At 39.7% G+C, this 143,785-nt stretch overlaps 12 protein-coding genes across 22 annotated transcripts; 6 read left to right on the top strand and 6 right to left on the bottom strand.

Annotated features, from left to right (window-relative positions):
- Nucleotides 1–34,481: 34,481 nt before the first annotated feature.
- On the top strand, nucleotides 34,482–52,900 carry RB195_015683 (uncharacterized protein; the record flags this gene model as incomplete). Of its 3 annotated transcripts, none has more annotated exons than XM_064206506.1 (17): nucleotides 34,482–34,491; nucleotides 44,525–44,667; nucleotides 45,954–46,025; nucleotides 46,104–46,232; nucleotides 47,410–47,529; nucleotides 47,638–47,753; nucleotides 47,812–47,929; nucleotides 47,986–48,081; nucleotides 48,141–48,289; nucleotides 48,351–48,442; nucleotides 48,893–48,969; nucleotides 49,025–49,132; nucleotides 49,472–49,620; nucleotides 49,818–49,959; nucleotides 51,270–51,386; nucleotides 51,441–51,569; nucleotides 52,804–52,851. In XM_064206506.1, 17 exons carry the CDS (start codon nucleotides 34,482–34,484, stop codon nucleotides 52,849–52,851), a joined length of 1,815 nt encoding a protein of 604 aa, XP_064062386.1. The 3 variants fall into 3 exon arrangements, with proteins under 3 accessions (XP_064062386.1, XP_064062385.1, XP_064062387.1); XM_064206504.1 differs by lacking the exon at nucleotides 34,482–34,491 and adding an exon at nucleotides 41,947–41,971 and having other exon boundaries at nucleotides 52,799–52,900; XM_064206505.1 differs by lacking the exon at nucleotides 34,482–34,491 and adding an exon at nucleotides 41,947–41,971.
- Nucleotides 52,901–53,522: 622 nt separating this feature from the next.
- Nucleotides 53,523–56,539, bottom strand: RB195_015682 (uncharacterized protein; the record flags this gene model as incomplete). Of its 2 annotated transcripts, XM_064206502.1 has the most annotated exons (4): nucleotides 53,523–53,614; nucleotides 54,797–54,848; nucleotides 54,924–55,030; nucleotides 56,386–56,539. In XM_064206502.1, 4 exons carry the CDS (start codon nucleotides 56,537–56,539, stop codon nucleotides 53,523–53,525), a joined length of 405 nt encoding a protein of 134 aa, XP_064062383.1. The 2 variants fall into 2 exon arrangements, with proteins under 2 accessions (XP_064062383.1, XP_064062384.1); XM_064206503.1 differs by lacking the exons at nucleotides 54,797–54,848; nucleotides 54,924–55,030.
- A 3,429-nt stretch (nucleotides 56,540–59,968) lies between these two features.
- On the bottom strand, nucleotides 59,969–64,190 carry RB195_015681 (uncharacterized protein; the record flags this gene model as incomplete). The annotated part of the gene is made up of 7 exons (XM_064206501.1): nucleotides 59,969–60,067; nucleotides 60,294–60,373; nucleotides 60,449–60,574; nucleotides 60,713–60,791; nucleotides 63,556–63,775; nucleotides 63,837–63,990; nucleotides 64,055–64,190. The coding sequence occupies 7 exons, from the start codon at nucleotides 64,188–64,190 to the stop codon at nucleotides 59,969–59,971; spliced, it is 894 nt and encodes a 297-aa protein (XP_064062382.1).
- Nucleotides 64,191–67,333: 3,143 nt separating this feature from the next.
- RB195_015680 (uncharacterized protein) lies at nucleotides 67,334–76,919 on the bottom strand (the record flags this gene model as incomplete). Of its 2 annotated transcripts, XM_064206500.1 has the most annotated exons (11): nucleotides 67,334–67,849; nucleotides 68,446–68,517; nucleotides 68,582–68,643; nucleotides 68,756–68,908; nucleotides 68,980–69,072; nucleotides 69,292–69,394; nucleotides 71,295–71,389; nucleotides 72,638–72,718; nucleotides 72,765–72,788; nucleotides 75,506–75,556; nucleotides 76,862–76,919. In XM_064206500.1, the coding sequence occupies 11 exons, from the start codon at nucleotides 76,917–76,919 to the stop codon at nucleotides 67,334–67,336; spliced, it is 1,308 nt and encodes a 435-aa protein (XP_064062380.1). The 2 variants fall into 2 exon arrangements, with proteins under 2 accessions (XP_064062380.1, XP_064062381.1); XM_064206499.1 differs by lacking the exons at nucleotides 75,506–75,556; nucleotides 76,862–76,919 and having other exon boundaries at nucleotides 72,638–72,785.
- RB195_015679 (uncharacterized protein) lies at nucleotides 75,720–87,037 on the top strand (the record flags this gene model as incomplete). Of its 2 annotated transcripts, XM_064206497.1 has the most annotated exons (14): nucleotides 75,720–75,823; nucleotides 79,795–79,892; nucleotides 81,774–81,899; nucleotides 82,580–82,673; nucleotides 82,879–82,945; nucleotides 83,729–83,872; nucleotides 84,121–84,264; nucleotides 84,453–84,569; nucleotides 85,352–85,453; nucleotides 85,509–85,634; nucleotides 85,708–85,812; nucleotides 85,895–85,978; nucleotides 86,040–86,219; nucleotides 86,960–87,037. In XM_064206497.1, the coding sequence occupies 14 exons, from the start codon at nucleotides 75,720–75,722 to the stop codon at nucleotides 87,035–87,037; spliced, it is 1,569 nt and encodes a 522-aa protein (XP_064062378.1). The 2 variants fall into 2 exon arrangements, with proteins under 2 accessions (XP_064062378.1, XP_064062379.1); XM_064206498.1 differs by lacking the exons at nucleotides 75,720–75,823; nucleotides 79,795–79,892 and adding an exon at nucleotides 80,589–80,598.
- A 2,052-nt stretch (nucleotides 87,038–89,089) lies between these two features.
- Nucleotides 89,090–95,527, top strand: RB195_015678 (uncharacterized protein; the record flags this gene model as incomplete). Of its 2 annotated transcripts, XM_064206496.1 has the most annotated exons (19): nucleotides 89,090–89,104; nucleotides 89,391–89,478; nucleotides 89,812–89,903; nucleotides 89,969–90,076; nucleotides 90,149–90,250; nucleotides 90,837–91,028; nucleotides 91,088–91,171; nucleotides 91,224–91,321; nucleotides 91,652–91,733; nucleotides 92,447–92,541; nucleotides 92,597–92,789; nucleotides 92,971–93,085; nucleotides 93,156–93,241; nucleotides 93,310–93,423; nucleotides 93,481–93,562; nucleotides 93,638–93,744; nucleotides 95,300–95,359; nucleotides 95,390–95,402; nucleotides 95,502–95,527. In XM_064206496.1, 19 exons carry the CDS (start codon nucleotides 89,090–89,092, stop codon nucleotides 95,525–95,527), a joined length of 1,752 nt encoding a protein of 583 aa, XP_064062376.1. The 2 variants fall into 2 exon arrangements, with proteins under 2 accessions (XP_064062376.1, XP_064062377.1); XM_064206495.1 differs by lacking the exons at nucleotides 95,390–95,402; nucleotides 95,502–95,527 and having other exon boundaries at nucleotides 95,300–95,380.
- Nucleotides 95,528–98,924: 3,397 nt separating this feature from the next.
- On the bottom strand, nucleotides 98,925–135,347 carry RB195_015673 (uncharacterized protein; the record flags this gene model as incomplete). 4 transcript variants are annotated; one of them, XM_064206488.1, is made up of 16 exons in its annotated part: nucleotides 98,925–98,998; nucleotides 99,325–99,406; nucleotides 100,578–100,760; nucleotides 101,696–101,828; nucleotides 108,214–108,293; nucleotides 109,872–110,010; nucleotides 113,376–113,457; nucleotides 114,918–115,058; nucleotides 115,159–115,222; nucleotides 119,775–119,931; nucleotides 121,231–121,319; nucleotides 121,380–121,489; nucleotides 122,560–122,672; nucleotides 123,884–124,006; nucleotides 124,653–124,747; nucleotides 125,048–125,065. In XM_064206488.1, the coding sequence occupies 16 exons, from the start codon at nucleotides 125,063–125,065 to the stop codon at nucleotides 98,925–98,927; spliced, it is 1,683 nt and encodes a 560-aa protein (XP_064062371.1). The 4 variants fall into 4 exon arrangements, with proteins under 4 accessions (XP_064062371.1, XP_064062375.1, XP_064062369.1 ...); XM_064206489.1 differs by lacking the exons at nucleotides 98,925–98,998; nucleotides 99,325–99,406; nucleotides 100,578–100,760; nucleotides 101,696–101,828 and adding exons at nucleotides 128,710–128,804; nucleotides 135,135–135,232; nucleotides 135,284–135,347 and having other exon boundaries at nucleotides 108,210–108,293; nucleotides 125,048–125,150; XM_064206490.1 differs by lacking the exons at nucleotides 108,214–108,293; nucleotides 109,872–110,010; nucleotides 113,376–113,457; ... (7 more) ...; nucleotides 124,653–124,747; nucleotides 125,048–125,065 and having other exon boundaries at nucleotides 101,696–101,773.
- Nucleotides 103,387–104,955, bottom strand: RB195_015677 (uncharacterized protein; the record flags this gene model as incomplete). The annotated part of the gene is made up of 4 exons (XM_064206494.1): nucleotides 103,387–104,040; nucleotides 104,130–104,361; nucleotides 104,478–104,699; nucleotides 104,792–104,955. 4 exons carry the CDS (start codon nucleotides 104,953–104,955, stop codon nucleotides 103,387–103,389), a joined length of 1,272 nt encoding a protein of 423 aa, XP_064062374.1.
- On the top strand, nucleotides 105,056–105,391 carry RB195_015676 (uncharacterized protein; the record flags this gene model as incomplete). Its single annotated transcript, XM_064206493.1, has 1 exon — nucleotides 105,056–105,391. One exon carries the CDS (start codon nucleotides 105,056–105,058, stop codon nucleotides 105,389–105,391), a length of 336 nt encoding a protein of 111 aa, XP_064062373.1.
- Nucleotides 105,632–106,479, bottom strand: RB195_015675 (uncharacterized protein; the record flags this gene model as incomplete). Its single annotated transcript, XM_064206492.1, has 2 exons — nucleotides 105,632–105,752; nucleotides 105,848–106,479. 2 exons carry the CDS (start codon nucleotides 106,477–106,479, stop codon nucleotides 105,632–105,634), a joined length of 753 nt encoding a protein of 250 aa, XP_064062372.1.
- RB195_015674 (uncharacterized protein) lies at nucleotides 126,228–126,575 on the top strand (the record flags this gene model as incomplete). Its single annotated transcript, XM_064206491.1, has 1 exon — nucleotides 126,228–126,575. One exon carries the CDS (start codon nucleotides 126,228–126,230, stop codon nucleotides 126,573–126,575), a length of 348 nt encoding a protein of 115 aa, XP_064062370.1.
- A 71-nt stretch (nucleotides 135,348–135,418) lies between the features above and the next one.
- RB195_015672 (uncharacterized protein) lies at nucleotides 135,419–139,282 on the top strand (the record flags this gene model as incomplete). 2 transcript variants are annotated; one of them, XM_064206486.1, is made up of 2 exons in its annotated part: nucleotides 135,419–135,478; nucleotides 139,073–139,282. In XM_064206486.1, the coding sequence occupies 2 exons, from the start codon at nucleotides 135,419–135,421 to the stop codon at nucleotides 139,280–139,282; spliced, it is 270 nt and encodes an 89-aa protein (XP_064062367.1). The 2 variants fall into 2 exon arrangements, with proteins under 2 accessions (XP_064062367.1, XP_064062368.1); XM_064206487.1 differs by lacking the exon at nucleotides 135,419–135,478 and adding an exon at nucleotides 138,533–138,604.
- Nucleotides 139,283–143,785: the final 4,503 nt, after the last annotated feature.

The following is a 143,785-nucleotide window of genomic DNA, read 5'->3' as shown; positions in this document are numbered from 1 at the left end:
GCAATCTTTTGCCGGTTGTAAATTTGATATTCAAGCCACTCATTGTCTGTTTTCGTTTTCTTTCTTTTTTGAAAACCGCTGACCTTTGCTCGTCAGTTGAGGTCAAGAGTCACGACGGTTGAGTGAAATTCTTCTGAGAGTTTTACTCTTTCGAAGAAATAGAAGGGTTCTATGAAGTTTTTTTCTTTTTTTTTAAACGGATTTTTAATAATTTTTTTATTGTCTTTACATTTACCAACGCGCAAAAGCCTTCATAAGATATTCAGTATGTATTTCCTATGATCAACCACCAAACACCTCCTATTCTGTATCGACGTCGATCCTTTAATATGTGACAACTTTTTCAATACTCTTTTTCAAATTTTGAATAGTAGGTCAGAATTGTGGGAGACATTGTTGTAGCAAATTCCCTTCTTCAACTTTAACAAATGTTTCAGGCTTTTTTTTGTGGATTTCCCTCTCATTGATCTGCCAGTAGCGTTTTTTGAGCTGTTGAAGGAAGACTATGCAATTCAGATTTTCGCTGAACCTGAAATTGTTGCTTTGATGCCGAGGAGTTACGTTTGGTGAAGAAAAATTCTCGAATTGTGCATTTCTTCATGTTTTTTTTAAATATGTTTCATATTTGTAGAACTGCAGTCTATTCTATTGTCCTACTCATATATTTTTCTAACCGTAGATGTTGTCCAGAAAAGCCGCTGGCTGCTCAATTAATGAGTTTAAACAGCAAAACAAACTTGTCATTCTTTCACAAATCCTTCCATTTTTACTTCAACTTTTTCTTTTCAAGAAATAGTATTTTTTATCTTTGGTTAGCATTAGTTTGTTTGATTTATCAGCATTTTGAAATAAACAAGTAGGAAATTGTTCTCGACGTAGTTTTATGTCAAAAGCCATCAACCTTCGCTACTTTTCACAGCATATTATACATATATTAATACTTCAAGATTATTGGTGTGCGTACAAGGGATAAGGTAGTTGGTAAGAAATTTGACTGTATCTGCACCATCGATAGTTCGGAACCGCCCTAGTGTTAACCGGAAGTTTCACTCTGCAGGTGTCGATCATAAGAAAACTGACCTCGGCCACTGAATGGGCTCCGGAAGACCAGACACGACAAAGGGTTCATTAACCTCGAGGGATGTCGAAAGCGCCCAAAGGGATTGATTAACTCCGTGCTTTATCTTTATCCTTTCATTGGATTTACTGAAGAACTATAAAAAGGATAAAATCAGTAACATCTCAATCCACTTGGGATGCGTCAACGCGTTTTTAGTGCAATTCGTGACCCGTTGATGTTTTTGGAACGCGTGTTGGCCTCTAGAATGGCTCGTGGGGGACAGCCAAATCAGTGTTATTATTTTCCCAGACAAGTCTGGTATCAATTTATCGAACCTGCACTAGGATGTTTTCGAGCCACCGACTACAACGAACCTCTTACCAATTGCTCCACGTCCTCCCCAAGGAGAACTATGTATCCTGCAAAAAAAAAAAGAAATACTACCGCAAATTTCTTTCAAAATCCACATCGAGGAATAGTATTGCGAATTTTTGCAGAAAGTTGAAACTGTAACTGATTACGGTAAGTTCGAATAAATTTTGAAAAAATGAAAAAGGCTAAGTTAATTATTTCTTCGGCAATTTACAATTTAGATATTTGAAACGAAAATTTAAAAAAAGGTATGGAAGAGTATGACCAAGAGGTTGATGATAATGGCCTTTTGGATGGTATCAAATAACGTATTTCTTCCAGGGAAACTTCAGTCTAAAATCATTGGATTTTTACCGTTTCAAGAACATCGTTAAAGTTCCGCACATCGATGAGGCTCCGGTGAGCAAAAAACCAGACACCGAGGAATGTGAATCGCGCTATTCGTGGGGCGTACGTGGTGCGTCACCGGTGCTTCACATGGTACTGACACTGTCAAGACAACCCTAAAATTTTATGCAGTTGGGTGAAACGTTTTTTTCCAACATGACGATGCAATGCGCCCGTACTCAGGGTGGAACGGTAAGTAGGGTTTTCCGGAAAAAGAAGAAAGAGAAATGAAAAAAGTAGATAGTGGAGCGGCATTATAGATCTTCTAACTGGTATTTGTATCGTATGATAAGCAGATCAAAATTAAGCTTGATCGTACTAATATTGATAGAGGAACCCGGAGAAGGTGGACATCGACAGTGAGAAATGTAGACAAATCAAAAACTGTGAAAAAAACGGTGAATCGAAATTTCCAACGATCATAAAAATTCCATTGGGATGACTATACGGTGAGGACTTGCACTGTGCTCTCTCTTCAATATGCGTGAAAATCCCTGGACCTCATCTATTTTTGCTTTTTTTGTGCTTTTTTTTAGTCATTTTTTCTTACAATAGTGTATAAATAAGATCACGTGATCTTAACAAAATCCTTACCCTATAGTTCTGTCGTTTTTTTCCTTATTCCCACGTACGTTTGAAATCTTAGTTTGTAGGAAACTAATTTTTGTTTGATTTTTCAGCAAAATATTCATCTCTCTTAGTCGTAGCGTGGAGAAGACTGTATTTTACCTACTTATGCCTGATTTCAGACAACCTCCTCAAAGATTTCAATTTACAGGATTTCTGCATTTCTTTTTGTGTGACAGGCCAGTATATTTTCTAAAACAGGTATGAAAATATAACCTGGATTACGATTATAATAAACGATAATAATGCATAATCACGCGAAAAAAAATCGTTTAAAAACTGAATCTTTGCAACGTTAAATGTTAAGGTGCGTCCTAGGAGCAAATCGAAAGGTAACACCAATTGAAAAGGACTCTATTAAGACTATATAGGCCTATTCAAACATTATTATACAGAAGATATCGTGGGAAACTCGAAAAAAAGCTTCGTGTACGTAGACCTCTATTCAAACGGATTTTCACCGAGGGCTCGCAACATCCTTTACTTTACTCCGAATACAATACATCACACATCGCTACACTTCAACACCTGAACCTGAACTCTCATTAAAAAGTGGAAGAGTGGAGCGTGTGACGTTCACTAATCCGCTTGGGATGCTTCAACGCATTCTACTACAATTCAGAATCTTTGAAAGTTTAGGAATCCGTATCTTACTTGTACAGCTCTGACTTGCGGGGGTCAGCAGGTAAATCAGGACGGTGCTTTATCCTCCCAGACAAGCCTGACACCTATTCATCGACCACCGTGGCATGAAAGGCTTGGTTGACCCTAAGGGTGGTTTCGAATCATTGGCCTGTGCGATCCGCAGCAGAACCTCTTGCCAACTGATAATTCATACCAACCTGAAACCTTACTAGTAGAACGAATTGATTTTTGATGGAAGGAATAGCAAGGAGTCAAAGATGAGTTTTAAAACTATGCTTAAAGACAGCCTCTCACAAAACTGCTAGAATGTTGGGGTATTTGTGGGCAAATGTAGTTCGATGTGTAGACGGTGAGTTTGAGCGTGGTCCCACTCAAGTCCTCCTGATCGCCCTGAAAAATGGCGTAGGAGAGAGCGTGCGTTCTTGCGAGGTAAGTTGGAATGCGCCTCCCCAGTGTGCACGCGCCGCGCCCACGAGCGAGCAGCCGATAATCGATGGGATACCCTCAGCAGTGTAAAACCAGGCTGAATAGGATGCTTAGAGGACCGGTGCGTGCACAATTGTGCCGTGTAATAACGTACCTCGTAGAAAAAAAACCCGTTTCCCACGCTATTTTTCAGGACGATTAGGGGAAATTGACCACCGCAGCGTTCATAGCCGTGGTTTACATCCCAAACACTATATCTGTCCACAGAGATTCCGACATCGTCGGTTTCGTGACATGTTGTTTCATAGGATTTCATGCGTGAGATTTTTCAAAAAAAAAAATTCAAGTATCATTTGCTTGCAGTGACCTTCGACTTCACCGAACATGCTAGCGTGGAAAAATTTGGAAATTCTTTATTCTATCAATTTAACTAATTAAGTTTTGAACGGAACCCACACACACACCCGGAGAACCAGTCCATGCAGTGCCAGCATAGTGAATGGACTTTGTAATCGGTTCGATCTGTTCGGTGCTCGTTTCCTCGTCAGGCAGCGCGCCGTCACTATCTGAAGGTGTCATCTAGCAACTGAACATATTTTCTGCACCTACACAGTCGCGCCGCGCCTGTCATCATCATCTCCTCGCATATTACCTAGACACATTTTCTGACCTATTTTCGATTCACGTTCGTGGAGGGTTTCCGGATTTTTCTTTGGTTTTTCTGAGTTTCTATCCTCGAAATACTTTTTTTAAATTAACGGAACGTAAGAAAGTATCGTTTTCGCTCTTGTATTCGAAACTGTGTCTGTATTTCGTTTTTCGAGTTCTGGCTCTGGGTTCCACCAAAGCGACTTCTTGTGATCAAGGATTTTAACTGTAATATTCGTTCCTGTATTTTTTATTATTTAATTTTTCGCTAACAGTATGGTTATGACGTTTGGGAAAAATTGATTAATCAATTTTATTCTTTTATTTTCGTGCTCATCATGTTTCATAACTTTGAATAAAGGAAGGAAAAAATAAATAAACAACCTCAGTTATTACTAGTTGTCAGAATTTCCCAAAACTAATATTTTGGGCAGAAATTTAGTAAGGAATGTGATAAGGAGGTAATCCTTGAACAGATTTGTTCCACCTCACGTTTTCGAATAAACATTAATAAATCCCATTACAAAATATTCTCTGAGGCTGAGGAACCAGTCGAAGCGCCAATCAATAACGTATAATTCCACAAAACAACCTGGTTATTGAAAGAAAAAAAGAGGCTGAAACAACTCCGGGACGAAGCAATTATGCCGAAACCAATGGTTGTAAATAAATTATTTACTAGGTGTCTGTAAACTAAAAATCTTGCTCCTACACGTAAATAAAGTTTCTAAATTTTGCAACCTAAGCGTTCTATCACAATTGAGGTTAGATGAAACAGGAATTTTTTTCAAGATTTGAAATTTTTGCAATGAGGCAGAGCTCTTAAAAGACATATAAGCTTTACAAATGGTCTGTAACTGTACACCACCTGTTTACGTTTTGCAGAATTTTCGAAATTAAAAAAATATTTCCCTTCCATCTAACTCGAACCGGGACAGAACATTTGGGTCCCCAATCGATTCTCATCTAAAGCAAAATTTCTGTGGATTTCCTTCCCTTCACGTTTGAAGTGTTTTAAGCCCAACATTCAGATCTAGGGAGGTTTAATTTATTGGTTTTAATGCGAAGATACAGTTACATTCCTTTAAATTTTATCTATCTTAATAATTCTATGAATTGTACTTGTCTAAGGATATTTTTCACCACCATTTAACTCCTTTAGTTAAAAACGATCGAGAAAAAATCGATAGATGGTGTTGAGTCCAACAAATTTTGTTCGTCTGTCATCGCTAACGTTTGATCAAGGTGCAAATTTCTAACAAAATAAATTTTGTCAGGGCTTTTACTTAGTTTGCCTTTTCAATTGCCACTTCCGGAACATATATGCTTTATTATTTTCCAATATGGTCCATTTTCAATCCAAGCAGGATCTGATGCTTAAAATAGTATAAAGTTAGGAGATTTTTAAAATAAGTTAACTGCCTTGTGAGCAGTTCAAACCACCCCAAATAACTTTAATAAACCGAAAATTCTGTAGATCTAGAAGATCAAAAAACGAGGATATGTAGCGGAAAATAGTACCCTTAAAGACTTCATAAGAAAAAATTCTTTGAATTACTAATATCGACCATTCATGAAGGTGAAACATGTTGCTTTTGTGGAATTTTCAGCATCTCTAAGGGTAAGGAATTAAAAATTGTTCAAAATTACTAAAACGTTCGCAATCATATGCGCATTACGGATATGTAGCTATCCTTTTACCTTTTAATCAATATATTCACTTAATAAATCACATTCCATCATTTATAACCATTATTTATAAATTATTTATAATATACTTAATATCGTTGGTGCCCAGTTGTCCTGGACGTAGCCTCTCCAATGAATGGGTATTTTTTTGAAAATTGTTTTAACGGTAAATATTAGAAGATTTCAATTATACCTAATCGGTAGAGCGCGTACCCACGAACCTATTGAACAAAATTGATTTTTTCAACGAAATTGATTTATTGAACCTGTCTTGGGTTTCACTATTTATCTTGATCTTTATCTATTATCTTTATCTATTTATTCTTTCTTAGAGTTCCTATTGGGAGAAGTTATGAAAAAGGAGGAGAAAGAGGCAGATCACGTCTTTTTGTCTTCTGTTAAAGAAACAGGAATTTTACTGTGTCATTAGTTTAAATTAGTTAGCTATTAGTTTAATTAGTTAGATTAATAATTCGTTTAATCATTAGTCTAATAATAGGTTACTTTACTTCTTTTATTTTTCGTTATTTTATTACTGCTATTTATTTTATGACTTTGTTCATTTACACTTAATTTATTTTCGATTATTTTCCTCACATTTCTAGTCTGTTTTTTTTTATGTCCATGAATACAGGAACTTCGAAAAATTGTCAAAAATTTATAAATTCGTATCAATTCTCTCTCTAAAAACAAAGTCAGCTAAGAGAGAGAAATGTCTAGAAATCATGTTGACCCGAATCCCTGCAGGGCTCTGCAGAAGAGGTGAATCCTAGAGGATCGGCAGTAGTTTTGTTTTTAAATTTTGACAAAAAAAAAAGAGAACATAGAAGCGTTTGCGTTGTTGCCGTTAATAATTCAACAGAATGTTTTTTTTTTTTCAATAAAACATGGTGCTTTAACGAGAAGCTAAGCGTAGGGCATGGAAACACTGGAAGAAACATTCTGCATTAAAGAAATAGGTCCTATTAGGTTTCTTTTTTTTCTGGAAAGGTTATGCTGTGCTTTTTTTGTGCTGTTCTTTACTTCTTTTCTATCCTTTAGGCATTTTCTATTATTGTTTGCAAATGAACAAATGAACATTTTATTAGTAAGAATTTAGTTATGGTGATCATTTTGTTTTCGTGCATTCACCTCAAAATTTCCCAGCAATTTCAGCTGAGATTTGAGGTCAGAAAGCTCGTTGAAGCGCAAAATCTCCCTCCCCCATCAATGTTAACGCTTCGTGCAGATTTTTCCGATTTTCAACGTTTTCATTGTTCATTTCCGCTGCTTCTTTGGCCTCCTGTGGTAAAATGATCGCATTTTTCTAATGAGACTCAATGATAGCGTCAGAATAGATTCAGGAGAGATGACCCTGAAGCTGGAGGCGTTTCAGACTAACTCCATCCAGGTTACCACCTCATATCGCAAGTAGATCACCTGATTGCTAGGAATTGAAGCCGAAAAGAAGAATAAATTGGCATAAAATTGCATTAACTCAGTTTTCAAGCAAAAACCACCGTTTTTTTCTTTCAAATTTGGTTCATTCAAATCCTATTTAATTATTCTTTAGAAGTAATAGTAGACCAAATAATTTTGCGGCAGAAGCAACCCGTTGCAGATCCGAAATCATAATTAGTGTATAGAGTTAGTTTCAATGAACAAATAGAACTTAACTTTATTTCGACATCATCTGGGTCATTTAATTTAAAATCATTAAATCATCCAATAAATCATAATTATTAAATTAATTTTATGTCAATCAGATATAATTTTAGCTGTGCTTTAGCTACTTTTTTCTTGGTAATTGTTTTTTTTTTGTGAGCGTTCAGATCGAGACTCTTTGAGATCTAAACTAAACTTTAATAAAATGATAGCCATCTTATTTCGAGTTAGAGTTTTTTTTTGTAGTTGTCGGAAATAAACCTCGCCCGCCAATAATGAATGGGTCCCATGTGAATATCTTATCCACCCCATCTCCATACAGTACGCTGAAACTTTGTGTCGAATCGTTAGTTGGAGAGGAAAGAACACCGTAACGGGTTCATAACTGCAGAATTTCGATGATTTCCGAGGTAGTTTGGAACATTTTTAGTTTCGGTCCTTGATTGCTGCAGTGAGTGAGCTGGTCCCACCACGGTCACCATCGCACCTCCGCCACCTCCACCATGTCGGTTACGCGTATTGCACCAAGCTTCAAACCGTTTCAGCCCGATTGAATGGGCGGTCTCGAACAGAACAGGGAATATGTGTTCATGGCTGGAAGATTGTTATAAGGTTACCTGTGTTATCGATGAAAAATCCATCTAGGGCAAGTGAAAGTCTTGAGAGATCTCTGAGTCGAGGGAGTCCGGAAATAGTTTGACCACCCAATCGGCCATATGGATCGTTTACCACAGAAAAAAAACTGACCATATGAGAAGTACAGCGGTGACGGAGGTACTGTAGATGGCTCCATAAGATGCGCTACCTTTGTCGGAACCCTTTAGTCTAAAGTGTGATCCTCAATGCTATAACTCTTTCCTGTGAGTTACTTTCACAACAAAATTACCGTATTCTTACTCGAAGCAGTCTGTATCACTCCCTCAAAATATTTTTGAGTGCAAGTCTAATATCGGTGGCTGGGCCTATTAATGTTTCTCTAAAATATTCTAAGGAAAATAAAAGAGAACGCTAAGAAATAGGTCCGTATTTTCACTTTAATTTATATTTTTCTCAAAATGATTTATGATTAGGATATTGACTAGTTATAAAGTTGTCATAAAGAATTATCACTGATCCTACTTCCTAATACTGCGTAAAAACCTTTAAAAACAAAAATACTTCACTTATATATAATTATTCTCTTGGAAAATCTTCACTGGAAAGAATGAACGGAAATTTTTTCGGAGCAGCTTTTTTCGGATGCAGCATACCCCATAAAAAATGAACACGTGTTATTGTTATCAAATAAAATTCCTAAATATTCTAGGGTTGGTACAATTCTGAGAACAATGTAGGTGTTTTTAAATTTTTTTTTCGATTTCTACTATTGCTACTAATATTTAACTGTAAAAATTATTCTATTTCAATCATTACATCATTTTGGTGAGGTTTTTTTCAAAATATTGTCACCATTATTCAATGCCAGAATAGTCCTAACTAAATATAGTCATGTTTTCCGTCGATTTTTGTTAAAATTACGAGAATCTCGTGGAGAATCTTCTCTGGATAGAATGAATGGAACTTTTTTCGGTGACGGTTTTTTCGGATGCAGTATACGCCACAAAAAACGCACACATGAGTGCGATGAGGGAAAAAATGTGCTTCTTTTTCGAGGAGGAGGAATGGGATGAATCTCGCCTTTGTGCCTTCATTACTAGGCAATCAACTAACGAACTATTAGAGTACTACACTGTTTTGCTTTCTCTTTAACAGACTTTTTTTATTGATTTTTTCGTAATATATGTAGTCGGTACCATTGCGAGGATGAAATGAGCACTAAAACAACGTTAAAACTGTTAAAAAAATCCACAAAGATTGATTAATTTTCCAGCAGAAGCCTCGTCGATCTTCAGATCGTTATGAAACATCTCGCATTTGAATCCATGCGTATGATGGTCTTTTTTTTGTGGATTGGGGTTCGATGGAAAATAAATCGCTAAATAATGTCAAGCATCACTGTAAAACTCTCTGTAAGGTTTTTTCCATGCCTGCCGAAGTAAGCAACAACATATTCCAGGTCGATTCGAGCAGATTATTCAAAAATTGAAAATATCTGCAGCGATTCTGTTGAAATGGATTTAAAATTTATAAAATGTGGTTTTTTTGCCGAATTTTTAATTTGAGCATGATACTTTCAATGTTGGTAGAAACGTTGCCCACACGCTCTGTTTTTTTTTTCACCTTCTCATAAACAAATCAACATTTCGTGTCTAGCAAGAAAAATTACATGCTTTTTCTGACTTTTAGCAAATTTTCCAATTTTAATCTTCAGTCTTTTCGTTCTAATAGATGGTTCGCATACTTATATTCTTATTTAAACGAATTTATCTTCCTGGAAATCCCTTTTAAGGAGATCACTTCTAGCAGAGCAGAGCTCACTTTTTCCTTGATGTTTTTTTTTCGTTCGTATCAAACAAAAAAATTCTGGAAATTGAGGTATCTGAGTGAGATTTTTAACGGTTAAGGTCTCATAGACATATTTCTCAAAGAAAAAAGCAGGTATTTCTGGCCAGGTCCTGTTTATTTGCATTATTAAAGTGTAATTTAATTTTTATTATTAAAATGTTACGTTAAAACATAAGGACGTACATTGTTTGTTTGTTTCCTTAGTTGTTTATAAAACTGCCGAATATTTTTCATCTAAACTGCATTTTTGTACCTATACGTTTCGTGCGGTAATTTTGCTAATTAGAGATACAATAAGAATTTTTTTCTTTTAAACACTTTTGATCTGCTCAGAAAAAGCTATGAATACATAGGATAATCACTTTCAACAAAGTTACGGAAATTGAGATTTTTTGGATAAAGCTATCCTCTAAAAGTGGGCATTGCGATGATTATCTAATAAATAAATCGAAAACTAAAGCATTTTTAACTCCAATGTTCAAAAAGACACGAGTTGCAACCAGAACAAGTGGAAAATTTCTTAGAAGCACATCAAAAAATCGGGAATTTTTGCACTGCAAGTGCCAGAAAAGCCGTTTTTTTTTGAAAAAGTGCTGTAGAACTTTGTGTGGTCGAATATCCAGATGATAGAGTTTTTTTCACATGCATGGATAAGTTTAGAATTTTCTCTGTCTAGATTTTTCGTGAAGATTTCCGATGCAATGATGACAAAGAAGTCCACCTAATTTGATATAGCATTTCTGGGTTCCACTTTCTGGCGTCGTCAGGAGCTGCCACCTAAAATCCACGCTCCCGCAACCTTATCACAAGTGCTTGTTTGGGAAACTTTTTTTTTCTTTTCCACTTTTTCTATGCTAGAAATAAAATGAAATGTTTTCAGCAGTTGACTGGTATAACGCTGCCGATGAGGGCAACTAAGGAATTTATTTGAAATTATCATGTGAGGATCCTGATTTGATTCCTCGTAGCACTTTTCGTGCGTGCTTATAGACATTTTTTCCAGCATTGTTTGCAAAATTTTTTTCCAGGTTTTTTTCTTTCTTGATAGATGGTTTCGAACCATCGACCGTCCAGTCACGGTCAGCCTTCTTACCAGTTGCGCTATACCTGCCCATAGGTCGAAACAAGGATATTAAATCACCTCAAAAATATTTTCTCCGGAATTTTGGTAGAGAAATTTAAAACTAAGTCGGCCACATTGGTACTGACAATCAAGTTTCCGCTTGAACCTGGATCTCTAAATACTCTAAATCTCCTGAACAGTTTCAATACCATTTCCCAGCATATTTTGGAAAATTTGCTTGGCTATAATTTCTTAGAGTCGTATTTGCGTGTCTTCTTAGACACACGATTTATTTTTCATTAAGGTTACGTGCGAGAGATGGTGATTTGTTATAGAATATGCACTTCTTTCCAATATTTACACTTACGAAATTTTGACGGTAGTATATTTAATAGGGTTCTGTTCATTTCCATCTGGGACCCGTTCTGAGAATTTTATCACATCACCGAGATATGAGTGGATTCGCTAATTTATTTATTCACAAAAACAGTAATTCTATAAATTACTAGTTCTGTTTTTCAGAACCGTAGATGTGGACAGAAATAAGCAAATGCTGTTGTTATATCTCGTAAATGTTTTTTTTTCGGAGGATTTTGGTTTGGTACTTTAGTCGTCCTCGTTAATCAAGAACTTCAGTTAAAACTCCTTTTTTGTTTTGTTTTTGTTTTGTTTGCATATTTATCTTCTGGTTTGTCAAGAGCAAATTATTTCGCGAGAAATTACGAGGAAATTTCGTTGAACCATCGGATCCACCCTTATAAGAAATTGAGGCTTGGAGTTGGATTTTTGTTGACGCAGAAATCGTGAAGTGAGGATGTGTCAAGTAACGGGAGCGTTTTCCACCCACTGAGTTACGGTACGAGGAGTTCTGGGCTCCTTTAATGCAAGGATTATTATCATTTTTAATTATTTTGTTCTTTCATTTGTATAATAAGTGTGTTTTATTATTTGTGAATGTAGTATTAAATGAAACAAGGGAATTATTTTATGAAAAAGGAAGAGGACATGTTGCTAAGGTTATCAGAGACGGATTTATTAACATATAGTCACAACCAGGATCTGTCCTCGTGACTGACTGAGGGTAGAAGTGTAGAGGTTCGACCTTGCTTGAATTTCAGTACCTCATCGATGAGGTATGTCAGGCAAAAGCCAAAATTGCTAACATTTTTCACTACCACTAACGTTTCAGCGTTTTTGTCGCCTTCGTCAAAGTCTGGAAAGTAGGAATATTTGCAGAGTGGCCTCTCTAAGCCCCTTTTCCAGAACAAGCACCAGTCCATGAGAGATAACATCTGCAACCAAGAATCAGAAGAACTTAATTTGGTGTGCGCGTATCTCAGCGGCCGAGACACCGCCATAGTGGACCATCGTGTGAGAGAGAATTGCTTCGTTAATACTAATTTAATGGTGACCCGCGTATGGTCCCATATTTTTGAAAATCCACAAACCTCTTGATACAGACCCAGGCAGGTTATGGCCATGCACTCCACCTTCTTCTTCATTTTTTGACCTTCTGTGTTCATCCAGGCATCCCTAATGTCCTGTGAGCAACAACTTCGGGTTTGTACGATAGGATGGGGTGGTAGCTATGCAGAAACGAGCGCTATCCATGTTTTCTGTGATGACCTCTGAGAAGTGTCACTGCGATCGCTGTTGAGGTTTCCCCGGAGCCGATAACAGCGTCCAGTTTTGCTGCCAACGAGCCCTTGACCCAGTAAGTTTCAGTTAAATAGTCGCCGTACAGCTCTACAAAGGATCGGTGTAGCGCAGTTGGTAAGTGGTTCAACTGCGATGCAACAGTCGATGGTTCGAAATCGTCGTGGGGCCAACCAAGGCTTTCTTCCTTTCAGGATCGATAGATTAGTATCAGATTTGTATCGAAGGACGAGAGCACTGATTTGATGCATCGGGACACCGCCTGATACAAGTCATGGATTTGGGCAAATTCCTAACCCGGGATGACCGATGCCGTTTTCTTCAACCTTTACGGATTATGCTTTAATTAATTAAACTAATTTAACTAAATTTAATTAAACTTTTTTGTCTTATTATTTACAACTATAAGCGGGACGTATGAGAATTTTTCGCTACTGTACGAATAGATACCGTCTCTGGCACAGTGCTGTGCATCCATAATTTTCTTGGAGATGTAATGCCAGAGATTCCACTTCGTTCACTTACAACGAAAAACGATAGAACAAACCTGCACTTCGCATAGATTCCATTTTTCGCGTAAAATTCTCAGTATCCTTGTTATTTGAAGCGGCAGTGTTTATTACTCGACGCAGTTTAATTCGAACTAGCATAGGATTGAAAATCTACTTAATTAGCCAATAATATAGAACTCCATAAGAAGGAAATCCAGAAAAAAGGCAGTAATTTTGCTGAATAGCTCGCTGTTTCATTTAGAACGCATATTATTATTGTGTTTCTCGCTTTTTCCACATTTTTTCTCCTCAACAATCATTTTTTTGAAATATTCCCTGATTGGTATCGCTACTGTACTTTATTATTAACGAAGGGTTGTCTTAATTAATGGAGGGATCCAAAGAAAACAATTATTTAGCTTCCACTGGTTGTTCTTCCTCTGATTAAAGAACCTTTTGAAAAATCCAAGGAAACTTTCTAAGAACTCTTTTCCTTCTTTGATTCTTATTCTATTATAATTAGTTTAATTTAATCATCAATAGGACTTTCTAGAATGAAATTATGAGAGTTTTCATGAAAAATGCAAAAAAAGACCCTAAAAAAGCTACAACGTCGCTCTTCGTAAACATTGGGAATTTGTTTGTTTATATGCTCAAGAACTTCCACAGAAGAAAATATTGTAAACAAAAGCTGTGAATAGTCTTCGAAGTTACTAAAAAAACAATAAAACTAAAAAAGTGCAGATAGTGATTGTGAATTCCATTTCTGTTGAATGCTGGACTTTTTTTAGTTCTCAAAATTAATTGAAAAGAGACAATTGCACAAAATTCATGGGTCCTGGCTGGAGTACGGTAATGAGTATCACAAATCATTTCCTGGACCAAATTATTGACGGAACTATGTAGGTAGAATAAGCTTAAAGCTCACATAGAACCTACGGAAGATTTTTTTCTTTTGGAAATAGCTGTGAGATCAAACAAGTACTGCTTCGTCACAGAATGGGTCCTGGTTTCGAATGGGGATCGTGACGGTTCGTTCTGTGGACCTCCTCCGGGGGTTTTGGTCTGGCTCGATTTTCTCTATTTTCGTTGCAGAAACCTTTCAAAACACAAACTTCACCTCAGTATCGTATGTCCAGTTTTGTGACCTAACCGTAAATATCTTAAAGGATCACAAATAGTCACAAACGTTAATGTACCATTACATTTATTTATTGTCTACTAGAAAAAGCAACAGCTTTAACGTAAACAAAGATAACCTACTTTTTCTAACTTAGCTAGCTTATTTTCCCTGTATTTTCCCTCTATTCTGCTCCGTTTTGAGATCAGGATCACCTTGAAAGTATCAATAAATAAGTAAATAAAAAATAGATAAATATTTCTGCAAGTTGGAGATACATAGGGATAGAGATTCAGGTTCAAGCGCATGTTTCGCTTTACGATTTTCCTGACCTTTTTCTTCTTCGAAAAGCAGCAATCAAACAAACTGTGAGACTGACCGTTTTTTTTCCCGGACATTAATGGGTTCAGCCACAGCAAAGCGAAATAGCGTGAAAATGTTCGCCTATAACGGGTCTTCGGATGTATGGATGGCTAGCGTTACGCTGTTCGCTCGAATCGTTTGATACGCTCGAAAATTGCGTAAGCAGCTACGAAATTATTGAGATCTACAGCTACTTTCTTCCATCCTATCCTCTTTTACACAGCTATTTGGAACAATTTTTTCTTTCTATCCTTCTTTTACGTTGATGTTCGTTACGATTTTTTTCCTGAGATCAATTTTAAGTGTGCAAAAATTTATTGCTCAACATTTCACCTATGGACTTCCAGACTAAATAGAAAGAGTAGGCGATTTCCAGGAAGTTGATAATTATTTTTACTATGAGTCCGCTGTTCCATCGCCAGCGTAAACAAAATAATAGCGAATGCTTTTGCAGCTCTCATGACGGATTTTTATAGTTCCTACCGTTTGTTTCGCACAATTTTACCATGATTATCCTCTTTTTTTTCTAATTACCGTAGCGGCTATTCAGAATCAGATCTTTTCCCTCAAACTGTCATTTCCATTTTTCCAGTAAATTTTTATCCTTGGTCAGCCTCTACTTCTATGTTATCTATCTTCTTTGTATGTTCAAATATTTAGTTAGAGCACAAAAAAATTTCAATGTTAACATCCACGTGAAAAACATGTGATAGTTGGTGTTACAGTTTCATTTTTTGTTTAAATCTCCATTCCGTTTGTTTCACATTTTTCTCATTTTCTGAGATCTTGAAATCTTGACATCGTCCTTTTTTTTAAAAAAAAAGTTTGAATGTTCTAGTTATAAAAATGTAAATAGGTGTATCTCATTTGTACGGGGAATTTTTCCTAATACAACCCATAAGCGTGGAAAAAGAGCAGAAATCCGTACCGAATGCTTTTTTTAAATTAAATTTCAGCGTTTCAGACGGTTTTCGACGGAAAGTCGGGAGACAAAACTTTTTCTGCTTGTGTGAGAATAGGGAATTTGCTGGAAGGCAGCAGAAATTACACGTAGAATACCGTATCCTTGACTAGAAAAACTCGTAGAAAGTTGGGTCCAGCAGGATCTCAGCAACAAGAATCAACAGTGAGTTGTTGAGGAATTCCTGGATATTTCCATCCTTATCCCTAAAATACGCTTCGTTTTCGTATTGTTACGGTTCCGCATTACGGCTACGGTTCCTCGTTGAAGTATAAACAGGGAAAGCGCAGTAAACCCAGTGCCATACTTTACCGGGCGGGGGTTGGCGACGACGATGACGCGGAGATTGTCGTTGTCGTCGATTTCAGTTTTCAATTTGTGTTGATCGTAGACATTGCGCTGTGACTGCGATCTGTTACGGTAGCACGCGATCGATCAATACTTTTCAAAAATAACACTAACATGGATATTATATTTGCTCATAAAAAAACATCACTCTGCATGGGGTCCTCGGGTCTCCGGTTCTTCTTTTCCTTTTCTGCATGTTTTGCAGAAATCTCTAATCTCTAACCTAGAAGAAAAAAGTTCTAACCTAATAATTGCATAAAATACAACCCATATCACTTCGCCCACCGTATTGCTCGAACTCTGAGGTCCCTGCAAGAAATTTCTCATGATGACTTTGGAACTGAAAAGAAAAACAAAAACAGAACCTCGCCCCCTGCAAAAGCAACATGAAATTTAAATAATTAACATGAATTAGCATTAATAATTTGATAAATGCACGTTGATGTCATCCTAACACCTAAACTTATAAGAAACTAAACTGGCAAAACTTCGTGAGGATTCTCTGCGAGAACGTTTCCAGATTTTTTTCTCCTTTCCACTTCCAGGAGCTTTTCAAATGTGAATGACACAAACATTGGCACATTTTTTTTTGAAATTATTTTATTCGTAAAGGTTTAAAAGCTGCGTTAGACCATATTTGAGCTACCTTACCTATTCTTATGACATTTTTTAGTTGAGTACTTATTCTTTTCTATATGTCTAGACATACTTTAACTCATTTCTAGTGCATGGAAAAATACCACGCTTTTCCCAGAATAAATCCGAGACTTGCAAGAAAATGTTGTTTGCCTTCTGCGAAATTAATTTTACATCAACTATATATATTCCCTAATTTGTGTGCCTCTGAGATGTTTTTTGAATGCAAATTTCTCTGAAATTTCGATGATTCTTTAGATTTTGGAACGTCCAAACTGCTTTCTTCCATGCACTGCTATGTCTCAATTACTTTCTCTGCGAAGAAAATTTGCATGAGCCCGAGCGTCACAGTTTTACTCCTAGAATAGTTCTGGATCCTTTTTCTTTTCATTAACTATCAAAACTCATGAAAAAACGAACAGAAGAAAAGCAAACTGAAAAGATTTCCGATCAGTTCTCTCTTCCTTAGCGGCGTAGATTTTGATAAGTTACCAGGTCCTGACCCAAAATTTAGACGCTGGATAGGAGTCATTAACCCATTGAGGGCAGAATTTCTCTTCGGTTAAACCCTTTATCCTTTTGTTTTGATCTTTTTTTCAGAATATTTTGGTAGCTTTGTGTACTTAATAGGTCAAATTCCTTCAAAAGAAAAAAATATTACAAAGAAATAAAAGCAATAAAGCAATAATACTGCAAGATAATTTTGTTAACTGCTCACACATTGAAAAGCTGATAAAAATTTGAAAAATTTCCTCATATCTGTCTTTGACTACGAGCTGCAGGTAGTGGCTAACCATTGAATCAGGTGTAGAGCAGTAGATTTACCGAGTTTATGGATCCCTCACGGCAATAAATCTACCCACATCTATCCACTACTTATCATCCATTAATCATCTGTCTGAGGCCTTATCGTCTCATCGGATATTCGATTCTATCGGCACAAGTTATATGCGATCGATGACGATATCCACGCCTTTTCTCCGCTCGTTTCAAGACGTATTTTTTCTCTGTCGCTGTCGCAGAAATAGCATTTCTAACGTTCATCCATTAATTGTTGATCCCGGCACATTTCTAGGAGTAGAGATGAGTTGAATGAACGATTTCTGATGCTGATTTTCCTTACATTACATATTTCTGGAATTATCTTCTCACTTTCTTTGTAATGAAAATCTTAAATAAGTTTTATAGGATACGTCTATGAGTTTGGTGAAAATATCCTCCAAACAGTACAGTCCCAAGGCACCATTTCACTAATTTATGGTTCCTAACTCATTAAAAAATAAAACACTCTCTGTCTCCTTCTCTTTCTATTATAATCCAGAATTTTTTTCGCTTTTTATCTTTAATTCAGTTCTACATGAATTCTACTTTCTATAGTTAATAGACAGTTTAGGCTCAATTAATTAGTAGTTAATTATTAATTTTTTAGTTGCAGTTATTAGTTAAGTTAATTATCATTTTTTTAAAAAAATAGTTTAGGCATAATTCTACACTCTACTAGATCTTTTCCTAATCATTCTGGACTCATCGTAACGCAATATGTGCATATTGATCGAATTCTGGACATCAAATTCTAGAGATTATTTATGATCAAATTTCAGAGAATCAATAAGTATTGGAAATAATCAATCACCGTTGCCGCTCACCGGTCCAATTAGTGCTCAAATTAATTAGAAATTGTTGTAAACACCAATTGCACCGTAGTGAGCAACGACACGTAAACGTAATGGATTTTATGTCCTTCTGGAATCTTCTGGAACTTAGGAACGTTAGAGAAACATTCTTTAATCTCTTAAGTAATCGATTTTCGAATAAATATCGAAAATAACTCGTATTCGTATCGTATTGTGATCTACATTCGTTTCCGAGGTAGCAACTCTTTGCGAGCATTAACATCTCCCCCTAGCTACCGTATAATAAATCACATAAATCCCTGTTTCGTTTCTTTTTTTTTTTGAAAAAAAGTAGTTCACTGTTGCAAGTTCAGTGTTGAGATGACAACGCCGATAGGAGAACTCGTCCATATATTCCACTTTTTTTTATCTTTCTACGTATCGCATAGAAATACGCAATGTTTTGCACGGCTGGAAAGCGCACAGCTTTTGTCGTTTTTTTTTCTGAACTTTGCCCGAATTTATATTTTCTACTTTGTACAGCTGCTAAACTATGCAGTAATACTAACAAACTAACTCATACATTCCTGCGGTTGAACCGAAGACAGATGATTTTCGATTCTTCAGCGAAAAATTCTAGACCCTAACTTTATTTGAAGGGAATTTGGAGCCGCCACTGTGGGGCTAGTTTTCTACTTTTTTTTCAAAGCAGACTAGTTATCAACCGGTTTTCAAAATCCTTGAAATCATTGAAAAAATTCATTGAAATATTTGCTATCGTTCTTCTCAGCGAGCGATTTTTTGAAAACTTATTGAGTGCAATATTGATACTTTCTAAAAAGTATTGAGTACTTTTTAGAAAGTATCAATATTGCACTTCTTTTAGATTTGATTATTAATTTATTTTAATTGTTCTAGAAATTTTTCTTCAGCTTTAATCAAATGGAATTTCATCATAGGTGGAAAGTACTCAAGTCAAGTAAAATATTTGTTTACAAGAATATTAACCGGAACCAATGCTCTTAGAGGTGTTGTAGGTCAAGGGTCATACTGTAGGTCATCCCTGGGGGCAAGAGATTGGCTTAAAGGCATCACCCTAAGAATCTGAGGTGGTGCGAATTCAGATGAAGCATTCGTATACGGGATAGTAGATTACGGAGAGGAGGGTGGTTCCGTCCATTTTTTCCTAACTGAGTAGAAAATAGTGCTCCAGAACGCTCGAAGCCGTATCTTCCGGCCCGTTTTCAACGGCAATTAGGAAGAAATGAACGGAATCACCCCCTTCTTCATGATCTAATATCCCTTATAAGAATACTCCACCTGAAATCCGTACCACCTCAGATTCGTGGGGTGATGCCTTTAAGGATACCGGGTCATGGCTAAATTTTCCGATCTTTCACAAAGATATGGTTTGGCTAGCATTGAACTGAAAACTACACAGTGCTAACATACCATCTCACCTCTTATATCCAGTAATCCGAAGGGAATAGCTATGAAATTTCCTCAGAGGTCTCCAAATACGAAATTATTCACTAATGCGAGTGTTGTTGTCGCATCGAGGATTGACATTGGATTTTGTGCCTCTCCAATGTAGAAGAAACACTGTATGTTTTTCTTGTTGGAAAAACGAGAAGAATCGTACTTAGGGTTTACCAAGAGAAATTCTCGCGAATTCGTATCATGAAAGGAGAAAGAATGATGGAAATGAAATTTTCTCTCTTTATCACAATATAGCACAACAATATTAAAGCGTTGACAAAAATCTACATCTGTGTCAATCCAAGACCTACGGGAAAAATCCGGTCGTTCTTTTTTTTTTTGTGCGATAATTATCGCAGACACCTTTCAACTTTTTCCTCTGTGAAGAATTCCCAGCTATTTTTTTCATATACAGGAATTTATTAAAGTATTAAGCTCAATCCTATACGCTTACCTTCCTTTCCTTTTCTGAAAATCACCGCTTTTTATGAATAAACAATTTCCCGAATATTTCATTATGCAGCCCAAACATAATTCATATGTCCGAGATTGAACTTTTCGCCTACCGTATACTTATTCGCTCGCCAAAAGCAAAGGTTTTCCCTTCATTTCTTTTCTTTTTTTTTGAAATAAGACATCACTACCTGTATTGTTGGATCCCTCAATCTCATTTCGTTGAGAAGAAATTTGAGCCAGGCGCTGATAGAACCGCATCCAAATCTGCCAGAGAATTCTTGTTGTAAAATTTTTAAAAGAAAAAAAAAGAAATATAAATGCGGTGTGGGTGTACGCCTATGTAGTGGATAATAAATAGGCGATCCATCTTACATACACCGAACGGATTGGATTTGCGTGTACGATGGTTCTATCCGGAAAAGACGGAAAATTTCGTTGAAATGCATCTCATTGGAGGCAGTTTTCGCAAAATAAACCATATAGAATTTTAATTGAGCAGGCTGAACTACGCCCTACTGTAAACTGATACTATAAACTCACAAAACTATTTCAAATTGAATATTTTTTCTATGAATTTGGAACTACATACAAGCAGATAACCACAAAGGACGAGTTTTCCACTAATATCGCATCCTCTCTAACCGAAATGATATGTTCACGTGCATCTATCACACGTTGAGGTGAGGAAATGGTGGAGGTTGTTAGCGCCGCGAACTCGTCCACTCATCTGAGATGATTATCTAAGGAATCGTGACACAAACAATTTTTCTATTGTTATTTTTATTTTCTTTTTATCGCCAACACAATCGACCAGAAGTTTGAATCCGCCCTAAGGCTCACCAAGCTCTCCATCCATCCGGGGTCGACAAATTGGTACCAGACTTTCCAGGGAGGATAAAAGCAATGACTTGACACATCGGGTAAACCCCCCAGGTCATTGTACAGGCCAATTCGTAAACCTCAAACGATTCCGAATTGAAGTGGACGTGGGGCGCATCCCAAGCGGAATGATTAACGCCAGACATTTTATCAATTTCAATCCTTTATTTTTTCTTCTATCACATAGCCATGAGTCTATTATCAATTTTTAAAGAATTTTGATAAATATTTGTATTTGTAGTTTTGCCAATCTAAGTTAACTACCAGAATCTATGAAAGTTACAGAAGGTTTCGGTCTATCTCTTCTAAAACTAAAATTAATGCTCCGTTCATTATTTTTTGGTTAGGGTTAGGAAAAAGTCACGCATAAAAAAGGAAGGATAAGTTTTTGGGATGTTTCCATTTCTCTAGTACTACCGCAGTTTCCACGTGATTATCATGTCGAAGGATGTGTTGCACACAATTGGGACCAGATCGCTAAATTCTCATGCGCGGGAAACTAAAAAAAATTAATTGAAATAAAATTTTAATAAAAACATTATAAAAAATTTCCTTACTTTTTAGGCTATTAATAAATGGAACGGAATCGGAAGGAAGTGAAATTACAAATCTTCCGATGTCTACAAACTCCGCAGCTACTGATTCACATTAAAAATGAAACTAACTACCGTAGTATGCTCTTCAAAATCTCCGTAATGCTGGCCTTGGCCCGGTTTCACGCATTTGCAGCAAATGATGGCATAACTCTCTACGTTACTTTTTCTCTTTCCTTTTTTTTCATACTATAATTAAAATATGAATAATTATAAAGTGAGCGACAAAGTAACCCAACTCTTTTTTCAATCAATTCACTTGAGAACAAAATATATTGCAATTTTTTTGCGAGATTTTCTCTACATTTTTTTTTTCTTTTTTTTGATTCGTTTTGTTTTCTTTGTGGTAGAAGTGAACTACGTATACATCCATGGGTCTCAGCACTTACTGTTTGTACTATACAAGAAGTTTCGCACAGGGCTGTGATTCTGGGGAATTCTGGACTGAAACCCATGGATCTTCGCATATCCCCCAGTTTGTTGACGACCAATTTATGAGTTAAAAAAGTCACAAAAAGACAGATTGATTTTTTGAAAAGTGACAGAATGTACCAATTTCTACTTTTTTTCCTGAGACATTTCCTGAATTACTTGTCGGAAGCTGTTACTGTCTAGCTGGGCAGAATATTTGACGTTGCTCGTGCCTGAGTAGCAGGTGGTCCTCCGGGGTCCCAACGATTTTCAGGGAAGCTCTTACGTTTCACAAAAAAATCTATTGTGATTCTATGCGTCGCTATTCATCGTTTTAGAACATCCTTGACCTTCAGCAGGTTTTCAAGTGTTCTTTAGTGAATGATGTTTGTTTTGAGAACGCTTATTTCCCGTAAACAACCCTGAAAACCCAACAGCATTCTTTTATTTCAATTTCTGACATTGTCTCTGACATGATCGAGTGTCTATTCCATTTGTTTATTTCTTGTTTATTCTGTACTTTATACCACTTATACATTTATTATGCAGTTTAAATAGTATTTCTAGCTAAAGTAGCATTTTATCGGGGGCACATTTGTGCCTGGTTAGGGTGTAGGTGGACCTTCTATGCTCCGTAAGTACCAAAAAATCATTAATAAAAAATTCCTTAAGTATTTCCTCCTTGTATCAACTTTGTATTCGAATTCCAACAAATTTTCTGGCTATGAGAGACTACAGTAGCTTCTGGACAAGGCTGAGAAGTCCTGTGCTTCAAATATTGATTTTTACAAGGCAACTAAAAATCTGCTTCGAGTTTTTAAAATGAGTTTCTGTAAGTATTGCTCATGTCCGACAGTCTTTGAATTTTTGACGTGCTGCAGAGATCACAGCGAACGCCCATAGTTCGGATGGTGGATTACGGAAGCCAACCTCCTTCCGTTTATCTTTCTCTAATAGTCTTTAAAAGAATCGTCGTGAAAGATGCCGTTCTTTCCTACGAAATCAGCTGCAGCGCGCCACCCTTGCGCTCGCGCCTATTTTTGAGCGTTCAAAGATCAAGGAGTTTCGCTACCATTCTGTTCAAGCAAAACCAATGACTAGACTGACTTGAGGGAGCGAAGCATGTACAAGAGTGCGTGTTCTAACGCACCTCGTAGGAAGAAAAGCGGTTCCCACGCTGTTTTTTTTCAAACGAAGATTAGGGGAAGATGAGAGGAACGCCACGCTGGTTTTCGCAGTCCACACCCTGAACTCTGGGTATCGGTTGTGGTTTCGGCACCACGTCGAAATCGTGATATGCTTCCTCGAAATCTGCCAAAACTTCATCGAGGTGCACAAAATGATTTTCTTATCGATATGATAGCAAAATTTCGTTTCCACTCCAACAGATTTTTGTAATATTAATGTGTTTGCACTTATTTTCTTCGTCTCAGTGACTCAGTGAATTTGTTGGCTGCGATTGATAGAAAACCTGTTTTTATGAATGAAGGATAAAAAGGATAAAGTTTCTGGCGTTAATCAATCCGCTTGGGATGCGCCCCCACCCTCACTTCAATTTAGAGTCGTTTGAGGTTTACGAACGTGTATCTGGCCTATACAATGACTTGCGGTGGCTAGCCGATGTGTCAAGTCAGTGCTTTTATCCTCCCAGACAAGTCTGGTACCAATTTATCGACCCCGGAGGGATGAAAGGCTTGGTGAGCACTAGGGCGGATTTGAACCTCCAATCGATCGTGCAGGGAGCGGAACCTCTAACCGCTACACTACACCCGCCCCGTTTTTATGAATAGGAAGTAAAAATTACGTAAGAACTACATTTTTGCTTCCATTCTTTAAAATAATCTTAAACATTAGGAGAAACTATTTTGAATAATGAATTTTGTCGGTATGTTCTATTTCTGACGTTTAACTACACAAAAATAGTGGAAGAGATAAAGAAAAGAGAAATATAGATAGAAAATTATAGAAAAAGAGAGTTTTTTTTTTCCAACCATTGATTACAATCTGTTTTCGGTTTTATAAAATTCGTGACTTAAGAAGTAGTGGAGTTTGTTTATTTTTTTAAAGGAACCGAACAAGAATTTGAGGATTTTTCTGCGAGAATTACTTACTCAGTAAGCTAATATGCAACAATTTTTTTCGAGAAGAAAATATGTCATTTTTAGAATTTTTATGCCTTATTGGTGTTTCTTAACAGAGTTAATTATTTTCGTATTATTACAGTTCGTTATTTTCTTTTTTTCCTACGGTTACACACAATCACATACGGTCATTTCATGCAATAAAACTAAAATTTTAGTCTAAAAATAGAAATAAATTAAAAAATTAAAATTAAAATCAAAAAATAAAAAATAAAAACTTGAAAAACAAAAAAAAATAAAAACTTTGATCGTTTACGATCATAGAGTGCTGTATTATGACTAAAAGAATAGCTCTTAGTAAGGTTTCACTACTAAAAACACGGCTACCTCTCTCTCTTCCCTGCACCAGTCAACTGTAAATCAAGGGAAATTTTTTGTAAAAACATTAGTCACTACGGAAAAAACGAACGAACATTACAAAAATAAACACACACACATCACACCTTTCCATGAAAATCGATGGCCGCCATCGACTCGTTGCTGGCGATGGCGAAACCGTATGGAGACCAACATAGTGATTTATTTCTGCCACAATATGAAGGCGAATCTCTCACGTTCACCACGAAAAGTTCCGGGCGAAGGTTAACGCGGTTAGGTTATTTTTGGGCACATTTCAATCTCATTTTATTGCTAATTGGATCCACGCTGCTGTAATTCAGAAGCTAGTGAGCTTCTGGATGATTTAGTCCTGGGTTTCATCTTATACGGACTACAATTAATCATACGAACCACCTAGAAGGAAAAGTTACGCTTCGCTTCTCTATGCTCCTACTTTTGAATAGGAATATCCTCAACATTTCTGCTCTTTTGGGATAAACTCCAGCACAAGGATTTCTGCTCAGGACCCACATGCGCGTACAGCAGAGTACCTAGACCACCTAGACCCCTACGTACTTGCATACATATGCCCGTCACAATTAGTTTTATGAGGAAAGAGTTACACACGCATTATGTGCAAAAACAAATACCTTCCAACTCCCAAAAATTTAAATCTCAATTTTTTCTTAATTATTTTCACTAGTAATTTTTGAATGAATACGGAATTAGCAACCGAGATCCGTGATTGACTTTTTTTTCGTGATTTATCTGAAATTTCTAAGAAAAAAAAAGACTTGTTTCCCAATTTTAAGTGGTGAATGATAGCGTTGTTCACCTATTACTCATTATTTGTGGAACAACACTCTGCAGATTTGTTATTTGCAACAATTTCTCGGAATTTGCCGAAGTTGAGAACTTATGAGAAGTGACACTTTGGCTCATCACTTTTCCTTTCCTAACGCACAATCCTTGCGCTATCCGCTACGCTCCAATCGGTACATACATCGAAGTTCTTAAGGTAAACATGAATAGTAGCGTCCATAAGTCCGTAACTTTGCGTAGGAGCTAAAGTCTAGTGTGAATTTTAATTGATTTTTTCAATGGTTGGTCCAGGAGACTCGCTAAGACTTACTGGTTTTTGACCAATAAAATGGAACTGTTCTCATAAAACTAATTTATGACTTTCTGATTCAGTAAGAAAAGAAGATTCGGCTAAGTTTTGGTTTGATTTTTTGCGTCAGCACGGATTCATTTTTCTGCATAATCCTAGCATCTTCTCCCTTTCTCTATTTTTTTTTATTTTGTGGAAATGAAGCCGGGGACAGGGAAAACCCCAATATTTTTCGAAGACATCACCCCACGAATCTGAGTGCTACGGATTTCCGGTGGACTATTCGTATACGGGATCGTAGAATAAGGAGAAAAGGGTGATTCCGTCCATTTCTCCCTAATTACCGTAAAAAAACGGCCCGGAAGATACAGCTTCAGGCGTTCTGGCGCACTATTTTCTACAAGGAGTTCGACTGGAGCGCGCCAGCGTTGTGCACGTGCCACATCTTCCCGGCCGTTTTTTACTGCACTTAGGAAGAAATGGACGGAATCACCCCTCCCTCCTCCATAATCTACGATCCCGTGTACGAACACTCCACCTGAAATCCGTACCACCTCAGATTCGTGGGGTGATGCCTTTAAATGTGCCACATTGTATTGATTGGAGAAAGGGTGGAAATTTTTGGGTCGTTTCGATTTCTTTAGATTTTCTACGGGCAAATATTATCTCACCGGTTAGCTGGGAAAGGAAAATTTGATCTTCTGAGGTTTATAGAAGTTGGGGGCGATTTGGATTGGAAACCAGTGGTGATTTCATGTACTTGATGAGTATTACTAAGTGATAAAATTTTCTGTACGGTTCCGTAGATTGATTAGAAATAAGGATATAACAAATTTCCAGTTTTTTCTCTTAATAAACACTTGTTTCAACTTATTCACTTTTTGGTTTGGCATTTTTAAAAGGAAATTTACAAAAACAACGCTTTCGTTCTGTTTCCACAGCATCCGATTTGATGGGAATTTCAGAGGAAGACTAAGAAATCCTTGTCTCTGCTGTTGTTCTTCAGCAAAAAGAAAAAATTTACTTGTGCTCTTCATTTTTTGACCGTATTCGAAGAGATTAGCCCAAAAGAGCTTATAAATGTCAATGTCAATGACAATGCAGGAAACAATCCAAGAATTCGTCTGACGTAATAGTTGAGAAATGAACTCGTTGGTTCAGAGGGTAATGGGACGTGTCGGTTATTCATTTTTGAGGCAACCTCTCTGACTAATGGACCGTCCAGAAATTCTTCGTCATCCCTTTCATATTTGCACTCCCGTTTAGTCTTTTTTTTTTGAACTTTTCGAATAAGATTTTTACATGTCCACATATAAAAATGGATATTATGAATGATTTTCCATAATTAATCCGGGATTTTCCCATGAGAACAAAGGCCGTGTAGTTTTTTTCTCGATAGACTCTTCGTACAAACACTCTCCTATGAATATAGAATTTTCCTTGATTTTTTTAAACGAGTTCCCCTCTTTTTATTAACAGAAGGCGTGAACGACATTGAAACTTTGAGAACTTTAAATAGTTCTATGAAATTGATGTAAACGAGAAATTGCCGTTCAAGTCAAGTGTTTCAATTGAAATTCTGGATTTGGTTTGAAGTTTTGGTAAATGTTTGTAAAATCATTAAATTTGTGAAATATTAACTATATTTACTGCACAGAATGGTAGAAATGTGTTCTCTGAGAAAAACTCTGTTTGCGAGTTACGCGTAGACCCTATGGGGCTAGGATCGCGTCGCGGTCCCCATTTTCAACATAATCCCTGCCGGTTCCCTTCAAATCGACACAAATATCACAATTTATTCGGGAATAATAATTCAGAGCTCAAGAATATTTAGGAATATTTTGTTCAGTTATTAAATAGACTCTCCGAGCACAATTATTAATTATTTTCCGTTTTTATTTCGTATTTAAAATAGATTTAGAATTTTTTTTTGGAAAAATCAAACAAATTGATCGATATAATGGCATTGTTCATCTATAGAATTTTCTTTTTTTCACACAAATAAAAGTAATAAATCTGTCTTCACGAATCTCGACTTTTTCAGTGGTTTTTTTGTTTCATGCATTTTGATATGATGTTATCTGTAAGACGTCAAAACAGTAATTAATTTAATTTATAATAGAAATAAATACTAAGAATAATAATAAAATACTAAGAACTAAGAAAGAAATACTTAATCAGTTACATTGTTTCGAGCGCGTCGACCTTATTTGACTCATCTGAAAGACGAAATCCATATCCAACTATGCTCCCCTCTTCCTAGAAATGGGTGACATTGGCTGATTTTTTTACCTTGCCAAAGAATGGAGCGCGTTGATCGCAATTTTCCTGCCAACTAACACCTACCACCGACCACTACTGTTGTGTTCCTATCGTCGAAACCGGATCCGGTTTCCACGGTGCACTGCCGTCACATACATAAGATCACTGCCGCCTTAAAAATGAAACAACGGAAAAACTGTATTGAATGTGAAGACGGATAGATTGTGGTGGCGCCGCCTAATTCCGTTCGTCCTCTGTATCGTCGTCTTTCACCTTTTTTTATCCTGTGACAGAGGCTGAAAATACACTTTTTTAAGTGTAAAAATTTTTTGAAAAAAAAAGTGATGCACTATTATTAAATGATCGTGAACTCGTTCCTATAATAAAAATTCCCACTCTTCCTACTCTCTTTCCTGATCTCGTTCCTACAATATCCATGTGTCTCACAGAAACGTCAACGGATATTCTGGTAGGACTTCAAGGTGTTTTGAATAATTCACAGCTTATATTCTGGCATTTTTCTCATCTTATTTCTGTAATTTTTATTTTATAATTAATTCCAATTCTGCTTCGTCTACGCTTTCGTTGCAATGAGGAAATTTTTTGATTCTTTTCCAGAGAACAAAAAAAATAAAAGAAACTTACCACCATTCGTAATTTATATGAACATTTTATTTTTCTTATCATCGATAATAGATCAATCAATAAAACCGATGAAGATATTCTGTTCTTCTTAAACTTTATAGTGTTTGTGCCGGTGTTAATAGGTTTATGAGTAGTTCCTGATATTTTTTTTGCGAATATTTTATTTCTATTTTTATTTTAACGCTCACAAATCGAGATAGACTGAACAAAGTGCTGTTTTTCACTCGAAGTTACAGAAATTATTCGGTCCTAGTTATGTCCATGTCTCCGTCCATCAAAATTCATCGTCACCATCGTTTTTGTTTTTTTCCCCGAACCCATCCATTTCTGTTGTATTTATATTTCATATTTTCTCTTTTCTTCGAAACACCACTGCTCTTTTTTCCCTTCATATTTTCCCGTTTCTTCGAAACAATACGGCTCTAATCAATATCTTTCCCATTGATTGATTTGTCCATTCATCCATCATTCACTCATCCGTTCATTCGTTCATCCATTTCTTCAAACAAACGATTATTTATTGGGTCCTTTTTAAAAGTTTATTCACCAACTCTCAGTGGATTTAAAATTTAGACAACGAAACAGTATCAACGCAAACCGGCTGAACGTAACCCATTCAAGCCAACCTGTAACCCCTTCAAATTTTTCCTTAAACCTTTATTTTGTCTTTAATTTCATTTTTCCAATTTTTAAATGGCGTTTTCCTCCTCTGATGTTCTTCAAGGCATATATAAATGATTAGATAACTGAATATTCCATATATTATGCCACGGCAAGAGTCGACCCCGGTTTCAATCGAATGTCGAATCATCATTTCGATGATCGAATATTCGAAATAACCCAGATGTAAAGTTACAGAGATACCAGTCATGCAGTTAAAAAAAATTATTGAAGAAGTACATTGAGAAGAGCAAGTGACAAAAGTTATTGCTGTTTTACTGTAATTATTGTATGATATCTACGTACCGTAATATATGGCTTTTCTTTCTTTTTCTTAAAAATTATATAGTTTTTGCAATAATATGTGAGGTGAACGACCTCTCTGCTTGCCCCCAAAAGGACTACGCCAGTTTTCTATTGCCAAAAAATTGGGTACACATTTTTTGGTTTTTTTTTTTACTTTGTTCTTGATTTGATTCAGACAAAATATGGTTTCCGTACTTGGTGCACCGTTAGCGTTTGTGAATAAATAAATAAGTAAACAAATAAATAAATAAATAAACTTTACCTATTCACTGTTTTTTTCTTTGCTTAACACTGATCTCAGTGGGATCACTTGGTATATAATGACATATGATGCTGCCTATTTCATTCTTCTTTTCCCTGTTGACATTTTTGCAGCGAAGGTATTTCTATTTAGTTCGTTTTTATGTTTTTAGTTTTTTTTTTTAATGAAAAACGCATTCAGAAGAAATTTGCGAACCAAATTAATGAACAATACTGCTATCAGAGTAAAATGAGGATGTACTGTCGGTGCAAATTGTTTTTGGCGAAAACTTTTCTTATTTACCGTGTCGTTTATTTCAACACAACGAAATAGAAAATAAATAAATGGAATAAACAAAAATGAATCTTTAATCTTTAGCATGAATTAATTCTTTCCTAGAGTTAAAATTAAATTAACTGCGAGCAAATGACAACTTAACGCGAAAAGAATTCAACCATACCTCCAAAGCAGAAGAGTTACATACATAGCTGTGTCGTTTAAAAAAAAACGGCGTGGGAACGTGACGTTTGTTCCTACGATGTTCATCTCGTACACGCTTCGCTTCTCTCAGCTGACTGTTCAATGATTTTCCTTGAATAGGCGGTTGAGCTGGATTTCACTAGCTTTCGAACGCTCGCAAATAAATGCGCCAAAAGTGGCGCAATGCAACAAAGATCGTCGTAAAAAACGGTGTCTTTCACGCTAGTTTTTTTTTCTACGAAGATTAAGGAGAAATGAGCGAAACCATCCCGGATCACGCAATCTTCAATCCCATCTTTAGCTTTTCTCGCTGATTCCCGCCCCACCTCGAATTCGTGGTATGCTTTAATCAATTTTTTGTTACGGTCGGAGAGAAATTGCCCAGGAACACAGACTGGTACAATATTTTTTTCGGGAAGAATTTTATCTCAGGTGAAATAAACATAAGGTTCTTTTTCTCACCATAACTAATAGAGTACGAGCGTAAAATCTTGGGTTCTTAGCTGATTGCAACAGAAAAATTTCATCCTGAAAAACAATTTTTCTACTTAATTTCGATGAGAAGTTTTTAAGATTAAAACGATTAAAAAACCTATCTATTGGTTCTATGTGACTAATAGAAATCCTTATTAAATTTTCCATTAACGAAAATAAACAAAAATAAGGTAAACATGCCACTAACAAATATTCGCAGAACTGACGATGTATTGCTGATTTCAGGAAAATGTCCGTCAATGCTCTGGTGACGCGTTTTCTTGTCCTATCGTTCGTTGTATCACAGTAATATCAACCTTTCCTGGACTTCTTCTTATTCCTATGACCCAACCCTCTGAAAATTTTCAAACTTTTCTTTTCTCAAATCAATGCTCTTGAATCATCCACTCATCATTCTTCACTTTTAAAGAAAAATTTTCCGGAATTTGTTGAATTTCTCGGAAACTTTCTAGCTGCAGTCAAGATTCGAGTTGAATTCTTTAAGAATGGTAACAAAATTACGCAACATTCCTTCTCATCTGATAATCGAAATCACCTGCGGTATCAATAAATCAAACGATACAACTCTTGACACTCAGGATGTGACAAAATAAAATCTTGTAATGCTTGTATCCTAAAGTGTATTTTTTTGACATGTGATCTCGTTATGAAGAGTTGTTTTCTCATTAATCTCAACAGTACTTCACCGTGAAGGGTTGGTTTCATTTCACCATATGTAGAATTGTAAGGAGTTGTCTCGTTGGGGAAATTGAGTTCTCTATGTGCCCTTGAGTCATTCAATTCCCAAATTTGTAGCGGAATTTTGACATTTTCGTTGCCATTTCTCAAAACTTAGCCCTTAATCGCTTCTCCTAGTGGTGCAGATCCATCCGTCGTCCATGCACCATTCCTTAGAAGCAGAATACCGCGAAATTAAAGATGTCAGGACGAAAAAATGAGGTCAACAGTGTAGATCTCGAGTATAGACGCTACGTCAATTCATATTAATTTTTTTTTCAAACGGGATGAGAACTCTTGGTGGTCTTGGTGATCGAAAGTTCTTACGAGACACCTAGTGATGCACCACCGCGCTCGTACTTGTGATCTGAACTTCTCCCTAAATTTTCGTGGACAGATCCCAATGAGATCATCAACTTTGGGGAGTGCTGCTTTCAAACACAGCAAAAACAACGAAAATTCTCGCTGCACTTAAGAAATCCCGGGGCGGTGCAGTGGATTTCTTTGCATAAGCGACTATCTTGTACTTATGATGGGTTTTTCATGAAGAAAAAAAGAAATTTAGGGGTTTTTTAAAAACATTTCTTAAGGAGATTTTTCGTGGCTATCCTCGTGGAATCCTCGAATCGCTACGGAATCGTAGTAGCATGAGACTGGGGCTCGTTTTTTCGCTTCGCCACCGTCCATCGGAGACAGCGTCAGCCGCCAGCAGCGGCGACGGCGGCGGTGGAGGGCGGAGCGTTGATTTGTTGACTCTCGCCGCCTATTCACGTTCGCTTCAGATGCCTCAGCACGTCTGAAGCGTGAATCGTTTCGTCGTCGTGGTTATTCGGCTGTGAATTCAATCTCATCCTGAATACATCACACTACGATTGTAGGGTTCTGTGATGAACTTCACGTCGTACTCATTCCGGACAAATTTCTCCTCAGTTTCTGCTAGCGTACACATGGCAATGGTTATTTCTGTGTCTTAATCTTTATTTTGAGGTTTTTAGACGCTAGAATTCTCGTAAACATTAATTTTTTGGGATTTTTCAATGTAATTTTTTAATGCTTATGTTAACGGTGTCATAACGCATTTAAATTTACGTAAACATTACACCTTCTAGGATTTTACTCCAACACTAAGGAAAAGAACCTCCCATTGAAAAAAAAATAACTTCTTGAAGTAAACAAATAAGGACTTCTTGTTTATTTTTCAATTTGTGGGAATTATCTGAATGACACTGTAAAACCTTGTACTTAAGCTTCGATATCATGGATAAAGCCTCTTATCACAGAAATTATAAGGTGATCCTTAATAACGCATGAAATGTCGTTCTGTCTAGTTTTTGGGTCCTTAATTTAACCGTTATTGGTTTACTTTTACCAGCACATTAATTCACTAACAGTTAGTTTTTCTCACCATTAATAAATTTGCATTATTAATCAATTATTTTGTGCTATGATGAAGATAATATTATTTCAAATTGCTAATCGCGCGGAGCACCAGAGTTATCAGAACTTATCTTTCCGATCGATTATCGATTTTTGAGTTACGCCTCAAGAACCTCACTAATCCGTTAATCGTTCATCAAAGCGATCAAACCACGGTAGCTGACGGTACTCGACATATTCTTTCTTGCTAAACTTGTTTTTAATTTTTGTAAATTACTCAGACGTACTTAACCAACTTAGGGTGATATTAACATTTCTGAAAGCTTTTGCCAAATTTTTGAGGAAATTTATTCGTATCGTGTCGTCCCATTGATTTTTAAACTTCCACAAAAATAAACATAAAGTTGCGTTAGGAAAAATTCAGCACTCCTTTCGTCTTTTCGATTTCAAACTTTCAACAGCCTGAAACAGAAATTTTCATTATTTTGAATTTTTGACCAAAACTTACTGATACTCAGATCCTGAAAAACTGCAAGAATTTTTTTGGGCATATTATTAGACGGATGCGATCCCGGGCAGACAAATGTCGGCCCACGCCTAAGTAAATAATGAAATACGGTTTTTTTTTTCAAATATTTCACCTAACATATGCGTTGCTGTGTTTAAGGGAATACCGTATAATTTTTTTACTAATAATTTCATAGCTTGATTGTTCACTCAACTGCTTAATTGCTCAACTAACTAAGCTAAACTACTATTCTCCAATATATTTTATTTATTTATTTGAACTTTACTTGCTTAATTCCTTGACAATTGTTGTGGTCCACTGGTATAACTCAGAGAAAATTCCAAAACAGCTGTTTCTCTATGTAAACCCACACTCTAATTGAATGCTCCCACTGAAGCCACGCCCATTTTGAGGAACGCCCTTAATAAGGGCAAATTGTCGGTGATGACGTGTTCATTCATCTTCAATAAAAGGCTAGCTCTGAAGGGGTGTGGCTTATTGTGGCTTATTCCTAGTGTTTGTGGTCCTCGCTGAATTACATGGCCTCTTTCTTAGCATGGATTACTGTCGACTAATAATATATTCGAACCTCGTGCTAGGGTCTATCAGCTGTCCAATAACAGCGCTGGTAATCCCGTGGGCGGGACTTGTTGCAGGTTTCTGCGCGGTTTCATTTCTACTCCCTTCTTCGTGAAGTGCACTGCGTTTGTCTACCATAAAAAGTATGAAGTGATCTGTGATTTCACTGAAAAACTTCTTTTTTCATATTCCTGCAAATTTTCTTAATTTTCTTTTTTCCATTCATATGATTCCTGTCGATTTCTGATCTTTATCCAGGCGATCAAAGTTTCATTTTCCCGATCTCGATGTAAAAGATGGTGGAGGTTTTTTTTTCGTTCCTCGTCGCGATCACTTCTTCTACGACCTTGCCATGTCATTTCTCCTTCTCATTTCATTTTCAACAAATTGATCCAAACGATTCCATGACTACCCACCCGTCCATGCGAACGTCTGTCAGTCTATCTGCCATTTTCTTCACGATTTCTATTCTATATTGTGCTCATCAGAATTGACAGCTAAATGAAATGACATTTACTGATAACTTTTTTTTTCGTTTCTCCTAGAATAATCCATTTAATAAGCTGCTATTTTCAGGTATAGTCGATTTTGTGCAGCCGTGGTAGCATCGGCGCCATTTCCTTGAACGAATGCTTTTCGGTAAGTGTTTTTTTCTTGATTGTCAACAGATTTAATAGTGGAAAAATCGCTTCCGATCTACTGTATAATTCTGTTGATGTATGTTTTCTGTTGATTCTCATAAATTTTCTATTATATTTACATTGTATTTTCGACCATCTTTTCTTCTGTTCATTAGAAATTGACCGAGGACGTAAGATTTATTTCTGGTTACGTTGACATTTTTGTAGAATGATTCCGAGATTCTGATCAAGATCAATGAAAATCCCAATAAAGCATAAGTTTTCTTTTCTGGGATTTTTTTCTGTTTTCTGCCACGTTTTAGATGTAGCAAATTTGTAAATGAGTGAACAAATTACTAGGAGACATATGAGAAGTTTAAATTGTTTAAATTTCTTAACTATTATTATTTGACCATCTCTAAATTATTAAATTTTCAAAGTTTTCTAGACGAATTTCACTGAACATGTAGGTGGGAAAAGTTTTCCAACATTTCTGACATGCTCCGTACAGTCGTGAGAAGCGTTCAAAATTCGGAATATTCTGAATTCGTAAACTTTTCTAAGCCTAATTTTTGGATAAAGAAACTATGGTTACTGCAAGAAATGGAGGGAAACGTAGAAAATTGCATGTCTTTCTGAACACCCTTTCACATTTCTTCCTTTTTATTACGTCACATCTGCACAAATCCTTGGATCCTTGCTTGGATCAATACTGAATAGAGTTTCTTTTAAAAAATGTGTGGGGAAATTCCCCCGTGTAATTTCTAGTTTTTATCTACACACTTCAAAACACTCATTAATATTGCAACAGAGACATTTGATCGTTGTGTACCTTCTGATGTCCCGTTCATATTTCGCGATGGTGTCCGAAGAGTGCATCCGTGGCATGTTCGGAGCCGCGAACATTCCCGAGTTCCATATCGGCACGTCCTCGAACAGTCCACCTTCAGACAGACAGCGCCACGATCGCGCCAGGAAATGATTCTGATAAGGAGCCGGTTTTTATTTCTGTCGTATTGCTTGCAGTTTCATTGGCATCTTCCCATCCAAGAAAAGTCAGCGACCTGATACTACGTTCGTGGGGGGGAAGTCTGCATTTGCAGAAAATGCGTAGTGCAGCGGCGGACATAAACACGTAGTAGTAGGTGCTTTGATGAAGTGAGCGGAGCGATATTTCCGCGAGGATTCCCTGCGGTCTGATTTAACCTCTACTTCTCCTCCGTTTGCACTAATCCAAGGCCGATCGCATTAACGATTCGAAAACAGAACCATCGCCACAGTGAGCAGATGGTCTCTTCTGTTCAACAGAAATGTTCGGATAGGGACTTTTGGTCTATTTTTTATGTTTTATTTTTTCTCTAAGTTCATTTACATTGAACCGTACGTACGTATTTCCCCGTAGGACCTTGATGTCCCTGCCAATAGCGGATAATACCGGAGAAGAATAACGTTCCTTCTTCAAATTATTCAAATTTTCTGAAATTTTAAGCCACTATGACCTAAAATTTGAAGAAGCCCATCTTCCTACTCCAAACTTTGCTAACGTCTCAAAATTACGCGCCTAGAAGCGCATGCGGAGTACCTCCCGTGCATTAAATCCTCTTCATATTTTGTTAATTTTTTTTTGATTTTTACCTATCATTTTTGAAAGTTTTGTTGGAGAAAATATGAGAGGAAGGTGATTTTTTTTTTGCACAGAAATATTTTTTTAATTTTTTTTTCGCAATACGACAAGGTTTCTTAGGTTAATAGTGCAATTTGAACCTTAAAGTAAACGCGTCACAGCGGCGCCACCTTCAATTGACGGCTGAGGTATCAATTTCGGGAGGAGAAATAGACGTTTTTCCTCATATAGGTGCAACCATTGTGAGTAGGTCATGGCCTGGGAGAGTATTTCCAATGAGCTAAATTAATGTGGGACCTTGATTCCTTGTAGATTTCCTGGTAAACCTCTTATTCTTAATGTATTTGATGGAAGAATATCACTCAAAAGCTGGCCTATGTGATTGGATGAGCTCAAAAATTGGGGATTGGTCTTTTTCAGGGATGGATTGTGCTGCGTATAATACAAACAAATGTGTTATTTTTACAAACAACAGTATTCCTGGAAAAAGTAATTCCAGAAAGTTCCTACATGCATGTATTTTCTGCTGTTTTCTGAGATAATTTGCCTTTCACTACCACTGCTACATTTTCTGCTTCCAATTATGGATTTATTAAGCTCGTCTAGAAGAAATCAAGAAAGAACTAACAAATTATGGAAGAATTCTGGTTTTTGCATAATTTTTTGATTTTGATTTCGATCTACTTTGTGTGGATCCATCATTAGATTAACGATGACTAACTTCATACGATGACCCGCGTGTCATTTCACCGAATGGAAGACGTGGGCGGTTGGAACCGCCGCCATCGGCTAACCCGCACCTCCTCAAGCGAGTGACAATCGGATTAGGAATACACCTACGAAGAGAGACGTGAAGACAATCGCATCTGGATCCTCCAAATTACGTTTGTTCGAGGCTTGTTGAGTGCTGTTTACGAGATTCTTTCCGGAGATGTTTTCTTTTTTCTGGGAAGGCGTACAAAGGCGGCTTACTTGATGCAACATTTCCGTAGGAATTTTCTTGTTCTACCTTCCATCAGATGTGTATGGACGTTTCCTAGCAGCGTTACAATCCTTAGCTGATTTCTGGATTTCGTCAACAACTCTATATCCTCTACCATTGCGAAATAAACTCCGAACTCAACAGAAAGGTTACGGTATAAGTTGGCTCGTGACCGCGACAAGAAATGTTCTTGCCAGATTACTGCTAATCTAGGAACAGTTCACTTCTAAGCACACCGATCCTTAATTGGCCAAAGAAAGTAGTTTTTTTTTTCCTTGCCATTTTATTTTTTCTTTGCGTATTCTCTTATTTCTCCTATTCCTTCCTTCCTTATTCCATGTTGAACCCGTGAGCTTCTCCGTTTTTCTTACGCTACCTCGTCCTTAGTCTTTGGAGCGTTCCTGGAGAAATTCCTAACCAGATCTGAAACAACAGGAGGTCACGAGCCTGTTGTGATGATTGGAAGATGCGATACAGTTGTTTTGTGTGATACGGTAGGTGGAAAGCCCACAAATAAAAACGACGTATTTGGCTCGCTCCCAGATAGTTCACTGACTGCAGCGGCGGTGTCCGTTGATCGAACGAATGCACGACGAAAAACTTGCACAGCGATAGCCGGCGAAGTTTCTCTGCGCGACCTGTTCGCTAAATTTCTCACACGAAAACACACTTTGCACGTGAGCCGAAGATCAAAAATGAACACCAATGGGCGAAGCAAGGGATTACACCTACGTGATGACCATCCGAACTCTTCGCGCTGGGACCATCCGTGCCAAGGGCCACCTCATTCGCTTTCCTCCGATGTTTTCCCCGCCAGCGATTCAACGCACTCTTTGTATGCATGTGCGATCGAAATTCATGCACCAGTGCAATTTTTACGTCAGTGTAGTCCCTACAGTACAACCCTATCGACGGCTACGATGAGGGATGGCATGGCTGTGCCATGGTCTTGAGGTGACTATATCAACTTCTTTATCGACACACATATTTCAGGAAATTTTCGCTCAGATCCATATCGGAGGTGCTTTGGAGGTGTTTTAGAAATTTTTCATCAATGAATCAAAAGCTATTCCTTGACTATTTATTTCAGGAAAAATGTAGACGATCTATCTTACTTTTTTTTCTCTTAGTAACTTTAGCTTACATGTCATAGATCCTCTAAGACTAATCGTTAGGTCTTATGGCCCCCGATTGATTTAATTATTTACCTCGAGGAATAAGGGGCCACTGTGGTCCCTCCTGCCCAACTACATTTTACCTTTTATTTCTTCCCAAGGGCTCCTCGAACTATTCGATTTCTCCCATAATGCGCGATGTTCCTTAGTCTTTTTGGGATCATCTTCCTAATGACGTTATCGTCAGCCTTATTTATAAACTTATTCTATGATTTTACCAGTATAAAGAAATTATTTTTTTCGTAGATCGAGAAGAAAATGAGGAGTTTACAGAAATTCCTTTCTTTTGCGCCACATTTGCTACTAGTATTTTGCTTGTACGGAACAGTTCCAGAAACATGTCCGACTCCATGCTCTTAGTTTTACTCGCATAAATTTGATTTCGGATACAGGACAGAAAAACACGGAAACCGCATGATAGAAACCTGGTTCAAATTATTTGTTAGGGTTTCCTCAGTTTACTAACTATTTTCTACTATTTACGATTTCATGGAAATAATTTCAGGATACAATTACGTTAGTAATGTCATTAATGTAGCTTTGTTGTGCCATAATGAGTAATGAGAGCTCTTTTCTTCTTATTCTCTCCCTAGATACAGTACGCCGTCCAACGTTAGAGCTTAGCGTTAGCGTTTTAAGTGTTAGTAGACCCAGGAGAGGACCCTATTCTCTATTGTCTATTTGATACGAGTAAGGACTTCCAGAAAAATTCAGAGACTCAGAGAGAGAGAAAAAAAGAAGTTCAGAGAGAGAATGTTTCTTTTCCAGACGCTTCGGGGGAAGAGAACCGATAAAGAATTTTGTTTAATTGCCAAAATATGTGAAAACACGTGGGTTCCCTGAAAAATTTATCTCATTCATTCCTAATAGCCAATTTTTAAATTATTTGTGGACGATCAGTCCGAGGGGGGAGCTGTCGGATGATTCAATGTGTTAATGTGGTAATTTCGAAGGAGAAAAAGTAGAAATGTGGACTCTCTGACAGTTTTCTACTGCTTCGAAGAAAAACCTCGATTTAAGAAGGATACAACAAATTGGACTAGAGAATTTGAAGAATTATGGAGGAGAAATTTGCCAGAAAAGGTCGAACTCTGATAATTTACAATTCGGAGCACGTATTTTGCAAACAAATATCGCTGATAACCGCTTTGCGAGTGTTATCTCCCTGAAACGACGTTCTCTTTCAGTCCTTCAAATAGTATCACTTTTTTTTATACAATTTTTTGTAGAAATTCTTCGAAAATCGGGTGATCAACACCGATCTGCCCACGTCATCGAAATAGCGATGAAAAATGCTTGTTCCCCCCACCCCCCGCCTCCCGCCTGAACGATTCGGGGAAGAAAAAACTTTGGTTATGTTTGTTGTCTGTGTGCCCGGATCCGTCGTTGTTGATAAACGTCCACTTCCTTATCGCTTCCTGGTTAATGGTCAAGAAATGAGGCGACATGAACACACCACCAAAAATTTCACACCAGATTCAACGAACGAAGAAACGGCGGCGAGCGACGATAAACTGAAACCTTGAACACAGTGTGTGCTGTGTTTGTTGGGGGAATCCTGCGCCTTCACGGTTTTCAGTTGGTCGTTGATCAGCGTCGGGGAATGGAACTTGTCGTCGCTACTTTTACCACCCGTTCACCTTGCGCGGGAAACGCTTGCGATTAGCAGGAAATTGCAGACGATTCATTGTAAATGATGCAATAAATCAGAGATTTTTGACAATCGTTGAAGGAAAAAAAACGAAAAACAAATGAATTGATGTCGATTTTCGGGCTTTCTTGTAGTCATGGAAATTGGAAAGGAGAGCAACGGTTGTATGGTGTCTAGGATCGGGCAACATATCCTATTCCTTTTTTTTTCTGAATTTTTATCTATATGCTATACATAATATTATATTTACACGAGTTCTCTTTGTATGGATTTTTAAATTCGTGTGTGAATGTTTAGTTTATTTTATCAATTTAAATTATTTTTAATTTTAATACTATATTATTAAAATATATAACAAATTAAAAACTTGAGCACATTTTCGCGTTGCCAGAGGGCGGCATTCCAGCAAATAGCTACCAATATATACTAATACATATTATTATTCTGAATTATCTACAAATATAAATTCCATTTCTCGCGCATCAGCCAGCAAAGGACCCCATGTAAAAAAAATTATCCAATATTTCCTATGATAACATTTTTCAAATACAAGGTGTTCCGTGGAGAATTTTTCTTTGAGACCCAAAAATGTTAATGTAATAAAAAATTCAAAGAAAAAATGCTGGAACAATTAGAGAGTAGATCACGGGTGAACCAGACGTTAGAAGGCAGATCATCGAGCGTCGGGATATGCAGAACGCAAAAATTTCTTTGATCTGATCATTCCGTGGATTCAGATGAATCCGAGTGCAGCACTTAAAAAAGTTGATAATACTGATTTTTTGAAAAATAGACGAAAAAATTCATCGGTGAACTTTTTAAGAGGACTTCAGATGTGTGGAGTTTTACGCATTCCTTTTAATCCTTTTAATACATCCTGCAAATAGCCATGTAGGTTTTTGTAAGAGTTTTATTTTTTTTTAAATTTTTGTAATCTTGAAGCGGTTGGAGCCCAGATATTTTTATATTACTGGTTTCTTATTTGTTTGGAGCTGCATCTGAGACCGAGATTTATTTTTCTGCGCATAAAATCATCCAAGCTCCTCTCCATCCATATCTTTCGGCTACTAATTTTTTCACGGTTGAGTTTCCATGAAAATTTTTATCAATTTGCAAATTTATGAAATTTTCCAATGAGATAACGAATGAATGATAAGACTCGAATCACTTTGGACGAAGGATTAAAAGAAGAAGAAAAAATCGTTGCGAAAAAAAAACAGAATGAAAATAATGAAAGATCTGGTAGCAAGCACAAAAAAAATTGAAATAATTTCAAATAAAAATTTTGTTAATCCGCACTACCCCTATCAGGTTTATACATCAAATCGAGGCGAGATTTTTCACAAAAAAATTCACGCATTGCAGCATGCCCTTATTTTTTGTTTATTTGTATATTTTTCTGAACGTTATTGACAGTCTTCTCCTCGTGGTGACGAAAAGTACTGAGTGATACTGTTTTTTTCGCTAACTTTTTCTTTTTCTCCCTTTCTTACTCCTTATTTTTTCCGAAGTCATTTCACTGCAGAAATGGTTGAGATTTTTATAAAAAAATACATTTGAAAAGAATTAGATATAAAAAGGTATGGGGAAATAGGGAAAAAAGAACGAGAAAAAGAAAAAAGAAAAAAAAGGCTAAACCATTGAGACTTCACTATTTTCTAAACTGGAGATGAGAACCGAACTGTTTGGCTGCAGTATGCGATAATTAAAAAAAAAGATTTGCTGAAAAAAATCCCTCAGCTACATCATAAAAATCTTTTCTATAAGTTAAGCATGGTTTCGCGTTGCCAGAGACCGGCATTCCGCAGATCGCTGTCTATCGTTCAGCTACAGTACCGTGTTATCAGAAATTTCTGCTTATTCATCTATCACACCATTGTTGGTGTGAGTGTGTGTGTGTGTGTGTGTCGATCGAAGTACATCATTGCGTGTAAAACACGCGTCGGCTATAAATTTAAGTCCCCTGGCACCTTTTTCTTGACTCTATTCCCGGAGTAAGTGGAGTGTGCTGCGGTAGAACCGATTGTGGACTCTGCATCCAGATGAGCGGGATTTCTATCATCGACGGTTCGTTTTGTAAGCTTGTTCTTTCATTGTTTTTTCTATTTCCTATGATTGGACCATAAACTAGTGCTTGAAATTGTTTTTCTTCCTTAGATCCAGTTAACTACGGTTTTTTTCTTCGAGCATCGCCTCACTGCAGCCCACGTCCTGCTTCTTAAGACTTCTTTAAAGGAAAGGAAATGCTTCCACTTTCTAATAAACAAGCGAACCTATTTTTTAAACATCTGCTTTCCAACGGTTGTCCAAAATCCCACTCCGAATCGTCCTAATATACTTTTCGTTCATTTCGATACCGTAATTTGAAAAACTGAGCTACTACTCGAAGGGTATTCACGCGGGTCTTCTACGACGACGTTACGCAGAAGCCCACTCTCGTAGCGGCTCTTCTTTTGCGCTCCGGAGACACTTGGTGCACTTTTTCGGATGAAACCGCGAAATTGAACACTGTGTAATGGTACACTACGTACCATAAAACTTCTCTTACTCTTTATAGTAAGGAAAAAATCTCATTGTCTTACATGGGCGAAGACAAGTGGATTTTCCAGACGTGTTGTTACAACGATTCTTTGTGATATCAATCAAATCGAAGTGAAAATAATAAAGATAATCTAATTATTAGAAACAGTGGTCTGCATGCTGCAGATTTTTCGTGAAAAATAATTCGATCCATTGGAAAAAAAGTATTTTTCTTGAAAAATTATGATCTGGGAAATTATTGAAAATAAAAAAAGGTGATGAAGTCAGTGATTCTTTCCTCCACGACGAGTCTGGCACCAATTTATCAATCGTTCCCGTTACTTTATTTTCGGATTTTCGGATTTTATTTCGTCTCATCTTGTCTGTTTTATCGTCTCAGTGAATGGTGAGAAAATGATCGAAAGAAAATCCTGTTGAGAATTCCACGGCAAAAAAGTGCTAGATTTTATGGAATAACATATTTATATCTTTCACCACCTTTCTATTTATATCTGCCCTACAATTGGACTTTCTGAGAATCACAGACCCCAACATCACTCCAAGAGAAGATTTTGGTAATGAATTTAATAATTTCGGTAACCAGTATTTATATTATAGAAACAATTGTGTTGGACAGTGCTCCTGTAAAAAAATAATCGTAAAAAGTTTCCATTACGACGTGCTTACGATCCAGAGGAGGAATATACTAAATTTTAATTAGAATTACTTGCTGACGAAATATTATCATGAAATAAGTGCACATAATTTTGGCATTTCGCAAAAAAAGTGTCAAATGGGATTTCAAGGATCATGTTTACTAGCAATTCCATAATATCCTTAATGTTTTTTTTTCTTTGAAATAATTTGAAATTCCGCTGAGTTTGGACACCTCATACGACCAAATAGTTCCATAGCTCATAGTTACTTCTCCTTTCCGATTTTACTCTCTGGTTTAACGTCCTAACGGAACGGAGATCCCTCTGTCAATACATAACTCGTAGACGGATGTACGTTACGGTTGCTTCACATCTTTTTAAATTATTAGCATTATCCCTTATCGTTATCGTTGTTCACAAGCTTGTTATCCGCATTGATGCCAATATTTCATAGATAAAAGTTTCATGGAATATATCCTGGAGAAAAAGTTCGCCGCTATGTTATCGCTGAAAATTAGTTAAGGTTGATTATTAACCGATCAACAAAATTCATTGTCTAATGATTATGTAATTCTGCTTTTTCTGAAACCACTACTCTATCAATCGATAATCTATGAACCATCAGTGTCCGTGAAGCTAGCTAATTTAGTTTCATGGCACCATAACTGAATTAACTCTAGGTCTCTTTTTCTGATTTATAAGCTTATGCGGGGACGGGCGTGGTGTAGCGGTTAGAGGTTCCGCTGCCTGCACGATCGATCGGAGGTTCGAATCCGCCGTAGTGCTCACCAAGCATTTCATCCCTCCGGGATCGATAAATTGGTACCAGACATCTGCTAGCCACCGCAAGTCAGTGTATAGGCCAGTTACATGTTCGTGAACCAACGATTCTGAATTGAACTGAACGTGGTGGCGCTGGTCCCAAGCGGATTGACGCCAGACACTTTACTTTGTCCTTTATAATCTTAGAAATTTGAAAAAAAAACATAAAAACGGAAATACCAGCAGCATGGCAACGATGCAACGATCGCATTTGCAAGCGCACCTCTCGCTGACCTTACGTTAAATTAAACTTTGTACGATCTGAAGTGAACTGTGTTCAGGAGCGAAATAAAAAAAAACTTGTTCCTACTCCAATTGCAAACACTCGCATCTAATCCATGACCACAATAGCCACGAAAAAAATTGAAATAATAGTGAGCTTCTCGAAGTTTTCCACTGGATCAATGATCAATGAAGCTAAGAACCATCAGTTGTTATAGATATAGTAGTAAATATGGGAATCTTAGGCTACGAAATCCTTACAAATCCAGCTGCCTTTCGTTTTTCGTTGGACAACTTTTTTTATTCTATTTGCATTTTGAATTGGTTTAATTATTTACGAAAGAAACGGGGAACCGCACGAGAATTAACGAGGTCCGTCTGCCAAAGTCCGCAATTACAGAAGAGCCGATATCGTTGGAAGAGGCGGCGCTGTCTGCGCATGCGATGGCACAGCCGAGCCGTAAAAGTTACGTGCATGGCTGCTCTCAGATACCGTTGTTGTTCGAGACAGTCGGCGATCGCCTACGCAGTGCCGTGGATCAGGTATATTCCAGACTCCAGAGAGAGGAGTTCTTAGTTTTATTTATTTTTTAATTACACTAAATGACGTGCTAAAAAGGATGTGACAATGAAAAAAAATACAAAATACAGTGAATACATTGTGAAAAGACAGAAAACATAGAACTGGAGGAGCAGGGATCAGTCCCGTGTACGCTTCCAACCTAGGTACTTTAGCACTCAACCCTATCTTACTATCTGACTTAGGAAATAAAGTTAGGCATCCAGGAGCTATGGAGTTATCAAAGTATAAGCAAGGTGTTTTTTTATTGGATCAGTAGATGTCAATATTCTAGGATCCAAGAAAGGAAAAAAATCTACGTTTCCATTAAATTACATATGTCGCCATCACTGAGATGGCGCGATCAAATGGTCGTGATAACCACACCACAGCGGCTGAGCCCTGTTTACTCAACGGGTCTTGTAAGAGCGAAAAAAGAAAAAATCACATTAACTTGGAGTGATCCGTTTCTAACTGGATTTTGGGTATGAATATAGATAGTATAATTACAGGATAGAAACTGTAGTTCACCTACGATTGGTTCACTTTTATAAGATGACCAAATGGTACACTACAAAACTCCTTGAAAAAGAATTGTATAGGTCCAGGAATGTAGCACAATCGTAAAATTTTGATGTGCTCGTTGATGTTTGCTCCTGTTATCCGCAAAAATATTAAAGGCATCACCCCACGAATCTGAGGTGGTACGGATTTCAGGTGGAGTATTCGTATACGGGATCGTAGATTATGGAGAGAGGGGTGATTCCGTACATTTTTTCCCAATTGCCGTAAAAAACGGCAAGGGAGATACGGCTTCGGGCGTTCCGGCGTGCTATTTTCTACAAGGAGTTCGATTGGAGCGCGCCAGCCTTGTGCAGGCGCCGCATCTTCCGGGCCGTTTTTTACGGCAATTAGGAAGAAATGGACGGAATCACCCCCCTCTCCATAATCTACGATCCCGTATACGAATACTCTACGTGAAATCCGTAAAACCTCAGATTCGTGGGGTGATGCCTTTAACTTAGCATTCTTCTCGGCTGGAACTTAGCACTTGTTTGATTTTTTTACGAAATGACACAGAATCCTATTCATTGTTATTTTTGAAATCTTTGTGTTACTGCCCTCTACTCGATCTACCGCTATTCTCCAACTAAACTGCAGCAAAACTAACCGAAAGACAAATTGAAGGATTTTTTTGCTAAGAATCTTCTGCACACTTCAAGGATATCGACCAGAGGTCACGCTGTACCTGAATATCCTCCCTTTTCAGACCCCAAACAAGGAGTTTGTGATCTTCAAGCGGGAGAACATTCGCCGCACATATCATCAGCTATTAAAGGACGTAAGTGTAAATGGAGCATGTTTGTTTTCGAATCACTTTTAGAAACTGTATCAGATCCTGAAAATTTTGCTTTTTCAGGCTGAACGCCTCGCTTGTGGTTTAATACATCTCGGAGTGGAAAAAGGTGATCGTGTCGGTATATGGGGACCGAACACCTACGAATGGGTGACCGCACAATTCGCCACCGCATTGGGTGGTATGGTGTTGGTGAGTGGGACCTACGGTGCAGCTGAGCCGCATAGTTGCTTTCTTTGTGCTTTTTTCCTCCGATAATCTCTAAGATCCGTAAGAAGGACAGCCAGTTTTAGATGTTCTTTTATTGCGTTGTTATATTTGAAAGGGAAACATTGCACTCTACCGCGTCAGATTTTTTTTCGATAATTAGGTCCAAATGGAAAACGATTGGTTGAGATGAGAAATATGGCGTAGACGTGACGAAAAAAAATGAATGACAGCATGAGGAAAGGATACAGGATGTGTATCGCTTGGATGAAACGATAGAGAAATGGATTTAATGTCAGTCTTCCGAAAAGACTGACACTTTTTCGTGGTTCTCAATGAAAAAAAAGATCAATGGAAAATATGCTTAGGCAGAAGAACAAAACCTCCTTCTTTACAACATTGAGTCCCAATTTTCGAATTCCTCCAGAAGAAAGGCTCAACGAAATGTTGACGAAATAAATAAGTAAATAAACTAACAGAAAAAGTCTAAAACTCTTCTACTGATCACAAATGAACTAATTTAGAGAGCAAAAGTGTACCTTAAGGTATTTCTACTATTCAAAAAACTTTCAACGGAATTTCAACTTCGGCTTCCACGTAGTTCTCTTTTTTCGGAGTTTTTGCCTTGTTTACAAAGTAGTTTTTTTTTCTCAAAATTTCGGATGATCGAGTTCTTCACTTGCTGTCGATTTTTCGTACCACAATTTTGAAACGAGGCTTTGAAAGCCTGAGAAAAAAAATGAAATCGCACCGTAGATGCTAATTCATGTAACAGTTGAAATTAAAGAAATTCTACCTTTCTCTCAATTCTCAAAAACAAAACTGATGCGTCAAAACCTCATTACTTTCTGGAATTTCCAATATATTGAGCTGTGTCGTTCACCGAAATTTGATAGCAATAGGTACAAGGGATAGGTGTTCGATGTATGACGGCTAAGACTGCTTCGCATAGATTTTATAGACGCCATTATAAAAAAGGGGAAATCTTCCCGAAACGGTCAAGTCGAAATGTTTGTAGAAGGTCTAATTGCTCTCGAATGAATGTTTTCGTATTGCCAAGCATTCTGCCGCCAAGATGACAATTAAGCTTTAATTCATTAAACGTTAGCGTAGTCAGTACACGAAACGTTGAGGTTGAGCCGACAAATCAGCAGTTTTCCAGGTCAACATCAATCCCTCATATCAATCGGAGGAACTTCGCTTTGCCCTCGGCAAAGTGGATATCAGGGCTCTCATCACACCGCCAGGATTTAAAAGATCAAACTACTACCAAAGTGTCAAGGTCAGCTTTTCTTGTATAGGGCACGTTTGCTAAATCCTGTGTTGGATACATACATTTCATTAGGATCACCAAGAGAAAAGGCCTTAAAATAGAAGAACAACTTTCTAGGATGTGATCCCTGAGATAGGTCTAAAGCCGCCTGGCCGTAGCGATGTGTCATCGCCGTGTTTCCCTGTATTTCGACACTTGATCATTTTTGGAGATCCAGAAGACAAACCGTACCCGTAAGTTACGCTGTGCTTGTTTGCGCTGACTTCTTCTCCTATGGTTATTTTACTTCAGTGGAGCTTGGAAATACAGCGACGTGATGAAAATGGGCACTGAAGACGATCGATTAAAATTGTCGAAAACCGAACGTGAAATCCAGCCGGACGATCCTATAAATATTCAGTACACAAGCGTAAGTACCATCCGGATCTGGTGTCCGACGTCCGAAATTCGCCTCCTCAATTTCAGGGCACCACCGGGCAACCGAAAGGCGCCACACTTACTCATCATAATGTGCTGAATAATGCATTTTTCATAGGGATTCGTGCCGGTTACCATGAACAGGTGATCGCAGAGCTGCCGAAGTTTCGGGATGAATCTTGGGATGCAGCGTTTTCTTCCAGAAAACCATCATTTGCATTCCAAATCCACTATACCATTGTTTCGGATGTGTAATGGGAGTGTTGTCCGCTTTAACTCATCTACAAACCTGCGTATTTCCGGCGCCCAGCTTTGAAGCGCTTGCTGCTCTTCAGGCGATCGATGAGGAAGGGTACGAATCAATTTATTGATCTCCCGCTCGAGCACTCAGGACCTATATTTCTTATTTCTAGATGTACAGCCTTATACGGGACACCAACAATGTTTATCGATATGTTAAATCATCCCGATTATCACAAATATAACTACGACAGTATTCGATCGGGTAAAGGAGTTTAATTTTTAATTTTTTTTTGTAGTTCATCAATACTGTTAGGGCTATTTAAGGCAGTTCACTTGATTTTAGTTCAAAATACATTTTAGCGCAGAAAATCCTACCAGTGATCCTTAACAATAATAAGTAGTTAATAAGTAAATAAATAGTTAATAAGTAAATTAGCAAAGGTATTATTGAAACCCCAAAAATTTAATGTCGTCATTTCCTCCCTATATTTGTTAGTTTTCTTGAGAATCCGCGAACAATGCCCGCAGGAATCCTTGGAAGAGGCGTAATTAAAACTTTAGGACTTTAGTAACGGCAATGAACTAACGAAATTCGATTCGCACTAACATCGGACCCTAATCATCATAAAAAGCCAGAAATTCGAACATTTACTAAGAACTAAAGCTGTTCGACTTGATCTATGTCTTGAGAACATCAGTTTTGGGATTTCAGGATTCATTGCCGGCGCACCATGTCCGATCACTCTTTGCCGGCGTCTCGTGAATGAAATGCATATGACGGATATGCAAGTCAGTAACGAGGATGTGGCCAGCAGTCATCTGAAACCACATATCCCTTATTTAGGTGTGCTACGGTACTACCGAGACATCTCCTGTCTCATTTATGTCAATTCGTGATGATCCACCAGAGCAGCGGATCAAGAGCGTTGGACATATTATGGACCATTTAGAGGTAACGTAGCTATGAGTTTAGGAGGTTCGCAAAGTTTCCCGAAATCAACGCGAACAGGTCCTAGCCCACAGGTAATAATGACGGAATGTGGATGAAGGGTCACGGATTGGGGTTAGATTTTTGACAAAGAAACTGCGAAGAAACTTTTTTTTAACGAAAAAGCTTAACGTTTCCTTCTCGGTAATGCTCAAGAAAAAGTCCGTTCGCATCTGCTTGATTGCGATTGTGCTTTTTGTAATTTTCTATTTCTTTGGAAATTATTTTTATTGCGATAAAGTCGCTTAAAAACGACACAGATAATTGCTATTCCTCCTTAACTCTCATGGATTTCTTTCCTAGGCTGCAATAGTCGACAAATACGGTCGAATACTACCTCGTGGTGAGAAGGGTGAAGTGATAGTACGCGGCTATTCCGTGATGCGATGCTATTGGAATAGTGAGGAGCAGACAAAAAAGGAGATCACCGAGGATCGGTGGTATCATACGGGGTAGGCTCGTTTTCAGTCGAGTTCAGCTGCGATTAAATGCTATCCACCCGAGGAGATTTCCAGATTTTTCCAAAGCCTCTTGACTCGCCCAATTTTTTTTCTATTTGCTTTGAACTTTAGCTTTTGTGCCGTTCGGAAGTTTGAGACTCGCATGTTTTGGCGTTTCTGGATTCCGGAAGTCTCATTACTGCTTTTAGTGACATCGCTGTGATGCATGATAATGGTACGATCTCGATTGTTGGCCGCTCGAAGGACATGATCGTTCGAGGCGGCGAAAATATCTATCCAACCGAAGTAGAACAGTTCCTCTTTAAACATCCGAAAATTGAGGATGCACATGTGAGTTCCATGGATATGATATGTCCCTCCAACTCCAAACATCGCATTCCGAGCAGAATTATTTGAAGGAAATCACTGCGCAAAGAACAAATGAAGCCATTTCGATGTCGTTGACTTTCTATGAAACTTCTCAAAAAAAGGAACCGAAACAGTTCACTGTTGATTTCAAAAAGAACGTCATATTTTCCGGCAGGAAAAAAAATCGTTTACAACATGGAGAGACTTTTGTGAATTAGTCTTTTCATTTTTTTGTTGTGATCTCGGGATGCTATAGTCGCGTCGAACCTGAAGCTCTTAGCAGTTGCGTAGGCTACTGCGCTCGCTTGAAGCGCTGCGGCCGAGCTAATGGTCGGGATGTCAAGGTGGGACCCTCGCTTGCTCCACTCATTCCCTGCAGAACTAGTGAAGCTCGAGAAGGTCCCCGATATCGAACTCATCCAATCGCTGTATCGCGTTGCTTAGAGCACAGTCGAAACGTAACTGTAGATTAAGTTGTTTTCCTTTGATTATAGAATATAATACAAATGAAATACATGATAAATGAAATAATGATAGATACAAATAATACAAATATGTACAGATGACCGTTTTACCTCCTTTCATTGCCTGGGTTTAACTTTTTTTTCGAAATTTTAGATTCTGTTAGATTCTGCACTTATCGACCTATTTCGATTCCTTTTCGAATTTTTTTAAAAAGCGTATAGCTTGGACCATAATTCTTGTTCCTTTAGTCGTTCCAATACGACCATCACCTCTCGGTATTGTTTGTCGCTAGCATACCATGTCAAAAGTTCTTAGGAATGTCCAAACACTTTCCTCGCAGCGCAGCTACCAATAGAACACAAGCTGAACAAAATCATACAAAGTTCCGGAATTCTGGAAAATTCTGAGACTCTTTTCTTCACCTAGGTATACTACAGTTAAAACGACATGAAGCACAGACAGTTGCGTAAACAGCTGCGCTCGAAGCGGCACGGTGCAGCGTAGCGGTTCGGATCGTGTGACGATCCTCGCTACCTCCACCCATCTCGCAGTTCGCCATGATCTCACCTCGAGTCCAACCGCTGTCTCCGCCGCACCGTTTCGAGCGCAACCGCTTACGCAACTTTCCGTGCTTCATGTCGTTTTGACCCGGTTACATGCTCACTCCACAGCAGAAAATTAGAAATCCAAGAGTGACTCTGTGACGACAGCACAGTTTCGAGAAAACTAATCCAATCTTACCCGAATCATTAATTTAATGAGGAAATGTACAAAATAAGAGTATGTTCTGCCGCTATTCTCCCGAAAAAGAAGCAATGAATCCTTAGATTGTTGGCGTGCCTGATGAACGATACGGTGAATCGGTATGCGCCTGGATTCGACTACACGAATCCGCCGTCGGTGTGATTACCGAAGAACAGATCAAGAACTGGTGCAAAGGAAAGGTAAGTGCTTGATGTTTTTCGGATTCTCATCGCCTATACGGATCGCGATTTCAGATCGCTCACTTCAAAATCCCACGCTACATCCTGTTCAAGAAAGAACACGAGTTCCCGTTGACCGTGACGGGAAAAGTGAAAAAGTTTGAAATTCGAGAACAATCGAAGATAGAACTCGGTCTACAACAGGTCGTGTCACATTTCCAAGACTTGTAATCAACTGATCGTCCACATCGGCATGTGGGGGCGGCTCTTGGCTGATGTGTGCTGCTCCAGACTGTGAATTTTCATGTAGTTCTCCCATATCAGTCCTCTAGTCAACTGTAACTTGGCTGCCTAACGTGGTATGACTGTCTTTGAGTTGTGTATCCCGAAAATCGCGCCACCACAACAAATGGAAATAACAAATTTTCACCTGGATATCGAACGAAAACCCTGCATGACCTAATAAATTACTTACTCTACTTACTTACTTAACTGGGCGATTTACGGGACATTTCCTACATTGGGTACGTCATCGAGAAATGTTGTTTTTGTGGTGGGTGTGGCTTTGGTGCAAGAGAGTAACCGAAAATATCCGAATATATCCCCAAACGAGATGGTGCACCCAATGATTTTCTTATGTTCACATTTCTTTTTCTATGAAATTGTGTTCCATAATTTTACAATTCTCTCAAACAGATATACATATCAGGGCTGCGCGTTAATGGAAATTGAATTTTTTTTAGTTCTTAATATTTTTCCGGTTTGGAAGTCAGAAATTGTCATTACATAGACACTATTCTAGTTACTCTTTTCGGTTCCAAAAAAGGAGAAAATAAGTTTTCCTGAAAATAATTACGATTGTACAATTTGCATTCTTCTGGAGACTGATCCCGGAATCTCATCAATCCGTTAACCGTTGATTTGAATTCATTACTGCCGCTGGAAAATTTTCTGCTTTTTTTTGAATTAGAAAATGTTGAGTTAAACGAGGAATTTTTTCCATAGTGTTTCAATTTTTCAATATCAGTTGAAATCTTTGATTGGTTCGTTAAGAGTTAACTTTTTTGATTTTTTCCCTGCTCGAATTCGATCTATTTCTATCGATTTTTTTTTGTTTTCTAGCGAATTAATTGCTGGAGATTTTAATTATTATTAATATATTAATTTTGCGGTTCAACGATTAGCTTCCATTAGCCGGTACATAGTTACAGCCAGAATCTAAGTTGCTGAATTTTATTCACTAAATCGCTTGAACCATTACGGTAGAACGTACAGACCTGATATACCACCATACTTAATCTGTATAATCCGAGAATTTTGTGTTGCGCTCATTTTTCAGCTTGAATATTTTTAAGTTAAAATGTGTGTAAAACGGCGTACATACATACATACGTACGAAGATTTAAGTGTCGATTGATAGTGATCGTTCTCAGTTAAGGAAATGGTTCATTCAACATATCTCTGGAGTATCCGTCGAAGTCTGTAACCATCATTCATGCCTCAAATCTATACGCGTTATGCGTTATCGACTATAAACCTATGTATTGTTCGCTCGCTCGTTCGTTCGTTCGTTCGTTATGTTGCTTCTCTCTCTCTACCTGTCTCTACTAGATCATATGTTCGTATTTTTACGCTATTCGCTTCTTTACTGCTTTTTATTGTTTTGTGTTTGTGTAAATGGACAGTCATCATTACGTGATTGTGATTACTGTATTGCACGTCATTGCTTTACTATTTGTGGACAAAAAAAGAGTAGATGTTTCTGTTGTAGACTAACCGTTAACGTTTAACCTAACTATCTCTTACGCTTTGTTCAGTGAATTATGCTTAAATATGTATGTATGCATGCTTTAGTATTGTTCAACACGTGACCGACTTGAAACGTTTTGGAGGAATCGCAAAAAATTTTGCGTACGACCCACTCAGCGGGCTACCGCAGGCCACATGCGGTCGCCCGCGGTCGCCCGCGTCAAGCGGTCACTTGCGCCGCTGCTGCTGCTGTTTCTGTCTGCTGTGGCATAGCGCTTCACACGCTGGTTCACTAACACACTGTATTCCTAGATAAGAGACGCTGTGGAACCGTCGTCGGCCTAGTTGTTGTCACACGCTTCCGCCTAACCCCGGATTCCCTTCACAGATTTCTATTCATCATCATCATCATCGCATCATCATCATCACATCATCATCATCGTCATCATCGTTTACACGTTGCTTCTCTGCCTCTCTGAATTTGCCAATTATCGCTGTTACTGAAATTTCCTGATATGAGGGTTAGTCCTATGTTAGATATCATTTACTTTTGCTTTTACAATGCAATAAAAAAGCATTGTAGTATTCAGATGTGATAGTCATAATTGTAATTTTTTGTTTAGCTGACTCTTTTCACGAAATAAAGATTACAAACATTTATCGGTGATTCCTCGGAATGAACCTGAATCCATCTTCCATCAAACTTGGTAAGGGCAGCACTCATTGTTCTCATTACACTGGAAATTGGTTGGACATTGTGAGTTCACGCATGGGCCTAGAATATAGGTTAAAAAAATCGTGGGAAAATTTTGAAAACGATCCCTCCTCGATCACTGACCGATGCTCGTCCCGTACGCACAACGACAGCACACATTATTCGCGGTGCACGTGAAACCCGTCGGACAACTTCGACCTGCTCTACAATATCCGCCTGATACTTCTCGTCCTTCACATAGAGGATTTACTGGCGCTAAATTCATAAACTAACGAAACCATCGGAGCATACTGTAATTGAAACACGGGGAAAGATGAATTTAAGGCGTTCCGAGGTGTTTAGTGCCATGTGACCTAGCAGTGAGGGGGTCATGATCAATCGGTATCTCAAATATTTTTACTGATCCGATAATATCGATCGTGGGAAGGATGTATGGTTGTTTTTGCTTACGGCTTCAATATTCTTATGTTATTGCTCTTATTTTCCATTACTTTGAACTGCTCTTTAACACCTTATTTATTTCCTGTAGTAACCAAATATTTAAAAGAGTCTGGACTCATTCTAAAGGGAAATGGAAATCTTACGCTATTTTTTCTGGAATCTAGGAATCCTTGTTTTTTTCAATCAGTTAAATGGATACCCCGTTATCAAATAAGTAATTTAGTAACTATGGAAGGCGGATGGAATTTGTGAAGGAAATAAGTTTTTTTTTTTTCAAATTTGAGCATTCTTTCTCAAATTGTTCTCTTCCTTCGTTCACTTTTCTATTTTTACCTATTTGTGTCCTTCTGAAAATCCGTGTTTGCCATCGATCGTACCTTATTTAGCTCTTGCCATCTTAGCCCACTGGAAATATCCTCAGTGCTCATATATTAAACCGTTAACAGGGAACCTATTTGAATTAGATGAGTATTGATTCATTTTTAATGAGTGACGTCATACTTTCAAATCTTCAAATCTTACTCACGATTTGTTGTTGGCCTCATTGATGTGGATGTTATGGGCGGATATCGGTTTTGCTGCAACAGTATTATCTGATATTGAAAAGACAATCCGGCTCGGAAATAGTGTTGAGGAACGACCGCAGCACTTACCGTGCAACAACCGTTCACGCAAGACGAGCTAATGTCCATTGTCTGACAATACATGGTAGTAGAGCACCTATGCTGGCAACTTGATCCACAACTCGTACATGGACATGCTGAAATGGTTGCAAATTACAATTGACGTCATCTCACAGAAATTTCCGAGAGAAATTAACAAAAAAAAGAACTTTTTTTTTAAATTTAGTTATCCTTTCTTTAAAGAACTGCCTTATGGAACCATCCAAAGAGATACCTATGGCACTGCTTTAAAACATCAACATAGTTCAAAAATACAATAGCTACAAGTTCTTCTGCGAATTTTTGAAGTTTTTTTTATTGAAATTTGAAACTTTGAACTTTAAAAGTTAAATTGGGACTCGTGACATGAAACGAATTTCACTTATCTTCATGTGGTTTTTCGATTCTCGCTCAAGTTGAACTCAGCTCACTCCTCTATTTTTTTCATTCATTTCTTGGCGTTAGCATCGTTTCTTTCGAAAAAAAATGTCGGATATGAGTATTCTTACGGAATAATCGGTACAGTAGACGTACAGTAGACTGTACAGTAGACATAAACTGTCTGTATTTACTTGTACTCTATAGGGAAATGATGTGGTACAATTATTTAGGACCTTTTTGCTTTAAGCAATACTTACCATTTATTTTTGAAACGTTTGCGTAACAAATAATTCCTAATTCAGGGTTATTTTCGTATACGAACCGTTTTCTTCTTTATGATTAAAAAAACGAATCCACAGCTTTTTTTCGCACTATTCAGGGCGTCTGCTTTCTTTATCATCATATAGGTTTTCTTTCTGGTTGGTTTTGATGAATTTGTGGCCAATTTCCATGGGACCTTGTGGGACCGCCAAGAGATACTCAGGGTAGATGAGAATTTTACTTATGAGATTTGTGATAACTCCGTCCACTTTCGACGTTGGATATACTAGTCTTTTTTCTGCGGATAGAAGATTAGGTTAGTGGAAGTGGACGAATTTTTTTCGGGAATGAGAGCAGACGAGATTCCCACCATGAAAGAGGTGCTGTTCGCACAAATGCTCCCACCATAACCTTTACAAAGGATTGCACCCATCATCGAACAATATTTTAATAATTATCTTTTTAACGAGAAATTATGGTTAGGATAGTAATTTATACTAGTCTCTGAAAACTGAAAAATGGAGTTTTTGTTTCCCAAAAAGGAAAAAAAAAGATATGTCTGGATAATTTGATGCTTTTATACCTGTATTCTAATCCAAAAAAAAAACTCATGAAACATTATAAGAATTCGCCATGGTTTTTTTCTAGATTCTTATCTAAACAAAATTTTTCTAGTAATATGTAGGTTAGTTTTGATTTTTGCATCAAACGGGGTGGGAAAATGCCACATCTCAGATTTTTCACCGTTAATCTTATATAAATGTAGAATTAAAATCTAATCTTTTGTACTTTTTGAATGTAAAAAACCCACGATAGTAGGACAGATACTGATTCGGATACGATCCACAAAAGTAGTACAGTGAATACGAGTACTGTCGACGATGACGAGTCTGCAGCGCTCCATGTTCAGCGTCCACCGTAGCAAAAATAACTGCGAATACCGTAGCGAGTGCAAGAGGGAACATTCTGGAATATGGGGGAAGTAAGGGCTTAACGACTAAAAAAACAGAGGAAATGAAAAGAAAAATCTACACAAAAAAGACAACGTTTTTCTACCTGCGGTAGTTTGAATTTCCTCACGAAATCTCAAGATGTTTTTTCGAATTTCGAAGAGAAAAACTATGGCGTTCACTCATCGCTGAGTGAGTTTAAATAGGTGAAAAGTGAGTGAGTGAAAACGTCTTATGTCAACATGCACGAGAGCATGGCATCCAGACATTTCGGTGCTGGTGAGCACAGTCGAAGATCAAGTGAACACAATGAATTACTCATGGGTTCTAGTGTCAACTTTTAACGTCTTTGAAGAGTTTTTTCTTCTGGAGAAAGTGCGCGTAGAACTCCTGGCAAAGTGAAAAAATGTTTTTTAGCAACGAATAATCACTTTTAGTTGGGTTTTCTTTTAAATTCACTAACTAAAACTTACTCAAAATTCGGATAATTGGTTCGTTAGGTCTACTATCCAGAGCTTCTACATGCTGTAGTACTTTTCTTTTGTCTACACTTTATATAGGCTCTTTATGATTGTTTGTGTTTTTTTAAATACATAAATAAATAGATGTCATGTAAATATCCCTGGATCTTCCTGTTCTCCGCATAATTATCATAATTGCTGGAATTTCTTTCAAACTACATCAGATGCGTATTTCCTAGATCAACAAAAGGATCTATGTGGAATTTTATAATCCCCTGAAATCCAATCATTTTTCCCTGGAAATCAGTCTAGGTACATTTTCTATCTTGAATCAGCGTTGATCTCAGCTCACTATTGTGTTTTTATTGACATTTCTTGGTGTAAAGACCTTTTCGCACAAAAAAGAACTGCCGAATATCTGTATTTGTGCAGAATCAACAGTGACGCATCAGTTGTGTGTATTTACTTGTACTCTTTAGGGAAATAACACGTGCACAAATACCTGGAACCTTTTTGCCCTTAGCGCCAAGGATTGAAGGGATTCGTGGTCATTTGAGCAGTACCTACAACTTATTTGTGAAATCTTTACGAAACAAAAAAGTCCTAATTAGTGTCGTTTCGGTTTGCGCTCCATTGTCACCTTTATGGATTTTAAAAAAGAATACATCGTTTGTTTTTTTTTTTCGCAAATTTAGGTTAACCATTTATGCACTTCCTCTATATCATATAGGGACTATTTGCATCTTTTTTTCAGTTTTCACTGAAACGGGACCTTGTGGGACCGCCTAAAGATAGTCAGCGTGGACGACAATTCCATTTTTAATCAGCCACATTTCGAAGCCACAGTTCACAAATTTCGAGGAGAATATAGAGTATAGCGTGTAAATTAGAAATATGAGAGCGGAGCCACTCAATTTTTCACAAAATCTTTAATCTTCATCTTTAAACAACCCGTGGGAAACGACATTCTTTCCTACGAGGTACACTGGAACGTGAAACCTTTCTGCACGCGCCACATCAACGTGCGAGCGGTCGGAGATCAATTAAGACTCCTTACCAACCCGTTTAAGTAAGCTGAAAGGATAGGCTGTTGAAGGGAATGGAGCGTGTACAGCGGTGCGCGTACTAACGTTCCTCGTAGGAACTAATGCCCTACCCATGCCGTTTTTTTTACAACGATTGGAGGGAAATTGGTCAGGGCTTAGCTCGTTTCCATAGTCTACAACCCGATCCATACAATTTTCCACGGGGTTTCTGTACCATGTCAAGTTCCCTGATACGATCCGTTCGATGATGATTCCGTTCACCTTCGATATTGGATATGTTGATCTCCGCTTAGTACGGATAGAAAATTGGATTGGCAGGTGTGGACGAATTATGCAAGAAGTTATGAAGTGTCGGCATAACTCGTCCACTTCTACTAGTGCGGACATGCAGGAATCGTTTGCAGTTATCAAAAGCAGCAAGATTTTTACAATTAGAATTGTAATTATTGCATTCACTGGCGTATATGCATCAGTATGCGCGTAGCTGTTACGATGCGCGTGTCAGGCAGAACGGAGGCACAAATTCCCGCGGATGCGTCGCGGTCGTACGAGTAAACGCAGATGTCAATGACTCGAATAATCGAAAAAGCTTATTTTCATTTCATTTCGTAGCATTTTTCTTCGCTGAAACTTAATCCTTTTTCAGTACTTTAAGTTAAGAGCGTTCGACATGTAACTATACTGTAACTACTGTAACTTGACTATGTAACTGATTATTACTAAACATTTTGATCGTAGATTTAATGGTAGATCAGCAGATCCAATAAATGCATTACGTGGATTTTTTTTTGAAGTAGTAAAAATTTCGTAAACGGCCCTTTTTTCCCATACATACGCGAATGTATATTTTGCAAATAACGTCTGTTCTAAAATATCCATGTACCACCAACAGAAATACAAAGCAGTATAAAGTACCACCACATTAAATATGAAAACTTTTTCTTCCTAAAATTTACACTCAAGTTTTATTAAATAAAAGTGATTGTTGGCTGTGGAATTGTTGTTATGTGATCATAGACGGATACCGAGCACAAAACCGCACACCACCCACACAACTTCCGATTGTTTACTGTTTACAAACTCCCGTAAAGTATTTGTCTTTGAGATTTGTGAAACGCATCCAATGCAACAACAACGGGAATCCGTTGCTGAGAGATCCCTAGGGAAGAGGGATGGATGCATTATGAACATGTGAGGAACTGAATTAACATTTGATCTATTGGGAATCACATATTGATTTTTTTCGAAAGCAATGTACATGTACGGCTACGAATCAAGTTTTTTTTTCTATTCACTGTTAGTCATTGTTACTTTTCACTTTTCTTGCGGCTTTTTTTTCGAAAAATTCTCCAATCACTTAGCTTTCCTTTAATTTTGCTACTGTAGGAATTTATTTTGTTTCATTTCATTCAAAATATCGTACCCATGTGTGTTTTGTATATAAACAAATATTCCAAGACAGAGAATTGGATTGGTTTTTTTTATGCGGAAAATAATAGAATGATTTTGAATTGTAATTTTTCCATTTTTGTTTTATAGAAAAATTATTCCAATTTTTGCGTTACTGTATCCTGAGAAATGATGAAATCACTTGAGAAATTGGTTCAAACAAAGCTTGGACTGTTTTTCTCAGCCTTGATTGCACATATGCGATTTGATGGCACTCCATAAATTCCTTAAGACATATCAAAGGCTGCAACGGTGCCTTTTTTGTTTGGATTGTTTTTGTTTTTTTTTTTTGAATAAACATAAAGAGTGAAATAATCAACGGAAGCTTAGACGTAAGTGGACATTCAGCACATAAATTAGAGACAATTGTTGTAAACAAATCACCACCTGCTCGATAAACCTTCTTTATTACTTTAATAAATACAAACACTGAACACTACTATGGAAGAGATCGTTCACGGATGTGACGGACTCAAAAAACGGTCACTCTATAGCCTTGTCGGGTAGCAGAGATTCCCTTTTCCACATTCGTAGCCGTCCTCACAACTGCCATTTATGCACATGGTAAGCACCAACTCACGATTGAGCTGAAAAGAAGCGCTGTTGGTGGTGGAGCGATTAATAAACATTCTGTTTCCCTTCTTCTGATACACCCCTGGGTCGTCAAACGAGTTCTACTTCGTTGTGATACGCCGGTGACTCATTGACGTGAACATTATTTTTAAATAAACTCTAACATTGTGGTAATTGTATTTCTTCGATATTAGGGCAAAAAGTTCTCGCTAGAACCTTAACCTTAGTCCCAGAACTCACCTGACTCGGACAACAACTTAATGTTGACGAGCAGGAGTAGCCGATCGGACATTCCGAGTCACTACCAGAAGAACAGGTGCCTACAAGAAAAAAGAGAACTCTTGATGGCTACAGTATCCAGTTAGATTCTATTCAAGACCGGACAGTCTCCAAACCTGAACTTGCACCGACAGCACAACGGCAGCACACGTTGCCAGCCATGCAAAGATGTCCCATCGGACATTGTCCACCATTACCCGCACACGAACCACCAGCTGGCTCACTACCACCACACAACAGCACTAAAACAGTAAGCACCTGTTGGTGTTAATGTTTCACATATAACTGTTAGTCCTGAGAATAAACATCCACTCATTAATGTTAAAAATTTATTTATACTATAATTAACAGCGTTAATTAGTCGATTAATTATTTTTGACCTCCATTGCTGAATGTTCCTGTAAATGCTGAGGGGCTCCGTTGAACGTTTGTGCCTAAGATCACGGGCCCAGGTCCAACCTGAAATTAAAGTCATTTGAGTTAGATTCTTCCCAGCGTGATGATGTTTCTGAGTGCTGCATCACTGACTCCGTTTCGGTTCCCAAAAACTCAATGGGTCCCACTACTTCAACTATTGGGACACCCAAACGCCTTAAAAGAAGCGTACCATGAAATTGATGACATAGGGATCTCTTCACGAAAAGATAGGGTAGTGAATGTAAGACGCGAATTTGGAGACAGTCACGCTCAACTTCCCCTAACTGTCCTGAAAAACGGTGTCGGAAACGGCTTTGGCGGTTGGATTTTCCTACGAGGCACCTAGTACCTTTCTTACGACTTCTGCGGTGCGTACGCGCAGAGTCTGCCACTGAGAGAGCAATTGATGAAGTGCTGACGCCGTTTCTCCCGCTCGCTGGCAGACGTCGTGCGTACTGCTGCGTTCGCAGACCTTCAATGTTGCTAGGTGTTTCGTTGGAAAATTTCAATACTAAGGCTATTTTTTCCGCAGTCAGCAGCGTTTTTCATGACAAATAAGGAGAGTTGGTTTCACTTGTGCTCATGATCTACATCTTTTGTCCTATCTTTTCGTGGAAAAACCCCCATATCGTCAATTTCATGTCACAGAGAGTGATGATTCTTGATATCCTGCATGTCTGTCTAAATCACTTATCCAGCAACAATGCGTGAAAGTGCAGTGTTATCCGTTGATTTTTCGAGAAACGCAAGAAGTTATAAGAGAGAGTGCGCTTCTCCTCTCCTTCTCTAGTAACGCTCCGCGCGTTATCCTAAAAAGTATCAGTATGGGCGATTCTAACATTACGTGCTCACGATGTTTTTAGTAACATCGTATGTTGTCGTATCGGATCGCACATATGAAGTCCAGAGTACCACGTACGTCTTCTGCTTAAAGGCATCACCCCACTAATCTGAGGGTGGTACGAATTTCCGGTGGAGTATTCATATACGGGAATCCTTCTTCTCGTCTTCCGGTCCGTCATCACCCACCTCTCCATAATCTACGATCCCGTGTACGAAAACTCCACCTGAAATCCGTACCACGTCAGATTCGTGGGATGATGCCTTTAACCCTGTCATTTCTCCACTCGATAACTTTATTAACTCATCGGTTATCATTCAATATTCCGATGACTATTGAATGATAATCGAAGAGTTTTTGAAGTTATTATTAATTTCCGCTATTGAGATCATCGCTTCACATACTTTGTAAGTGAATACTTTTCCCTTAAGACGGTTCTGTGGAAATCCAGAGATAAAGTCTTGCAAACATGGAACTACATAACTCAATTTAAATAATTTTTCCTCGTGACACAGGAGGCTACGGACTACTTTTAGATCCAGTATATGGTCTTAACTCGAGCCTGAAGCGAGGCTGTTACAATCCTTTATATTGGGTAATGTTTCTTCGAAATCACCTTCTTCAGAGCCTGAAAGGATCAAATCGAACGTGACTATCCGATCAAACGCCCTATCCTCCCAACGAAGAGAATCCTAAGCCTAATGTTGGGTCTCGTAGTACAGGTGGACGTGTGAGGCTTGCCTTAGTGTCGGAGGATATCTTGCCTCAGCTGGACACCCGAAACCCTGGGATAACTAGCGCATTCAGAACAGCAGCTTTGAATAGGAAGCGAGTTCCCACCTAAAATAAAGGCATTCCTCTCTGCGATTTATATTCGGGTTCTTGGAGTGGATTCAAAGCGCTTCCAGAGCCTTTTGCGCGGCAATATTAAGCTCACCCATCAATATTGTGATCCTAACTTCAAAATCTTCTCCGTTATGACGCCATAATCTATGATTACCTAGTGGAGTCACATAATTTCCTTTTACCGTGTGAGTGTTCTTTAAACTCGAACACATAGAGGTCTAGCAGTTTCTCCTATGTATTCGTCACCGCACTGCGTACAGGAAATTAGATGAATAACAGCTGGACCCATGCAATCACCTTCTTTGTTAGTCGGGCATATTTTGCAATCCGACGTAGTGCAAAAGCGGTCATATTGGCGATTACGGCTTCGAGCGTTGAGGCGCACTATTTTCTACAAGGAGTTTGATTGGAGCGCGCCAGCCGTGTACACACGCCGCATCTTCCGGACCGTTTTTTTACGGCAATTAGGAAGAAATGGACGGAATCATAATCTCCTATCCCGTATACTCCACCTGAAATCCGTAAATCCGTACCACCTCAGATTCTTGGGGTGATGCCTTTAAGATTGCTAGGGGAGCTGAACAATAGCTACAGATTCTTCCTACTTTTAAATCATTTTTGTTCCTTTTAATCACGAATAAGTTATGTAGTTGAAGGATTGGAACTCTGGAACCGTAACTCCGTTCCATGATGCACTTGCTGCCCGTTCGCGATGCTGAGTACTGCTCGACGCGCATGACGTTCTAACTTATTTTTTATAAACCTAGCTGAAATATGGTGGAAGAGTAGCCAACTCCAGAGATATCCGTAGAATTTTCCAATACCTTTGTTTGCTTAGACAATGATCATACAGCGTGTTGCGCAAAGGGTGTGTCTGTCAAACAGAGGAAACGCGTCCCGATCATCGGAGGAAAAATGACTTTTGGTGACAATATGTCAACAATAGTATGAACGCCCAATTTTACATGAATTTATGGCTGAGCTCATTTTACATGATTAGTTTTGGATCGATTTTCCCTATGAATTTCGGGGAAAAAATGCGCTCATGCGATTTTCTGAATGTAAGGTCTTCAAATTTACTTTTTTTTTTTAATCGATTTCTCTACGAATCTTACGTACCTGTGTGAGAGGGTTTGTATTTATGTAGTTTGGGTTGAAGCCGTTGGTTCCTGTGTTCAAATTCGTTGCGTATGGATCATAGAAGCCGTTGTTCGTTCCGGAAACAACTATAGAATTCCCGAACATGGGCAATCCACTGTTCCAATTGTTCCATCCAGAACAACAGCTGCTACCACATGGGCTGTACTGACTGCTTCCAATCACTGTAGCCACATATTGGCTGGAATTTGAAGAAATGGCAGTAAAACTATGAGATTTCCTAGAAATTCTATCAATTTTACCCATTTATGTACTGTCCATTGAACTGGTTACAATTGATGTTTGAACAAGAGCTTTGACAATTCGTGGACGGTGAGTAGAAGGAGTTAGGGATGATCATTCCGTAGTTATTACCGCCGCAGTTCGATCCGCAACCGTTATAAAAGTTCCCGCATCCTGAAATGATGCCTTACACTCCATCCCAATGAATACGTGTCTGTTCTATTATTTAGCCAGCTACCAGCAGCTGTAGAAATGTAACCGTTGGAGGAACCACCGCAGATGTAGTAGGGTTGTAGTTGACGTTTTGATCTTGAGATGTCTTTAGCGACGATGACCGTAACCAACGACAACAGGACCTGCGCATGGTGGAACATTCTGAAAATACAATAGGTATCAGGGTTTTTGAGAGGTTTGCCATAAATTCATGGTACACTTGAAACAGAGTGAGCTGACTGTCAGAAAAGAGGACAAATTAGTAAATTATGAAAGTAAAGATGTACGAACTTAGTTTTCTCAGGAAAATTTCGCTCCCCCTCCCCCCCCCCCCCCCCGATTTTGAAGAAGTGTAAAGTCCGTCCAATCAGTTAAAGGGTTTCATGCACAGCTGAACATGCACAAACCAGCAAAACATTGAGGCGGGCACAAAAATTACCTCGGAAATTTTTTTGTCCACTGCAAAAAACGTCAGCTAATTGAGATGTAATCAGATTTGAACTGAAACAACTGGCCGTGGCCTAAAGGGTGGAGATTTGTCCGAACAGACGTTTGAACTAATCAAAAATGCGGATAAATTGGGATAAATCCAGTGCTGAAAGCTTTTTTCTTGACTCTTTAATGGACAAATTTTAAGAAAAAAAGCCTAATCCTCTTACTTATTTGGGTCCTGCAGTGTCCTAGCTCGTAGGATTATTTGGCAGCTTTTTTGTAACCACACTGCTCCGCATTGTTTTGAAAGAGATCAGAAATGAAGGTGACGTTGGATTTCAATTAAGATTGAAAAGTGGCCCATCTGATGAGCGCCAGAGCAAACCGAGTTCGCTCCAAATTGGTACTGTGGTTTCTCCTAACCCACTACCGTAATCAAGAGACTCGAATACGACGAACATGGTAAGATCGCAAACTTCCGTTGACAAAGGACATACGCTATAACGAAAATATATTATTTATATTTTTTTGCGTTATCTACATGGTATTTGGTGCCAGCCAACAAATACTGGACTTTCTTGAATCATTTCGACTATTTAGAAAGAAGGTGTGAATAAGACGCGGTCACTGACCACAAGAAAAAACTCGAAATGTGACAAGAAATGCCCGAGACTCGTTTTAAACATCTCTTTTATAGCATATCGTAATCCCACGACTCTACAAACATCATTCAGCTGACAATGTGCCCTGAATCAGGTGTTCTCCGCTCAAGTCCCACTCCTTAGTGGGAGCGCTAACAGGAAAAGCTAAGCAAATATCGATGGTTGGTCGTCCCAGTCCTCTCATCATCCGGCTGGACCAGAACTAACGGCGATTTTCTCATATGTCAAGAATTTTGAAGCATCTGCGTCATAGAGCAGTTTTTCGTTTCGCTTTGAGACCATGAATATGAATCATGTGCGATTAGTGGACGGAACAATGAGGTTGAGGTCAACTTTGGTTGACCCTTGTGAAAATTTTGATTGGATTGAAAAAAGAGAATTGGATTTAATTTTGTGGTCCGTCAACTGCGATCGAACACTCAAAACTATTCAAATGTTACCTGTTATTTTTTAATTCCTGATTTTTGTAATCTTTTTTTATTAGATTTATCTTATAAAGTCTCTTTTTATGTATCCTCTCGCTGCTGCTGCTGTCTCTCTTCTTTTTTTTATTTTTTTCGTTTTTTAGCGTCACCAGTGGACGAATCAAATGGATAACAGAAGAATAATAAAATGACCAGGAAAAGAAAATGATTAAAATGGATAAAAAAAACTATAGAATGACTACAAAAATTCACTTGCTCTTTCAAGTTTTCGTCACCGAAGCGATAGGTACTTATGGTTCTTTGCGGAGCAAAATCCCGGGTTTTTTGTTTGGCCTCAAAAAGTTTGACTGACAATGATAGTATCCACTAAAACTACAGATTACTATCATTTGTAGTAGGTTTCAAGTCGAATATCTGTTTTTGAGATTCCTGTTTGTGGATTGTGGACAGGATTATGATTTTGCTGTTCGTTTCAGCACATATTGAGGTCATTATCAAAGCTCGTTCTATTTTTTGTAGGTTTGACTTCAGCAAGCCGTCATTTCCTTTTTATGCAGGATTTTTAACAATTAATACCAGTTAATTTATGTAGTAACATTTTTATTACTGTAAGAAATTAAGATTATACCCTTTTCAATATCTATCCTGTCCAACCTCTTCTGGGTTAATTTGCTAGCACAAGAAATTCTTCGCAATTATAAGCGAGTTTTTGAAATTTTGAGCAATCAGTTGCTAGCTATTGAAATCTTGAGCAATTAATGAACACACAGCGAATGCGAGATGTGATCTTTAGTGTTTAAAAAAGGAATTAAAATGCGAAGATGGAAAGATGGAAAGGAAACAGAATCATTTTTCGATACTGCTTCATGCAAATACTCTCGGAATATGATTCACAGTATAGTTTGAAGAATTCACAAGGAAAAATTGCAGCGCAAATCGTGAAGGTAAGACAAATTGACTGCATATACAATTTATTATATCTATATCGCTCGAAGCCGTATCATCCAGGCCGTTTTTAACGGTAATTAGGAAGAAATGGACGGAATCACTCCCCTCTCCTTAATCTACGATCCCGTATATGAATAGTCGCCTCAGATTCGTGGGGTGATGCCTTTAATATTAAAATTCGAAGTGATGTGATTAATTATATAAGTCATGATTTTTTGTGATTTTATAAGTCATGATTTAGTTGTAAAACTATTTTCTACCCATTTTAATTTTTCCACTCATTTTTTTTTTCATTTCTTTATTCATTTTTTTACAGGTCTTTCTCTGCTTTTTTCAGCACCAATCGTACATATTTCTGTAATGTTTGAGTATGAAATAAACCAACTTTTTTCTCGGAAGAGCTCCAACTCCAGAAAATAGTCCAAAAAGACTTGAGGGCTCCAACTCTGGAACATCCTTCCAAAAGACCTGATGGATGTAAAAAATCACTTCCATTGTTATTTATTTCGTTACAGCATTTTTTAAAACCACAATCGTTTTCTCTTGTAATTGTCTTCTTTACTACTATTACTATTGGTAGTGTTGTCTTCTATAAGCACCAATACTATTTTAAGTTTTAAAATTTATTAAGAAATTCTGTTCATTAACAATTCAGCAGGAAATTCTACATGTTACATTCAAATCGAGGATTAACAGAAGAAAAAACTACATGAACATAACATTTTAAAATTGCAGTAGTCTTTGTGAAATGATATTGAAACGGAAACGGCTTGATTTCATGAGACTTCCCAACCAATTTACAGCGAAAATGCACTAACCCACTACAATCGTTTTCTCTTATCTGGGAATCTTTCGTCGCCTTCTTTTAGGCGCTTGTTTTTGTTTACCCTTCTTTCTATTGAACAAACCATGTTTATCCTTTGTATGTGCGAACTTCTTGGGCACAGACTTAGGAATCTTCGGTTTCGCTACCGTTTCACGTGAATCTCTTCTCTCATGGGATTCTGCTGATCCTCTTCGATCAAAACCCTCAGCACTTCCACCCATGTACGCTGGTTCCGATTGATATGGCTTATAGTTCACATCTGGCCTGTGATCCTGTTCTTTTGATCCAGTAACCGAAAAATAATCGTCGTCCGATCCTGGTTGCCAAGGATCCGGGGTCGGCGTAGGTGGCAGCCAAGGTTCCATTGGCATGGGCGGAGCGTCGTAGGGAAAAACTGGATGGTCCGGCGATTTTTCCACGACTTCAGCAGAATGTTTTTTCTCATAATTCTTTTCATAATAATCTTCAGTCGACTGCTTAATTTCTTCTAATGATCCTTTTATTTTTTCGGCAGACTTTCTTGTAACCTATGAAAAAATGTGGTTATTGTTGTCCTTGTTTATTGCTTGAAATGTGGTCAGCTATGAGAAAAGGTAAGAGCAATTCTTATATAAAAACTATGATGACCCAACGGAGTATAAAAGCCTAGATCTCCCGATGAGGGAGATTTCCTCGCGTTTCCACTCCTTCTTATTTCACAATTCCTGACGACTTTTTTCAAATTTTCAAACAACAACTTTTTTGATTAAGAATAAATCGATATAGAAGCAAAACTCATCACTGATTTCCACTTTAAATGCTTTCCAGTTTTTTTTTCCTTCATAGAACAAGCACAACATTAAAGAAATAGAAAAATTAACCACTACTATCTTCAATGTAGGAGAAAGGACCCAAACACCCACAGTTTTGATTAACGTTTCAACAAAAAGATGGTTTTCATCAGCAGTTTAAAAAAAAGGTCCCACAACATTCGTTTCAGTTCCTATACCCGAAAATCCCTAATGATTATCTCCCATTATCCGCTTGCCGTACTAGTAAAATTACTTTGCAATTTAGAAGTTCGCTGAGTGTTGAAAAAAGAATTAATTGGGCGCTATTACTGAAAATTTACGAAACAACTAACCTTTTTCGGTGTTCTTCTTTTAATCGGAATTATTATTGCTAAACCTACTGAGATGATAGAAATAATTATTTCCTAAAAAGTAGCGCTTTTCTAAAATCCGATAAAGTTGTGAAAAAAAGCACAAAAACAAACTTACGACAAGAGTCAGCCACATCATTGCTTTTTGGTGTTCGCTCCAGTCTTTTGTTCTTTTTCTACCTGCATAAATGAAATATGAGACACCTACTAGAATCTATCAATACCTATAAAATTGATAGTTTTTATTCGTTGCCATTTTTAAGTCTAAATCTAATTACGTTTTAAAACGCACCTAAAATTTCTCTTAATTCATCCACAGCATCCATACACTTCGAAGAATTTCGAGCCCCACAAGAGATACATTCTGTTACATATTTATTACAAACACTTGCTTTCATATTTTTCATACATTCATTAAAATTGACGATACAAGCCTTTGCAGAAACTGAAATTGCTCCAATATATTCCTTCTAGAGTTATTTTTTAATAGAAAATTTTTCTAGTGTAAAAACTTACACAAAGTCTCACTACATCCATCAAAAATAATATCAAACAATTCAGAATGAGTTTGTTTTAGTTCTACTTCGGATGTACTTGTTTCGTTCGTCCCTGGAAATATCCAGTCAACTAAACTGGTAGATTCAACAAATTATGCGCACATATCAAATTTTCGATCAGATAAAATCAATTCGAAGATGAACCCAATTTAGAGGATTCGGGAGGAATGGATTATCTGAGCCATTCGGAATCCATCGAATAATCGAAATATTCGCATTACTCATTCGCAATGATTTGATAATATCTATGAAATATACTCTAAATCCAAACCTGCAGCAGAAAATGCATCATATGCCTTTTCTCCATACATACGCGCATCCTTACAGCTTCTGACTATTGGTGGTCCGCAGCCGTCCTTATTTTCGGAGTATTTCTAGAATATGAGAAGTATGAGGATAATACAGTAAGTACTTTTATATCCGGGATTGATACTGGAAGAGAAACACAAATAAAGTTGTAAACTCCTTGCGCAACCACCGTGTATATTGATCCATGAAGTGTACGAGCCTTCCTAACCGCGACTACCAGTATCGCATACGCTAACATGCGGCTTGAAGATTATTTCAAAAAAGCGCCGAAAGTAGTTAAAAGAGTGGTTGAGCTCAAATTTGGGGATAAATTCTGTCAAAAATCAGAAAAGAGTAAGATTAAGGTTAGGAGATTAAGAGCAGCAGTTTAGGAGAGCTCACAGAATGATTCGTTCATACGGACCTGTTGCAAATTGTTGATAAAAGGCAGCGTATCACGAAATTGGCAATCCTAGAATCTCCACAAATAGGTGGTGGTAGGTAGAGGTCACCAGTACAAACCTAATCATACTCAATTCCCTTCAGCACTGTAAGAGAAGACGTGTGAAAGAGACTTGCAATCTTTCTTCCCAACGATGCAACTTGCTACGCGATAGATTGCGAACGGACATCTCTGTGGTCCTCTCACGTCCGCAAATCAAATAAAAGCCATAAACTACTGGAAAATAGCTCAACAGCAATTCGCACAACACATAAACGCGTTGCAGATTGCCCTCATTCTATCCAGATGGCCCCTCGTGAGCTACACCGCCTACCTCTATCTAGTCGTGGAAAGATCCGAATATTTATTCATACACTACGGTCAGTGGCGTGCCAAATAAGATTTGGCAAGGAGAAAACAAATATAGTAAAGATATAGTAAAGAGACGGGAAAGTAGAACACACCGAGCATTGATCAGTTCGGATTAAGTTGACAAATTGATTTTTTTACTCAAACACACCCATGCTAAAGAAGAAAAATTAGGTATCTAAGATGTGAGGAGTTTTAAAACATAAGCAAGCTTCAGATATTAGCTGCTTCCATTCACGTCAGCCAGGAAGATGCTCTCTTCCATAGAAGTCATAGGTTCAGTACCCGCAGTTCATCAGACGAGTATACTGGCTCACTCCGCTCAAGCGGTGTATAAAATGGAAGCACATATATTGCTAAAAGCGAGGTAGCAGCGATATAACACAAGTGTTGGGACAAAAATTCCAAGCATAAGGTTTTAGGCGATAGCGTACTTGTCTAATCCCTGCCAATAAAGTAGAAAGTAAATAGTTTAATTGAAAATTATTGGTGAAACAAAACGCAACTTAGTTGCTACAGACATTTGTAATGGAACAAATAAAAACAGCAAAGAAACAAAGCCATAAAACAAACGAATTATAGACATCAAAAGCTTGACAGATGAATTCAGAAGATACGTTCAGAATATCACCGATGTAGAAGGGACAGGGGCAAGAATTTGGGATTGCGGTGGTGTGCAACCACTGTGTGCTATTTGTGGGAAATGAGCTATACAATGTCGTCAATCTCGTGATAAGCTGCTTTTAAAGGCATCACTCCACGAATCTGAGGTGGTACGGATTTCAGGTGGAGTATTCGTATACGGGATAGTGGATTATGGAGAGGAGGTGATTCCGTCCATTTCTCCCTAATTGCCGTGAAAAACCGCCCGAAAGATACGGCTTCGGACGTTCTGGCGCACTATTTTCTACAAGGAGTTCGACTGGAGCGCGCCAGCCTTGTGCGGCGCCGCATCCTCCGTGCCGTTTTTTTACGGCAATTAGGAAGAAATGGACGGAATCACCCTCCTCTCCATAATCTACTATCCCTTATAAGAATACTCCACCTGAAATCTGCACCACCTCAGATTCGTGATAAGCTTCCTTTAATCGTCTTCACAAAGAACCGTAACTGCTCCTGATCCGTTCCATCACGGCCTGTGCATCGTTGTTGCGAAGTTTGTTGCACACTCTCACCTCGACACATAGACACAACCTGCTATCACAGTGCCGCTTTCCAAGTTGCAGTCTGTAGCAATCCTTATGACGAGCGCAGCAAAAATTGATCGGCACTGAAAGTTTGGATTTTAGATGGACATACATATCCTACTTATACAACGTTAGGAAAATCTTGGTTTAAAATACGGGAAAAAAACATCTTGAACACAAGGCATGCCCTATTTTTTCTGAAAATATAGGGTTACTATGGTTCACTGCCTTACCATCAATGAAGCTCCGAACGAACTCTACTGTCAACAGGCGTTAAGAATACTGCGCAGTGGAGGATTTTCCCGATTCCAGGTTCCACTTATATCGAATCGTACTGTGTAGATTTCAGTTCACTCATTTTGGACGCTGGAAGACAGATGTAGCTAGGTTCTAAAGAGGGTAGGCTGTTGTCGATGGCTCGAGACCGTCCTGCAGCCAACCAAACCTTTCCGATTCCTCCGGGGTCGATAAAGTGGTGCCGGATTTGGCCGAAAGGATAAAATCATTCATTTGAAGGGGGAAATGTAGTTTTGGGGCGGGGGCACTCAATGGCGCCCCTGTTTCTCGACACTCTAACCTACTTTTTCTCCTAGTAACTTTACCTTATAATGCCATAGATCATCTGAGGCTTCTGCATAGGTTTCAGGGCCCCGACTCGATTGAATCAATCATTTACTTTGTGAAACTAAAGCGCCACTGAGTGTCCCCCTCCCCTCCCAACTACAACTACCAATCAAGTTCCCATTGCAATTCATTGTAAGGCTCTACACGCGTTCATGAACCTCAAACAATTCTTAGTTGAACTCGATCGCGCAGGCGCTTGTTGGAGGGATTCATCAACGCTTTGCACGACATCCTTTGTACTTTTTATCCTGAATATTGGTGTGAAAAGCTGACTAAGGGAAATCTTCCCTACTCGTCGCATAGATCAATGATTCAGCTTGATACGGGTTCGTAATATGATAATAATTCTACAGTGACAGTTAGGAAAAGGTTGATCTATGGGATGCTCCATAAGCTCCACCAGACAACGATTGTGAAGTGGTAAATAGCGCAATGGCTCAGATTTGCCATACATTTTCCGAAAAATGGAGCATACTGTACAATATGTCATGCATAGGGAATTTACAAAAAAAAGTTCTCTACAACTGGTGTACATGGATTTCTTTTCTGCTAAGGAAGAAGTAGATCTGGGACAGAATTTACATTCTTTTCTTAAGCCTCCAACTATTTCTAACAGAACTATTAAAATGTCAAGTTGGCAAGTATGAATGGGACCTTAAAAAAGCTAAAAAGAGGAGAAGTAAAAAAAAAAAGAACTGGATGTTGACCTCTATACTGCGCACAGTTCCCATCGAAAAGTTTATGAAGTCGTAATTTATGGTCATTAGTGAATCCGCAGAACCAATCATCTGGTGAGATACAAACACAGCTTGTAATATTAAACACGAGTAGCACCACAAGCCGCCTTCGCTTCATTACCTGGAATTTTTTTTCAATGATTATTTCACGTTGTTCTAAGACTGAAAGGCAGTACACCACGAAATTGACGATTTTGGTTGCGATCTTTCCATGACAGAGTAGGACTAGGGGTGTAGATTACAAGTTTGAGCTTGACCACGCTCAATTCCTCCTAATCGTCCTAAAAAATGCCCACGGAAACGACCTCCCGTTACAATTTTTCCGACGAGGCACTTTGCAACGGTCCACCTCAGTGCACGCGCCGCGTCCTCGAGTGAACGGATAAAAATCAATGATGGCCCCTCAGCAGCATATTCAAGTAAAAAAATGAATAGGCTACTAAGGACACCAGAACGTGCTCATAGCGTCCTTACGTACCTCGTAGGAACCAAAGCGGTTCTCACGCCGTTTTTCGCAAAATTTAATGGTCACTTCCCAACTTTACTCATAAGATGCAGATACTACCAACAATTGAGCTTCAGACTCTTTCTGTGGAATAGTACCTATTGTTGTTGATCATAAGTTGATGAAAAAATTTCAAGACGATTCGTTTATCCATGATGGGGAAACGATTCCCTCATGAACAGAACCCAGAGAAAAAAAGAATTCTCAATGTTTTTGGGTGGATATTGCTCACTGTATCTCCCTATCAACTCGATAGAGAAATTGGCTCAAATCGTTCTTCGAAGCATCGCAGCTGACATCCTATGTTTGTTTACCTATCATTCCCAGCAACCATTAGCCAGCTCTTGGCACGAGTAAACACCTAAGAAGAGTTTTTTTTTTTCGTTGTCTTCGAGTTGATATCAATATTAACATTAGGTGCTGTACACTCCCACCGAATAACTAGAAAATTTTTGACTTTACGTTCGCGACAGTATTTAAGTGTTTTCTGGGACCTGCAGCACACCGATTCAGAACTCTGGACCTACTTCAGCCCTTATCATCGCTCTGTAGCGCCTACGCACCATCTCGACTCGTAGGAGTCGTCCTATCTTCACCCTGTCTGCTGCTTTCTGGTATTTCCTTTGAATGGAGTTCTTCTGAAGTATACAGTTCGATGAAAAAAAAACGACCTGAATCCTCCTGGGTAAGAGGCTGTGCTCAAAGCGTAGCGATAGAGCTTGCGGCTGCGATCGGGGTGTGACCATCGCTAGTCCCATTCGGCTTTAGCCGCGCCGGTCAGGCGGTTGTACTCGAAGCGCCGTGGTTTAGGTCGTTTTGAGCAGACTATATCAATTTCCAGTTCGGAAAGATCCAGTTCATGAGCGTTTTCCTAGCAGATGATCCGTTTTAGCCCTCTTCATATTCATTTGACTTTTTTTTTTAAAGAAATGAAATCATTTCATTTACGGATCTGTAGATATATTTGTGGACAATTCCACTATTTCTGCCTGTAACTCCCAGATCTAATTTCTGCATTTCGTGATGAGTGGATCATTCTTTCATTCGTTATTCTTTACTGAGAAATCAAAATCTGCCCCCTAGTAGATTAATTTGTTCTTTCCTTTATGTGTTCGTTCATTTCTCGTCCAATCATCAAAATGAACCAACGATTGCCTCGACAGCCGTTCGATATCACGAAAGACGCGAAATGTCTGCTTCTCACAACAAATGGTGTGCAATCGTTAGTGCATTTACAAACTAAAATCCTTCCTGACTATGCCGAGAATTCAAATTCAAAGTGGTTTGGAACGGAGTGAAAATTTAAACAACTTGAATTATGCAAAATCTTATTATAACAGCTTACATATTTACTTGCCACGAAGAATACTTTTCAGAGATATTTTTATGATCGCTTAAACGAAATGAAAATACTTTTCGTTATCTCTGCTGTCATAGCTGTGTTAATTCGTACCGTTTACGGCAATCACATGGAAACGTGCTGAAAGACTCGCTCAATGTACTTCTTCTTGTTTTCTTTTCAAGTGAGTGGATGGCACCGTTTTTTTTTTCATGGCCTACGGCATCATCACGATTTGCTCAGAACTATGCACAGAAATTTGCTTTTCATTGAAATTTTGTATTTTGGGAGCTTAAAGTATAAAAGTTGAAGATCATTCTTGTTCTTTTCTTTTATCGGTGGGGTTGTTGATGATGGAATTGTTGCCACGCCCATTTGATTTTTCAGAGACTCTCACACACCTAGCAATCATCAATCGATTGTCCATATCCATTGTGTGTTGCTGTCGCACATTTCGCGTCTGCGTCCAGCTCGCTGGAAATAACGGGGCAAACTGTGGAGAAATCCCTGGGCCAAGACCGATACTCGGCGGCTTTTTTTTTTACAAAAGGGGATATTCGACTTTTTTTACGGATTTTCTGGTCTTTATAGTGTCCTCGAGCTATGTCTCAGTGGTCCCAGTCCGATTACGGTTCCCTGCATCCGCAACTCGTCACCATAATCCATTTAAGACGTGGATGCGCCACATTTGAAAAAAGACGAACCAACTATTGGAAAAGATGTGGGTGGTGGTGTTGGTGCATCATGGGATGACCCATCCCACTTGCCAAATGTCAACGAGAAAACCACAATCGAATAAGGAATGACCACGAATGTAACCCTACATGCTTGGAATGGGGGCATCTGCTTCCCTTAAGAAATAATATTCGACTTCTCCATGAATTTTGGTGTTAAAAGATTCTCACGAAATCTCGGCTCTGAGAAATTGAACAGAAACTTTTCCCTCACATCGACAACAACAACTATCTCCCGAATATTTACCTTAAAAACAAACCTATGTGGCGAATTTCTCTGCATATGTCGAACGACTGCTCTTGATGAGCTCCTCGAATAAAGTGAATCCAACTATTTCAAAGGAAAAAAAAACGTTTTTCATGGGATTGATAAAGGGTCAACACCACTACGATTGATTGATTGAAGTGACCGGGTCAAGACTGCACCTTTTTTTAAACTGTCGAATAGTTTCTATCAGATTCATCATCGCACTGATGGTCGTAACGCGATCACTACGCAGCGACATCGCTGATCGATTGCGATCGTTTTGGTTGTGTCGGGAAATGGCACACTGGGGAAACATTGCGACGACCTACAGGTCAGTAAACGTATTAAACGAGAACACTTTTTTCTTTTATTTTCCTTTTTTTGAGTTGTTCAATACGTGCTTGACGAGAATCTTAAAAAGTCATGTTCTTTGACTATTTGATGTCCTCGTATGAATACGTCATTATTTATGCGCATGGTTGACGTTATTATTTACAATGAAGGGTCGACGTCTAACTCCTGTCGTCGTTCCTTATCATAACAACAACACCCTTGTGACCAAACATGCATGTGAATGCGTCAAAGTCGTCTGGTTCATAGATTTCTTATCAGACTAGTGTTTTCAACCGAACCGACACTGTACAGTGCTCACTCCTACTGTTAGATCTGGGTTAACGATCTAAAGATCGTACACCTCTGATTTTATTCTTTCCGCAAGCATAAATCATTGATAGTTACGTTCTGATGCATTAAGAATAATTTTTGATTCTTTTGAAACTCAATTTATTTGCACCTAATTCTTATCCTCGATACATTGAGGCTATTACTAAATTTAGCATTTCTATGATTCTCGGTAGAGAGTAGAAGATCCAAAATTGGAAAATGTTACTGGTTGAAGTTCGTCCAAATGTAAATTTCTATTCGTTGATGAATTCGTCATAAACGAGTCCCAACTTCCTATCACCTATCGATGTTCAAACGAACTTCTTTATTTTCCAGTCGCCCGAGTTCTGGGTCAAAAAATCTGCCACCCGATTGATGGGCAAAGGTCATCGACTATTTTGGTGACAACATTGTTGTTTGATGTATCTTTATAGATACATGAAGAGAAATATCAAAAAAAAAGTGGAACTAAGCTTATGGAACAACCCAGTAGTAGCAATGTGCAGTCAAATAGTTATCAGCATTCAAAAATTCGAAAAACTCGGTTACCTGGCTTAATAACTGCGCCCAAATACTATTATCTATACTAACTGTGTATAGTGGAATTAAAACGATATGAAGCACAGCGCAGTTGCGTAAGCGGCTGCGCTCGAAGTGGTGCGGTGAAGCGTAGCGGTCAAAATCGAGCTGGGACCCTTGATTCCACCATTCTTCGCTGCAGTTCGCGACGGACCCAACTCGATTCCAACTGCTTCCTCCACCATGCCGCTTCAAGCGCAGCGGCTTACGCAACTGCACCGTGCTTTATTTCATTCTAGCCTTGATAAATTGTTCCTATCGTATCGTTTTTTTTTATTAATAGTTTTCATACTTTCTGATGAAATTTGTTCCTTTTCAATTGCTTCCGTTCAACTTTCTTTCGTTAAACTTTTGGCTTACAGAGGATATATTGTCGCTTCTTCGAGATCCTGGATTATTTTGTACTTTCATAATATTTCAGTATGATTGACTGTCTCTTAGCTCATCTCTTTAAAAATTAGACACATTTTGCAACGGACTATGGAATCTCGGGTTCTTTCTTGCACTCCTCCATTAGATGACTACTGAAAACAGAGGAACTAGCTGTTACTGACAGAAAATAAACGTTTCCTTCGCTGTGGAAATTAACAGGAGAAAACATCATAGCCAAGGACTTCGTGGGTTGGTGCTGCTTTTAATCGGATGGATACGGTCTAAGCAACGAGTTGTTCATCGTGTCCTGTACATAAACGTTTTATTTAACCGCAGATGAGGATCTGCCCTCTTCACTAAATCTATTTCATCGCAGTTGGACGAGTCTGTAAACGAGTGTAACCAATACTTCGCGTTGCTGTAATGTACCTGGGAAACGATGTACTTGGGAACACTTGGGAACAGCTGGTTTTTCCATCATATCTGTGCAAATCCACAACGTTGCACGTGGCTTTTCGTGATGTGGAAGATCTGTTCACATGTGTTGTACTGATTGTTTACTGTTCTTACGTCTGAGTAAACAACTAATCTTAGTCTACAGATACGCACATGTGCGAGAGCGTAACAGTCATGGTATTTAAAAGGATACTTCAAGTTATGGGTGAACAATCTCCCAGAGATTGTCCGAACATCCCTCCTCGACCATACGCCACCACAAGTAGTTGGCATTGAAACGTGCCCCGAGGTGATCCGCTATTCTCTTTATTCCGATCTCAACGTGACCAAATGGAAAAGATTTTTGTAGGAGTAGTAATAACAGTAACAGAAGGGCATAATTAATTGACTCAGTAATTGTGGCGACTCTGGCTCGATATTATATTTTATTTCTAATGGCTATAGGGGTGATATCTAGGCACTGCCTGCGTGTTTTACCGCTGTCATATTTCTGGAGTGTTTTTTCCTACAGGTTGCTCGGATTGATAATCTCTGGTCGGATAAGTAATCTGCCCGGATGGATTAGCCCACCAGAAAGGATGTTATTTAAAAAAATAGTTCAGGGATTGTAGCTAAATGTAGCGGAGCGGAGCATTTCCAAGCATATCCAACAGCGCACGTTGTGTTTAAAGGGTCATTCACAGAGAATCTGCCGGACGCTTTACAGTTCGCCGCGTACATCATTTAAAGGTATCACCCCACGATTCTGGTGGTACGGATTTCAGGTGGAGTATTCGTATACGGGAGAGTAGATTATGGAGAGGGAGGGAGGAGAGGGAGGAGGGGGTGATTCCGTCCATTTCTTCCTAATTGCCTTAAAAAACGGCCCGGAAAATGCGGTGTATGCACGAGGCTGGCGCGCTCCAATCGAATTCCTTGTAGGAACTAGCGAACCAGGACGCGCGAAGCCGTATCTTCCGGGCAATTTTCGCTCCCGCGCACCCGCTTACGGCTTCAAGTCCAACCGCTTACGCAACTGCACCGTGCCTCATGTCGTTTTGACTCGGCTATATTTCACTGCACCTGTTCACGGTCTCAAACTTTGATTAAAAGTTTAAAGTCTCTGACGTATCGACCCGCTTCGGATGCGCCAATGCGTCTTACTTTAATTCGGAGTCCCTGAGATTTTGAAACGCGTGGTGGCCTATACAATAACGGGCCAGCCTGTGTATCAGTTCAGTGTTTTTTTTTACCATACTTAATGGATCCGGTTCCAATTTAGCGAACTCGAATCGATGAGAGGCAAAGTTGGTGCTAGGGTGGTTTCGAACCATCGATCGTGCAGTCGCAGCCGCGTCTCCTAACGACTGCGCTACACCCGCCCTAACTTTAAGTAACTTTAAATACATACAAACAAATACGACTATTTGTTGGCAAACTCTGAAGTACAAACGAGCTAAAAATGCTTCCTCATCTCATCGACTGCATCTGCACCAGTCCTCAGTCCATTTTAATCCGATTACAGCAGGACTAACTTTGAAGAAGAGGTCTGAAATGAGCATTTTAATAGGTTTACCCGAGTAAGTGAGCTTATTTCCAGTCTTTGAGAAAAGCATAAGAGTTCCAGAAATGCTGTCTATCTCGGTTTGGTGGTTTGAGGCAAACCCGCTTGGAGCCCTTAAATCAAACCCAGTTCTTCGTGTGAGCAAAAATAATTGGTTGTGCGCAATGCCCTCGCTTTCATTTGACCGATTCCTATGAAAAAGGAAAAAAAAACTGTGCGGAATTCAATTACCAGTTTTTCTTACTCATTCCTGTAACTGTTGGAGTTTTGTTGATAGTCGAATTTAAGCAACAGCCGAGATTGTTAACAAAATTTATTACGGCTAACGTTTCGGCGTTCGACTATCAACAAGTTGCAATCTCTATGCCAAGATTCAAGGAAAGTCGAACTTTCGCACTGTTGGAGTTTTACTTTTCTGCCCCAATTAAAATAAGATTAGTTACATATTTTGCGTATTCATGTCCCTATACTATGTGGTTTCTTTTGTGCTGCGATGGAAATTAGAAGAATCCATCGGAGAAGAGTATACTTTGTGTCTAAATGATGGAAACAATTCCTGGCGTTAAAAAAACGAGACCAATCGTTGACAGAACTATGATACACTTCATAGAACGGCAAAAGACCACTTCCGTTTCTTCATCTATTTCTTCATCTATTTTATTCATTTCTTCGTCTATTCACGTTTCTAGACCACCATCACAGTTTGAAACCGTAAGAACACTGCGAGCTTTCCGAATGTGCATATTCCCGAATAATGTGGCCTTGAGTGCACTTATCCATCTGTTCGGTTCGGGAGGGCACATAAAACATAGTGGATAGTACACAGTAATGACAGTAATGTAAAAAAATTGGTCGCTTGTTACGTCCTAGCACTTCCCGCTTCCGAATATTTGTCGAAGCGTGACGTACGTTGTGTGTACGTGTCGGTGCCATTGACCGACTCGCTCTTGCAAATGAACGCCCATCTTGGAGTTTTTTTTTGTTTTTTTTTTCATTTTTCTGAATTATAAAGCTCATCTAGTGCGTGTGCTACATAATTTGTACTAGTTTTTTTCCCTCGCTATCAGTTTTATTAATGGGAATCTGTTATTCGTTTATGACAAACCTTATTCATCCTTTTGAGAACTGTTTCAAATGAAAAAAAATCACTTTCCTCCTTTCCTTGTTTGCTTTTCTGCCGCCTTGCCTAGATTCCTGTTTTTGGATTTTGTTTGGGATTGGGATTTTTGTTTGTTTCCTATTACGTATACTATCATTGTATGTCATTACTATTTTATTTACCTATTCGGTTCGTTCGTTTCCTCCTCTCTCTTTTCTTGCTGTGTACAGAGTGCTAGTGAGCGATCGTTATTCATCATCATTTGAATTCTTTCTACTGTATTACTTCCATTTCTAGTTACAGATACAGAAAACTCTCATGAATCAGGTGCATTAAACCCCTGCGACGCGTCGGAAGTTGTTATCGTGAAGGTCGACGGCGACCATGTTACTTGGTAATTTTGGTCTTGAAAATTTATGTAGGGTTTTAGATCGTACTGAAGATTAAATTGAAATATTAATTAACATCATATTTTACGAATAGACCTAGGTTGTTGTTAGCCCTTATTCTGGCCAAAGTTTCAGCCTCATAGGATCTTTTACTAGTTCGAAAAAGACATCGATAGGTCATCATTCCTCAAAACCTGATAAACCTCTAATAAATAAATAGTTTGATATAAGCATAAGAAATCAAGCCCAAGCAGCTGGGTTCTGTACTTTTTCTTCGGATCCATATTTGCATTTTTTTGGTGAAGCCAAGATCGCCAGCAATGTTTTTGGATGACAAAGTCGTGATTACTGTTTTGGGATGGGTTGTTGTACTCATGAAATTGTCTTCAAAGAGTCCCTACATGTTGGAAATTAGGTTTTAAAACCTATCGGAGTCTTTGTTTATTCGAATAAGAAGTGACATATCAATGTCCTCATTCCCATTTGTCTAACAGATGTTCAGACGAGATATACGGGTCACTTCGATCCCGTGTTGTCGAATGATGCTTCTTGGGTTTACATTAACCCAGTAATGGGTACGATAGAGAAGTGGTTAGATTTACAGTTTTTATATAGCGTATTAGCAGCTCTCAGCCACGAACACCCTCTATGAAAGGTGTGAAGAGCCTGGAAACTATGCAACAATGCTTCTCGACTTTCATATCGTAATTTTGCTTGCACTCCGGGGCTCATATCTGCCCATTCCTGTTTATTGATAGTGAGCAGCGTTAACCAGAGGATCATCTTGCGTCTCATGTTCACGTAGAGAGAAAGAAAAAGGCTTGTGCTCGCGTCTATAAAGACTAGGCGATGATTAACGTTAATCTCTAGAATTTCAAGAGGTTAAAGAATGCGAGAACCGTCAATTTATCAAGTCAATGTCGTTACCCCTCTAAAGAAATCATGAACCATTTATTGACTCCAAAGGTATGCATGGTTAACCTAAAGTGGAATAGTTCCATTCCACTGACTGCACAGATGTAGTGATCCACCATTGCACTATATTGTTTTTGAAATGTTTTTTTTTACATTGGAGAGGCTCGAAAATCTCAAGTGTTTCGAATGCACGATATTCGATCGGCCGAGCGCGCCTCTGAAATAAAAATCATTTTCCTCAATCAAGTGTTTGGCGTCTGTTTAGATAGCTCAAATGAACAAGTACGCGTGCCAAATGTGATTGCTCTGGTTGGTTTGCCAGCGAGAGGCAAAACCTACATCTCACACAAATTGTGCCGATATTTGAACTGGATTGGCATCAAAACGAAAGGCTTGTTTTTCGTTTTATCTATTAAGTTTTTCTTATGTTTATGTTTTGGTTTTTTTTCTTAATTTATTATGTTTGTTGTTTGTTGTCACGCATAGAAAATGATGAAATGAGTTCATACATGGTCGAGCAACTTTATGATTCCCTCTTTTTTTCCGAAATTGAGCACGAAAGCGCTGACCGATCAACACTGCAACCCCTTTATATAACGACTTTGGAAACCAGTTTAGAAAGCTTCTCCATTACAACACTCCGTGACAAATGCGACAACGAACACTTAGAAGGGAGAGTTATGGCTTATGATCAGACAGAGCTCGAATGAACGAATTCTCAAGGAATACATTTTCTACGTTTTGGCTGACTTTACCGCATGGTATTTCTGCGTGTTTTTCATGTAAATTCGTTGAGAAAAGCCACTATAGTGTTGCAAACAATACGCGCTACAGGATATCATGCGATGAACGCTTTTTTCAGTCTCATGTTTTTTTTTTTGTTTATACGGGTGTGAAATGCATAAGTGATAATTGTGTGAAAGTTTACGTGTAAGAACATTGTTGAAGTCTGCAAGTTTGCGCATATTTTGCGGATTTTGAGTCGTATTCTCTCTGGTATTTTTTTTCCATCACTTCATGTATATTTGTGACTCTTATGCTTGTGTTTTAAACCATTTTAACTTTTTCTAGCATTTAATGTGGGTGAGTATCGCCGCAAAGCATGTAAGGAGGGCGAATTTGATTTCTTCAGTCCTTACAATGAGAAAGGCACGAAGATCAGAGAGTAAGTTTGTTTCTCATTGGAATATTCTCTTAAATCCTTCAAATCTGAATGATTAGGTGGTTTTCGTGCTTATACTTTAATCTTATCAGAAATACCAATCAACAGTATTATGTTATTTATTTTTTATTCTTACTTGCCCTGCTCGCAGTCATCGTGCTTTATTTTCTTGACCTTCACACTGCGTTTGCGAGAGATTCTCTTTCAGTGAATGTGCTCGTTTGGCTATCGAGGACATGGGAAAGTACTTAGAAGCAAAGGAAGGCGAAGTAGCTGTGAGGAACCTTTTTTTAATCCTTTTTCTTCTTATCCAATTACTTCATTTCCGTCACTCCTGCTAACTTACCTTTCAACTTTAAATCTAACTTCTCAGTTTTTCCTATTCAATTAAATGGTCTCCTTTGTTAGTAGCACCTGTTTTTTTCACCAGAAAAATCCTCTTCTTTAGTATTTATTCAAAAAAAAAATAGAATTTTCTCCATTGCATTTCCATTGGTGCGCTGAGAAGGTTGTGTTGAGCTTTGATGTGGATTGAACAATGGTTTACACTATCATTCAACCGATCGTTCTTTTTAGCTAATTATTGTGCACCTACCTCTGTTAAGGACAGCGTATCACCAAATTAGCGTAGTTTGGAAACCTAATGGAAAACATAGAGTCCATGTTGTAGATTACGAATATGGGCTTGACTCTGGCTCAGTTTTCTCCTAAATGTCCTAAAAAATGGCGTAGGTAGCGACATTCTTTTCGGCAGTTATAGAGATACATTGGAACTCGAGACATTTGTGCACGCGCATCAACGTGAGATCAGTAGAAGATCAATGAGCTCTCCTCACTAGGGAGGCGTTTTCGCGTACGTTGTAGGACCAATGCCGTTTTCCACGTCGTTTTTCAGGGCGCTCAGGGGAGACTGAGCGCGCCCACGCTCATATTCCTAATCTACACTCCGAACTCTATGTTTTCCACCAGGTTTCCACACTACGATTTCGTGATACGCTGCCTCTAAGTTTTCATTTTGTGAGTGGCATCCTTTTTCAATGAAATACTCTTTCATTTAGATCTTGGATGCTACTAATACAACACGTGCTAGACGACGTCTTCTAATTGAATACTGCAAGCGCTCCGTGCTGAATCCAACTTTCCGGGTTTTCTTCATCGAGAGTGTCTGCGATGATCCTGATATCATCAACTCGAACATTACTGTGAGTTCGAAATATCTGTATTATTTGGAGGTTCCTTACGAGTAGAAGTTCATCTTTCTTCACGTTCTGGTTCTTAACCTTTGTAACATTTTTTTTCTTCACATCCTGGGAAGGGCTTTTGCTCCGCTCCGTACCGTATTTTTTGATTCTTCAGACATCACTCCCAGCATTTGCATCTCGTCCTTATTCCATCTCTCTGCGTTAACACTTTTTTATGTCAGTTTTTGCTTTAACGGCCACTCTTTAAGGAGGTAAAGATCAACTCACCTGACTACAAAGGAATAATGACGCAGGAAGAAGCTAAAGAAGACTTCATGAAGAGAATTGAGAACTACCGATTGCAGTATGAACCTCTAGACGAGGAGTTGGACGATGACCTCTCATTTATCAAGGTCGGTGCTCTTAACAAGACTTTACATTGTATTTTGTTTCAAAGATGATTATTTTGTCCTTTTTTGCTTACTTCCTCTTACAACCGATTTTTGGGTGATTTCTCAATTTAACTTATGGTTTTGGTAGAACTCATTTCTTCTTTCAAGCTGTCCAGTACCGAAATTTTTCTTATGGAACAGTTTTTAAGGTGATCAATGCCGGAAAATCATTCTATGTGCACAACGTGAACGGTCATATTCAAAGCCGGGTCGTCTATTTCCTCATGAACATCCATTTGTTGCCGCGGAGCATCTACCTAACAAGAGTGAGACTCAACTTATATTTGAGCTTGCCTTCTTATTTTATCCATTTTGATTCGAAAATATGCAATTTGTTTTTGTTCTTGTAAATGCGTCGTTGTTCGTTTCTCGTAGATTTTATTGCCCACCGTGTTAAAAAAAAACTTCCTGAAAAACTTTCTTGTCTGATTGAGAAGTGCACTTTGTGAATTTTTTACTCTCGCAATGCAAATAAGATGGATGCAGTTGCGGTGGTAAGCTATTGACCATAATCTCATGCGATAACATGCTTATTAGAAGATAGTCAGAATTCGATGAATTCAAGTTTTTGGAGTTTTTTAGAAATAAATGTGGAGCGGAATAAATATTAGGAGCCGGTATTAGAGAAGGAATTAATTTCACGAGATATTAATCAGAGTGTTTCCGTTTTTCTGTCATGAGCCGAACGTTGTTGATCTAACGAGCAGATTTGCTGTAGCGTAGTAGTATTGCACAAGTGCATGATTTCCAACTCCTGACATCGCCTGTACGTCAGATACAGCAGATATTTGATATTTGAGAGGGGAAGTGTTGTTATCAGTTGACTCCACATGTTTTCCTTATAGAGTGGTTAATCCTTTTTGGGAAGAGGCAGATCAATAGAGCTTCTTATCCCTATGCAACTACAGGGATAAGCCTGTGGTTTGCTTGAACTGTTCCGATTGTGGGAAGTGGATAAATATGAGAAACACCTAAGTAAACAATTGACTAATGTGATCTAATACTAGATGGGTTTGCTTAGATACGTGTAAAGAAATATCTGTTGCAGCATGGCGAAAGCGAATACAATCAAATCGGTAGACTTGGTGGAGACAGTCCTCTCAGCGAGAATGGCCTCACTTATGCAGAGAAACTGAAGGAATACTTTAAAGTGTGGAATTTCGTTCTATTTCCTTGTCATTTGTTGCAATTGAGGTGTGTTCTAGGTGGAATCTCTCAGAGATCTCCGAGTGTGGTCATCACAGAAGATTCGTGCTGCGCAAACTGCATCAAATATGCGCGACCTCGCGACAAATGTTGAGTACTGGAAGGTGCTTGACGAAATAGATGCGGTATGGAATTTGTAGACCATGTGTGGAGAGGCATAGCCCTGTTTAGGGTTAATTGATATTTTGGTTTGCTTAGGGAATATGTGAAGGTCTCACGTACGAAGACTTTGAATCGCGATACCCTAAACAGTTTGCAGAAAGGGACAAAGACAAGTATCACTACAGATATCCAAGTGGTGAGGTAAGAGCCGAAATTGTGTCGCTCATCGTTTAGGTTGTGCATTAATGTTTCTTCTTACTGTTAATACTCTTACATAGTACAGAGTTACGAGGACTTGGTAGCACGGCTTGAACCGGTGATTATGGAACTCGAACGCCAATCAGATGTTTTAGTCATTTCCCACCAGGTAAAGACTACGAAGAAATGTAGAAGAAACTTTGTTGTGAGCGTTAATACAACATGTCTAGGCTGTTCTACGTTGCATTTTGGCGTATTTTACCAACAAAAATCGTGAAGAGTTACCTTATTTGAAAGTTCCGCTGCACACAGTCATCAAGCTTACTCCAAAGGCTTATTCTTGTGAGGTGGAAATGTTCAAGTTCGACATCGAAGCGGTAAATACTTACCGTGAGAAACCTGGACATCCGGTACGTTTGCTGTATCTTTCGATCCTCATAAATCAGCTGAGAAGTCGATGAAATGGTCTCTTAACTGTGAAGTTCTCTCATGCAAATGTTACACCCTATATAGAATTAGTTGAATTCTGAGGCTATAATTTCTTACATTGTTTTATGAGCTCTTAAACCTGTATTTTGTCGTAGTTCGTTGTTGTTTGGTACAAATATTCACCGATATTTAGTGGGAGGAAAGCAACGGGGTCGGCTACTGTCTCTCTCCTTGGTAGGTCTGCACATCGTGTGCTGTGGTGGAATCTATGACTAGTGTAGCTTAGATAAGAAGAGTTCGATGCTTGGTGTTGCCTTCGGAAGAACTGAGTTTCCGCAAGCTTCCAACCCAATGTCTTTCAGAAATGATTTGTTTTAAAATGCTTCGAGAGAACCGGCGTATTTTGATGGTACTCTTGGTCAATTCATTTGCTTTGATACTTCTGGAAACTCACGTTTTTGCGAAAAAAAAAACAACCAATCAAACATCTGCTCAATATGTAGATTTATTCACTTTCTCCAGTATCTCCACTTGATTTGTTTTTTTTTTCTCTTGAGTTTGCCACGTAGACTCTTATTAACGTGTGCCATCTAGTTTATTTTCAAATGTAACATCTTTCCTATCTCAAAAAACTTCTACTCTCCCAAGCTATCCTTCATGCATGATTTATTCCACAGTTTTTCACCGATGTTACACAGTGTATTCAATGCGCACATTTCAGAACGTCGGAGATTTAACCCCCAGTTTGATCAGTCAACGGATGGTGTCCGTCTCAGCACCATTTTCTTCGTATATTTGAACATTTTTGGTAGCTTCTTTATGGCAGCTTATTCTATTGTAGAAACTAGATTCTTTAACAAGTTTTTAAATTAGTTTTTTTTTTAACCTGCGAGGTGTGCTTATCAGATTAAATGCCTCATTTACTTGTGATTGTAATTTGCAGGTTTGTAATGTTTATTGTACATAAGGTCAAGAGTTCTTTTATGTTTCAAGAATGCCTAAGCCGATGTTCCTCTTTTCAATCAGTGACTGAGTACCTCTCATTTCGTGCTTCTCAAATAGTGCCATTCATTACAGAGATTTAGTGCCACTACTATGAAGTTTTTTTTTTCTGTTCTGTTGTCTTAGAGTGTCATATTTGTCTTCCGTGAGGGTTTCTATTTCATACTTGAAATTCACCAATGTGTATGATGAGTCCGTTACTTAGGATTAAAATACTAAATTCAATGTTTGCTTGTTATTTTATGCAGGGAAGGGACGTGATTAAATACGTAACCTTCAGTCTTGGGTCGTTTGAACGTTTGATTGTACGGAAAAGTGACAGATTCTTGAGAACCTTTATCGGCCACAAGTGCAAGGACTGTTTGGAGAAATTCCATTGAAATTTTTGCTACAAACAACCCCTTGCAAGGACGTCCACAGATTCAGTCCCCTCTATATAATCTTCCTCTTGAGAATGAAAGGGTATTCCTCTTCCAGGGAAGTATAGATCGCATTATTTACTGCTTTGAATCAACTTGGACATGGTGGGGTCAAAACGACATGAATAATGGCGCAATTGCGTGGGCGGCTGCGCTCGAAGCGGTGAGGTGGAGCGTAGCGGTTAGAATCTAAGGAGAACCCTTCCTGACACCATTCTTCGCTGAAACCCGCGATGGTCCCACCTCGATCCCACCCTTGCCGCTTCGAGTGCAGCCGCTTACGTAACTGCACCGCGTTTCATGTCCTTTTAAACCTACTACACTGATCTGTATAGCAAAGGTGCTGCTGGGAGGTGTCTGTGTCCTTCAACAGTCCAGGAAGGGAATATGGGAAGAAGGCCATTTCTCGGTGATAAACAAAATAGGATGTAAGGCACAGTGAATAAATATATAAATATTGTGATCAACTCTCCCCGCATCAGGCGCCAGAAATTGTGGCCTCCATCAGTGTCGACTTTTCGACTTCGACGATTATAGTGATTATCGACTGCGGGAACCGTCAGCCAAAAAGGATTGGAGAAAATTTAGTTGGGGAGGGGGCACTCGATGGCACCCTTGTTTCTGGACCCTCTTACTTCTTTTGTTTTAATAACTTTAGTTTACATGTCGGAGATCCTCTAACACTAATGCTTAGGTCTCAGGTTTCACTCAGTGGCACCCTTATTTCTGGAGGTAAATAACTGATTTAGTTACATACCTCCAGAAATGAGGGTGCCATTGAGTGCCCTTCCTAACTACACTTCAGTTACGGTAATTAGTAATCACCAAAAGCTAGGACCGAAAGTGCAGCGCCGCAAATTCAGCCGAGACCTTGAGGACAAGCTGTGTCGTCTCGGACGGTGGCGGCCTTGCTCGACTCGGAGCGTATTCTCGTGTTGGAGCGCGTTGTCGTAGGTGCAGGAATTGTTGCAGCATACGACTACGCGAAGAAATTGCCGGATTTGCGCTTTCCGTCGACACGATCAGACCAGAGTGCTGCAGCTTGAAAGTTCGCTTCGTTGTTCCTATGCTATATGTTACGATGATTAATTCGTTCAGCTATACACAAAACTTTGAAAGCCCGCTTTTCTACAGTATTCTAACGTATTTATTGTTTAAGCAGCGTTGGTTAGTTGATCTTTTCCTATCGTTCTTTGTTCAGCTGATACTCTCCATATGCAGTAAAAATATAGTAAGGAAATTTGTGCAAGTCGCATCCGAGAAAAGTACCGTGAGAAAACATGCGGTTTTTCTATTTCATTTCTCTTTCCCTTTGCGAAGGATATGGCTAACGTTCACTTCTATCAAAGACGTTTTTTCTAAGTTCTTAAAAAAGGTTTTCAGGTAGTCTTCCAAGTTGTACGTAAATTTATGTTAGAAACACAAGAAGAATGTCTGAAGAATGGGTAAGCGGAACATATTTTCAATCTTACATTTATTCCTTTAGCTGCGTCATATACTTTGTAGATGACGACTCTTCATAGATTTTGTCTTTATAATGCATTATTGTCACCTAGAAATGCAGATCATTCGAAAAACTAAAAAGCATGTTGTATGAACTGTTTCTAAACAAAACGCATGGTGGAAAGTGTGCTTTATAGATGTTCGAAAGAATATCTAATTTTCGTCAACATTTTCCATCTTCTATCTACTGTGTATGTCTATTTGACTTACTCAAAATTAAGATTCAAGGGTATGGTCCAAGTAGCGGCTACAAGGCTGGGAGTTGGTGAAAAGTACTTTCCTGGACAGCTACCTGGAGAAAAAGTTGAAAATATTGGTTAGTTCCACTTTTCTTCACACAATTTATTTCTAAGGATCAGTTATCTGTTATCCAGTTCTACAAATACAGTTCACATGTAGGATCAAATCAATAGTTAGACTGTCGGATCGCTGTTAAGCAAGTCTTTTCACTTCATGTGTGGAGATTTTGATAGTGAATTGTTTTTTGAGCATCTACACAATGATCTTTGGCTTTGAGCAATTCTACTCACTTCTGAATCCGCTTCATTTTCTTTGCTTTCATGATCACAATGCACAATCTAGTTGGAGCACGAAACCTGTGGATTTTTGAGGTGTTGCGATTTCGTTTGATAACATCATTTTTCTCCAGACAAAAATATTGGCTACTTGTCCCCCATCGGTAAAATAACGGGTCGAGTTCTGTTGACTAGGTATCGACTAAGGTTTGAAGGTAGCGATGAGGTAAGTGCAGTTCAAAAAACTCGCAAAAACAACGAAACTTCTAAACGTATCGAAACCTGCTTCAGATATGCCAATTTGATGTTCCATTAGGGTTCATTTCAAAGGTAGAAAAAGTGGGACACTCAACAGTTAGCCGAGGTGAACATGCGTACGGGATTCTTATTTCATGTAAGGTAAGGAGGTTTATGCTTGTATGAGAATTGTCGATGTGAGTAACTTCAGTACACCTAGAGCGACTTTTTAAGGATATGCGACATCTTCGGTTCACCTGCCAGCCTGCTACTCATAGCAGGAGGCCGCTTTTTGATGCTTTGCTTCGATACGCATTTCCTGTGACTAACAAACTGGTAATACACTTATTGTACTTGTAAAGGATTGAGGGGAGGTGTGTGTGTGCTGTAGTCACTGGTTCACGACTGTCCGCTACAATAACAAACAACATGAGTATTTACTAGAAGAAAAGGTAGTAATATATGCGTTTATATCACAATGAAAATGTGAATGAATACAGCTAAAATGAATGATGAAAAAGACGAGATGAATGGGAATAAGCTCTCTTTAATACAGTTCGCACCTCTGCTCTAAATCTGAGGATATTTCTGTGCGTGCTACAAATCTGCCTACTAACTATGTTTCAGATGCAGAAATAAGAATAAACAATAATAAACTAAAAATAATTGCAGTATTTATAAATTAATAATAATTAATTAATTGATAGAAATAAGCGATTAAAACAGTTGTTTCCGTGGTGTGTTCTTGAACTTTTAGGGTTGTCTTCTGCTTGTTTCGCAGTTCATGAATCATGTAAGGTGAAATGATATAGTATTTTGGACTTATCACAATCATATCGTAGAAGATGAAGCTAGCTTTTCCGAATTTGCTGCGCTGCAGTAGTCGTTAAGGGTTCATATAAGTAAAGGCTTGCTTTTCCAGCCGTTATATGCATTTTTGTACGCTCAAGCACTGCGAGAATCATCTCCTGTTACTGGATCTAAAACAGTGGTAGACGGTTGGACCATCTACGACGCTAAGATGGAGCTGAAAAGAATGGGTGTTCCGAATGAGCAATGGGTGATCACTCAACTGAACTACAACTATGATTTTGCGGACACGTATCCACGAGTGGTTAGGATTTTACGGGTCAATCTTTCATCTTTAGGAGAAGTTCCTAATTGAATATTTAGCTCTCTATACCTGCTACGGTAGAAGCGAGAGGTCGTGAATTCATCGAACGAGTTGGCGAACACAGGAGTCGTCAGCGCATCCCGGTATGAGCTCGTAATTGTCTGCTCATATAAAGTTTGCAATAATTTTATTTAGGTTCTGAGCTGGTTGCATCCAGAAACACAGGCATCAATAACTCGTTGTTCCCAACCATTGTCAGGGATGACCAATAGGAGGTGTCCCGATGACGAGTGGTATGAATTTGTAGTCGGGTCAAAACAACATGAATCACGAGTGTAGTTGCGGTGCATTTGCGTACGCGCTCGAAACGGCGCGATAAAGGCAGCGGTTGGAACCTAGTTGGGAATGCAACTGCAAACTGCAGCGAGGGTGGTACCAGAAAGGTTCTCACCACGCTCTTAGCCGCTACGCTCCACCGAAGCGCTTTGAGGGAAGCTGCGTACGCAATTGCGTACGTGCTTCTTGTCATTTTAACTCTACGAGAGAATGAGTATTTTCAAGCTTTTATTCGACAGTTCGCTCTCTGTTTAAATCGTAAACTTTTCACATTTAATTCATTTTAGGTTTTTGAAGCAAATTGTGTCCGCAAATGCGCATACCCATCAGCTGCTGATATTCGATGCTCGCCCAATCGTTAATGCCAAGGTGAATCTATTTGATTGGTTACAAAATGAATAATAATGGAATGAACTGAAAAAATACCCCGTGAATTAAGGATAAGATGTTTTTTAATAATTGGTTTAGGGGCGGGTGTAGTGTAGCGGTTAGAGGTTCCGCTCCCTGCACGATCGATCGGTGGTTCGAATCCCCCCTAGTGCTCACCAAGCCTTTCATCCCTCCGGGGTCGATAAATTGGTACCAGACTTGTCTGGGTAGATAAAAAACACTGACTTGACACATCGGCTAGCCACCGCAAGTCATTGTGTAGGCCAGATACACGTTCGTAAGCCTCAAACGATTCTGAACTGAAGTGAACGTGGGGGCGCATCCCAAGCGGATTGATTAACGCCAGAAACTTTATCCTTTTTATCCTTTAATTGGTTTAGCAAAACATGATTTGAGTGGGTTTAAACGACCAAAGCTCCTCTTCTACGTCACTCCGAAATAATACATGAATAAATGTACAGGTCATTCTGAAACAATACATGAATGTCCAGCACATAAATGAATACAAAACTTTAATACTTAGGCCAAATCTAGTACCGAATTTTATTTATTTATTTATTTCTTGTTCTAGCTTTTCTTTTCGATTTACTCTTCGGAGAGACTTTAGTAGTTGTGATATTTTTTCATTTCTGGTACTTTTTGCTGTATCCATTTATCTACCCGTTTTTTTGAAGCTTCAGGGTTATTTTCAGGTGAATAAAGCCAAAGGAGGTGGTTATGAAGAGTCATACGATCAGTGTCATCTCCTTTTTCTCAACATTCACAACATCCATGTAGTTCGAGAATCGTCAGTTTCATTCTTCTGCCGTGATCAGATTTCTATTTTATTTTATTTTTTTCAGGCTACGAAAGTTGAAGGACTGTTTGTTCCCCCGTGTTGATGAAAAGAACTATCTAAAACTGGTAGACGAGTCGAAATGGCTTACTCACATACAGTCTATCATTGAGGGTGCTGTCCAAATTGTTTCTGAGGTTGAACGAAATCGGAATTCTGTACTTGTGCATTGCTCGGATGGCTGGGATCGTACTGCTCAGGTACTTGTATCATTCATCAGTCAGGATTATCTTGTAGTGGAAAATAGCACCCCTCTGTTCCATTACATATTTATACCCTTTGATTACTGTGGGTTTACTTACTGGTACAAGGATGTGCTTCGATAGTGCATTCCAACAAAGTCACTGACCACAATCTCTTTTTTTCAAGCCATATTTTCAGTTGACCTCTCTTGCCATGATCCAACTTGATCCATACTATCGCACAATCAAAGGCTTTGCAGTACTGATCGAAAAAGAATGGTGTAGTTTTGGTCACAAATTCGCGCACAGAGTCGGTATGTAAAGGCGTTTATATGTTTTCGACCGATTTCGATTTGTCCTGACGTTCTTCTTTCTTTGTTTCAGGACATGGAGAAGACAAGCCATCGGACGGCGAAAGATCACCGGTTTTCGTGCAGTTCATTGACTGTGTATGGCAACTTATGAATCAGGTTTGTAGCCCTGATTCAGTGCATCTGTTGACACGAGGCAATCGAATTGTTTAGCTCAATTTTTCTAGTACGAGTGTCATTTCGAATTCAACTCTTTCCTTTTAACCACGATTTTGGATGAACTGTATGCATGCAAGTACGGTACATTCTTGTTCAACAGTGAAAAACAACGGATGGACAACGTGAGTTCTCAATGTAACCGAGCCTATCACTTGTGCATTATCTACTGCTGCTTTTAGAAATGCATGAAAGAAACAGTATCGCTTTGGACTTATGTAATAGAGAATAAGAAAATGTTTATGAATCCTTTGTATCATGCAGGTAAGTTATCGATAAATTTTATCTCTGCAGCTCTTGCGATAACTTTTAAGCATCTCCATTTGTTCCTTCTTTCAGGAGAGCAACGAACTGTTCTCATAATGAACTCCTCTATGACTGTTCTGGAAATATGGAAAGAATACTACGCAAGATACAATCCCTACGTAATAGCGCCAGGTTCCCTTGTGAGTTACTTTCTAATAATGTATCGAATTACTGGTACTAATGAACAATTGATATGCTTAAAGGCATCACCCCACAAATCTGTGGTGGTACGGATTTCAGATGGAGTATTCGTATATGGGATAGTAGATTATGGAGAGGGGAGTGATTCCGTCCATTTCTTCCAAATTGCCGTAAAAAACGGCCTGGAAGTTGCGCACAGGGCTGGTGCGCTCCAATGGAACTCCTTGTAGAAAGTAGTGCGCCGGAACGCTCGAAGCAGTATCTTCCGGGTCGTTTTCCATGGCAATTAGGAAGAAATGAACGGAATCACCCTCCTCCCCATAATCTACGACCCTGTTTACATACTCCATCGGAAATCCGTACCACTCCAGATTCGTGTGATGATGCCTTTAAACATTACAGTGCCTTGGTTGTTGAACTGGTTGGTTTGAGAAATTCTCATTACTCCCAGGATCGAAGCATTCCTGTGCTTGGTATTTCTTAATCCTACAAAATGAATAAATGTCTTGCCGTTGTACAAGGCAAATCGCTACCTCTGCACAACGGGATGCATTAAATTCTTTACACGCAGACGTAACGAAGATAACGGTAATGTAATTTAATGTCTGCTGCAACTACGAAGTTGCAAAGAAGCTGCAAAAAATTTATTTTCGGAAAGATGGCTAGTTGAATAGCGAATTTAGAGGAAGTAGAAAATTAGTCTATGTTGGTCCAGGTGTTGAACAGCTTAAAATATCTTCCAAATTTTCCTTTTCTCCAAAATAGGGTTCGGGGTGTTGATTGCAAGTTTTTTTTTAAAGTCATTCTTCCACAGAAACGTACCACTTGTTTTCGTGATCCAAGTATTAATTGCGCTTTCTTCCGTATTTGAAGTGGCAGTTGTTCAGAAGAGCTGTCAGTTTTCTTTATCTCAGCTTAGGTCTTAGAGTCAGCGTATCTCGAAACGATGTTATAATAAGATAAAAAAGATATAAGATGTTATAATCTCTCATCGACAAAACAGGTTCGGAGTGTTGATTGCAAGTTTGAGCTTGTGTACGCTCAATTGCCCTTGCTCGTCCTGGAAAACGGCTCACGGACACGTCGCACATACGACGGTGGCTCGTTATAAGCTATCGTAGAAGTTTTTCCATGCGTTTTTCAAACGATTTCACATATGGGAAGCCTTATCAACCTTTTCATGTATTTCTTTCTTATTCCCCTCCTTGCCCAAGTATTTTTTCACCATCGAGTGTAGACGCATCTATTTTATATTAGTGTATGTGCGATGTAGGGCGAGTATAGGGTAGCGGTCAGAAGTTCCGCTGCTTGCAAGATTGATCGGAGGTTCGAATCCGCCCTAACCCTCACCAAGTTTTTCATCCTTCGCCAGACACTTTTTTCTACACTTTTTATCTGCAATACTAAGTCGCGAGTTAATGGATATAAAAGTTTTCCCCGATGCCCACATTTATCGTAGAATATGCTCGTTGAACTGCATTGAATACACTTCATCTGCAATTACTGCTTGTGCTCACATCAACAATTTTTTTAAGGTGTTTTGTATTATTTCAGGCTGCTAAACGTTGCGCAATTGAACGCACCTGTGGCAAAAGAGCACTGATCGAGGAGCTGGTGAATATGGCACAAGTGTAATCATTATAGCTGCCGAAAATTGGTGAATCTCATTAGCTTTTAGTGCATTTGACGATTTCCTGTCTTCTACATTTTGTTACTTATCATTTTTTGACCATTTGTTGATGGTTTTCCTGTGCAGATTTCCCGTTTAATCCTTACATCTAGTCTTCGAAAGACGAGGCTTTCCATCAACAAGAATATGAGGAATTAATACAAATTATTGACACTGCTATATATTTATTAAGATCCATGTGATTTGCTGATTTGTTCTATTGCATTTAGTCGTTTGCATTCACATTGGTGCGGGTTGTTGTTGTTGAGAGGAGAGCGAGAAATCAGAAGAATAAAAGTCAAAAAATAATTGAAATCGCTAGTGTTTCTAGCCACTGACGCATTCAGGCGATTCTTGAAAGACCCACATTCTTTATAGGTGGGGCAGATATATTCAGATTTTGTCACATGAATTTAAATAGGAGGCTCCATAAATAATCCGGTTTACTTTTATTGTCCGCTCCTTACATACCGTATTATATTCCTTGCACTTCCGTTGTATTATCTTTCTTAAAATAAACTTCTAGAGCTGAGTATGCTGCTCCTCATTTTGGTCCCAGTTTTGAAAGGGAACTTTGGGACTGAACCTCTCAAAGTTTGCTCTATTCTCTCTGTGTACACAAAGAACTATGTTATTTATGTGCTAGACCAGTAATCCAAGCATAGATAATAATCCCTGCTTATTTGGTGATTGGTATATCCTCTCTTCTGTTTGGTACTTGGTTTTTTCTTGGTTCACGTGTATCACATCTGATCCTTTGGGTTGCACTGCGAATTGTTCACTACGTGATGAGTCATAGCATCGGTGATTTATTTTCTTCTCAAGATTTGTATTTTAAGTGAACACCAAATAAATGCAAAGTGCTGAAATAGCGTGTCTGCGAAATTGTTACGGCTAGTCGAACATCCTTCGGAAAAATGGCTCCCATGGCTGTTGTAATGAATTTTTCTTTTGAAAAGAGAAATCTTGGAGCCATACAGAGATGTGCTTTCTTACCGACGTTTGTTGTTTTTCTCATCCAAATAATCGTTAATTCATGATTAATGAAGAATATTCACATGGGATTATAGAGGAGTTGAACTGGTAAAACATCTTCATTAGGTTCCAGACATGTGTATGATTCATGTGAAGCATGTGGCTTGCTGTTATGAATTCTGTGAAATAATTTATCTTAAGAATAATAAAAAAGAAAGAAAGAATATCTTAAGAAGTTTGTGACACTTAAGAAGTCATTTTGATCCACTATTACATATTGTACTTGTATTCGAAATGACGTTTTTATTTCGAATCTGAAGAAACCATACCAATTTCAATTGTGAAAGATTCCTGAGAAGAAAGCTTCCTATGAAGTCGATGCTGAGAACTAAACATGTGAAAATGTTTTAACAAACGTAGTGCTATTATTGTAATATTTCCTGAAGCAGTTTTGCGATGATAGGACCAGAGCTGGAAGGTATACTCGGGTCAAATCTGCTCTGCCATCACACCGCCTACACCGCAATTGCAGAGAACTTCAGTTCGATTCGGCTCGACTGTATCAACACAAACTTGAAGTAGCGAATGCGAACAATAATTCCCAGTAATAATAATAATGATAACAACAATAAAATAAAATAAATAATAATAATAACCCAATAATAATTCCCAATAATAATGCGAACAATAATGAATTAGAAGCTAGCTCATCATTTATTTGCAGCGCTCACCTTCAAAGAAGTTAGAACTTGTTGCATGTACCATCGTACATAATGGAACTTACGTGTGTTAAGTATGCCACAGAAATGCAGAGGGGCAAAAGTTCATTACTTTAGTTCTGCAGCTTCAAGAATGAGTAGGCAAATGGAGGCATAGAACGATCGTGGAGGACGAGATCAATGATTCCGAGTCAGTCAACAGCATTCGTTTCCCACACTCATTTCTTTGATTGTAGATCAAGATTTTTGCAAAACTTCTAGGGATTTCAATAAATCACAGAGCTCTTTCCTTCAAAATAAAGCCAGGAAGCGAGCTAGTTTCTGGAGTAAGAGATATTCTGGAGTAGATAAGCACGACTTTTACCTAGTGCACTCGAACTAGAAACTTCAAAAATGCAGCGAGTATCATTGATGGAAGCTATAGTAGGGTCAAGAACGACATGAAGCACGAACAGTTGCGAAAGTGGCTGCGCTTGAAGCGACGCGGGTGGAGCGTGGCGGTTTGGATCGTGTGAGGATCCTCGCTACCATCACCCATCTCTGCAGTTCGCCAAGGTCCCACCTCGGCCCCAACCGCTGTCTCTGCCGCACCGCTCCGAGCGCAGCCGCTTGCGCAACCGTCCGTGATTCACGCGTTTTGACCCTACGATAAAGCTAGTGATTGGAACGGAGAGGAGAGCAAGTGGAATTTGTCCCACCCCTCTCCCCTCCCCCTCCCAAAAGGAGAAGAAAACTGAAATAGGCAGTTAACGGTACTTGAGTCAGTGGGTGCTTTGATTCCAACTGTGCCCTCGTACTGTTTAGAAGTATTCTTATAATGGGGTCAGGAGGTCACCGTTTATGAGAATGAGCAAGACCTCGTATGGGAATTACTCAAGCTGTAGCGAGTCCTGACTCTATTTCTCTTTTAATTTCATTTCATACGGTCATAGGAATAAAAGTTTCAATAGTATTATTTTTTAAAATCGCGAATGATTTGAGTGTTATGAAAGTTTTTTTTTTTACTTTTCAATTCTTGTCGCTAAATAACTGGAATGGGTCGGAGGCAAGGAGGACTACCGACATCGGTTCGGTTCTCTTGCTTTCTTTTTCATTGTAGCTTTATCATATTACTGTGGTCGTACATTTTCCTTAGTTTGTCGTGGTTACAAAGGTTGGCCATACGCAAACATTTTCTCCAAGGCGTGGGATAATCTACGTCGAGGTTCTTCCTCAAGGAAACGCTTATCCTACTCAGTTTTCTTTTCACTTCTGGATTTGAAGAAAGCTGGTCATCTATACCAATGGTACTGCTTAATTTTAAGTATTTGTCTATTTTGCTACAGTTCAATATGATTTTCCTTTCACTCTTCTGATTGGTGTAAAGTGTCCAATTGTTGTTTATGAGGTGCTCTGGAATAAATGGAGTGTTTGGGACTTGATGAATCCTTCTACCTTTTAGAATTCGGCCTACGGTGTCTTTTGCGACCTGCAAATTCGTTCAATGTCTGGATAAACTTGTTTTGCTTTTTTATTTCCATCACCAATATAAATCAAAAAGTTCCCCAAGCTTAAAACGACAAATCTAAAAATTGGCTTCGATAAAAAATTCAATAAAAGCGGAATTCTAATGATCTCTGATTTTTCTGATGAGAATGGTGGTTATCTCGTAATCCAGATTAACACTAATAACAAGTAATAAACTTTGGAACAATTTAATCGCACAAAATTTACAAGAAAAAGAACAACTTGAATATTTAAGAAAAGAGCAGAAGTAATTTGCTCGACACTGAATAAGTAAGCAAGTAAGTAAACAAATATAAACAACAAATCAATCTTAAAGTCCCATTGGCATGTAGCTAAATTCATCGAAATGGTTCACATGTAGTGCGTCCATTTCTCCAGTCGTTTCTGAAGATAGTAGTTATAAACAGTTTTCATCGCATTTTACGCATTAAAGGCATCACTCCACGAATCTGAGGTGATACGGATTTCAGGTGGAGTATTCGTATACGAATAGTAGATTATGGGGATGGGGTGATTCTGTTCATTTCTTCCTAATTCCTGTAGAAAACGGCCCGTAAAATACGGCTTCGAGCGTTCCGGCGCACTATTTTCTACAAGGAGTTCGATTGGAGCGCGCCAGCCCTGTGCGGCGCCGCATCTTCCGGGCCGTTTTTTTAAGGCAATTAGGAAGAAATGGACGGAAGGTAATGAGGAAGGTTTCTTCTTCTCACCATTTTGAAGCTGAATGGCCACAATTTCGTCCGGTAACCCAGGCGCAGCTTCGCTCACGTTATAGTTCCTATGTAGCCATTCCTTTAAAAAAATGTTTTTTTTTTCTCTAAATGAAACAATATAACGAATGCAAATAAATAATAAATAAAAAACCATGAAACTCTATCAGGTTAGGAATAGTGAGCTGGATTTTCGCTGGAAAACTAGAAAATACCAAATATCTAAGATTTGATCGCCTTTGTATCAGTGATAAATTATGAGAAGGCAAGGTGATGGTGACAAGAAGGGAGAATCGCCGTGCAAATTCTTTTAAACCGCTTCGAAGACAATGAAAAACACGTTTCGAACTCAAAATGATTAACGGTGTTTGGAGTTTTTGCTTCATCAACATATACTGTAGAAAATACAATAGAAAGGTACAACCTGTTAGTGTAAGATCCACCTCAAACCGTTTCCACAACACATCGAACATTTCTCTATGCGCTACAAAAATATGAGGAACTATGTTTGAAAAGCAATATTTTAGTGCATTTTAATGAAAAAAGAATTGAAAGGACGTTTTCAGACTCATAAAAGCATAGAAGCAAGGAAAAATCAATTGCCGATTCTCAGGATTTTTCCCTTGTCGTTTTCTTTTGATCGTTATCTTCTTAGGAAATGCTCCAAGAGTAGTAGCAAAGCAGGCAAGCATGTCCTTTGACGATGATTTCATATTGCTATGGTCTTGACAAGCTTTGTAGTAGGTTTTCTTGGATCTTGTACTTTTCCATGTGGAATTATGTTTTGTTATGAGAAAAATGTTAATTTAGACTGATTCAGCCACATTGTGTCCCTTTTTGCATCTACCTAAATCCGAGTTGTGTCAAATAAGAGATTTTATTTAGATAAGAGCGAGCGTTTTGATTCACGCAAGTTTTTTTCGCCATTAAGAAACGAAAAGGTCTTATGCGGTAAAGAAATGGGTTGACACATATCGGGAAACGTATTTTGCATAAGTGAGGTAAAAAGCAGAAGAAGTATGCGTTGACATTGAAAAAGAAAGGTTTTCGGAGAAAAATAGAGGTCCCTGGGAAAACTATCCACTAAGAGCGATAACCTAGGTTAAAGTCGCTTTATCTGATTCAAAAATTTGACTAATGAGAAGGGTTTAAGCGAGAATCTAAAGAAATAAATGTTGAGTCGTCAGTCGTCGTCGTTTTGAGTCGTTATCTTTTAGTTTTTTATTACCTAACTACAACGACCAAAGCCTCACCAAATATGGGACTCTGTCTTTGAACACAATATCTCCTTCTGCATTTCCTGGGAATGCAAGTGGATGTCCAACTGTTTCAGAAATGTTCATGCCCTTCCTGTACATCCATAGCATGGAAATTGTTCGTGGCAGCGATAAAGAATGCTGAGGACCTCCACCAATCGCCGAAAATGCAAGTTTGATCTGTAGAAACGAGAATTATCCGCTTGAAAATGAAGGATCTGTTCACAGTGAAATGTTATTGGAGATGAGGAGGTAATCATGAGTAATATTGAAAGTGATTGACATTTGGGGTCGCTACCAAAACTCTGCAGGCGGGTGACCGCCAAAGGTCTTCGATAGCACACAAACTTTCTCTTGTTAACGGACTCGTTCCTTTTGTCCTTACCCATATTGAACGCACATCACTACCTCTCGGTAGAAAAATTCTAACGATTATTGTATTTCTTCTTCCGAATTCCGATTCTAAACAACAACGAGGAGACGTTAGCATAAACTGTTGTGTTTCCTTTTTTTTATTACACTTCATCTCTATGAGAATATTTCTAGTTTCTTCCCTATGCAAACACTGGATCGAGACATGCAAAAGGAATGTGATGGGTACGGGGGCGAAGTAAAATACGTCTCTTTCTAAGTGAGAAGTAGTAATATTTGGAGATCACTCTTCGACATCTAGTTTCTTTTTTTAATCCGTGCACGGTATCTGTATAATGAGTCGTTCCATTTGAAAAATTGTTCTTCGGCCAGTCGTTTTTAGCCCGTCATCACACGTCGACGAGTCCATTCTTGATAAATATTATCTACAAGGAAATGGTCAAACTCATTATCTGTCGATGACGAGATCGCCATCGGCAGTGACACCAAGCGTACAACGAAGGCCATAGAAATGCTTTAGCAGAGGTGATTTTTTTTCTATCTGAGGTGAAATCCTCATGTATGAACTGTCATACTGATACTGCGTCTACAAAAATCAAACGCAAACGAAGTATTTGGGTAAAGCAGTGGAATTCACAAGTCGCAAGCGTTTCTTAGCTAGTATTTCGTGTGAATGATTGCTGCGGTACACTTATATGGACGATTCATAATGCTAATACTAACGCTAGGAATCATGATGTCACCTGTTTCGTTTTGTTGTTGAAGACGACAGCTGGAAGAAGACGGACGAGTTTATCTTTTTCACCATTGCGCATATACATGCTGAGCATGTTGTTCAGGAAGAAATCATTTGTAGTTCTGATCTTGGATCCAAAACTGGAACCATTATATTTTTTAAAGGAAAACTACTTCTCGCAGAAGTATGTAACAAGCAGGAACTTTTATTTCGATGATTTACATGGGATTTTTTTCCCTGCTTTTGATAAATACTCCTTTTACCATTGTAGATTGATCAGGAAATGTTGTCATGTCATCAAAAATGTTGGAATGTCATCAAATAGTTTAGGCGGTTAAAAAGAATATTCTATTTACCAGTGGCCGTGATGGAATCCTCATTTACGTTTGGAGGCTCACGTTTAACAAGCGAAGCCAAAGAAAGTGACCGCAAAAGTAGAACTAAATTTGCAATCGGGTAACAGTGAAAATCATTTAAGGAACTTGGATTATGTCTGCGGCTGCTGATTCCACGTTCCCTTCACGAAATTTTGAAAAAAGATGTTCGCTGATGTGTGTCTATTCATATCAAAGTAAATGCAAAAGTTTCTTAGTAAACTCTGTCTAAGATAGGAAAAAGTTTGCTTTAGTATCCGAGGAGGCAAAATTCGCGTATAATTTTGCACATGCACTGCAGACAGAACTAGTGATTTCAACCGGAAGAAACACGTGAGAATGATATTCAAGAATTCAAGACAATCAAGAAGAATCTATAGTAGAGGCACTCGTTTTCATCTAACTTCCTGACCAAGTGCTATGCTCGACCTAAATCGCCCAAAAAGTCAAGTGACGAGTCTATTCGCTATTTGTCTTAGCACGATATACTGGCCGGATACTTGCACAGTACTGTCTACAGTGGTGACATGACTCGTGGAGCACTAACATTTTGCACTATATATCATGTCCACAGGAAGAAAATTTCCTGTGGACAATGAAAGTGACTTTTTTGACCAAATCACTGAGAAGGCTATTAGATCGCCGTGCTCAATGAGTTCTGAGTGTTTCACGCAGGAGGTGGAAAAGACCGCCTAGCCGGAAACAAGGTTGTGGAATGGAGTGAAAGCGCAGTTGCAGTTGAAGACATTCAGTGTCGATGCACCGCTAAGGTTGGACGTCATGATGTAAAATAAGGATCTGTTCTGTTGGGTCATAATGCAGATCGAAAAGTCTGAGTAGATCTATGTTCAAAGACAACACATCTCAACGAATATAGGAGCAAACGCATTAGAGAACAATGTCAGCTCGCCGATTAATCAAGATAATTAAGAGTTGTCTAATATTTATGACTCTTCGCGATGTCATATTTTATAAAATCGAGAAAGATATGTTTATATTTACATCTTTTACAATCCCTGCATTACACGAAGTTGTACAATTAACCGAAAATTCACCTTGATCACCTTGATCTTCGAAATGGTCGAGCGGGCGCCAGTAATTCTTGTAATTCTTCCATTTGTTCCGATCGCGTGCCAGAGTAGCTCAGTGGCTCCTCTTTTCGCGTGGGACACGAAGAGCATCATAACTTTCTTTGAAGGACATCGTGAAGAAATCTGACCATCTGGTCGGCGGTCTTCCTGTAGTGCGCTTAATATCGCGGAGAAACCAGTCGCTCACGGCTCTGGTCCAACGGTTGTCGTTAAAACGCATCACATGTCCGACATTATTCTACTTTCCTTGGCAAACGCGACGGCGTCTCTAATCTCGATCGGTGACACAGGAGATAACTTCGAATCCCGTCCCTCACTTGCGTGAAACGGGATACTCCTAGCATCACTCTCTCAATTGCGCGTTCAATGACGCTCACCGCGTTTTCTTCCTGCTTGCAAAATGCCCAGCTTCCCGAAGCATAGGTCAAAGCAGGAAGTACGGTGGTATTGAAGAGGTGAGCTTGGAGCTGGGTGTTCCTGGTCTTCTTCACTACATCCTCGATGCTCTTGTACGCTCCCCAAACCGCTCGTCTCCTCCTGTCCAGCTCGGGGGTCAGGTCGCTTTTCATGTTCAATTTCCGACCCAGATAAACGTAGCTGGTGGATTCGGATATGTTCGTTCCGTTGATCGTGAATAGGGCATCCGAGACCCATCCGTTCCGCATGAACGTCTTCTTTTGTAGACCGATGCATCCACATATTTCGTCGAAATCGGTCAGCATTCGTTCTGCTTGGCTGATGTTAGGTGTTATCAGTACGATTTCATCAGCAAAGCGCAAATGGTGTAGCTGCCGACCATCAACCTTCACTCCCATGTCGTCCCATTTCAACTTTCGCATTGCGTTCTCGAGGGTGGCTGTGAATATTTTGGGTGAAATTGTATCACCCTGTCGGACCCCCTCTTCACGTCAATGATGATGTTCTTGTAGAATGGCGAAATTCCGGTCGTGAAGTTACTGTACAACTCTCGAAGTACCTTTATGAACTGAGTAGGGACGCCTTGGTTGTCCAAGGCTTCCTCGACTGCTTCCGTCTCTACTGAGTCGAAGGCCTTCTTCAGGTCGATGAAGGTGAGACAGAGCGGCATCTTGTACTCTCGTGATACCTCGATGAGCTTCGAAACAGTGTGGATGTGGTTAATCCTGCTGAATCCTTTTCGAAACCCTGCTTGCTCGCATTGCTGTCCTTCATCCAAGACTTTTTCAATCCTATTAAGGATCACTCTTGTGAAGAGCTTATAGGTGACGGACTAAGTAAGTGAGTAAGCAGATTGGACGATAGTTGCCGATGTCATGTGGATCTCCCTTTTTATACAACAACACACGGTCTTGCTGATCTTCCACAGAGATCAAAGAAAAAGTCGTACATGATTTCCTCCATTTCCCTTCTCGATGCAATGGTTGTTCCCTCTGGGTTCCGGAGAGCAGTCATCCTCGTCTTGCGACTGGCGAAGTCTCTGCGGGCATAGCGGATGCTTCTCCTCGCCTCTGCAGCTTCAGCCAGCACTTCTGCTCTTCCCTCTTTAAGGTCTTCCTTTATCGCCTTTCTGCAAAGCCTTGCGAGCTCGGACGTGAGTTCTGGTTCCCTGCGGCTTGTACTGCTCCATGCTGGCGTGTCAGCTCAAGAGTTTCAAGATACAGGTGTCTCTTCGTGGTTTTAAATCTCTCAGCCTTCTTCGTGCAGTCGTGAAGGTGTTCAACGAGCCAGTCATATTCCTCGTCGATATTGTCCATTGCGGAATCTTCCCAAAAGCCGGCTAGCGTAGCGAATAGATCCCAGTTAATGATATTAGGTTGATGCATAATTATGGAACGTTTTTATTAACGCGTTTTTCTTTAGTAAAAATTGGCGTTTTGTTTATTTTATTTTCATAAGAATAATCCTCAATATTTAGTTAAAAACATGCGTCTCGAAAATCACACTCATATTCGCCATATTATGCTCTACCACTACGAGGAAGGATGGATCGCAGCCCAGTCATTTCGCGATCTCAACGAACTTTTTGGCAAAGGAACAATTACTGATAGTGCAGTACGGAAGTGGTTTATTCGCTTTAAATCAGGTAACATTAGTTTGGAAGATAAGGAAGGAAGAGGTCGGCCATCGGATTTTGATGATCAAGCACTTCTGACAGCCGTGGAAGAGGACGAAAGCCTGACAACACGAACGCTGGCTGAAGACTTTAATGTCAGTCAATCAACGATCGTTCGACGCCAGAAGAAGCTTGGAAAGGTATAGAAATTGGCTGGATGGGTGCCCCACGAGCTCTCCGACAACAACAAAGCTGAACGCGTTCGAATTTTCATCGATTTACTGCAGTGATAACGATAACGCCCGTCCACATGTTGAGCGCCGTGTAATCGAATCCATCGCCAATAAGGGATGGGATCTGCTCCCACATCCGCCGTACTCACCGACAGAAGCACCAACGGACTATCATGTCAATCGCTCTTTGAAAAGCTGGCAAACAAACAAAGTCTACGACGACTTGGATGACTTGGTGGCTGATGTCAAAGCGTGGATTGCCTCCAAGAATCGTGACTTCTTCGCAAGTGCAAGCAAATGGGAAGCAGTTTTTGAAGTGGATGGTGACTTTGCTCTCGAACGATCATTTAAACATGTTTTGACTAAATATTGTTATTTTTTTTGTTGAATAAAAATATTTTTAAAAACGTCCCATAATTATGCATCAACCTAATAGTTCTGAGATTTCTCTCTCTGAAGTTGGCGGCTTTCTCTTCTCTTCTTGTGAAGGAAAATCTTCCTCGGTCCGATCCCGTAAAGAACTTTGGCAGAACAGCGACATCCGTCAGGCAGAACCTTTTATTGACGATGATGTGGTCTATTTCATTTTGGTACCCTCCACTGGGTGACTCCCACGTCCAGCGTAGAGAGGAGGGCTTCTGGAATTGCGAGTTCCCATGGATGGTCTTAGACATCATGATGAACTCGGAGAGCCTCTCCTCCTGTTCGTTCCATTGTAGGCCGTGGGTCCCAATGTGAAGTTCCTCAGGCGTTCTTCTTCGGCCAAATTTGGCGTTGAAATCGCTAATTATGATCTTGTAGAAGGCATGATCTTCTCGGTAGAACTTCTCCAGGTCCATATGGAAAGCTTCGACTTCTTCTTCCTCTTCGTAGCTTGATGTTAGAGCGTAAGCGACGAAGATAGTCAAAGCTGGTGTTGAACAACATCTTCTCATCCACAGAAGTCCGATTCGGGTCGTAAGTTGAGAGTCAATCTTCTTTGCCATGCTCGTGTTGACGAGGACTCCATGTCCACCAACACCTCTACTGTCACATGTTCCTTGGTTCTTCTCCAGCTTCATATACGGCGTTGAGAGCGTGACGTCGTCTTGTTTCGGTCAGTCCGATGACAGCGGCCGCTTTCGCTGCAAGCGTACGTGCGTTATAAGCACAGATCGTCATCCTAGTCCCTTTCCGTTTAGCCTATATGACTCCTGCAACCCCGTCCTTCCTGGCGCTACTGTACCTGGCTTTCCTCCGGAATCAGGAGACTATTTTCTATTACTGTGACATGCAAAAAATTTGGGCAGGTTGCAAGCCTCTCGTCGCATGAGTTTTTGGGAGAACTTCCGTTGTTGGAGGCGACTCCAAACCGCCTCTCTTGCGCGTCCCAGTCACTTGATTGCAGGTTGTTTCCGGGCCGATGTGAGGGATACAAGGATGTCATGAGTCAGTCCTGGCTAAGCAGAAACAGGGAGTCCATCCCCTAAACCAACCCGCATCTCTGGGCAAGCACAAGGTCGCTTTTGGTCTGCATTTAGCTCCCTATCCGCCACCCGGAAACGCGCCATTTAGCCTCGCGACTAACCGGCGAGGTATGGATTTTTGTTGGAGTATACATATATCGGATCGTAGATTACATATACAGGCGTGGTTCTGCTCATCTCTCCCTGCATCATTGTAAAAATACGGCTCCGGAGTGCTGTTTCTTACGACGTCCTCTATTGAAATGCGCCACCCTTGTGCCCCACTCCCGCCTGGGATTCGTCGAATGGAATGAATTGCTCATCGCAATTGGGGCGCAAGGGTGGCGCGTTGCAGGAGAGGACGTCGTAAGAAACACCGTTCCGAAGTCGTCTGTTTACAGCGACGCAGGAAGAGAAGAGCGGAGCTACCCTTGCATATATAATCTACGACCCGATATAGGTATACTCCAGCGAAAATCCACACCACGCCAGATTCGTGGGTTGATGCCTTTAACTACTTTAGTGCTCTTTCATCTCCCAGTAGTCCAAGACATCTTTCTTCCCTTATTTGTGTGGGAGAGACTCTTAAAAGGCTTTGAACGAAGGAACCCTTCTGCTTTCTATAATAAATGTGATCGGAAAGGCGAAGACGATTTTCTGTGGCTACTTCCGATAGTGGTGCAAATGTTGATGGTTTTCACGAGTCACCCACAGGTAGATCAGGTCAAAAGTTCCAGCCACTTTTCTAAATAGATCATTTTCCGTCGAAAAGAGCTTCGCCATCACCATCAACGCTGCTGCACAAGTATCCGATACGCACATTATAATAAGGCAAGGTAGAGTTAGCGTTAGGTAGGTTTGTGTTTAATAGGTAGAGTTCCAAGAAGATGTTATAGGCGGTGATCGTCGACCATAACCATTGGACGAGAAGTTAAATGCATAACAGATTTTACTACATCTAGTCTATTCTAGAACATATATACATCGGTAGGCAGGAAATTATAACTCAAGCAATTTTATGCGAGAAAACGTACAGATTGAATTGAGTGGATCTTTCTTCGACAAGTTTGTTGCCATGATTGTTCATATAATGACAACTTATTCGAATCGCTACAATATCCAGAAATTTAGAGATTACTTTGACGTCGCTTCTCTTCCAACATGTTATGGTGTTCCAACTTGTACCAGCTTTCTTTACAAAACAAGTATGGTGGGGACAATATCGCTCCAACTCAATACGTGTTTTTTATTAGCCCGTTTGAAAAGGGAGTTTAAGGATTCAAACATTCTTCTCCTTGACAAATTACGACGACCTTTCTTTCATGTTATTCAAGATTATTGAACACTTACAAACTTCCAAGCGCTCCGACGTAAACGATGGCCTGTTTCTCCTTTTGATTCACAATTGTAAACGTGCTTGCGTGCCAAGACTGAAAGCAAATTGTTCTGAGGATACAGAAATCACGCGTAAATATCATACTATACAATGACGGGTTTAAGGGTGAAAGGTGAAGGTTTAAAGTTTAGAGTTAAATTTTTTTTTTAAATTTTTCTAATAATCTTTTTCTAATTCTTAATCTAATCAAACTTCCACATGCAGGGTCCCTAGATTTCAGATAGTCTGATTCTCTGAAAATCTAGATAGGAAAAATTGGAAAAAGGTAATATTTACAATTTATCTTCGGCTTCCAAGGGCATGAGAGCTCATTTTGTTGTCTTTGTGGAACCTGTAGCGTCCCACGGCGTATGTTTGAAAGATGGATACAGTAGGAGCCCCGGCGGTGACAAGTCTTTACTGCTGCGCGAGCAAGCAAAATAGTCTATAGTTTCGAGCCTTTGTGTGGTGCAGCAAAAATGTGCCAACACCACCTTTGTTAGCTGCATATCGGTCGAACTTGTCGTTCTCAGTTACCTTTCTTTCGTTTTATGGGAAAACTGTGAAAAGAAGGCACAATTATGGCCTAAAGGAAGCCTCCTGAGAAGTTTTGTAGTGTGATTCAAGACTTGTTTTACATGAGTATTTTAGCGAAGTTTCGTATCTCTGACAAAAAATTTGAAAGAGACACCAGGCGCACTCATAGGCAGTAATCTGCCCGGACTCTGCGAAGACACGTCAAGGGAAATGACTTATGGAGTTACAGCCTAAAAGACACAGGACATGGACAAACGGAACAGGCATTTCTCAGGATGTTGACTTCAAGCAAGCTATCAAATTGTTAGCAGAAAAACTGATTCACCACAATGCATATATAGTAAGGTCAAAACGACATGAAGCACGTACGCAATTGCGTACACGGCCTCTCTCGAGGCGCTTCGGTGGAGCGTAGCGACCATGAGCGTGGTGAAACTCTTGCTGGCCACGCATCGCTGCAGTTTGCGACAGTCCCAACTCGGTCCCAACTACTGCCTCGACCGCGCTCTTTCAAGCACCCGCGTACGCAAATGCACCGCAACTACACTCGTGATTCATGTCGTTTTGACTGACTACATATTCATTTTGTTATGAGCATTGTGCGGAATGAAGTCTTCGAGTGCCTCTGTTGCCCCGAATCTATAGATTTGTGGAGGAATACGGGTGAATACTACTCAGTTTTCATATCTATTGTCTCGTTAAATGTCTCTTACCTGCTGGGGGGGGGGGGGGGAGAGATCCCAATGAAGTCTATAATTTTATCGAACGCTACCTTTAAGACCCAACATTTCCTCATGCCCTCCGATGAAGAGCCGCATTTACACTCAGCAAATACTGCTCTTTTTGAAGAATTACACTTGAGTTCAACCATAATTGACAACGCGTGGATATCATTGCAGCTGCTCTGAATAACGTCAGTCCTAGGTCCTTCTCTATCATTAATATTAATTTACAGTCTTACATGGGGTCTTGCATGACACAAACCTCAGAAAAACCTTCATTCAGAGTCAGATTTTCAGCTTCATGTAATGAGTCCTTGTTAATAAATATTGCAAATAATATAATTAAAATATCTCGAAATGGATGGAAAACGTACTCCAAGATCTTCTGGTGGAATATCTTTACTTCTCATAGTTCTGAATCCGTTATCATCAGATCGTGTTCTCTGCTCCTGGCTTTTTGTTTTTGTCCTTGAAACATTTTGTTGTTGAGTGTCTCCTCCAGTGCTTGTTGATCTACAATGCTTCTCTTGGTTTTCAGTTGATTTAAGCAAATACAATTTTTATCGTTAAAAAAAGTGCATGCAGTTCAACATTATTTGTGTGCAGTTATGTGCATCAATTTTGAAGCCTATGCTAGGTGGAACATTCTGTAGTTTGATAATGCGCCAATAGTGGCCCGGTATCAGAAGGCAGTGAGACAGGATAAGACAGATTCAGCGATGTAAAACTGGAGCGCCAGGGCTAAAAAGCAATGAGACTGTTCCGATAGAGTAGGCTTGCCAGGAAGTAAGGAAATTAGACGAGACAGGTCCAGCAGACCGGCCTGCCGTAACTCGGAAATGGTTAACGAGAAACAATCGAGTTACTGGAACTGCGAAAGCGTTATCAGGGGAATTGCAGATGAATTAGATGGAACGTTTGAAGAATCTGCTGGCACAGCGGCTGAAACTGATGCACACACCGAAACAGCTGAATAGTAGCGGGCCATTAGCAGGATATGAGGCGAGGCCCTTTTCATTATCACTATAGTGTCGTTGAAAATTTCATTCTTCTTTAATACAATTTAGAAAAGTGGAACAAAAGGAGATTCTCGGCCATCACTTCGCATATCACTAGTATATTTGGGCAGAGGGTTGTGGGTGTGCAGAACCAACGTCATTCCACTCATCTAGTTTTTGCTCCTATTTTTCATGTTCTTGGGGTGGGTGTAGCGGAATCGGTTACAGATCCGTTGTAGCCACACGGTCGATGATTCGAAATCGCCCTGGTGCCAACCAAGTAATTCATCCCTCCGGGGTAGATAAAATGGTAAAACGCGTTGGCGCATCACAAGTGGATTTTTTAATTTTGTTGATTGATTTTTTACTAGTTTTATTTTTATTAAAAGTAGCGCGGAGAGAAGTTTAGCAATTTCTCACTGCTTGTGTTGTTTGCGTTACTTTTGCTTGTTGGTCGTTTCTCATCTCCTACACTAGCTCGAGAATTTTTTTCCGTAAACTTCCGGAGAACCCAAAAGTTTCGGCGAGATTCCTAGAAGTCATCGACCGAGGAAAGTCATTGAAAGAACTGATATCAAGATTCTTAGAAAAGTTTGCAACAGTCTGCTGACGGACTAGTCGAGTTTTAAAAAGATCTAGCTGAATCTTCTAAGATTGCTGTGGGCCTCCCAGGACCGTCCAACGTCGTTCATATGCTGGCTAACTGTCTGGTAGAAAATCCAGCGAGAGAATTTTTGTTTCCGTGAAGGCTTTCTATCAGACAGTCTGGAAGCAAATGCAGGACGTTAGGTGGTCATCGACACAGAATTCTTTGAGAATTTTGCGAGATATTTTTTGAACATCGACCAGATGGGTGTGGATTGCTTCTCGATATTAGTTCTTTCACCAGTTTTTCTTGGTTGGTGAATTCTAGGATTGTTCGTGATGAATACCTACTTTTCGAAACGTTTACTAATCCTAGCAATCACACTTGGATAAACGTTATAATTATACGGACAACAAATTCTTTCTTCCCAACATCCGAGAGAACGGTTTTGTTAAAGGCAGCATACCACGAATCTGGGGTGGTACTAATTTCAGGTGGAGTATCCGTACACGGGGTCGTAGATTATGAAGACGGGGTGGTTCCGCTCATCTCCCCCTGAATCACTGGAAGCATCCGGTCCCTGAATGCTGTTTTGTACGATGCCTTCTATTGCAGCGCGCCACCCTTGCACGCGTGTCGTTCGTTACTGCCTATCGGGGCAGTCCGAACTGATTTTCGACGAATCGCAGGGCGGAGGCAACGCAAGGGGTGGAGCGTTGCAATGAATGGCGTCGTACAAAACGGCATTCTGGAGGCGGCTGTTTGCAGTGATGGAGGGAGGGATGAGCGGAACTACCCCCGTCTTCATAATCTACGACCTCGTATACGGATACTCCACCTGAAATCCGCGCACCATTGGAGTAACTTTTTGTTTTTACCCACGTCTAAAACAAACCAATTCAATAAGATAATGTAGAATATAAGGGAAGAACAACAAGGGAATGGAAAAATAACGCAGAGAGTAGAAAAACAAAGAAGCTAAAGTTTTATTGCGCTATTTTCAATAATAAACGACTTCAGATATGTGGTGCTAAAAAAATTTAAAAAAAGCGCTCTTTCAAATTTGTTCCGCAGAATTGAAATGAATTGAAGTCTTTTGTCTAACAACGCTTTTTTCACATTTCAATCAAAAATATGAGAATTGATGGAAGATTTCTTCATCTTTCATCAAGAATATTACCACCACATTTAAGAAGTATTCAAACTTGATTCTACAACTATATTCCTTCGGTACTGTTGCAATTTGAAAATATTACTTGAAAAAAAACTTTCCCTGGTCCTTTTACTCAAAAATTGACAAAGGATGAACACAGAATATGAACGTCGCTATCATACCGACAAAGTTATGAATCCTAAGTGGGATCACGTAGACTGTTACCAACTACTTGACCAGCTGTGTATATGTATGTTTCATGTTTCTAAAGAAATAACAAAGGAACAATCCGCTTGGGATGCGTTCACTTCAATTCAGAATCGTTTGAGGTTTTACGAACGTGTATCGGCCTATACAATGACTTGTGGCAGCCGATCAAGTCAGTTTTTTATCCTCCCAGACAAGTCGGTACCAATTTATCACCACGGAATGAAAGTCTTCATGTAACCTTTTTTATGGAGGAAGCGGAACCTCTAACCGCTACACTACACCCATTCTAAAGAAATAATCTGAGGGAATTAGAGGGGACGAATATCATGAGGGTAGGGAATAAAAGAAAAACAAAGGAATAGATATACTGACCTGTACATAAGGATGAAACGCTACGCATATAGCTGTCACGACCATGTAACCATTCACAACGTCTCATTTAGTTTGTTACGAAGTCGCTTGGAACTACTATGGGGGGGGGGGGGGGTTCGCTGACCTTATAAGGTGCCAACTCTGCATACGCGTCGCGCCTGGAGCGAACGCATAGAAATAAGCTTCTACCAGGAGCCTATTCAAGTAAGACCAATGTTTATGCTGATGAAGGAAGCAGAGCAGAGCATGAAGTAGGATGCACACAAAGGCGATGCATTATAAGGGGCCTTTCAGGAAATTTCGATCGGCTAGGCTTTAGCGGGTCCACTGTTCCACTGGATTCTAAAACTCGTCTCCAAGTCAGAGCATAACTCCTAAATCTGGTGATTTCACAAATTCCATCAATGCCCTCTCCACCCCTGATCTAGGACAGATTTCTTCTTCTTTAGGAACTTGGGTGATATTCTCAAGCAATTATGGCAAGGCGTTTTCCTTCTAAGCAGCAGACACCCTAGTGCTTTATTTCAAATTTTCGTTCACCTAAGTGGAAAAAACCTACCGTACTTTGTCGTAGACTGCTTTTATGTGTTCGAACATATCGAGAATTCTTCGTGTAATTGGACCCTCATCTCGAGTGCGCCCTTAATTTAGTTAAATTGAAGAACTGAGTCCGTTGTCAGCTGAATTTTTCTATTTGTTCATCTGCTTTGATAATCTAGTACGACCTTTATGTATGACAAAATATGAGAATAGGTCTGAGTATGCAGGAGAAGAAATAATTTTTAAGTATGGTAACCACAACAAAACACATACGAAGAGGAAACTCAACTCATACTTCTAACATCAGTGTATAGATGTTTGTATTATACATGGGTGATGGGTATGTTTGCGTGCGTTAGCCTTATAACCCCTGGCTCGGCACAGCTACACACAAGTGGATATGAGGACGTGAGTGGGGGTTATCGAAGATCTGATGTTATAAGCAATATTAGCTTGAGAATCTTCTTTAAAGAGGTTTGCACAAAAAGATTCATGGTGATTTCAGCACTAGTATATACTCCAGAAGAACTTTCGTAGTGCGTTGGATAACGAAATGAATAGGAAAAATGAGGAATTTGTGCCGTCTTTGATATTGACGGACACATCACATAGAAATTCACGATTTCGAAAGCTATTCTTTCCAACCATAGAGTGTTATGAGATTAAAGGTAAAAAAGTCACTGGCGTATCAATCCATTTGGGATGCGCTAGCGTGTTTTACTGGAATTTGTTATCGTTGAGGTTTTGGAACGCGTGTTTGCCTATACAATGACTTGCGGGGGACAACCGATGATAAAGCCAGTGTTTTTATCCTCTCAGACGAGTCTGGCACCAATTTATTGACCCGAAGTGATAAAAGGCTTGGTGAGCGGATTCGAATCTCTGATCAATCGTGCAGGATGCGGAACCTCTAATCGCCATACTACACCCGCCCTTGAAAATTCTTATTTGGTTTGCACTAGGGCGGTTTCGAACCTTCGACCGTGTGGCTACAACGGACCTCTAACCGACTCCGCCACACCAGCCTTTGTTGTATGATAAATATGATAAATAGCAATGAAACTCAAGACATCCTAATAAAATTCTTTGGTAAACGATGTCGGTGTTACTCCAAAGCTCTACATGGTGTCAAGATTTTGGTTCCTTCAAATGAGATTTTTCTTCTCGCAGCAGGAAAAGTTCACAAAGGAAAGTTTTAAAGTCATCTTGTCGAAGCTGAACAGGAGACGTTTGTATCCTTGAATTGTGGAGCAGATACCCCGATATGAAGTCGCAGGAATTTGATGTCTATAAGAGCTGTTAGCTTGTGAAAACATTCAGAGAAACGTGAAAGAAGACCTTTTGGAAGATAACAGCAGCAGCACGTACTGAAGATGCAGTTAGACTACTGAAGTGCCAGTTAGACTACTCAAGATTTGATTGCTTGAAGCCCATGATTTCTAATCTTAAGTTTTGATACATGTTTTGCACAGAAGAATGAATCAGCTTCCATAATAAAAAAGTATTTAATACAATTAAATTAATTAATTAAAATACTTTTAAAAAAAGGATCTCTTCTTACTGGATGTGAATTCTGCCTCTGAGATAATTTCGCCGAACGGTGCTGGCATACAAAGCCTTTCATCGTCAAATGGTTGTTCAAAGTTCTTCCGTCCTCGACTATACCTTTCTTTCATATTTGGGAACACAAAGAGATCATAATCTGTACAATGACGAACTTTAATTTTGTATGTATACGATCTTTCGAGGCTAACGACAGCCGCTTGTGAGAGATGAAGCAAAAAAGTAGGAAAAGAGCTCACTTTTAAAAAGGAAGCTTTTCTCTGTACAAGGTTCACGGAGTATGAACTCCAAATTATAAAGAGCCTGGAAATCATCATTAAAATCCTAAACACCGTCGTATGGAGTGATTTTGACGGTACATCAATTTGTATTCAAAAAAGCTTTTGTAACACTGTTCACACATAGCCGTCAACCTGCGTGGAGTAAATGTCAAGATTAACACTAACTAACGTTAACACTCCCCTTTACGAATAACACTCCAACCCTGACAAACACCATCGACATTGAACCCGCTATCTCAACCGTAACGAGTTGCGATCCCATAAGAGATCACATCGTCAATCCAAGAACAATAGAGCCGGAATCCTTGAACTTACCTTAGTAGTTTACTTTGGAAAATGTTGGCGTGAGGTTGAACTGTGCAGCTAGTACCAATTAAAGTTGTAAACACATACGAGCAATATATATATATATATATATATATATATATATATATATACAATACACATATAGCAATACATATATACATTGATCACAACTGAGCGCCCCTCCCTTTTCTCCTCATTCTTGAACGTACTATTTCCAACCACGGATCTCCCTTAATAGAGCGAACACAGCCGGTTAGTCGCGAGGCTACGTGGCTCGTCCCGGGGTGGCGAATAGGGGCTAATCGCGGACCAAAAGCGGCCTGGTGCTTTCCCAGAGAGGAGACGATGGCAGAGCCAGGAGTGACTCATGACATTTTTGTATCCTGCACGTCGGTCCAGCCAAAAGTTTCCAATCAAGTGACTGGGAGGCGCAAGGGAGGCGGTTTGGAGTCGCCTCTAACATATAACCTCTACCTGTCCACTTCAAGAGAGCGCAACGTTCTCCCAACTAGGAACTAGAGGCTTGCAACTTGCCCATGGGTTTCAAATTTTTACGCAAAACACAGTAATAGGAAAGAGTCTCCCCATTACGGAGGAAAGCCTGGTACGGTCATGTAGGCTGGAATCATGTAGGCAACCGAAACGGAAAAGGACTAGGATAACCGATGTGTGCTTATAACGCTTGGACGCTTGCATCGGATGCGGCCATTGAAGATCTGATGATGCAATCCAGAAAGTTTGAGTACGACGTCATCGGACTGACCGAAACGTGGCGACGCCATTCTCTGAACGCCGTGTATGACACTGGAGAACTGTTCTTAAGAAAATGCGACAGTAAAGGAGTTGGTGGAGTTGGTGTCCTCGTAAACACGAGTATGACAGTAAACATCGACTCTTTCGAACAACTTACAACCCGAATCGGAGGTTTAAGGGTGAAAAGATGTGGTTCAACACCAGCTTTGACAATCTTCGTCGTTTACGCTCCAACATCAAACTACGAAGAAAAAGAAGAAAAAGAAGAAGTCGAAGCTTTCTATATGGACCTTGAGAAGTTCTACAGAGAAGATCATGCCTTCTACAAGGTCATAATTAGCGATTTTAACGCCAAAATTTTTTATTGGCCCAAGAAGAACGCCTGAGGAACTTCACATCGGGACCCACGGCCATACAATGGAATGAGCAGGGAGAGAGGCCTTCCGAGTTCATCATGGCAGCTAAGACCATCCATGGGAACTAGCAGTTCCAGAAGCCCTCCTCTACGCTGGACGTGGAACTCCCGATGGGGTGTGTCGTAATGAAATCGACCACATCATTGTCAGTAGTAGGTTTTGCCTGACGGATGTCGCTGTTGTACCAAAGTTTTGTACGGGGATCGGACCGTCGCCTTCTTCGAGGAAGATTTTCTTTCACACGGAGAGGAGAAAAGCCGAACCGAAAGCCGACAAAGTTAACTAGGCGAACTCTCTGAACTATCAACGGCTGGGAGCTGTTCGCTTCGCTTGTCGACTTTTGGGAAGGTACCGTCATGGACAACATCGACTGAGAATATGAACGGCTTGTAGAACATCTTCACGACTGTACGAGGAAAGCGAAGAGTTTCGAAACCACCAAGAGACGCCTATCTCCGAAAACTCTAGGGCTGGCAGAGCTCCACGTCAGCGTGGAGCTGCACGAGCTGCAGGCAACCAAGAACTCACGTCCGAGCTAACAGGGCTTTGCAGAGAGGCGATAAAGGAAGACCTCAAAGACAGAAGAGCAGAAGTGTTGGCTGAAGTTGCAGAGGTGGGAGAAAACATTCGCTACGCCCGTCGGAAATTCGCCAATCGTAAAAGAACAATGACCGGTCCCCAGATGGAACAACTACAGCATCGAGAAGGGAGATGAGAAAGGTCATTCACGACTTCTACTCAGATGTTTTCGACAGCCACGTCCACTAGCGTCCTCACCACCTGAGGGAAGATGGACATGTCATTCCAAAGGTCCTCCCTTCCAAAGTCCGACATGCCATCATGTCGGTGAAGAATCATACTTCACCCGGTCTCGGCAGAATCAAGCCTGAACACCCGAAGTACCTACCGCCAGTCCTCATCAACACACTGGCGAAGCTCTTCACTCGTTATCTGTCAAAACCCAAGGCTTCTAAGCAATGGAAAACCAGCAAGACTGTGCTATTGTATGAGAGAGGAGACCCACAAGACATCGGCAACTATCATCAATTTGATTACTGTCTGTTATGTACAAGCACTTCAGAGGAATAATCCTAAACAGGATAGAAAGAAGAGTAGAGATGAAGAGCAATCATCTGAGCAGGCAGGGTTTCGAAAAGGATTCAGTGCGATTGACCACATACATACGGTTTCAAAACTCATATAAGTATCGCGAGAGTACAAGATGTCGCTGTGTTTCCCTTTTGAGGAAAGCCTTTGATGCTGTTGAGAGCGAAGCAGTCATGGAGGCCTTGGACCACCAAGGCGTCCTTAATCCATACATAAGAATACTTCGTGAGTTGTATAGCAACTTCACGACCAAAATTTCCGCATTCAACAATGATGTCATAGTCGACGTGAAAGGAGGGGTTCGTCAAGGTGACACAATTTCACTCAAAATATTCAGTGCCATTCTCGAAAACGCGATGCGAGGATTGGAATGGAATAACATTGAAAAGTGAAAGTTGACGATCGGCGTTTACACCATCTTCGTTCCGCTGATGACATCGTTCTTATAACATCAAACATCAATCAGGAGGAACGGATGCTGGCCGAATTTCATGAAACGTGTAAAAATATCAGTCTTCAGCTGAACCTAGAAAAGACGATGTTTATGAGAAAGGGATGGGTCTCGAATGCCCCATTCACGCTCAACCAAACGAACATATCCGAATGTTCCAGCTATGTATATCTAGGTCGGGAAATCAACATGATGAACAACCTGACCTCCGGGCTGGGCAGAAGGAAACAGGAGCGGCATGGGGAGTATTCAAGAGCATCAAGGATGTAGTGAAGAAGACTAGGAACACCCGGGTCTGTGCTCACCTCTTCAACACTACCGCTCTTCCTGCTTTGACCTACGCTTCAGAAACGTGGGCGTTTCGCAAGTAGGAGGAAAGTGCGATCATAGAAGGCGGAATTGAAAGGGTGACGCTAGGAGTAACCTACTTTATGCAAGTGAAAGAAGGGATTCGAAGTTCACTCGTACGTCACCGACCAAAGATAGAGACGCAGCCGCTTATGTCAAGGAAAGCAAAATTAGGTGGGCCGGGCACATGATGCGTTTCAACGGCAATCGTTTGACCAGAGCCGTAAGCAACTGGATACCACGCGACGTCAAACACACCACAGGAAGACCGCCGACCCGATGGTCAGACCTCTTTACGAAGTTTTCGAAGAAAAGTACGACGCTCTTTGAGTCCCTCACAAGAATAGATGCAATTGGGCAACATTTGCGCACGATCGGGACAAAAAGAAGTATTACTGGTGCCCTCTCGAGCAAATCGGTGAACACAGGAGCACAGGTGATACAGATGATTTGTCGAAAAGTCTAGAGATCTGCGAGCCATAGTTTTGGGTCCTTCCAACAGTAGTACCTACAGAGAGAGGAGCGTTTTCGCGATATTGGTGTAATGAGCTTTGGGAGAGTTTGATGGAATTTTCACTCGTTGTTCTTGTTTTATCTGTTTTTACATGAAGTGCACTATGGTCTACCCGACGACCTATATGATGCAAATTCTCACCGACACCGAATGATCAAGAGTACCCCAATGCTGAGTATTTTAACTGGTCCACTGCCACTTTAGCAGATCAAGAGTACCCCAATGCTGAGTATTTTAACTGGTCCACTGCCACTTTAGCAGATCAAGAGTACCCCAATGCTGAGTATTTTAACTGGTCCACTGCTAAAGTGGCGGTGGACCAGTTAAACAGGTTCTGTATGTTTCCACAAATTTGTACGATGTCTGCTATGATTATACCCACAAGTTCGCCTAATTTGGAATGATTGGAGATTAAGCGTTGACGCTGCAACCCAAACGACAGTAGAAAAGAACATAATAGTTGAAGAGAGATCGATACACTTCATTAATCATGTTCAGTGTACATGCTTGGGAAGACCCAAGTTTGGCCAAGCGTAAGCCCTATCCTTTGCATTGGTACATTTACGGAACTTTGATGAAACTTCATATTTGGTGGTCCGTGAGAATTCTAGTCGGGCGGGCAAATAGGCAGACAGGGGCAAAAATTTGTGCTTTATATACAATAGGATACTGAACTTACTTGGCTAATAAAAGCCGTGCCATTTATGATTCCTTCAGGAGATGAGTTATTTATAATATTTTCATGAGTAATAAGATCAAACAATCTCATCGGAATTGAATACTTCTCTCCTTCGTCCAATGGCCGGTAGTCCTCGTTTTTATCAAACATCCAATCCCTTAAAAACTTCCTTTGCCATCATTTCACCTCGCTCCTTTCAACACATTATACAATCAGTACCTCAAAAATGCGTTGAATAACGAAACAAAGTGTTTATTTGAAGCATGGCTTGTACACAAATAGCTGCTTCATCTCTCCATTTTTATAGCATTTACTCAAGGTTTTAACTTGAAATTTCACTTACCAGCTGTTGGGGCTTTCACCTACCAATTTCACCTACCACCTTTAACCGACTGCGCCACACCCGCCCCAGCCGCATTCATCTACTGTGTGAAATGCCTCCTAACTGCGAAATTTTTCATATGTAGGTCATCTGCAGTCCGCTAAAGATTTCTCACGCAAATACAGTATATCTCAATACACCTGTGTGGTGTCCCTCAATAACGCGAGGTTCAACATCATACACAGTCGTTAGAAAAGAAGTTCGAAGGTTCCAGTGATGCTTACAAGGTCCTCGAGCCGCACCCAAGTGAAATCTCAGCTGGTCGAACCGCGTTACGATTACATCAGCCCATCTCTCTGACGTTCTCGCAAAGAACTCTCACTTCTCTAGGGATCCACTCCAACGTTCTTTTAGTCCATCTGATGGTCCATCCCCTTCGCGACGTAGCGACCCATCTATGTTTTGACTTCAACCGCGAAGAAGTTTAGGTGAAGTGGACATATCTCAAGAGTTCTGTGGTTGGTAAGTAACTTCTTGGACTTGACAGTAGTGTCTTTCCACTTCTCCGCTGCAAAGCAGAAGAGCTGTAGCGTGGAGCATGTAAAGCTCTTTGTCCATCAGCTTTCCTGCACGCGAATGTTGCCTTCCTCTTCCTACTCAGTTCTTTCTGAAGTCGTTTTCGATGTTTGCAGAATGTGCGAGGTACGCTAAGACAAATCTCAGTTATTTGGAAGTCCTGGATTTTATTCCTTCGCATTCGCGTTCTCCATAAAATGTTTTCCTAAGTTTTTTTTCGTAGTGTTTCTCTCTCCCTCGGTGTGTTTATTTGCTCGAATACCTTCTCTTCCTCACTAGTACTTCTCAAAAAGAGACCGACGTCATTGGCAAGGTGAAAGAATAAGTAAAGATATTTGATTTCGTGACTGTACGAATGTACGAACAAATTTTACTTTTCTCAAATCTCTTTTCTTTGTTTGTCACTAATAAACGAAAAGAAATGTCCTGTACATGTATGTAAAGAAATGTCCTAACCTTTCTCGTAACTCTGTTACTAATTTTGTAACTGTTAGGATTGTGTCAATTTATGAGAAATATGGAAGTAAAAAATTTTTGAAACCGTTCTGTTCTACTCACAGTTCATTGCTGAATACAAGCCGCGGTGAGAACTGTCTGTTAGCTTCGCTGATGGAATGCGAAAGAGCATATGTTTTGTGTTGGTAGTTCTTAAAAATCATACATAGTCTTGGTAAGGATTGCTTGCAATTGACTTGGATTAAAAGTACCTCCAAAAATCCTTTGAGTCGTAGGAAATGCTTTCTTTCAACTCCATTCAGTAAAGCCCCTGCTGTTAAAAGTTCTCCTGGTGCTGCAATGGTATGGAAAGGCAGACCATCTGTAAAAAGGTGTCCATATCCGTTTGAATGGTAGATGTTCATGGGCTCCAATTTGGCTCCGAGCAAATAAGCTTCACGAGGAAACCTATCGATTGAGTAAGATTTTTTAGTGAGTGAGATCAATTTAGGTGAAGGGATTTTGCTACGCACTTATTTTGTTTATACTCATATACTATATTGTACTCCTGCTTAATTAATGAGTTAACGTGTTAAAATACCCTGAGAACATTTGTGGTTGGGAGAAAAGCCATATGAGGCCACTGACGCTCACTGATACAACTATCAGCATTGCGTGAATTTGAATGTTAGCGAGTCGTACAAGTTCTGTATTGGCAGAAGCCTTAGAACTCCAGATAGAGGTTCCTCTTTAAAGGCAGCATACCACGAGTTGGTGCTGATTTCAGGTGGAGTATTCGTATACGGGATAGCAGATTATGGAGAAGGGTGTGATTCCGTCCAATGTTCTTCCTAATTGCCGTAAGAAACGGTCCGGAAGATGCGCGCGTGCACTAGGCTGACGCGCTTCAATCGAACTCCTTGTGGGAAAAAATGCGCCGGAACGCTCGAAGCCGTGTCGTCCGGGCCATTTTATTTATTTATTTCATATTTTTTATTTTTATTTATTTTTATTTTCTGTGGCAATTAGGAAGAGATGAACGGAATCACCCTCCTCTCAGTAATCTACGATCGAGAATAGTCCACCGGAAATCCATATCACTTCAGATTCGTGGGATGATGCCCTTAACTCTATGTAACCATGTGAATGGAAGAATTCCCATTGCCGCCTCTTAACGAGAAGATCCTCGACAAATTGTACCCTTGACACTACCGATGTGTGTTCAATGTGGTCCTTCATAAAAATTGATCTGTCATTCTCAAAATTATGTGGATTGAAAGGATTCACAAAGAAACAGTTTGCAACAAAGCTTTTAAACGTGTAATACCAATACCCGTTTGATCGCTGGTCGCCGTACCGTTAGGTCAAAGTGGAGATAAGAAAACGCGTCAAACATAGGAAAGGAGAGTAGCGGCAGACTAAGGTAGTGGAATTGTGACGCAGAGCACTTACCGAGCCTTTTAAATGTACATCGATCAACTTTGTACTCTCTTTTTGCGCCCTCGAAAAGAGGGAAGTCGAACAAGTCAAACGTATCCAGGACGTCGCAAGGCTTTGATGCATTCCTGTAAAGTGTACTTTTGTAAACATCAATATGGGAATATGTTGTCGTGAGAGTGTGAAAAATCTTTGTAGAATAAAAATTGGAGTTTAAGTGGAGCATTCTTTCAAACAATCAGAAGCAAATCTCGCCTTCTGTTCGAGTTGAAGGAATGTCCTGAATAAATTGTTCTTTTTTTCCTATTTCGTAGAATTTCCTAGATGATTAGATTGATTCAACGCTAGATTATTGTAGAATTTCTTCAAATCTTAACCACAGGAGGTGTATGAATACGAGGTTATCAGTGCGAAGCAACCATGAATACGGTCAGCACAACCCATGTGAAAACCATCACATACTGTGTGTTTTTTGTGTTCCTGCAACTACGTATTCCGACAACCGGCGCAGACAACATCTAGGCTTCGTTCAAGTAGAACGTCATTATATTTCGACCCACGGTCCACCGGTCATGAAAAGAAACGCGCTGAGCACCATGCCATTTCAAATTCTCACTGCCTTGGCTTGGGAGCTAAGCCCAATACCACTACTCGCGATTTGTCGACAACACCCAGATACGAAAAGACGGGCGTGGCGCAATCGGTCAGAGCTGCGGCTGTGACTGCACGATCGATGGTTTGAAACTGCGCATTTTTCCCGTTTCCCATTTTCCCAACATTATTCTCTGCTTACATGACACCCAGACATTTATGTGGTATCCGGTGGGAGGCAAACGAAAACTTGTCACATTAATACACCATGCTATCATTTTGTTGACCATTTGTCACAAGAATAAAGAATGAGTGATAGCTCGCATTTTTAAAATTTATCGTAAGCTTAAAGATATCTTTTGCTCATATTCTTACTCACACTAGTGTGTTATCACAAATCCAGAAGGTTTGAGTAAGGTGTACTTTTCCACGCATTTTTCTGCTCAAGAACTGTAATTTTGAGCATTCCGGAAGAAATTGTAGCCACCACTCATCAATCGGAATCGAAAATTTCATAAATTTCGAGGTATATTTCGAAGTGTTTCGGTTCCCAGAGATTTTTTAACTGTTTTGCGAATTTGTAGATCCAGAGTCCTCTAGGATCTCTCCAGGATCGACATGATCATTACTTCGCGGTCTTGACCAAATTATATGTAGTCCCTTTCAATATCTCAGAAGTATTTCCACACTCCACATAATTTCTTCATGTCGACAAAACGTCAGATTATTTAAGCGGAAAGAAACTTACAAGTCGACAGTTACGATCGTTGAAGATCCTCCGAATCCGGTCTTGTGAACCTCGGTCACATGTAAGCAAATCATCATTGCAAAAGCAATCAATTTCGTGGAAAATTCGTCCATAATTAGCGCTCTAAATGAAACCCGGGGATATTTAACGTCATTAAATTCATACGACCTACAGACGTATGCGGCAAATGATACGCAGTCATGAGGCATAGCTTTTAATGATCGTTTCCGACAAATTTTAACGTTCTCACGCCAAAAAGACAAGGCAGAGAAGACATTATGGTTTGAAAGCGCTGTAGCCACAGATCTGGAATATGCCTTAGCCATTTTAACGATCAAGTACCACTAGATTAAAGCACAAAGCTGCCCCTCTTCGACGCACTGCCGTATTCATCGCATCAACCTTAAACATTTGCACGACTCACCTGATACCGCACACGATCCAGGACTGAGTTCTAGCTGTTTTACACTTACTAGTCTGCGAGAGATTACAACTTGCGACATTTTGCATCATAGTCTGGATTTCCTCTTTGTCTCATCTTTGGTTCTTTTTTGATAATTAGTCTCTCCTCAGTTGACTAGTTTAAAATCGATTATTAGAAGCCACAGTTCGGCGGGATTTTAGATGTTGGATTCTCTAGCAGTAGACAGAATTTGATAAGAAGATGGGATTTTGTACACAGAAGGAGTGCAGAATTAGACATAACCATCAAATCAGGTTTCCAGAAGTGATTCAGAGATCCTATAAGGAAAGTAAAACGAAACGTCACCTGGCAAGCTCGTTGCATTGTGTCGATGTTGTCACAACTGCAATTTCCTTGAATCTAATTACGTTAGGTTTCTCTCGGAATTTGTAGAAAGTTGTCTGCAAACTTCAGCTTTCACATCATTCACTTGAACAGAAAAATCTCAGGACAGTTGTAAAGCCTGATAAGTTGCTTTATTAAATTCGCAGTACATAAATCTTTTTTTCTTATGATCTTTGCACCTTTAGTTTTAGAAACTATTTGTTTGGTTCTCTCGTGTATACATGAGTTTTACAAAGATTTGTAGATTTTAACGGGTTTTTTGTATTATTTCAAGATTAATTCCTATTAGTATTGTTTGACTGCATCACTATATAGATTTTACATTTTATAAAAAAAACCTATTTGGTAAAACTGACACGGTGCTTTGACTTCATCGAAACAGCGATGGCGAAAAAAAGAAGACAAAGAATTATGATAATGTTGAAATATAAACCCATTGAAAGCAGTGGCCGTAAGGTCCTGAAAGAAGAGAGGAAGAGATCAATAATATCAATAATCATCAGAGATAGATATTACTCAGAGAAATAAAGACACAAAATTACGAATATAAATTTTGAGGACTTAACTCAAAGCGGCCGATTTATCGGGAATTATTTGAACTGACTGTGTCTTGCCTATAATCTCAAATTTGGAGAAGTTATCTATGCTAGCGGATGGAAAAGGACTGAGATGAATATTTCAACATACTTACTTACGCTTTCATCGGAAGCAGACGTTAAAGATTAAATATTAAGTTTCAGATTAAGTACGAGTGACCACCGGAGTGACGGGGACAAGACGACGACACCCGCTGAAAGCCGTTTATGAAACTGGAAAACAACTGTTTTCAGGCACATGGGACAGTAGAGGAGTTGGTGTCCATGTCTAAGCAGGTATGACAAAGAAAATAAGCTCTTTTGAACAATTCACGTCCCGAACCAGAAGTCTGCTGAATACCGAGACTTACAATTCACAATAGAATGAGCAGGAGAAGAGGCCTTCCAAGTTCATCATGACAACTAAGGTCATCCATGGGAACTCAATTCAAGCAGTTCCAGAAGCTCTCCAGAAAAAAGCTGCGAAGTTCATAAGAAAAAGCGAACTCTCAGAACCATCATCGACTGTGTGCTCTTCGCTTCGCTTGTCGGCTTCTTGGAAGACACCGTCATGGGCAACATCGGCGATCGACTTGGAGAACATCTTCATGACTAGCGAGTACAAGGAAACCGAAAAGTTTTAAAAACACCAAAAGACGCCAGTCTTTGGAATTTTTTGAGCTAATACGTCGGATTGAAGATGCACGAGTTCCAGCGAGTTCGAGTTTCAAGAGCGTGGTGTTGTGTAAAAAGGAAGACCCACAAGATATCGGCAACTATCGTCCAATCTGATTACTGTCTGTTATTTACAAGCTCTTCAGATGAATAATCCTAAAACATTATAGAAAGAACATTAGATGAAGTACAGCCATGCGAGGAAGCAGGGTTTTGAAAAGGGTTCAGTACGAGTAACCAGATACACACAGTTTCAAAACTCATAGATGTATCGCGAGAGTACAAGATGCCGCTGTCTCTCCCTTTTATCGATTTGAAGAAAGCCTTTGATACAGTTGAGAGCGAAGCGGTCATGGAGGCCCTGTACAACCAAGGCGTCCCTAATCCATACATAAGGATACTTCGTGAGTTGTATAGCAACTTCACGACCAAAATTTTCCTACTCTACAGTGATATCACAATCGTCGGAAAGAGAGAGTTTTTCACTCCCATTTTCGCAAATGCGATGCACGGATTGGAATGGGATGACGTGGGAGTCAAAGCTGACGGCTGGCATTTTTGTTTTGCTGGTAAGATCGTTCTTATAACATCAAGCAGCAATCAGGAGGAACGAATGCAGGCCGGGTTTGATTAAACGTGTGGAAAGGCTGGTCTTCACCTGAATCTGAACAAGACAATGGTCATGAGGAATAGATGGGTTTTTGATGCCCCATTCACGCCCAACGGAACGAGTATTTCCGAATGGTCCAGTTATTCCCGAATGGACCAGATTTATATCTAGCTCGGAAAATTACCATGATGACCACTTGACCTTCGAGCTTCGCAGCTTGAGCTACGAGGGGCTTGGGGAGCATATAAATGCATCGAGGATTTCGTAAAGAGGACTCCTGCTTTGAATAATGTATAAAAAATCTAGGTGCGTCAAAAGCACGAGGAAAATGCTGTCAGCATCATAGAATGGGCAGTTGAAAGGATGATACTAGGAACCCTAAGATAGGAGAAGCTGCCGCATATTCCAAGGAAAGTAAAATTTTCGAGTTTCTCGTGAGACGAGAATCCACTAGGCAACACTCGGGCACTATTGAGACAAATAGAATTATAACTGGTGCCCACTCGATAAACAATGGGAGCACAGGTGATATAGGTGATTGTCTTAGTAAGGCACTGTCTTTCTTTGGATTCTTGTTCTCCCATGCCTTTTTAAACTCTTTCACTATTGATATCCATTCGTTTTCGCAATTTTGTTGCATCTGGCGACGCAGTTTCCTTCTCTTCCTTCTTTCTCCTTTCTCTTTGCTTCTCCTGCCTGAAATCAACACAGGGCAGCATACAGAAACATACGTGGATTTTGTCTCCGCAGATGCGAAAACAAACGTTTTCTTTGGCCCTACAACCGGAAGCGTTTTTTGCCGCGTCTTTTGCCAAAGCTCTTTCCTGATCCGTACTCCAACAGGATCAGATACTCGCTGGCGGAACTTCTTTCTGCTCTTTTCGCCTTTCAAGCCTGTTATGTGAATCTTAGATCGAGGAATAACTAATCGGTTTCTTTTATGAAACCGTATTCTGAAGATGAGACGAACTGGACGGTGTCAACGTCGAAGTCGACGTCCCATACAGCTCTAGGCTTTTGGATGTCCGGCTGAGAAATGTTCCTCTTCAGAACGTAGTCGACGTAAAGTTTCAGAGTTTTCATCTTTTGCTTGTACTGTTCTTCAGACGTCAAAATGTTTGACGGCTGAAGAGCAGTGCAAGCGAAAAGTGAGCAGCTTGTCACGTAAGCTGTGATGGCGACGATGATTCCTCCTGAACGTGAAATTGATGTCAAGACCCGTCCGTTCACATAAGTCAACAAGATAACAAGAGGGTGACCGTTATTCGATGTGTGTCTCACAAATAGTACCACCCTCACATTCTGAGAATGACCACCTGCTGCCCGGGTATTTAGGTATTAACGCACTGAAATCATAAAAGAAGTCCTTATTGTTCTCTTCAACAGTATCAGTAGGTGCTTGGGAACTTGTGATCCAGTGTTTGCATCCTTTCTGATCCCGCATTCGTACAAAAGCTTCGGGGACCTGTGCGTTTCACAAGAAAGAGAAAAATGTGAGTAGCGTCGTAGAGTGTTCAACTGAAAAGGTGGTGCTGGGACTAAATATGTAACAAAACTAACTATGTTGCTGCAAAAGAAGTATGCTGCTAGTCCAAATATTGCACAAGAGATGTAGATATATATTCTACAGCCTTATGTCCATGCTGTGTTTTATTCTGAGTTCAAGCGTGCATATCATGCAACTATGAAAGCCTGAACTCGACAAAGTCAACAGTCGACTCACCAGCACCATATATGTCTTCTGCAAAAATTTCGGAAGGAAGAACAAAAGAGGAAAGTTTTTTCAGAAAAGACCCAAATGCACTTTCAATCGTAAGGACGTGTTCACAGTAGTACTCTGGTCGTAAATTGAAGACAGTCAAGACTTATTCTTAGTTGGCTTCTTCTGAGGAGAATAATATGTACGTCATGTATTTTTGGGAAAATAATTCATTGGAGTTTCAATTTTACACGGATCAGTTAAAAATTATCCTGAGGATAGTTTAACAGAAAGCGATGGTAGCCAGTACACAGGCAAGATTTTTTTTTTAAAATTTATTAAGGTTGAGAATAGCGATGCGCGGTTAGAAAATGTTCTGCTCTCATTTTAGTTTTTTTTTTATCTACAAGTTGTTGACTAATGAATAGTAATCAATCATAATGATTAAAAATACCCCACATCATCCACTGTCTTTGCGCATCCTCCGTTGAAGTTAGGGATCTTTGATGCCTTCTAGTAATAGACTGGCGTGACATTGCGGACGAATGCGATGCCTAAGTTTGCGAACAATATTCTAGATATAATGTTTCGTAAATATTATAATGGTACCAGGTGTATACAAGAACTAACACAAACAGTAATGACACAACGAAACGTTAAGTTAATACTCTATTTTTTTCAGTTACAGCACAGATGCGCCTGTGCCTTAATTTTGAAGAAAGAAGAAAAGATTGTGAGAAAACCGGTTACCGGCTGGTCATGGGTAGCATGACTACCTGCACCTCTGCATGAATGTATCTGCATTCAAAGTTTTATGTTATATGGCGAAAATTTCCCATACATTGCAAAAAGGTGCTCTTCTCCAGCACATCGCCGAACCCCAAAGCCTGAAAGGTCAACTGCTAAAGGGAGCACGGAATCTTTGGCTACAACCAGGCGACAACCATTCATTTCGTTACGCTGAACCGCCGAAGACTGCTGGGTAAGCTCCAACAAACCGCTCTGTCTAGGCTTCTGTGATATCTCTGTGTGCTGTGTATTTTGCTGCGCTGAAGGAAACACGCATGAGAGATCGGCCCGTCATTATCACCGAAAATTACACCATATACTGCGGCGATGGTGATGAGAAGAAAGTAGGTGGCTGCGCAATAGCTGTGAGGGACGATTACAACAACCTGGTGGAAGAATTTGACTCAACGTTGTCTAGATGTGCCTTCGTGCAATGTGTGGGATCGCAGAGGACACAAACTCTGGATCGTAAGTGCCCAAGTACCTACAGATACCGCTGGAGAGAACAACAAGAACGCTTTGATTTGATGATGAACGCTTTGATGAGGTCAACGCGCTGATGTCTAAAATACCCAGCTAGCAGGGCCTCATCATCGCCTCCACATTTAAGAGGAATCATCGACGCCATCAGCTCAGGAGCAGGGGACAACCCTTTTAACCCAGAGCAACGCAAGCAGAAGATGAGGACTCAGCTCGACTAGGTTCTGGCGAGGAACATTCCTCAGTCTTATATCCGAAAATACAGAGCTCTTTCGGACTAGCTTTCGACTTTCGACTTCAATTTTCGACTCGTTTTCGACTTTTGATTTCAATCAGGAAAAACGTCTTATAAGAACCTGCCGGTTCAGCAAGGTTTTGAAGTGATTCCTCCAAATTGTTAGCACTGCTCCAACGGCAGCCTTCCCACTGGCTGTGTTGAGAACCTGAGAACATCTTTTCATCTTGCCGCTAAACTGCTTTGGAAAAGCATAGGCTTTCCGCGGATACGTTCACTCGTTATTGCGGTCTTGTTGCAGTTCACGACGCAGGTCCTGAACTTGAGCACGTTCATAGGCCGACATATGCGATTAACGAGGAACCACCGATCGAGTAAGAGGTTCTGGTCTGTGCCCAAAAGATCAAAAGATGAAAAATGGAAAAACCATCCAGGAATCTTCTTGTTGCGTGTTATGTAAAAGATTTCGTAGCAGATTATCCTAGACTGACTTATTAAGCATCGTTAAGAAACAGCATGCGAATAGCAAGCTAGCTTTCGTCCTGGCAGATCTACTATTGACTAGGTGTTCATCGTTAGGAGAGTGATCGAAATCTAACAGCGGTACTGGAAGCCAATGCAATTAGCCTTTCTGGATTTTATAGCCGCTTTCGAATCTCCTCAACGAGGATGTCTTCTCAGCGCTCTCCGCCCCGATGGAGTACCAGGAAAGTTCGTTCGCTTGCTTGATGACATGAATCAACGAACAACTGCTGCAGTTCGAACACCAGCCGGATGTACAACACCGTTTGAAGTGGTAACTGGAGTAAGACAAGGGGCAGTGGCAGGACCTTTCCTGTTCAATTTCGCAATCGACGACATTATACGAAGAACAGTGTCTTGCCGATATCGTTTTAGCACCATCAGGGTGCCCTTGACTAATATAGATTCCGCCGACAATGTTGTTATATTCGCGGAAAGAGCCACGAAACTTCTACATGTTGTCAACCCTGTATCAAAGTTGGGGCTGCAGCCCTAACTGCGAATTGCGTCTGCGCCCTGATGAAAGCAAGCAGATGTGGATCTCTTCCAGACCTCGAACGGGAGTCAGGATGGACGGACAACCAAACCTAACCAAATTCGTCGATGAATTCTGTCACATGTACTGTGTGCTGGAGAACAGCTACGAAAAAGATTTTTAGCAAAGGTGAGCTAAGGCACTTCTGCATTCAACTCCTTAACGAAATGGCTGTAGTCGACCCACATCATCAAGCTGCGAGTCTACCTATCCGCAATACGTCCTGTCGTGATGTACGGATTGGAAACTTGGCACACTCTACGGTGATGGAGAGGCTTGAGCACGAAAAGGATGCCTTAATTAGACGGCTGCACGTGTACATCTAGCCTGAGGTATGCCACAACAAAGTGCATCACGCATAATTTGATGTGGTGTACCTGCCGATGACACGCAGAAGATATCAACATCTTGCACCGCCATCGAAGCGGTTGCAGAAAATCGTCTTTGCTTCCTTGTTCACATATTAAGAAGACCAGCAGATCGCATTGTTCAACGAATTTTGAGGAGTTTGTCATATTCAAGCTGGAAGAGGCCATCTGGTCGAAAGAGGAAGTTCTGTACTGAGGGGGTGAAAGAGAAATTGAGGACACTCGGCGTGGATAGGCAGTTCAGGCGAGACGTAAGGTTTCGTAGAATATTGAATAGCGAAGAATGGATTGATTCCTTGCGAGCTCTCGCAGAAGATCGAGAAGGGTGGGCAGGGCTGTGTTCAAGGACGGTACACCTCGGCAAAGATGCGGGTAATTACATTAGGCGGTGACATCATCCCGCCGATTGAGCTTAGTCATCGTTGGAAGATAAAAAAAAGAATAGCGGTCATCTGAGATTTCTATATTCTTCCGATTGCGGTGTGTACCACAAGATATACTTATTTCAGAATTATGGAGCAAAAAGTCCTATTAAGAACTTAAGCAGAAGAGAAAGGTTCATGAAAGAAGACTGATTTATGTGTTCAAATATAAAGGATCACCTACGACTATTGCTTTTTTTCCAAAGAACAAGAAATATATAGAAGTTCCTAATATTATAGTTTTATGCGCGAAATCTTTCGACTGACAGGAGTAAAAAGTATTAAGACAGCTAGATAGTTCAGGGACGACCCCAATGGACGAGGGCGGAGGCCGTTCCCTTCAAATTGAGGGTGTGAATTATTTGGTTTGGAACTGATCACCTCATGCAGTTCGTAAGCGGTGCAATGGATGGATTTGGAATGATCTACGAGACGTACAAGTTTCTGTAAAGGTCGGAGCAGCCACGCAGGGGTCAAGAAGCAATTTCTACAACGAGGACGTGGAAGGGCTGCCAAAGAAACTCAGATATATGGCTGAGAAAATGCTCAAAGAAAATGGATTTCTCATTGAGTTGCTGAAACAGTAGTTCACGGAGTCCTACGAACCAGAGTGGCCGGTGGATGAGCTCGAATACTTGGGTAGAATTCTTCACTCGAATTAGTACTAATCACGACATAAGATTACCTTCTTTAGTGGTATAAACGATAGGTATCTAAGATGAATATTTTGTGAAGAAAAGGGACAGTAATACTAGGCTGGACAGAAGGTTCTGTCACCCATTTTTTGAAATTTCCAGAGCGTTCCATTTTTGGGCGGAACCCATGTTGCATCATTTTGTTGTAAAACATGCCCGAAGCCTCTCTACAATATGTATATACTTTCTGTAATGTTCGTTTCGCTCCCCTTCACTGATCAACGAAAATCAATATTGTTGCCCTTTTTTGTGAAATTGGACTTGTGTACCTCTTACAACCTTCCTTCATCTTTTTTTTAAATTATAAATAAAGGCGAAAGATTTCATAGTTTTCTTTCTAACCGCGTTCTACATTTGGAGAATATTCAAATTTCTGCTTCAAACACTCCGTCGATACCAAAATAATGTAGAGACAATTTGAAAGTATTACTCGAACTTTGAGTTTTCCTCCTGTGTTCACTCAAAAGTTATCAATGAATGATGATCATGACATATAATAGCGAGCTTAGTCTGCGTTTGTGTATGTGTGTGTGTGTGTTTGTCTGTGTGTCACGAAATTCGAAAAAGGGGGTGCGACGGGTCGGGTTGGTGCGCCGGCGTCAGATAGCTGTAATGTGGGGTGTGACGGGTCCCCCGGCGTGGGATTGGTGCGCCGGCGCCGGATACCTGTAAAAGGGGGTGCGACGGGTTCACCGGCGTCGGATTGGTGCTCCGGCGCCAGATATCTATAGAAAGGGGTGGGACGGGTCTCGCGGCATCGAAATGTTGCGCAATAACTTCGTGTGCATGTCGCAAATGTAAATGGGATGTTTCATAGGCGTGGCCACTGCGCCCGTTGCTTTTCACCTCTATGTCTCCTCTAGGCGTCTTTTTCGTTCCACATTTGCCTTAGGTCGGTATAATGCCTTAATCAGAAAGTGGAAACACGAATGAAACCGGCTGCTTAAATAGTAGACTACTGTTTACATGACTTGACCAGGAACATTATCTTTATCAGTAGAATGATATTTTTCCCGTCATTTTATGTCAAAACATCATTCTTTGATAACTGTTCGAGGGAAACAGAAGGAAAACCCGAATTTCGAGTAATGCATTCAAATTGTGTCTACATTGTATTGGTATCGACGGAGTATTTGAAGCCGAAGTTTGAATATTCTCCAAATGTAGAACTAACGCATTTAGAAAGAAAACTATGAAATCTTTTGTTTTTGTTTACAGTAAAGAAGAAAGAAGAAAACATTGTTAGAAAAGTGGGGTTCTGATTTTACAGAAAATGTCACTACCATTAATTTTTGATCAATTGATCAGTGAAGGCGAGCGAAGAAAACACCACAAAAAAGTCTGAGGTCCGGCTTTAGCCGGACATTCAGACTGGTTTAACATAAAATGACGTGAACGACATCAACGTACTGATAAAGATAACGTTCCTTGTCAGATCATGTAAACCGTTGGCGTTGGAGTCATAGAGGTGAAAAGCAACGGGCGCAGTGGCCACGGGTATGAAACATCTCATTTACTTTTTGCATTATACACACGAAGTTACTCATCTTTTCGAGTTTCGTGACTCACACACACACGTGACAGAATAAGCCCGTTATTATATGTCATGATCATGATAGCCGGGAGCCTTCCTTAAACTTAATCACGATGTTAATTACGCAAGAACAGCAACTTCGAGCTATCATCTTCTATGAATGGCGTAACGGCAGCAGCCCACAACATCAAGAGCAGATTGGGCGAGGACACCACTACCATCAGAACTGACAAGCGCTTCGAAGACAAGCCCCTGTCGGAAAGCCACCACACTGTCGAAGACTTTGCCATTCTCGACGCTGTCAAAGAGGTTCAGGAGACCAACACCCGCAGTTTTGCGACGAGACAAGTTTGAACCCACTCCGAGTAGTCAGTTGCCTCCAGGCCCTCGGCTGCAGAAAGGTGCTGGCTCGATGGATCCCTCACACTTTGACGGATGACACCCTGTTTACCCGGGTACCCATCTGTCAATCCTTTCTTCTTCCCTACATCGAAAAGAGTTTCTAGAAGTTCTTATTACTGGAGATGAGAGTTGGGTCCTCTACGACTCTAACACGCACCGTGTCCTGTGGCTCCCTCGAGGAAGAGACCCGCCGACGCAAGCCGAAACGGACCTCCACCCCAAGAATTGTCTCCTTTGTTGTTTCTGGGATTTGAGGGGAATGCTCCTATAAGGCTACACCATCACGGTTCCGTATACGCTAGTCAGCTCCAGAAGCTCGCATCGGCCGTTCGAGAAAAATGGCCAAAACGAGCTTCAGTGCACCTCCTCCACGATAACGCTAGGCCCTATGTAGCTAAGGAGAATCATGAAAAACTGGAGGAGTTAGGTTGCGACACTGTGCCCCATCCCTGCTATTCTCCCGACCTTGCCCCCTCAGACTACGGCTTGTTGCGGCCCCTGAAAGCTTTCCTAGCTAAGAGAATCTTGACCAAGCTTGAAGAAGTCGAACGGGCTGTCAGCAACTTCTTCGACTTCCAGTCTCCCTAGTTCTGGGAGAAAGGGATTGCTGACCTGCCCAGATGTACAACTGAGAGAGAAAAGGACTTGTGGAAAAATTATCTGGACCCTTTGCACTCCATGAATCGCTGTAGGAGTGAAGTGGAACGTTGCAACGCTGGAGCATTCATGATGAAGTGCAATTACAGGCATTGTGTTGTCATTCGTCAATTTATCATTTATTTGTTAACATTTGTAAATTTGGGTTTTTACTTTCTTTAATTACTCAATTTCGAGGTGCCCGGTAAACCATCATCCGTCACCGCGTATGCTACCTTTAACTTAGAAGCAACAAACATTGCTACCTTTCCAGGTACTGAGAATGACTCAGGTCTTGAGAATGATCCTGAGGCAGCTTTGGCAGTTGTGGCGGCCTTGCTTGGCTCTGACCTGGCTGCGAAACCTGGAATTTGATGGATAATACGCAAAGAACTCAAGGGACGCTCAATCGCACCTCCTCGCGTTTTTCTTCTTTCCATCCGGGATGGCCGATTGACGAGAAATGAACCTCTGCTCATTTTGAAATGCGATTGAAATTCTACGAACACGTCTGATCTGTGTGCTCGTGACAGGTCCAACACTTTTATTTATGGCATTACCATGCATAAACAAGGAGGAACAAGTCGACTATGTGGGAATAAAAATTAACGTTAGTTATTTAAAATTCCGGTAGCAAACTTCCCAGATGCAATCAATGTAGATAGACTAATTAATTCTACCTGAAGGACAGTCATTACGGACTGCTGTGACAGGTGTCCTTGCGAAATTCATTGACTTTCTCGGAGAGGTTGAACGACTCCATCTGGGCGCTTTGGAACGGACGGCAAATGACTACCACAAAAAAAAACAGTGATGAAATGAACAATGTACGGATCGGTCCATATGTGGTAAATGGTGGTACATATATGTGGTATAACTCCAAAGGTTACAGTCGTTTCACCACTTACTCTACGCTTTAGGTATTTTTTTTCGTCCAAAACAACAAATTCAAACCGATATTTTCTCTACTCTGCTTTTTTATAAAAATGTTATTTGGCTCTTCTTTTATGTCGCCACCAATTTCTATGTTTATTTTTTAATTTTCAAAAAGGTAGTAGCAATGAAAAGAAATTTAAATCGAGGTCAAGAAAAATTAAAAATTACAGAACTGGGAGCGTGACAATGCAGAACAGGTGCGCACACCCTGGCAAAAAGCTTTTGAGATTTTCATCTTCAGTTTGAGACAGCTTGTCACCTAGCAAATAAATTTTAAATGCTGAAGAACGTTTTTTTTAGTATTTACAAGATCTATTTTTTAACTTTTCAACTTTTTTTAAAAGTTCAGTAAAGCATTAACTAAATGCAAATGAATTGTATCGAAACAAGCGCTACAGTACTATAATTCTTCGCTAGAAAAAAGAAAAAAAAAACAAGAAGCCGTGGTTTTTTGTTTTCTCACGAAGAATTGCCGTGGTTACTGTAGACAATGCGTGATGTTTAGAGTGTAATTTTTTCTTGATGATACGCTTGAAAGAAGTGTTCGATGAAATTTTGAATGCTACTTTGTCTGCCGCATTAGGTAGAGCTCGTAAACTATTGTACTGTGCGATAATCACACTAAAAGAGAATAGATCTGAATGGATTCAAGTGCCTGGGCCTTAGTTTACTTGAAAATTCAGTTCTTTTCGGTGGAGTTGTGGGATCTCAAAGTGGTGAGAATGACGTGAATTTTCTATGGATCGGTTGCTTTGAAAACAGTTTCTGTGGCTCAAAATTGTTGTTGATGTTTTCTTATTTCATTAAGTTGTACTAATGGAGTAAAGAACTGTCAGAATTCCTTAATTTTAATTTTTACATGCTCAAAATGAAAACGGATCAATTCTACCTAAATATAAAAATCCGAGTTTTTGCTCTGACCTTTGTATTTATGTGGCTCACCTTATTTTGCTATTCTTTTTGTACTTTTCTATTGTGAAGATCTAATGGCGACAAAACAAAGGAATGCTCCCATAAGGGTGCCTTATAGACAGTGCATCACAAAATAGACGATGTTATGGTCTCTGTGGGCAAATTTAGGGTTCCGATTGTAGACTTAATTACCTCTAATTGCCCTAGAAAATCGCTAGGAAACGGTGTTTGTTCCTACGAGGGAAGTTAGAACGCGCCACCACTGTGCACGCGCCGCCTTCACGAGCGAGCGGTCGAGAATCAATGAGTTCATCTCAGCAGCCTTTTCATGTGAAAACTATGGAAAAGCTGCCGAGAGAATCGGAGCATGTTTTAGAACGATTAGGAAAATTAGATCGGGACCATATTCGTTAAAAAACCCCGTACTATATATTTTTCTACAGGATTATCAACATAGGTGGTCCTATTTTACGCCGCCTTCAAGCACTGCCGGCATCGTCCAGAAACTACTATTTCGAAAAGTTCCTGCGCAAATTTTTTTCTGCCTGTGATGCATTCGTTAAGCCACCAATCCAGCTTTGAGTGTATTCGCGTTTCATTTCAATGGAGTGTGATATCTTCAGCCGTAGATCAACAAAAACAAACATTTATTACAATGAAATGCACAAGAACACTTCCTACAAGTTTGTAAGGTCGTACACCTTCGTGACAGTTTTTCCACGTCCACGTGCAGCAAACCTTCTGCCACAAACTACGATAATCATTTCTCTACGAATTTGCTTATTGATAAGAAAATACACGTAAGGATTAATGGAATTGTTGAGGATACTGATGACATTTTGAGCAAGACTAGAGTAGTATTTGTTGTATCCAGTTCCAACTTTCGGAAGAAAAGAGAAAGACAACGTTTGGAGTTCCAGAAATACAGCGATCACCACAGCCTAAATGACTCTTTTCATGAATGTGACTCTCTGCATCCAGTGATTGTCCGATGGGCCAACAATAGACAGAGCGATGCTTTCGAAATTTTTTCAATTTTTTTTTTGTATTTTTCTTTCTTGAGAGCTTCTTGTGCGGTTCAATGTGGTTCGGGAAATTTCATGGTGGAAATAGTAGCAAAGTCTTCCTCCATTAGCATCGGCGCCATAGCCACCTCGATTCACAAGTGCGGAAAAACAGGACAAAGTGCCCACCTCACCTGAGCATGTTACGCGTCAAGCCGACACAATAAATTCGGCTGCGACTGTAGGTGCCTATACAGAACGTAACTACAGCAGTTGCGCGCAAATTAATCCTCATTTCCACGAGCTGGTAAGCTCAGCGCGCGTATGGATTCTGGCGCCCTACAAATATTTTCTTCTGATAATATCATTCAAAAAGCTCATCTCCCATAGGAACACGGAAAATTCGGAAGTTAGCCGTGGGACCTTTCTTGTTAACTCGGGACAATACAAGTACTGAAGCCTATAAATGAATCAAGTTTCTCACCTGAATAAGCAGATTTATTTCTGTTTTTCTATGGATTAATGATGTTTGGGAAGAGTTTTGAAAACTTGGCAAATTTAAACGAAGGAACACAAATAAGCATATGTATAGCACAAAAATAACTATAGGAAGAGCATAGCTTTCATATCGCATCACCTAAAGATTGAAGATTTAGTGAAATGACCTTCTAGACTTGTTCTTTTTCTTTTTTATTTTCAAATAATTATTTCTAATACATACCTCTAACCAAATAAAGGACAATTGGGAAGAGGAATAACATTTGATGAAAAAATAAAATTCATCATATGAGAATCTTTTCCAACAATGTAAAATGTTCGCACCGGCCACTTGGAATAAGAAGATACACCAGACTGCGACCACTGTCCTGCAAAGAGTCATGGAAGTTCGTGAATTATTTACCACGGTTATGCTTATTTTTTCGAATTTCTATACTTTATAAGTATTTGAGGGAAGACACAGCTAAGGATCAGTTTTTAGAATATTTGATTTTATTCCATAGAGGCCAATCTTAAAGGCATCACCCCACGAACCTGGAGTGGTACGGTGGAGTATTCGAATACGGGATCGTAGATTATTGAGAGAAGGGTGATTCCGTTTATTTCTCCCCAATCGCCGTAGAAAACGGCCCGGAGGATACGGCTTCGAGCGTGCCGGCGCACTATTTTCCACAAGGAGTTCGATTGGAGCGGGCCAGCCCTGTGCGGCGCCGCATCTTCTTGGCCGTTTTTTTTAATTAGAAAGAAATGGACGGAATCACTCCCTCTCCATAATCTACTATCCCGTATAAGAATACTCCACTTGAAATCCGTATCACCTCAGATTCGTGGTATGCTGCCTTTAACCGCTGAAGAAGGAAGAGAAGCCTAAGGAAGAAGCCAAGCCAAAGGAAGAGTTGAAACCTAAGGAAGAGAAGCCGAAAGAGGAGGATAAACCTAAGGAAGACAAGCCGAAAGAGGAGGCTAAACCAAAGGAAGAGGACAAAAAGAAGAAGAAGGAAGAGAAGCCTAAGGAAGAAGTCAAGCCGAAGGAAGAAGTCAAGTCCTCTTACTCACTGTCCTAATGGCGTTGAATCACATAGTGTTGATTATACAATAGAATGTGTTTTCTATTTCAGGATGCTTCTATAGTCTGAACCGAACCTAATTTTTCGACCTGACCCTACTACCATAGCAGGTCGTGCATTAGCACATTACTCCGATCATAATAATAAAATAATAATACATAATATGACGGTGGATCTTCAACAGGATGTCCTCGATAAGCGTCTCAAGAATAAGTAGGAGAGCTTTTCTCTCCTCGTTTTTCTTTGATGATCGTTCACTTTTAAAGATTGCATGACTATAGGAATTTATTTTTTAGGAATTGGATTTTTCTCATGTTATTTTCAAAACAAAATTTCGTAGAATGATTGTTATAGCGGAATATTTTTTCCTAGGTTAATCATTTCATTTGCAGCAAAAATGTTTTCTCAGAAAATTTAGTTTTTAAAAGTTCTTAGAGTGAAATTCTTCTTTTTGTCGTATATGATGCATGTTTACGAGTATACGTTGCAAAGAGCATCATTTATACAGTCAGTAGTCCGGAAAAGGAGCCAGGAATCAAACTTTCGAATTCGGACTGTTGACTTAAAGGCATCACCCCACGAATCTGAGGTGGTGCAGATTTCAGGTGGAGTATTCGTATACGGGATGGGAGACTATGGAGAGCTGGTAATTCCGTCCATTTCTTCCTAATTGCCGTAAGAAACGGACCGGAAGATACGGCTTCAGGCGTTCTGGCGTACTACTTTCTACAAGCAGTTCTACTGGAGCGCGCCAGCCTTGTGCGGCGCCACATCTTCCGGGCCGTTTTTTACGGCAATTAGGAAGAAATGGACGGAATCACCAGCTCTCTATAGTCTCCCATCCCGTATACGAATACTCCACCTGAAATCTGCACCACCTCAGATTCGTGGGGTGATGCCTTTAAATGTCTCTGCAACGAGACAAACGATAAACATAGCGAAAGACGCTTTACTAAGATTGCGTAATCCTAACCATGCAGAACTACAGTCTCTGTGCCAATCGACTCAATTATCGTGCTATTTTTGCACTGTAGTAGACTGTAGATATGGTTCAACCTGAGAACAGACCGACATCCGCTTTCACCGAGGACATAACGCGTCACGTCAAGTGTACATGTAGAATTTCATTTTCTTGAAAAAAAAAAAACGATAAGGTGACGTTTTAAGCAAAAAAAAAATTCTTCTCTCTGAGATTTAACCTAAATCAAAAGCTTTCAAGCCGGTTAGCGCCATGCCTGTCCGATTAGTACCAGTGAAGAGGGCGTCGGTCTCAAGCAAACGCGTCACGGCCACCCAGGTGAAAAAATTCATCTGGGTGGCCGTGACGCGTACGCGCCGACTCTGCGTGTTGATGTCTTGATAGGAAATTCTGTAGACACGTCTAAAAATACAGCTGAAATGTGCTCAACCTGGAAAAATCATACCTCCAGACATTAGAACGACTGAAAAGAAAGTTTTGAAGTGAAGGGAACATGAATACTGTGATTCTGTTCACTGATACCACAAAAGTGAACGAAAGAATCCCGTTGTAACTTATAGTGTCGACAACATTGACCACATAATAGATCCATATAGTCACTTCGCCTTCATAAACCTATAAAAAGCTGATGTTCCATCAAATGTATTCCAAAAACAATCATATGATATTTCTAGGGGCTTACGTTCGATCCATAAAGGGATAATGGAAATGCGATAATAATTTGGGTTAGCAGTTCTCCAAGATCACAAATAAGTATCTGAGTGATGAGCACAAAGAAACACGTTTGTAGAAGTTTGCTGCGATTCTAAATCATAGTTCATTAGAAAGAGGAGGGATTTCAAATTCTAGGAAGAGATCCTACGTAGGCAAAAAGCAACGATACGCCATGTTCGGGTCAAAACAACTAGAAATCAGTACAGTTGCGTAGGCGGCACTGAACTTCGTTCTGACTATAACTGCAATTTGGTGGCTGGTCGATAATGGATAACAATGACCTATTGAACGAAAAAACTTGGCTATTGAAATCAACCGTACAGTGATCTTAGAGGCTATCGGAGGTTGGTAGCATTGGTCGCCTTGAATTTACGGAAAATCTTTAAAGGCATCACCCCACGAATCTGGGGTGGTACGGATTTCAGGTGGAGTATTCGTATACGGGATAGTAGATTATGGAGAGGGAGTGATTCCGTCCATTTCTTTCTAATTAAAAAAACGGCCAGGAAGATGCGGCGCCGCACAAAGCTGGCGCGCTCCAATCGAAGTCGTTGTGGGAAATAGCGCGCCGGAACACTTGAAGCCGTATCTTCCGGGCCGTTTTTTACTAAAATTGGGAAGAAACGGACGGAATCACCCTTTTCCCATAATCTACGACTCCGTATAGGCATAACCCACGTGAAACCCGCACCATCCCAGATTCGTGGGGTGATGCCTTTGAGAACACGAAGAAAACCAATGGTTAACCACTAGCGAAGCGGAACCAAAGGAATTTCGGTGACATCTCAACACAAATGAAAATTAGAAACCTCTCTAAAAGTAGTTAAACAAGCGAAAATGCATTAGTTAACTTCCTGTACACAACATGTGCGCTGATGTTGAAGCGAATCCCATCCGGAGTAATTTTTCCTTTTTCCCTTGGTCGTTGATTTATACTGATAAGCCATTTTATTCGTCTTTTTCTCATACAAAATCCACAACCAGGATCAGATAACCATCAAGAGGGCAGAGAAGAGAGTTAAGAGCCGTGGTGTGGGCCTACACGGTCGAAATCATTTCAGAATAGTTTGAGGTTTCTGAACGCCTGTATAGCCTCACAATGACGTGCGCGGGGTGAAACGATGCATCAAGCCAATGTTTCTATTCTCCCAAACAAGTCTCGTTCCAATTTGTCGGGCGTCGAGGAATGATGAAAGTCTTGGTTGGCTTTAGAGCAGTTTCGAACCGTCGATCGTCGATCGTGCAGTCATAGCCGAACCTCCTACTTACTGAACCACACCCGCCTATGTTTGCACAATAACAAACAATAATTTTTGAAAAATCCCGCATATGCTACAGTTCCTTCCATAGTACGTGTATGGAAATGACTGTGGCTTTGGAAATATGGGGAAAGTTAGCTAGTTCACTTGTTTTCTTATCCTCAATGAATAAAAACATAAAATAAAATAAAAATCAGAAAAATAAACGAAACGCGACCTTAATGAGAACTATTCCAAGAATAACATTAGGGATGATGCCGATAACCGATAGAACCAAATACGCTGTGGCCATTATTATTCGAATATCAGACGGAGGCGTGGAGACGGTGTCGGTCGACATCATTCACCAAGAACGCTGCACTGAAAATGTTCTCATTTCATTTTTTTTTCGCTTTTCTAATGACTTGGAGATATAATACAAGTGCAACGTACAGTAACTTCGTAAAATTCATTTCCGACACGTTGAAATGAGATTACAATATTGCTAGACGTAATAAATGCAATTTTTGTTTATTTTTCGATTCTCGTGACGAATATGACGGTTTTGCACGATTATTTGCCCATTATAGTTTCTCGTTTTGATTACTATATACACGTATCAAATTAGATGTGGTGAAACTATAAAAATAATGAATATATTTTCATGCTAATGAAAGTCAGTGTATCATAAAATCTTATTTCGAGGGTTTAAGGGAAAGAAATTGGCGATTCCGGATGTACTGGTTAAAAAAAGAGTGGTTCGCTTTAAGGAATGATTTCGGCACATAGTACGCATATGTGCGTCCCACAGTATGCTTTGGCACCCGAACAAATACTGAACGAAATTGCAACCTACGAAACGCAGATAATTTAAAGGCATCACTCCACGAATCTGAGGTGGTACGGATTTCAGGTGGAGTATTCGTATACGGGGTGGGAGACTATGGATAGGGAGGTGATTCCGTCCATTTCTTCCTAATTGTCGTAAAAAACGTATTGAGATGTTACCGAAATTTCTTTGGTTCCGCTTCGCTAGTGGTTAATCATAGGTTTTCTTCGTGTTCTTAAAGGCATCACCCCACGAATCTGAGGTGGTGAGGGTTTCGAGTGGGTTATGCTTATGCGGAGTCGTAGATTATGGGAAAAGGGTGAAAAGGTTGATTCCGTCCATTTCTTTCTAATTTCCGTAAAAAACGACACGGAAGAAACGGCTTCAACCATTCCGACGCGCTATTTTCTACAACGATTTCGATTGGAGCACGCCAGCCTTTTGCGGCGCCGCATCTTCTGGGCCGTTTTTTACGGCTATTAGGAAGAAATGGACGGAATCACCCTCCTCTCCATAGTCTCTCATCCCATATACGAATGCTTCACCTGAAATCTGCACCACCTCAGATTCGTGGGGTGATGCCTTTAAAACACTAAGAAATTAGGTCATATTCGGTTCAAGTACGCGAAAAATCCAGGAAGTTGGCATGCTGGTTGAGTAGGCGAGAACTAAATGTCAAAGGACTATTGTAGATTCCACGTATTCACAAATTCAATATGTACTGATATAGATGGAAACGA

This window comes from Necator americanus, chromosome V, assembly GCF_031761385.1.
Source record: "Necator americanus strain Aroian chromosome V, whole genome shotgun sequence".
NCBI classification, from domain to species: Eukaryota; Metazoa; Nematoda; class Chromadorea; order Rhabditida; family Ancylostomatidae; genus Necator; species Necator americanus.
This window is presented reverse-complemented; position numbering and strand designations above follow the sequence as displayed.